Raw genomic sequence first — 121,896 nt, 5'->3', positions numbered from 1 at the left:
GAACACAAATCTGAATTTGACGACATACAGTGACATTTTAGAGATCTGTGTACTTCCAACTTTGTGGCAACATTATGGGGAAGTGCCTTTTTCTGCACCACATCCAAATAAATGTTTTTACAGCATCTGGTGTGGTAGAACTTAAATGACCTGCATAAAGCCCACACCTGAACCCCACTAAACCCTATTGAATTGCAATGTTAAACCCCAGCCACCAAGGTACTGCTTGACCTCGCCGTTGCTCTTTTGTCTAAACAGAAGACATTTTTCAAACATGTTCAATTACCACATCAAAAAGATTCCAGATGTATGAAAGCTGTTACAGTACTATAAAGAGGAATTCAATTCAATGGCTCTGAAATTAAATGTTTAACAATCCAGTGGGTTGTAGTGTTGGGGATTTCTACAAAATTTTGCCCATGTAGTGCACGTACATCTCATGTATTTATTATATGTCTTATCCAGCTTACTCGATGCTATAAAACCCTGTGGGATTAGTGAGGACATCCACTGCATGTGTTATGGCGGCACATCTATCACTATGAAGGCTTAATGCCAATTCCCTGCATTATAAATTTGACATTGGCATGCCATCACCTTCTGTTGGTGTCACTAAACATTTTTTAAAAATCCCAGTAATTCACATTCCATCTGGTCTCAGATAAATAAAAAGATTGCTAGTTCTCATTGCCAAGGCTGATGTGTGGCTGCTGTGTCGTAAATCGCTTGCAAGAACGGGAACGTGATGGTGAATTTTAATGGTGACATTCATTACAGTGATCAATGAAGAGTAAGCCATCTTGGTAAATACAGCCCTATCTCTTTATCGTGCTGTCTCTCTTGCCATCTCTAAGATGCACATGCTCTCTTTCTCCTCTCATAAGCACAGGCTATCCATTAAACAGTAGACCTTCAATTCCAAAACGGCAGTTAACTTTAAATTTTTTAACTCACTTAAACATTAAATCAAGTACATTTCTTAGCAGGCAGTAAGCTGCAAAGTAGGAAATGGTTCTGTGAATGAATGTCCGGACGCCCACTTCTTACACTGTGAGTCATTGACTGTATTGGTTCTTTGAGTCAGTAGTAGCCGCCAACTGTGCACTGTTGTCATTGCCTTGAAAGTTGACTCAAGGGCACAAATACCAATACACATCATTACATTTTATAAAAAGACATTTGAATAGACAAGCCTAATTTTACAGCATTCCAAGAGTTTAAGTGTATCGGCATTTCATTCTGTACACTACTACTTGGAACATACTGTACTTTCCATTCTTCATTTCTCACTATGATCTCAGTTAAATTATACAAGAAGGGTAACTAAGGTGATTCTGGGCCTTGGAGTACTATTTAGCAAATTCCTGAAACATTCTTTAAAGAAAGACTGTTCACCCCCTGCCACATAATCATCAGGCTTTAAACAGCAGGCAAAACATCTGCGGTCAGAGTTTGAGGCCGATTATGGGAAGGCAATACTCTGCTGTTTGCTCCGAGTGGTGACGGGGCTGGAATGTGAGAATAGGGATTATCGAGGGGATGGAAGATTGATGACCTCATGGTCGGGCTAAAGCTGTTTGATACTGTCGGCCAAACGAAGGTCCCATCTCAATTTGGTGAGCGGTGAAGATAAGCCTGCCAGTGGTGTGTGCTGAACCGAACTATATATCCTGATGCCATTAGACGGTGAGAAACTCAGAGCTGGTGAACTGGAGAAGCGGAGGCGTTACAGTAATATCTTGTCTATATGGTACATCTTAGCATGAGGTGCTGAACACTCACATTTGTGATGCCGCAGCTGCTTCAATCAATTTGCAACATTATGAATTTTTTGAAGCATGAACATATGCATACACCAAAACACTAAACATGCCTATATGCATAATGACATTACATACCGAGAAAAGGTTTAAGGTGTGCAGATTTTTAGGATACGTTTTATTGTAGACTTGGCCTCAGGTGGTCTCTATGGAAACCCCTGTCTGCTTCAGCAGCCTCTGTAAGAATGTAATAGGCATACCTGCGTTCCCACGGTGACCAGACAGCAGATAAAGATGGTGTCAGTCACAGCTGATCTTTCTGAACGCGTCCTTTTATTGCTGGATCGCACTTGTGATTTAATTGCTTGCAAGTAACACTTGACGTTAATACATTATGCAGCTAAAATGTACTTAATGCACCAGCTGTAAACCAGACCAGAAGGTGTAAACTGTGACCAACCAGTGCCCTAGCTCTGGCTTTCTTTGGTTAATTTTTAGACAGAAACTTGACACATACACAGCAGAGAAGTGAAATGCATTATGTTGGATGTTAATTTGGTTCTTATTCGTTGTTTTTAGGCCTTAATGTTTATGATGAAGGCTCAGACAATAAGCTTTTGAATCCAGAATTTGGATTAACTCAGTAACATGTTTCCATCTAGTGATCAATATGTGAACTGCATTATACTGTAAATCAATTATTATACTGTACAGCCCAAACGATCGCTCAATGTCACACTAAAGATGTAGAAGTTATTTTGACTGACATAAATATAAATAACGATGTTTGGTTACAACAATAAGAAAATAAACTTTATAACAATAATTTTTGTATGAAATGCATTAGATTAATAATAAACAATGATCATGTTCATGCTAAAGTGAAATTACCAGCTACAGTTCTCTGGACTTATACTACCTTAACACAGTTTAAATCGAAAACCGCAATACAGTTACATATGATACAAGGTCAAGATCTTGATCATGTAAGGGGCAAGTGAGTTGAACATTTGTAGGGAATACGAATTTAAGTTATAAATAGATAAAACGATTTAAATAATTGTCTAACCACGTCCATGTATCTGTAGCTCTATCCTCAGAAATGTCTTGGCAAACTATAATGGGACAGAGAACAGCTTTTCGTTCACAAATATTTCAAATTCCAAAACTCCTTTATGCTCACTGTTCAGAAACAAGGCAAAATTACACAAATAAACAAAAGTTTACTCTCCCACGTTTGTTGTTAAGCCCACTTATGTTAGGAGTTACTTACAAAACGTTTTCCTTTGCCTTGCGAATATTTTTCTCTTTAACTTTACTTATATATTTATTTGGATATTTACAAATTAATTCATAAGGAGGTAAATTTACCTTGTCAACTTTTAGTCTTGCTAAACTGCAGCTCTTCCGTGCGGTAAAAAGGTTTCATGCCAGTGAATTTGATGCGATGTCCTTCTCTGTAAACGTTATAAATGTAAATATAAATGTTATAAATGTTTCGATTAAGCTTCTTCAGCCACAGTTTCCTCCATTTAATACTGCGCGTGCAACCACGCAGACGCGTCTCCTATGAAAGGAAGCGCAGTTGTTTTAATTTGGCTGTATGTTCAATAACAATAGTGTGTTCTTAATTAACAATAAATGTTGACTTAATGTCATATATTGCGCATGAGCCCCGTCTGGTGGACACATTGTGTACTGAAATTAGACAGCTGAAAATATTTTCAGAATATTTTCTTTTTTTTTTAAGCTTAACATTAACTGCAGATGTATCCCTCAAATCTAATTGGTTGATTTAAATACAATTTAGAAATGTTAATTTAGAAACAATATTGACCCAAGAAACATCTCTAACTTGGTCAAATCAGGAAAGCCAATTTTTATTCATTTAAATGATCAACAAGCAGATTCATGACACAAAAACAAGTATAATCATTATATATCTTAATATCAAAATATCATCATATTTAGCAGTTGACTGATTGTGCTTAAAATTACAATCTAAAGCTGGCATATATATTACATTAATTCACATATGACTCAGGCATGCTTTTATTCCTCACTGTATATGTCTCTGTACATTTCATTTTAATAGAAAATACTGCTCAGCAGATTGTGCAGTGTTAAACCAATATTGCGTTAATTGACATTTACAGTAAATGAGATACATCAAGGTTATTTGTTTTAACATGTAATTTTTTACCACTGTGACAGATATAATTCATTTAAACTTATGTGTTATTTTTGAGATTCTTGGAAAACATATCTGTCACGTAACTGCCACGGAACACAGACGAGGAGGTGCATACAAACAGCTTTAACGTTCTTGTAAACACGTGAGCCACAAAACAAAGAAAATAACATTGACGACACAGGACAAAGAACAAAGGCACAGGGGGTATATATACAATCCGATGAGATCGCTCACAGGTGCGGGGATTGCAGACGAGTGACAGGTGCGGGAGCGTGGAGGATCGTGGGAAATGAAGTCCATGTGAAAACACGGGCAGAGAGAGGGGGAAACCGTATCAATAACCAGTTTAATTGGAGTTCATTGTCGTCTTCAGCACCATGGACAGCGACCGGTAAAATTCAGCACCAATGCGAGCGCGAATTTCCATTCATGAGGCATTTAAAATATGATCTAAATATTTATGGTTTTGTCATTTGAAGGTTACCAGTCAAAGGTATCTTGACTCAATTCATATTCAGGAGCCAAGGCTCGCATTGGAAGATAAAGGTATCCATAGTTCTAGCAAAAAGGGTACAAGAAATACTGTTGATTCAATGTTTTTAATTGTTTTGTTCTTAAAAGAAAAAAAAAATAATGGCTTTGTCAGCAGGAAAAACATTAGGAAAAGAAAATTATTAATTCGAGGAAGGGTACACACTCTCCACTTCTGTAACTCTCTCAGCTTCCGCAAACACTGATAATAAAAACAAATAGCAAACAAAAGCAATTAAAAAGAATCACAGTTATACAACAGAAGCATTTTATTTATTAAATAAAATTCGACAACTCACCTACAGCACTGATACTTTGTCCAAAAGTGAAAACATCATCATAATTGGCCAGTATTTCCTCTAAAAATATTCATTCAAATTTTCAGCAGATGCAGGTTGAAAAGTTTAATATGTTTTTTACAAAAGACATGAACACAAAAACAAAAAACAACTACCTGCTCTCGTTGGTTTCCCATCATCACAGGCGTCAGCTGACTCGTCTACAGCAAAATTCGGAGATACACTCAGGGTAACCTTGTATTTGTTCACGACATTCTCAATAATTTCTTTTATTATTTCAGTGTTTTATAAAAAATCTTACACTCATGTCCATTAGGGATGACATCATAGTTGTCTGATGTAGCCTGTTTGACCTTAATGTCTAAATCAGTGAAAATAAAAGATTACAATTAATTAAAATAAAAAGAAATGAAGATAAAGATGCCTCACCTGAGTCACCTCTCTGAATAAAGTGAGTGTGTCTGTGATTAATCTCTTCATAAATTCCCTCAATCCTGTGTCTGCTCTTAGAGAGACTTTTGAGTGCTGCAGAAAAAACATATGATGTCCCTTCAACATTCAAAAGGTTTTATATATATATATATATATATATATATATATATATATATATATATATATATATATATATGGTTTGTATACTGTATATTAGCTTTGGGGATTGAGACAGACCTGTCGTTGTATGTGATGTGTGGATGTGTGTATCTCTCCTCATCACTCTGTTGTGTTGAATCAGTATCAGCAGCGGCACTAAGAGCAGTAAGAGCAAAACTCCCAGAACAATCACGACCACTGGAGGAATGAAGAGAGACTCTGCTGGAGAAGTCTGTGTTGAGGGCACTGCTCTCCTGTTAGTCTGAGAAACTGAATGAGAAGCTGCTGTTGTTGTGGCAGAAGTTGTGGACACAGACAAATCTGTCAATTGAAAAAAAAACATATTGTAGAAACTGCTGAAATTATCATCAACTCATCACTCAGTGTTTTACTCTCACTTGCACAGATGAGTCCAACACGTTCTTTGTGTGAACAGTCAGTGTGTTTTTTCAGGACGTGAGGACAGTCCCACAGGTGAATCTCAGTCCCTCTGCACTCGACTCTGTTCAGCCACACAACACCTTCATCGGCACCAAACGCTTCATTTCCATCAGCACTCAATGCTGCTCCACAACCCAGCTGCCTGCAGACCACCTGAGCATCTCTGATGTCCCACAGATCATCACAGACTGAACCCCACTCAGAGTTATGATACACCTCCAGCCTCCCAGAACACCAGCCCTTCCCTCCACTCAGTCTGAGAGAAAGCTGATCTACGTTACACACATTTAACATAAAGAGACTCCTCGATTATCACTTTCCAACAATTATATCCTTCCTGGGAAGGTGTAAAAATTAAATGTTTGATATCTATTTTAAACTTACTTGAACAGTGTCTCTGGTGGGATGTAGAACAGGTCAGATGACTCCGTGGAGACAAATAATTGTTTTCCTCTGTAATGAGAAACACTGATGTACTTATGATTATGACATGTTTTACATCACTTCAAAAAGGCTTTAAAACAAAACAGCAGTAAAAAGCACTTTTCATTTTAAATATAGTCTTACCAAAGCAAGTGATGCTGGCCACCTCGTTATAATAACAGTTATTCAGACCCCAGGGTAAAGATGGGCATTGCCACAATGTAATATCATGTTTTCGACATTTTAAATGATCCAACCAATTTGTAGTTGGCATTCGTCCCGCGGAATAACTGGGTTCACTGGCAGATCTTCCACAGTTGAGCTCCTGACAGATCAAACTCGCTGTGTCTCTGTCCATCTGATTTATACAAACGTTTCCCCAGGATCCATTGTAGAAAACCTCCACATTCCCTTCACAGCCTTCAGTTAACCTGATCTCTTTAAACTCTAAAATGAGCAGTTGAAACATATAGAAGAAAAAAGAAAAGAAAATTTTAACTAAAGTCTCAGTCACATCTTTTACTAAAAGCATATATATTTATTGTTTCTTAAATTCCTAAAAGACAATTATCTGCAGCAAAAGAGTACACTAGCCTGAGCACACGACTCCTACATCCTCCTTGTGTTTACAGTCATGATCTCCCCAGACCCGTGAAGAGCAGTTCCACAGAGACGTCTCATTCCCCTCACAGTTCACATCATCCAGCCATATGGGTCCAGAACCAGGACCAAACCAGGCTGGTACTGGCTGATCACTGAGAGCCACTCCACACTGCAGCTGTCTGCACACCACATGAGCATCTTTAATATCCCAGGAGTCATCACACACTGTCCCCCATGAGCCTTTGTGAAAGACCTCCAGCCTCCCTGCACAATCTCCACCAGAACCCACCAACCTGACTGACCTTTGACCTGATCAGACACAAAAAGACAAATAGTAATTCCAAATTAATCATTTAGCTTTTAAATACCAAATATTCGTTTATTGTATTTATGTATTTATATACTAATATTGTATACTAATTTTTGTCACTCTGACCAAGGCAGGTGATTGACAGGTGTTGTGTGGAGCTGCAGTTGAGAGTTTGTGGAGAGCCGTTGCAGTTCCTCAGATGATGTTCAGTCCCAGAGCACTTGAAGCCCATCACACACTCATGACTGTGTTCAGCACTTGATGAAGAGGAGCCAGAGAAGTTCAGCGCAGAGCCACAGCCCAGCTGTCTGCAGACCACAGAGGACTCAGTGACACTCCAGGAGTCCAGCAGAACTCTCCTCCAGACCTGATCAATGTAAACTTCCAGCTCCCCCTCACACTCTCTCTCTCCAGACAACCTCACACCACCATCATGAAGAGCCAGAGAGGAATCTGAGAACATATTACATATTAATCATATGCCTCACATTCCCATCATGTTACTGAAAGAGTGAAGTTTACTCACTAGAACAAATGACTCCAACATCTTGTTTATGAGAGTATTCAGCTCGACTCCATGAAGAGATTGAACATTCTGAGAGTTGTGTTTCATTCCCCTGACAATCAAACACATCCGCCCAGATTTCACCAGATCCCTCTCCAAACCAGTCCGCTCCCACAACAGACACAGCAATCCCACAATTCAGCTGTCTACAGACAACACTGGCAGCTCTCATATTTATGCATCCATCACATACTGTGCCCCACTCATCCAGGTACTGAATCTCAACTCGACCAGAACAGGAGGAACCATTTACCAGTGTAACCTGTGAGTAACCTGCACAGAGAATTTAAAGCTTATTGAAACCGAATTGAGCAGTGCAAGGCTGCAGTAACTGAACCATTAAAGAAAGTTAAGTTCAGAAAATGTAACAAGACTTAAAATATTACTTAACCAGAGCATATAATTCCCACATCGTTGTCATGTGAGCATTTTTTAGGTAAGGAGGACGTTGGGCAAAAAACAAAGTATGATTCGTTTCCTCTACATTGAATGTCTTTTGTCCACAAGGGTCCTTCTCCTTTACCAAAAGCATCTGCTCCCAGCAGCTGTACAGGAACCCCACAGTTCAGCTCTCTACACACAACCTCTGCATCCTGATCATCAAACGCTGCATCACACACTGTACCCCACGTCTTCACTTGAAGTATCTCTAATCTTCCAGAGCACAGGTGGGATCCATTTACAAGTCTGGGAACGCGATCTGTGTGTTAACATTACACATTAAATTATTTCTATTAAATTTGCCCCAAAACACTCAATTGAAAACAACAGATAGAAAGTTTACCTGAACAAATAATTCCAGCATCTTCACTATGTTTACAGTTGCCAACACCCCATCCGGATGATCCACAGTTCTTCAGTGTAGACTCTGTTCCATCACACTTCACATCATCCAACCAGATTCGTCCTGATCCTTGTCCAAAGTGAGCGAGGCCAATCGCACGTATCGGTTTGCCACAGCCCAGCTCTTTGCATACCACTCCTGCAGCGTCCATATTCCAGCCATCATCACACACCGTTCCCCACTGAGCATCATGAAAAACCTCCACTCTTCCGCTACATGGGCTGCTGCCACCGACCACCCTTATACTGCCTGTACAAAAGAGAGCCACAGAGTAAGATTTGTAATAGTATTTCACTTTAAGGTTTTTGCTGTGTATTAGTATAATCTGCATAATTTACAATCTGCATTATATAACACATGTAACGCATTGAAATAGATTTTCACTGTTTAAATTATTAATTAACTGTTTAGTTAAATTTTTATATTAATATTAAATATATTTGATAGGTATTGCTTAGCTGTTTTCACCATGTGAAGGACAATTGAAGGCCAACACTTACCAGCCGTGGATAGTGTGATGATTGTGCTCATAAAACAGATGATCAAACAGCTCTTCATCCTTCTCTGTTTTACACAGTGTTAAATTAACTCATCAAATGTTTTTTGTCTCTTAACAAATGTCTGAAGAGGGGCCGGGCTGGGGACTAAAAGGAGTGTCTGAATTGCCTTCTGGCAACTGCCAATCACAGGCGCTTTTACCTTTTTAGAAAATTAACATAAGAAATCATCAAATAATTTTGTGATACATAAAGAAAATTTTTCTCTGTCCCTCATTCTGTGAAAAAAAGATCTCAGAATCTAATAGTTAAAAAGATTAAAATGGGATTTCAACCATTCATTTCACAAAGATTTAACATTTTCAACTGCCGATATGTTCAGTCAATATTAAAGATATCAAGATGTATTTTTACCGAATGCTGTTATGTATTATACATTATGATTTTATGGAGAAAACAGTAAATTGCAAAAAATAACTCTAGCTGGGTTTTCATGGGTCACATATTAAAAGAAAACATCAACAGTGATAAATAAGATTCTGCTTCCTCAACAAAACAGAACCACGTGTTATAACCAATGTCTGTCAACTGCAGAGAAGAGATACAAGCTTTGATAACTAACTGCTAACAGCACACACTGATAACAACACTGCCATATATATGACATTGAACCATAATATTCAAGTAAAATGACACTTTTAAAAAGTGTTCAAATTTTAAAATACATGCCAACCAGGAGCTCAAGCGGTCTTAAAACTGCGAAACAGGGAAGAATTCTGTTTATTGGTACACATTAGCTACAGAAATATGTTGGCTACATAGCTTTATATATGACAAGAGACATTTGTTCACATGAAGAAGCAAGTTTAAAAACGGCAGCTTTATGCAAAAGACTGTAAATAATGGTTATAAAATAAGTGAAATCCCACAGAGACGCAGAAAACAAAAGGAAGCATTTTTAATTGATCTTGTTTACCTTATTTTATTTGAAAAATATACTAATTATAAAATGTATAGAACATTTTGCAAGATGTAAACCTTTTTTAAATCTTACATATACAATTAAATATCCAAATATGAATTTAACATTTTGATTTGGTAAATGGTCTTTTGCTTGTATTCTGTTCAAACATTTATTATAAGAAAACTTCCAAAGTGGTCTACATAATTTTTTTCATAATATTATTATTATTATAACATTTGTTTTTAATTAATTGTATTATATTAGCACTGATGCACAGGATTCCTCCTCAAGTTAAAAAGTTACAGGAAACTGCATAAAGGGGAAGGAAATATTTCAGTTAAAGCATCTAAGCTCCACACCTGCACAGATACAAGTACTGATAACTAACTGCCTTATCCGCCATGTGAGTTAACAAATAAATATGAGGTGACAAACATACGAAGTGTTTTATTGAAATGTATTGATTGAGACATGACCCATGCATTTCTACTGCCAGTACTGCTGCTTTGTCAAATTCTTACAGCAATAAAACGCAGAATTATGTTTGATCTGACCATGACTATTTAATACTGCAATTCATTCCTCATTCAAAAGATGGCAGCAAACCGCAATATTGAAATGAGCTCTTTACAATAGGTTGCATTGTTTTGATGTTGAACATTGTTTTGGAACAGGGAGTATACATTTCACTAAAATGGATTCTCAAAATCACAGGAAAAAGAGCAGAGCATTTTATTGTGGTAAAAGTTTCATAAAAAATTCTGACATGATCATATTACATTCAACATGTTCTTAAAAGTGAGGACAGATTGATAAATGAGAATTTTGTAACAGATTAGATTCTTTAAACAGTTATTTTAACTAATAAACTGTTTCTTTGTTACTGACAATAAATAAAGAGTATGCATAAATAATAATGATCGGAATTTTTTGTCATTATTTTAACAGTAAGGCTTCAATTTGAAAAAGTTTCAGGTAGCAAATTTACTCTCCTTAACTCATGGAGAATCAATGAATCAATTCACCTTGTTCAGTGTTCTCAGGACAAAGAAATGCAGCAGTTCTCTTAATTCCCTGGTTAGGAAGTGTGACCCATTACAGTTTTTGCTGCTCAACAAAGAACTTCTCACAGCTGTCACCTTTAAACAGCTTCACTGGACCAGTACAAGCTCTCAGTGTTAACCAGTTTAATTGGTATATCACCAACATCTGTAGACTGAAGGACCATAGAACACAAGATCCAATCCCCACAGGTCAAAATATAACCAAAGTCCAGCAGTACATCATGATCCAGTGGTTCGTAGGTCCTGTTTCTCCAAGACATTCCAGAGTTTTTGGAGGTTGGATTGAGTGATGAGGTCATCTGGTTTGAGCTGCAGTGCACGGAGATAGTTGCTTTCTGCCTCCTTCAGTTTCCCATTAAGGTGAAGGATGGCACCGAGATTCATCAGAGCAGCTGGATGCTAAGAGCCAGGGAATCATGACAAGAATGGTTATAGAATTTGGTAAATAACTGCAGATCATAAGAGTGGGTGTCTTGCTGTGATCTGTACAGTTTTCCACTGTACAGTTTTTCACTTTTAATTTAGTCAGGACAACTAGTCCCTCTCTCTGCTACATCAAGACCAAGATGATCAGATCCGGAATCTTATGATGCTTATTTTACGCATTCTTAAAAAGATAAATGTTTTTTATAAATGTCAGAGAACAAACACTCACGTCAGGTCTCAGGTCTGCAGCCTTCCGATAATGCCTTTCAGCTGCTTCATTCTGATTGGCTTGTCTGTATGGCACAAAATAAAGCTTGAAACTATACCACACCTACAGCATATTAAAATTAGAGCATTTATTTTTTATTAAAATTATATCTAATAGTTACAAAAAATAAAGTGTCAATATCTTATCAATTTCGAAATATGTTACTCTGATTCGTCTCGACATTATACAGTCAAATACTGTAATAAAATGACCACGAAACAGTAAAAGTAAAATTCACTTTCATGGTTCTACATCAGACAGAGCCTGAATTTCATTTAAATTACTCTAGAGATCTGATTAAACTGTTTTCGATCTTTTATCTCTAAAAAACAAAAGATCAATCCAAACAGTGTGAGAGCAAAATCGTTTCATCTGTAGCTCCCTGCTGCTATGAAAACAAGCTCTTCCATGGGAGAGAACTTCCTTCAGTATAACATCAGAGCAAACTCTGCATTGCGGAAACATGGAAAAACATGGCAGAGTCGTAACTAAGAATTCTGGGCCCACTGACTTAACTGTTTAATGACTTGCGAGGAGGTCCCATTCACCTTCAGGGCCCTAGAATTGCTCCCTCCCTTCATCCCATAGCTTTAAACCGCGTCCCTGATCGGGTTAAACAGTTTTGGGTGATCCATATCTAAAAAAAAACACACACCTGAGCATGTGAGCTGCGTTGAACACGACGTCAAACTCAGAACTGTCCAACTCTGCAGCTTTTGCCGCCATCGCCGCGGCCTCTCCCAGACGAGACTGTTCCAACAGAAACTGACCTGAGAGAGAGCGACAATGAGCTTACAGGATGAAAAACAACCCGGACTCAGCAGGCCAGAAACCCACAGGTCAAACGGCCTCAGATCAGTCCAGATGTGCAGAACAAGCTTTTAAAAACTTACTTAACTTAGAAACTTCTAGTGCTACTTAATTTTTTGATATTGCTAGATTCTCTGGAACCCTACCGTAATGCATATAGCAGTTTCCTTTAGCAGGGTCCAACTCTATCGCCTTTAAGAAATAGTGTTCCGCTTCAGATTTATGACCCTATGGAGAAATTCAGAAATAATTACATCTCCGCCGTTCTTAATAAAGGAAACAGCAATACAAGTGACAATCTGCTCTGTTTTAATGCGAGATGTTATCAATGATAAAGTGCAAGAAAGTGCGTTTAGAATACGTAGACGCGTTTGAGTGTGTTTTATGTTTGAAAGTCTCCCTCTTTTTCTCACGGTTCAATGCTGATTGCTTCCATGTTGGAGTTACCTTTGCATATCATGTTCCTGTTTTTAGGCCGTATTAGGTTTGCTTCATTAAACGGTTCTGTCGTGAACACTTGAGATAAAAGGACAAGAAAATAGAAGGAAAGCTGTTGTATTTCATGCTTTACCTGGCTCGGGGTTTCGAAAAGCATTCAACTGTGTCAAACAAACAATGTTCATCAATTGTATAGGCCTTAAAATACTTGAGGTCGAGGTCGCAAAATGGCTTTAGATTTGAATCCAAAAGCATAAAACAAGAGGTTTCTTTCTTCAGACCATGAAGTCAACTAAAACTGTTTTCAAAGAAGATAAAATGAACCACGGTGTAATTTTTTTTTTTTCGAAACTGGAAGTGTTCCTGAGTCAGCTACTTAACCGAGAATGCTCTCTCAACTGTAAGTGATCAAAACATCTCATCTTTATCTGCAAAATCCTTCTCCCTGAAATAACTGATGTATTTAGTTAAAATGATGCATTGCATGTTGGATATTTTTTAAAACTGAAAAAATATCCCATGCGGTAAAACACAACATTTGATCCGCCGCTCCCCTGATCGGAGTTAACAGACTGGAGATCTTCAGCCGGTGGTCAAAAGTTCACCAATAACCTGTTTTCAATACGGAAAGACAGTAATTACATTAAGTACAGTGCTTGAGGCACATTAAACAGTTTTTAGCCATGTGTATTAGAAAATGGACAGACTGGGGTCCGGTGTGATTTTAGGGTGGATGTTTTGAGGAAACAGGTTTGAGGAAACGGTCTGGAATCTTGACCGGCCGTGCTGGGACACAAACCCAAATCAGATTATTGGGAGGATATGAGATATTTCACCCTGGGGGGTATACATCTGCTCAACCTTTCTCCATAACCCAACTCTATTTACATAAAAATATCACATATGGGACAGAGGTGATAGCGGAGTAAGAGCAGAGAAAGAAGTGGAATTAAAATGAGACTGTCCTCTGTCCAGGACAGACGCTTCAAACTTGAGAACACCCTGATCCCCTCAAGGACAAACCAATTATTTCTTCCCTCTGCACAAAGAGTCTCATGATCAGTAGATCTGTAACTGAAATTCTACCATGCCTCCTGTGAATGTCTTTGTGTGTGTTTTTCCAATTTCTGTTCCTATTTCTAGTTAAAAAACTAAATATTTATTATAATATAGTTAACATTACATTAGGCTACTTTTAATTACATTACATTATTAATTAATTTATAACATATATATATTTTATAAGTTTATATACTGTATTAACGTCATATGTAAAGAAATATGATATATTATGTAAAATTAAATGAATATGAAAATTTAATGTGTAAGACTAAATTGTAAAGAAAGTATACATACAATAATATAAAAAACAACAACATATAAAACAAATAAGAAGATACAGTTAATCTGGAAGAAAAAAAGTAATAAATGTGATGTATTTTTCAGCTTGACCAACCACAATCGACAGCAGTTTTCCATACGTCAGATGCGCTGGAATGTGGTCGGGTTTGACCTTCAGTGATTCCCTGTACCAACGCCCAGCTTCTTCTAAATTATTCAGCCTCACATAAGCCTCCCCTGTAAAGTCAGATCCATAATCAGAAGAATAGCCAAAAATTACCCAGAATGCCATCAATCCAAACTGTTACCTCATATATCTGAAAACGTGACTGTAGCCTAAATGTAATTTACAATGGACATAAGCTGAGTAAGCAACACTAACCCATCATATTATACAGACTCTGGGGAGCAAACTGTCGAGGCATCTTCAGTACAGCCTTTTTATACATGGACAGGGCCTCCTGTAGACCAATCACAACAGCATGTGATAATGACATCATTAATCAAGGGTCCTTCATTCAGGACAGCATCACTTTACCTAATCTAGACTGCATTTATAGGGTAAAATCATCACTAGGTTTAGTCACATTTCTGTGTTGATGAATAATCAAACACAGGTGCAACACACCTCATGCTGGCCCTGCTCGTGAAGCAGTTTGCCCAGATTGTACAAGCAGCTGGTGACCGAGCTCTTGTGGGCGTGAGGGTCCTTAAGGTTCTCATCTGGGATGTTTGCGCAGGTGAGGAAGGTGCGTTTGGCCTCTTCAATGTTCCCCTGGGACACCTGGACGATTCCTATGTTCAAGTATGCAGCTGTAAAAAAGGAAGCATGCAAAAAGTAAACAGAAAGGAAGCGCTTAAATGAAAAAGCATTTGTTGCATTTGTGCACTTACACTCATAAAATCCCAACCCAAACCATGAATCTAGTAATCAACTCATTCGGTGGGTCATTGGTAGAAATAACAGAAGAAAGAGAAGTTGAAGAGCTGAACTCACAGGCCAGAGTTGGTCTGCTCCTGATGGCCAGTTTATAGTAATGAAAAGCATCAGACAGCTGCTCTCTCTCCTGCAGCAGTAAACCCCTGAATAAAAAAAGCACACGTGGATTTATAAAGTTAACAGATGTTAGGTTTAAATTGGAATATGATATGATTTTGCCCAGGCCAACCTCCTAAAGTAAATCAATATATGTAAAAACATTAAATGCGAATCCATGTATATTACATGTTAGCCATTTATTTGCGAAAATAAGATAATATACATATTAAAATTCCATTGCCTTTTTTCAGAGGGAAAGCGACCAAAAATATTGATGACTAATCTTGCACTGCACAGATTTTTGCCCAATCAAATTTTGTCTAGAATGAGAATGCCCCTCCCACAGAAGTTTGTGATTAAACGTTTTCCTTAACGGTTCTGGAGAGGAACGAAAGCCATTGATTAAACACTGAGGTGTCTGCATCTCTCCAGGGTTATTGGGTATTAGATGTGTCTGCACGCTTCCCTCCAAGACTGCAAATCAGCTAATAAAATCACTGTCACACAAAAGAGCCAAGAGGGAGAGATGCAAGAAAAAACTCCCAGTGTTCTTCAACCTTTCTTTCTCTCGTTCTCTGAATGCTAAGCATCTCTCCTCTAAAGCATGGGATATTCCAGTTTCATCAGTTCTTTACCCTGTTTCATATGAATGAGATATATTAAAATGCAAGAATTTACTTCATGATCTATGTTGTGTGCAGTGACTTAGTTCTGTTTTCCTCGCGGAACTCTCGTTTTTGGGATTTTTGTCTGTTCCCATGGTAAACTGTGACCTTGAGATACCAACACCCTGCACTATCCTTTGAAACAGATAAGAAATAGAAAACAGCGATATATCATTACATGGTTGAAGCTAACCATGTAACACTTATAAAAACACCTCTCCAGAAGCATTTTATTTACTAATTTCTGGTCAAAAAATGACCTCTACAACTTGACCTTGTCTGTCTAAAGCTGTCTGTATCTTCTTTTAAGACATATCTTATAGTTGAAGTGCTTTGTTCTATTTAAATGTTTTATGTGTTATGCTTTACATTCAACATTCAGCTTTGTTCTTATACTGTATCTATTTTCATGCATTCTCCTGTAAAGTAGTTTGGGTCAACTTTGGTTCTTTTTAAATGTGCCTTGTAAATAAAGTTGGACTTTGACATCATAAGCAAATGGATTACAAACCTTATGAATGTGCATGTAGACGTATATGTGTTTGTGTGTTTCTGTGTGTACTAACAGATTGTAGAGCATGTCAGCCATGTTGCCCCGGTAATAAAGTGCATTTCTATACGCTTTTTCTGCTTCAGCCATCTTTCCTTGGTTCTTCAGGACATTACCAAGGTTACCCCAAGCTTAGGAAACAAAGAAACAAATATATTAAATCTATAACTATAGACTATATTTAATAAACCGAACAAAATATCAGATTTATATCTAATTTTGACAGATCTGATGTTTATATCTAATTTAGACAACATACAAACCTTTCGCAGGATTTACAGAAATGCCAGATCTGTAGAGCATTTCCTCAGTCTGCCAGTCCTGGTTCCGCCTCACAGTTTTCAGACTGTAGATGAGAACCAAGCCAGCTGCACAGGTCACAAGACCACCTCTGAAGGTCTTCGACCTGCATCGTATGAATACGCTCCTCAGTCCTGCGGTCACGAGCAGACAGAAGCCCATGCTGGGGATGTAAAGCACCCGCTCGGCCACCACAAACCCCACGTAGAAGAGCAAATTAGTGGCTGGGATGAATGGCAGTGCCAGCAGTCCCAGTGCAAAGATCACCACATTCTCCGTCGGCAGTGCAAGTGATTTCTGAGGGGTTCGAAAGGGATAAGGTTTATGATATCCATTTCTTTTGGGTGTGTCCCTGTAGTGATTGTTGTCATGAAGGGGAGTGCTATCATGTCCGTTAGTGAGCGACTTTCCATTGGTGTAAGATTTTCCATTGACAGTAGGAGATTGAAGTGGTGGGCTTCTCAGTCCAAACCACACCAGGAGAGCAAATCCAGAGTAAAACAAAACAGACTGAAGATTCCTCCAATCGGTGATGCTTCTGAGCAGAGGAAGAGCATCCATGGACCAATCAAAGCTGAGTCTGTCAGGGCAAAGGAGGAGCCAGGCGTTGATAGCTGGCAGGTAGAGGAAGGTAAGCGCTCTGGTGAGTACGTGAGGACAGTCGGCAGCCGGGTTGTCCGAGTTGGAGAAGTTTGGTGGTCTGCTGCCCATCCAATAAAATCGAACTAATAGAAGAAGAATCCCCCAACAAAAAAGCCAGGCCAGACTGACCAGCAAGCTAACATTCCTTCTCTAAAAGTGAATAGAAACAGAAAAAATGTATTACTTTTTTTACTGTGGGGTGTCCCTTAAAATAGACATTGGTGTTACCCTGTGTTAGTGTTTTTGCATACCAGTCATATAGTTACCATATGGTATGGACTCCTTATTTCTAAAAATAAACGTTTCCCTCCGCTTAAACAGCATTTGACTTCCAGTTAACTCAATAAACAAACAAATTAAAGCTTGCTGCATGTTTAATTCGAAATCTCCTGACTCGGCACATTCCTATAGTGATTTAGACAGAATTAGCGAGGCCAAAGAAGGACTTTAATAAACTGACCTCATTACAACAGAGTTCTCTCAAAGCACAAAGGATGGGATGTTTAAGCTGGTGCCAATCATATTATCACAAAATAAGGGAGGCGAGGAGTTCAGAGCTATCTTTAGTGGAGATATATAGCGCTCTATTTGTTGAAGATGGTTATGAAAGGATGCGAGACATCATTTTAAATACAAGACGTTCTAAAAACGGTCCAACACGACCTTCAGAAAATGCTTCTGTGAGCGTTTCTGTAAATTGCTTGTGCTTTTCATTTTTATGTCACTTTGGATAAACACGCCAGCTAAATGATTCTAAATAGATACATGTAACACACAACATCTCCGCATCAATGTTACCATGAAAAAATATTGAAATGGGGACAAATGCAGCAGCACTTTAACACACAACTACCACACACACTAACACGCTTCAGATCCTGCACTTCAGAGACAAAGTCATTACACAGCAAAAACGTTTATTCACGCTTTAGGAAACGTGACATTCTCTGTATCATCTCACAGCTGAATTTCCTGCCACAGCATAAATGGCTCCACATAAATCAAGCTGTTGACTGAGTGGTTCTCCTCACCCACACCACATTGAGATAAATGAGCCGATGCGTCTGTCTCAGCAAATGACCCCTTAAAGGGTGCAAATCATTTCTCACGAGCCCTAAAAAATCAACAGTGTCTGAGTAACTGGAAGAAAACTCTCGTTTTAATCAGTATCTCAATTGTTCCTGTGTTAGCAGCTGAAAGGTCAGGGCGAAACCTAGGCAACACACATACTGATAAAATGTATACTTTGAATGAACTGTACATAGATAAAAATATGGAAAATGCATAAATTTAAATCAGCAAAGTTCTTTCATTAAATGTCCTTTGAGAGTAAAACAGGTTGGCTGGTGCTGAACCAGCTGCCTCGTGCATCGCTAAACCCCTGGAAAAAGACCAGGACGTATTCCAGAAAATCACCCTGAGCTTTATCTCAACTCAATCCCAATAAGAAGCCAATTGGATGAAAAATCGCATTGTGCACTAGTACAAACCTGATACTCACTCTGCATTCTGGTCAAATCAAAGCAATATCATATATCACAATGTTTGCTAGCCTCTAGAATATCAATGAGGCCGTCCTATCTTTCTTCATTATGGTGATACGCATTCATTACCCCGCAGATGTAGAGATGTGTGGCATTAAATATGCAAAGGCTCTGTGCAAACACCATTTCAGATGATCCTGTGGGATTTCTTATTGTTGATGGGTCCAACTGAACGTAATGAGGTTCCTATGAAAAAGTGAAAGCCGATCGAGTCACAGAGAAAGTGCTTTGATAAAGAGAAAGACAGGAACTGAGGTCACGGTTTCCCGTTTTTCTCCTTCCTCATGCTTCTGTTTGCGTTCCCAGGCACCCACAGATGCCTGGAGAGTTTATAATCTCGGGAGTGATAACCCTCCCTGCAGCCCCCCTCACGGACCTCCAGAAAAACAGGAGGGAAAGCCAGAGACACACAGGATATGATTAAGAATCCAGATGTGGCGGCGGGTTGGCAATGGTGTGTGCCGTCTGGACTGGCAAGATTGCCCTTGACTCATTGTTTGGAGGGTGGAGGGGCGTCACAAAAATTCGAATTTATCACTGTGTTGATAAAGATTGGGTGTGAAATATAATACACTAAACAGTGCGTGAGGCTGGTGAATGTGAATGCCAATGGTATTATTATTAAACTTATAAAGGGCATCATTAGTACAGAAAAGGGGAATTTGTGATCAAGCAGATTTTACAACTTGTCTGTTAAACAAAATTATTTATTTTCATATTTTTTATGTTACAAGAATTTATGTTATTCCAAACCAATTCAGACCCTTTCTCTTTCAGCCCCACCTGACCCCATATTAACCCATTAACACGAAGCTCCTAAATATTACATGACACAAGCATACATCTTACCTTCAGCACCATCATTATGGCTTCCAGAAGCCGCAGTCTATGTACAACACAAAGGTCATAAATAGCCGACACTGCCAAAACAGTCACTCCCTGCTCCTTCCACAATAAAGCAGCCGCTGCAGCACCCAGACTTCCGGTCATCCACAGCCCAGCCCTCCACGAGGACCCGCTTGAATGTGAATGTTCCGCCAGCGGTCTGAGATGGCAGTGCCGGGCGTAACACATCAGTGACACCAAAAAGCAAAATGCTGCACCCACATCCGCTCGCCCCACCACCCCAGCTACCGCTTCGGTGTGTATGGGATGCGAGGCGAACAGCAGTCCTGCCAACAGGCTCCATGGTCCTCCTCCCAGCAGGGGGTGACAGAACGCAGTGAAAAGTGCGGTGACGCAACAGTGTAGGCCCACATTGAATAGGTGGTAGCCCCAAGGGTCCAGGCCACCCAGGACGTAGTTGAGGCGGAAAGATAGGGTGCAGAGAGGACGGAAGGACTTGTGGCTTCCGCTGTGGGTGAGCAGAGTGCCCCAAAAGTCGTCATATAGGATGTTCGTCCAGGGTGTGTCTGGTAGCAGGTCTTGGTTGGTTTTGATGGCTCGGCTGAAAAAGACAACGAGAGAACAAGGCAAGAGGGAGTTAGGTTAGATTGGGTAAGATGATAAATAAGCTATTGTCACATTCCGGACAACTGAATATAACACGCAGTGTTATGTATTTATTTTATTTGTGATCCTCGAGAGAATTTAAATATTGCAATGATTTCTAGAGGGCAGGAGACATCCGGCCTTAGGTCAACAAGACATATTACTTTAGTACGTATTGAGCATACTCATATTTTTTAATATTTATACTTTCTCTAAAGATAAAACAGGACAAAAGATACATAAAATGCCAGAGACAATATCAAAACTAATAGTGGAATATTAGGTATTAAACTTTGCTAACAAAATTGAACTAAACTAAACTAAACTGCTAAAAATGTTCAGAATAAATAAAGAAAGGCTAATAGATATAAAGTGCGCTGGTGTCTCTCTCTCTATCATTCGTTGTAGGGCTCCGTGACTCCAAACATGAGAAAGCAGGCACTTGTTTTCATCAGCCAGGAAACACAATGCTGGGAAAGTCAAGAGCCCTTCAGCCACCATCACGCTATGACCCCTGCACAGAGGTCACATTTGAGCACTCGACCAATCACAGGCCACCAGATGCCATGATTCATGACTCTGTGTGGATGGATTAATCGTCATTTTAAACATTCTGCTGTAAACATGCTGTGTGAGGGAACTGCACATGTTTAAAACGTTCTGCATGTGTATTTCCATTTTTTTGCATTGTTTAAAAAGTTAATCACAATGTTTGTAAACAGTTGTACTTTAATAACACTAATCTGGGTTTAAGTAATAAGGCCATAATATATCAGATTACTATAAATATACATTTTGTCATTAAGGGCTGTTCTGCTGTGCGGTCACGACTGTGTTTACAAATAGTTTTGTACCGTTTTCAAGTTTATTACAAACACACTCAAAAGCAAAGATGTAATTAAGAGAGAAAGACAAACAAACACATACATATAAATCCTTTCGATGTGTACTGTGTGTTTGTGTGGTCTGTAACTGAAGCAGGCGAATCTGACTCTCACCACTTGAGACTCTCCAAAATATTTTAGTTTTGTAGCGACTGTCTACGTCTCTGCTAACCATTCCTTATTTAACTCGAAGATAAGCAATGGCTGGGAAAATCAGTAAACACTTATGATATGATGAGCTGGTAATGTTTTAATGTATAAAATAATTCAGTTATCGTGGACAAAGGGTTTATGTCTCTATAAAGAGAACAAAATAGACACTAACAACATGCAAATAATGAAGGCAGAGCGTTACAGGGGCACAGCTGAATAAAGTCAAAATCGTATTCGCTTTAAACATGTCCCAACAGAGATGTGTGGAAGTATGTGCGAGACAAATGAGAAGCACGCATTTGTATGCAAGTGCTTAACATTTTAACAACCTCGGTAATGAAAACAAATTATACGCTTGAGTGTCTCACCCTCATTGAATAAATTAAGTGCAAATACTTCTGAATGTCGAATAAGTCCAAGCCAATTTTACTGACAAAATCTGCAACTTTATGCTCTTAAGCATCCATAAATATTAGTACTGCAGTCTACAGTGCTGTGTGAAGGCACATCATATTTTTTAACAAATTTCATTTTAATGACAAAATATAGAAATAAAGTGAAGCATTTCCTGTGCCACATATTTTGGTAATGTATGTTAAACAATTTTGGTACAGAACAACAGGCTCATAAACACAACCAACTAGATCCACAGTCACAAAAGCTGTACCATTCTGATAGATAAATGTCCAATAAGTAAATATTGCAAAGGTTCTACTATTTGTTCATACAGAGACCATGTAAAACGACCCGTTTGGCCATGAAGCAAAGCATATCTCTGTGTTTTAGTTGTAGATAAGCACTCAGCTAAAGGAATGTTATGTTTTAGAGTTTCTAGAATAACAGTTAGTTCCAGGACAGTTCAACACCACATTTTGGGTGAGAATTATGGTTTGGGATTTCTGACATGAAGTGAGACTTTCCAACTAATAAATTAAATCTATCAATATAATTGAATTAGAATATACTTTCTAAAACACTTAATACTGGAAATAAGATATATGTTGTATGCTATTGACTTCCTTAAAATTCTGTCATCATTTACTCACCCACTTGATTTCTTTCTTCTGCAGAACACAGAAGAAGATATTTTGAAGAAAGTTTGTAACCGTACCCATTCACTTCTATTGTATAGACACAAAGCCAATGCAAGTGAATGGGTGCCAGTTAACAGTATTCTTCAAAATATCTTCTTAAGTGCTCTGCGTAACAGAATGTGGTGACAGAATTTCCATTTTTTGGACAATGTGAACGAAGGTAAGACTAAAATAAGTAGTAAAATGACGTCTCTGCTATATTCCTTGATAAAACATTTGCTGATACAAAAGTTAATGCATTCTTAAATAATTGAGCTCACTAAAACTATGATTTCCTCAAGGCATCATTAATATTGAAGGACTTTTCATTAGCTAGAGTAGGTTGTGTTGTAATGAGGCGGTTTAGTACCTTCTTATTCCCTGCTGAAATATTTACTAACAAAGTTAGAATGTGTATAGGGGTTTCCCACAAACTAAAAATATTACGAGAATTAACAAATGAAAAGAACATTAGGCCTTTATTCATCTCCATGCCACTTTGAGGCACAAAATCACAATCTAAAACTTAACCTACTAATTCATGCTATGATGATTTTATTTTACCATTTTTAATTCATCATATACATGTCTTGTGTCTTGCTCAGCACATCAATCACTCAGATTTAGTTTTGAATCTGCAACCTTTGAATTATCAGCCATAACATTTAACCAGCAAACCACACCACCCAATATATAATTTGCTATAATTGACATAAAATCACAAAATGCACAGTATCTGGTATATATCATATCTATACTATACATATATTTTTTTGTATATAACCACCAAATAAATCACTGTGTGCCAATAAATGTCATGCATTCAATACAGTATAAAAAAAACGGAAGACATGACATATGAACACATTAATCTGTTTACCATTTCTGGGCACTGTAAAATTCACATGCCACCATTTATGGTATTTTATAGTTTTGACGGATTGATTTTAAACTGTGTAAAAGAAAGTATGTTTGCCTGGTACTGTACATCATGCATTAAAACAATGTTAAACAACACCCTTCTGCATCCAGCAATAATAAATTCCTTCTCACCATCCTTCAATGTACATTCTCATATTAAAAGGCATCTTTAGGGTCCATCGCCAAACTGAACTAAAAAAAAAAAACATGATCAAAGCCACTAAACACTGAGTGCTGGCCAGATGTTAAAGCCAACTCTGGATGTAGTATTTAACTAGGCCAAGATCCTCATTAAGATTTAGCCCTCAACTGGAACCTATTCATGAGTGAAAAGATTTCTAACAGCCAATAGAAGTAGAGCATAACTCTTCAAGACACTTTTCCCCATTGAAAACTCTTCAAAGACACCAGGCGGAGCAGGGAAAAGGCAGTTTTCTATAGACAAAGCTAGACACTTTAATCTGCTTAGTCTTACACACTCACTGATTAAACCAACAACAGCAGGGACAATGAACCTGTTGCAAATGTATGGTAACAACACAAAGAGCCTGAGAGATTGTGAAATTTACAGAGAAATTTACATTTAAACACTTTATCACACGAATAATCTAATATATCTAATATAAAATAAGTTGCAGGGACAGAGTCCAGGCAAAAGACGTACAAAAGTTAAATCAATGGAGCTTCATACAAATCGTCAGGATGATTTCAATGATCTGAGCAGACCCAATGATCTGTGATGTTCCTCACTTTGACAATTGATTTGACAGTTTCCTCCATACAGAAGAACTGTCATTGATCTCCGGTCTGAGGCATCTGGGCTAATCCCGCAGCGATGTCATGCTAATGGAAAAGCCATTAAAGTCGGGACAAAGAAGCCCTGTTACCTCCATGATGGATGATGTCCATAGGAGAGCTAGTGGCGAGGTTAGCCACAGAAACAGCGGTGGTTAAAGGAAATCAATGTCTTATAAAACCACTGCAGTCTCTTCAATCAAAACACTGTCTGGAGATTTTGAAGATTTAAAGCGGAGTATATGACAACTCGCAAAGCTGTAAAGCATAATTGAGTAACTAAGTTGCCAGATAAGGTATGACGCAGTACGTCATAAAATAAACCATACATTGACATTTACTATACATGTATATTTCATCATCCACGTTCCCTGGGATTCGAACCAAAGACCTTTGCGCAGCGAATGCATTGCCCTTCTAGTTGAGGTACACATACCTACCCAGATCTTACACAACTGCCAAAAAGGAAAAATGAAACAAAAGGCTGGAAATTAAACTTTCAAGTTCATTTTATTGATATTTCAACATTTCACAACATTACAGACGACAAGTGACAGATTCTGCTACTTTAAGAGGCTGAAAATCCCTTGATATCCACCCACTCTGCTTCTCATTCTCCATCTCCAGACCCTTTAAACTCTAACTGTCTGAATAATGCGACCGCTGTGGAGCTGCACATCTGGAGAGCTGAGAGCTCTAAGTGTTTCTTGGCCATCCCTAGAGGTGCCGGTAATGAAAATATATATATGCAGATCGGTACTATGTGCCAAACCTTTCAAATGTGTGCAGCGAAGGAAACACTAAGGCTCTAACTGGGCAATAACTGAAGTCTTCAACATTGATGGATTTGATCAAATAAATGGTTTTATCAAAATCCACTTAACATTAGATTTATAGAACCACCCAACCAGACATCAGTTCCTGGACAAGAGTTGAAGTCCAGTTCAATACAATGCAAATTAGAAATGTAAATCACAGGGAAGTGAAAAGCCAGAGAAATATCAGCATGAGAAAAGGCAGAATAAATATCTTAATCCATGTCGTCTGTTGTCTGGCTGGGTAATAATAGAGTCTGAGTAGTTCATTAAAAGGCGGTTCCTGTGTTGCTGTGATAAATGATGGTCTTGATTAAATCCTGACAGTGCTTATGTCTCGACAAAATGAAAATGCAAATCAAATCAAAATGTAATCATGAAAATGAACCCAGAGGCTGATGCGTATAAAGGAGATTTACTGCTTTTAAGGGTCATTGATGGTTCTGTGCTTTTCCTAACAAGGTGTTTCCTAACAGTGTTCATGTAGCTCAATTGGTAAAGCGTTGCATTAGCAACAGTGATAATATGTTTAATTGAAATGCCACTTTGAACAAAAACAACTTCCAGATGCGTACATGTAAATATACACCAAAAAGAATATATGAGCACATAGAATAACAAAATACTACATTCCTTATAATAATATATTCATAACAGCTAACTATGTTCTTTTGGGCAACTTATTTTAACCAGTTTCATTCCGTTTTAGCTCATCAAATTTACTACAGACCTTAGTTGCTTTCACCATTATGTGATGGCATTATTCTGAAATAATATAACCATTGATTTATGATGTAAAACATAATCCCTTTTTTTATATATGATGCAGTATCGTCATTAAGTGAGAAAAGTAAAATGTCCTACTATATATGATTTACTTTTTTACAGCAAACCAATTAGAAGTCTCTGTTTCATCTTTGTGAAGCTGGTTTTTAACAGGTGTAAATTGGAAAGCTGGTGGTGGTACGGTGACCTACAAGAGTTTCCACCTGCTCGAGAGGAGAACAGCTGAAAGCATTCAGACTCAACTCTGCACAGGGGAAAAGTGAATTGTACAAACGCACAAATGAAGAACAGCAGGTTTTAATGGGGTTCTTTCACTGTCTGACCATCCCACATGAGCCATTAAAAATACAAGAAACGGAACAAAACCAGGCCAGAAAATTCTAGTCTTCCTTTATGTGCCATCCCTTCCTTCTGTCCTTTCGAAACAGTTTTCATGGGATCCACTAATCGGTAAGAAAGACTGCAAGCACCTCTGTCTTTCTACACAGTATGCAAGTACATTTAAATGTGAATTATTATATGGTGCATGTGTAGTCACATTTATACAGATGTATTTAATATATCTAATAATTTCAAACAATACAATCAAAAACATATGCCAGACAAAAACTGATACAGATTTACACCTTATTCGTATATGATAAAGGACAAATACAGAATTGGAGATGAAAACAAAGAGCGAGCAAGAAAGACACAGAAAAAACTAAAGACACAGCGATCATGTGCTGGATCACAATTACTCAAACTCAAGCAAAGTCATCCTTTGCTTAATAGCGAGTGGTGGAAATTTCTCATTTCATCAGATCCTGATTGATGATGTCTGCAGTCATTGCTTTTGGAGAATGCATGTTAATGTCATATTGGAGTAAGAGTCGGAGCTCACATGCTCCAAGACAGATAAACACAGCAGGCAGCAGTTTAGCTAAATCCCGCTCTGAAATATTGATTCTTTCTGTTTATTCAAATCAGGCGAGGCCAGATAAAACACAAACTCAGAGCTTGCAGTGAGCTGTTGCTGCGGTCAGACGCCACTGACTCGAAACATCAGAGCCAGACAGGAGAAAAATGCCACTGATGAAGACATAAATGAGCAGGAGTCATTTTGCTAAGCCAAATTTATCATTTTAATTGGATTGGATCCAAATGCAAGTAAAATAAGAGACAAAAAATATACCAAAATCTTTAAAAACGCTAGAGAATATATATATATATATATATAATCTTAAAAATCAATTAAATACAACAGAGGTCACAGCCTTTGTGAGTCATGTGACAACACAGCTCCTCTATCTCTGAACAATAAATTAACTGTACCGTCTGACCGGTAATAGTGCAGCATAACAATGAGAGCGCTGGAGACATCAAACCTCAACAAGTCCTCATATCACAGCGATCTTTCTTTACACGGCAAACAAAATGCTCCACGCGGCTCTTATCTTGGGGAAACACAGGAAAAGCAAACAGATTGTTTCCTGCCTGGTGATGAATCACAGGCCCCAAATCATATGAATGGGATACAATATGATCCGGATGTGGTTGCTAATGATGCCCCATCGCTCTGGGCAGAACGAAGCTTCCCCTTCCTACATACACGGCATATCATTGAGATAATGCAGGTTGAAGGATGTTGTACAGGTTATGCATGTAATACAATAAAGTTGAAATTCTTTCTCAAGGAAGGTTCCTCGAGACGCTTGCAGGATTTTTCTAAATACACATTATTTCACGTAAATAAAATCTGAACGTTTGAACAAGTAAATCATTATATTTCTCTCCACATTATAATAAATAAAAACTTAAGCTTTACCATGGAAATTCATAAATATAGACCACCTGGCTCATCCCTGGAGCAAAGCAGGTGTGTTTTCCAAAGCCATAACATCTCCTTCCTGTCTCATTTGTTTTTCTTCTTATTAAGCGAGAGGACATAAAAGCATCGCCTCAAATGAAATATTTACGAAAAAAAATTCTTTTAAAGCCATAATTGACCAGAAATATATTTGGGTATTTTAATGCTCATGTTGGAATGCTCAACACGATGCACGGTTTCGGGGCAGAAATACGATGTGGTCTAATGAGCGACTGTGGATTCATAAAGCGTGTGGCCTTGTAGCCTACATTTAATGCCACTGAATCCATCCAGGAAAACGAAATTTAGGGTTCTCATTACATGGAAGGAAACACTGGTGGGCGGCACACGTCGGAAAATTACCAAGTTTAGTGAGGTATACTGTAGCACAGATACATCTAAAACAGACCAAAAACTAAAACACATATGCCAGGTTTTGTTAATATTAGTGTGTTACTATATAGCTACTTTACATTTTTAAGATTTCTTCTGTACAGTACATGATATTTAAAGGTTATTGAATGGTTTTTGGTTTTAATGGCCACTGGATATTCAATGTGTTTTTATGCTTATACATGGTGCTTAAATGAATCACTGTGAGTGCAAAAAAGATCAATACAGGAATACATTTTACTTCTGTACTTGCACACATGATTTGGAAAGGCTCTGTTTAACACAATTACAAAACTAAAAGCCATTTCGTTCCCTTTTAACAGATGACCGCAGCCACACGGTTGGCAGGGACCATGATTATCCCATGATTAAGCTGTCAATCGGACCACCCCATTATCACAGAATGACATTACGTTGATGGGGTCTCTTTATATCCACACACCCAGAAAACAGGCACAAAGGGATTATGACCATCATTAATCTCTGAGTTAACACCTGAGCCGACACCATCCATTCATTAGAGGCTTTGTCAGTCAAAGAACAACATTACTACCAATATTTTTTATTTTTATTTTTTTAAATAAAACAAAAGACAACATCAAAGAGGGAAGGAAGTAAAAGTGTTTTGTAAGACGATACATAATCATTAATCACACAGACAGCAAACGGCTACAAAAGTGTGCAGTCTGTGGAGGTTAGCGGGGGTTTGAATTTCCCCTTAGATTTGAAGCCCATTTTTGTGTTTGAGAGACGAAGCAGATGCAAAGGCAATGTGACACCACACTGTTATAATTTGTAGGTTAAAACACGTCTGGATCATCGATCCCATGTGCAGAAGAACCCACATAACTTTATTTATTTTAGGAAACATAAAAGCTGTTTGTCAGATTATTTGTGACTAACAGCCACATTCACTATATTCACTTTCATTAGAATTTCATTATATAGAAAAAGATGCATTTAAAATGCATAAAAAAAAATTGTGAGCGGGAGGGGGGCCTTTGGATATTGATGAATAAAGTCAAAAAGGTTGAGAACCCCTGTGCTAAGATCTGCTGAAAATCAGCCTGGCCCGGTAAATTATGACTCAACTCTGTACGACTTCAGAACTGAAGTTTCATCATGTATGAACACTCCATAATTCAGTTGCCACTCAGCAGAGCCCTTTCATCCAGACCTCCGCTGGTAAGACTTTCACAAGGGAATGAAAATCCCGGCCAAAAGTTTCCATATGCATTGATGGGGCTGTCAAAGTCTGGAATTACTGAACGTTTAAAGTCAAACATGGTGACAGGACAGAATTCCTGGGAACAAACATACAGATTTGGGTAAAAGGGTCTAATAAGTGCGTATTGTAAGTAATTTAATGGCCAGTGTATGACCTTAACCTGTGGATTCTTAATATTTCAGTGTAAATATAATACAGTAATAATAGCACATTAGGGGTCAAAGGGGAAAGTCTATTTGTAATGTTACCGTTTCCTTGGTGACAAACTTAACGTCTCTTTTTTACAGTCAGCCAGGCTACATGTTGTTTTCTTTGTCTCACTATAGCCACTCAAAATGATTTCAAAATTGCTTTTGGTACTATTCATGTAGTCCATCTGCCTCTCCTTTATAAAAATACATCATGTCTATATTATACTTTTCTGGGCTGTGTGGATAAATGAAACTCTTCTGCCTCCAAACATCTCATGTTACCCTCTTAAATCAGTCACTCGTGTTGTGTTCCATTGCAGTGCTGAATGACAGCGCTTTGGTTTAAAGAGTCTGTGCTATATGTTTTGGAAGCAACAATGTGTGCAGTTAGGCTCACACCATGCTCAATCTGAAACAAATTATATCCAAGAAGACCCACAATGCACAGTAACAGTCAAAGCAGTAACACTGTGATAGTGGTTCAGTCAATTCATCTGTTATATTAAATAGTAGCCGACATAAAACTGTAATGCCAGGTTTCACAGACAAAGCTTAGGACTAGTCCGAGACTAAAAAGAAACTTTGAGCTGTCTCAACTGAAAATAAATTGCCCGGACATATCTTTAAATTTGTAATTGCCATTGTACACTAGTAATGTTTTTAGCGAAGGCATTTTAAAAGAGCGACTTAAATATCCTAATTTAACATAGTCCTGCCTTAAGCTAAACCTTGTCTATGAAACCGGGCCTAACAGAAATGATTATATAATTAGAAATTCATTGTCTTTCGAAATAGAAAATAATGCAATGGATGATATATATAAAAATATATATTGTTTTCACCAGTTTGATTTATTTCGTTGCACTGTACTTGTATGTGTGTAATGACAATAAATTGAATCCAATCCAATTATGTCGCAGGAAATCAATGGGACAGATTTTCTTCTCAGATAAAACACAATTTGAGGAAACTCTTAGGTTTTTTCCTGAAGCCTACAGTATGACATTTTAAAAAGCATAAGAGCATGTCTAGAACAAATGAGGAAAAGAGATTGATACTTTCCAATACATCTCAAGGCCTGTATTGGCGAGAGTAAATGTACAGACTAGAGCCAGGACGTGTTTTGATTCATTTTCATGCTCCGCAAACTGGCAAACATGGTATTGTGTCATTTTAGTTTTTCATAATTCCTTCTGTTATCAACATCATTCATCATAAAAAGCTTTGCATATTAGTATTATTTAGATTCGTTGCATCAGTTATGACCCCACAGATGGCTGTGTGTCCAGAAACTGGCAGAAAACACGCCCTATGAGAGTTTGTGTTCTCTCTCAACACTATCCATCAAAACAAACACCACACACGTCCTTAATTAGATGCGCCTAGTAAAAACACAAAGAGCTAAGCCGTCTGTCCACTGATGGGTATATCAAAACCATCAAGTTCAATGCGACAATGGAGAAACTGACAGTCGTTTAGGAAAACACAAAAACTTCTTCAACTTGAGTCATTTCTGGAAATGTAGGAGTCGTCTTCTTTTGAAGCTTTCAGTGAGCATTTCATTAAACAAATGTTTTCTTTATAAATTTCATTTGAAGCCCATAATGCATTTCTAGGGTCACGTGGTCAGGTTACAGATTTGTTACAGAAGTGCGCAAAAAATGAAAAAGAATAAAGCGGGTAGCTCTCTATGGCTGGGTTGCATTAAAATTCTTCATTCCTGCCCAAATCTTTACTGCAACAACTTGAATTGTTAGTGATTGAGACCTGACTGAGGAAACAATCTGAATGACATCCTCTGGAGGCCATTTAAAGGATATAACTATCATTCAAAACTGACAGCTAGATTATACAAATGGGGTTTATAAGATTTAGATCCATGGAAAACGTTTTTTATAAAAACAAAAGATCACATAAATTTGACAGCACATCTCAAAAACATCGCTCTTCAAACATGCAAAGATAAATCTTTCCCAGTAAAAAAAAATATGACGTAGGCCTTCTTTCCCATCATACCAAAAATGCTTTATTCATATTATATTGACATATTATCCGGGCATGGAGTGTGCACAGGGCTACATACCGTTCCATGGAAAAACACTTGACGTGATTGAAAAAACAGAGATGCTGTGCGGTATTACAGAGTCCTGGAAGGCTGAGACTGTAACTGCACTTCCAAAAACAGCTGGTGTATGACCACAAAGGCACAAAACACAACCCCAGGAGGAAAGCATGGAAGCACAGTCACTAGAGTCTTTGATTATGCGTTTCGCTTGTGTCTCTCACACAAACACATAAATCAAAGCAACTTTGACCCCCGGGAATAGGTAAAGGATGCAGGACTGTTGACCTTTATGTGAGAAGGTCAATTTGATAAATGGCTCTGTAGGGTCAGCATAACGATTGGTTATTCTGAGGTCACTCAAAAGGGACAGCGAGGACACGTGCATCTCCTGGGTTTCAATTAACACCGGGTCTCATCTGAATACCAAAGGTCACAGGTCATGCTTTATCCTTTACACAGTGTTGAAGAGACTCTACCTACATCACCACTACAAAAAGACTTCTGTGTCCTATTTATCTTTACTTGAAGTAAACATGTCGATCAATAGTATTAGAGCAGATAGTACCTAAAATCCCTCCTTGTGTTAATAAAGGATTTTCCAGAACAAAACCTATAAAGTCAGAGTGATTCCCAAGAAGTCAACCACAAGTTCTTTGCAACCATCAGCCTCTGAAATCTGTAAGGGCACGTTAGGTTTCACCGGTGGGTCTGCCAATTAATATCCAAAGAGAATGAAAAGCAGCTGGATTTGTTTACCCAAATGGTCACTTTCCTGTTGCATTGGCTACACCAAACCCATCGTTTCATGGGTCGTTTCACTGTAATAAACCCAGAAAGAGATGCCCGGGGTTATGTCAGACCCTATACATGCAAATAAAAAATGGTTTTAATTAATTTTCCAGATGAAAACATGAATGTATTGGTGAGAAAGAAAGCATGCAGTTTAACACGGTAATCTAGCAGCATCTCTGGATTGGAGACGAGCAATAAACAAAGATTGTATTTGTGGTTATACGTAGTTTTACAATAAATAGCATAATACAACTATAGTTACCTTTTGTAAGCTTAAGTTTTGAAAGGGCAGATTTAGGTGTCAAGTTTTCAATTGCCTAACATTTTCAACCATTTGCTTACGAAAATAATCCTTTTACTACAGTAACCATCCTTTAACTATGCTAATTCAAACAAAATCATAGTAACCACAAATTTACCACTGTCTCACGTGATATTTGTGGAATTAAAATGCTAATTAACTTTAACTATGATACAACGCCATCACTTTCACAAAGAACCGCTGTAACCATGGTTTCCAACCAGACGCTTTAGCGCGAGAGTTACAGCCCACTGCGGTAAAATAATAACAATACGACAGCTGTCTCAAATATTATTGAAAACGTACGGAAATAAACGTAACACTCCCAGTTATACATCTTATTGTGCGTTTAAATGGCAGTTATACGTCTTATTGTGCGTTTGAATGGCAATGTTCATAGAAAGTTGGCTTTTAAGCGCACAGTTTTTATTGTTAACTATTTAACATACATATAGGCTACAGCATGTCTCGAGTTCACATGCACGTTTTAACTGAACATATATCTGTCAGATGGGATGGAGAGTGTACCTGTCATCGTAGCAGAAATCTGCGCTCAGTGTGTTCACGTAGAGGAGCAGAGCCACGGCGCCGCACACCAGCTCCGCTATCATCTCTCAACACCACGCGGAAAATAAAGTCAAGAAATGAATGACAAACATCGGTCTCCGTCCCGGTTTGCTCTGCTTTTCATTGTTTTCCCTGCACATCCCAGTTCAATTCATTTCAAACAACCATCTCTCGTCTAACCCATTTTCAGTCCGAGAAATATTCGGGTTTAAACTGTGGAAAGTCGTTGTTCAACTGTCCGTGTTCGGATATCCCTCCTCCAAACGCACATATTCAGGAGAAACATCCCATTTGCAGTGACACCCTCCTTAGTACACACACAACACGCTTGTTATTGTGAAATGTTGCGCATGCGCAGAATGTGCATAACGGGAGCTCGAGTCTTTTTTATCCGAACCGCAATAAAAAGTGTATACCATCTTGTACTATATATAACATTATTATAATTATCTACGATAGAGAATGACATCAAATGTGAACACTTTTGTGAAGCACAATCAACATCTCTTGTTGTTGACCCTTGACCTATCAAGTCATAACCTTTGCCCTGATTGTTGCCCAAGACCATTCATTTGTAGAAATAAATCCAAAACACCACCGTTCGTTTTAGTACGTGGTTGGCTTTAACATTTGAGGAATGTTGTTAAGAGTTCATCATTTAAAATGTGACCAGAAATAAAGACCTGTGTAATGGATAAATCTGTTATCTTTTATAAGGGAAGGTTGCACATACGTTGCTGCTTATCATATGGACAAGCCTTTAACATCATAACTGATAAATATCAAGCAGGAAACAGTCATAATGAGGACTGCCACAGTTTGCTCAGAAATAGACCTTTGCTCAATTTGGAAACAGCTCAACCCAAACCAGCACCAACACCCTCGGAGATCAACCCTGGGAGCCAAATAAAGTCAAACATTAACCAGATACTGTTATTCCTTCATTTCCAAATGTCTCTCTAATTACGCATATGGTCCGTGGTATAATTTCATACTAATTATATAAGCATTAGCAGATTGACATAATGTAACATTCCCATGACTGTAAGATTTGTATTTAAACTGAAATTCCTTTAATCATGAAACTAAACAATAGTCTGATTATAGAGAATGTAAACAGCGGAAGGAAACTGCTAACACCTCCGTGGGTTTTCTGTAACATTTCACAAATGAGATGCTTTAATTAGCAGCGATCTAAGCAATTCAGGCCAGCATATTAAACAGCTTCATTCATCACATCGACTTCAGGTCAGGTCTTTTTTTCATTATGGCATTTCTTTACATTGGGGAACGGCTGTGCATTGATAAGACGACGACGAGAGGTTTGCGTCCGGACCAAATTTATGAAGACAGTGACGGGATATTACTAAAATGCTGACAGGCAAAACATTTGAATCTAAAACTGTTTTCATAGCTGTCCAATTCATGTCACAATATGCCATTGTACCAAATTGGCTAAATAGGAAACACATTGGTGGCATTCAGCTTGTTTGCATTTGTATTTGCCAGTGGAATAAAAGAATCGTGATGTTCTGGATTAATCTCTAATCAAATCTACTGACTTGTTACTCTCAGATCTGAAGTCTGTGACGTGTGATGAAACCGTGTGTATTCATATGTATACCACTGTTACGAATTCACAAAAAAAAATCACACAGGGAGAATCGAACAGCAGAACTAGAGAACATCATTTTATTCCCGTAGCTCTTTTGGACAGACATGAATTTGTTTCCTAAATCTTGTTAACACCTCAGACACAGTGAGAAGAACCAAATTATCTTCATATGGAGCTCATCATGAGTCACTGATTGGCACATGCTTGCGTGCAAGGGAGAAAAAGAGAGAAATAATAACAGAATATTTTCCATCTCTGCATCCTGTTTGGTCCAACCGTGCTCCAAAAAGATAAATCACACATCTTTTTCCTTCCAATTGCCCTCCGTCTCATTTCACTCTCCTTTCCCATGTAGCTCCTTATTTAAGTACAGATGCATGATAAGAAGTATTGTATGGTTCCTCTTTACTTCCTTTTCTGTTTGCTCCGGTGTCAGGAAGTTTCTTTAACTCCCCATAGACCCTCCCTTCCCTTATTCTGGGTCTCAGACAGCTCCACCAGGATTCATTGACCTCATACACTAAAGATACATACCTCATACCAACATCAGCAACAATCAATAAGTCTACAAAAGAAAATGTCTTTGAAAAAACACAATTTATAACCTTAAATCACATTCATTCAATACAACACATGACTCAAGGGCACAACAGCTGTTTTGTGATGTGGTAAAAGATTCCTCATACAGGAAAATATACCAGCAGGGCTGTTTCTGCTTTAAGATGTTTTAATGTTGTACTAAAATTAAAACCAATGAGTTCAAAGAGGAGCTGGACGTTTCTGGTGACGACAGAGAAGCATTTCCTTAAAGCTCCCTTGCAAGCAAAGGCAAAAAGGAAACTCTTGTTCTGCTATTTCTGTACTGGAATGACGTTTAGGCGTGCATCATATCATAACCATGAAGATTTTCCTTTCTTTAATTTGCATCTGAGCAGGAAGCCGGACACAAAACATCCGTTCCATGAGAAAAACGTGCCAAGACGACACACTTGTATAGGAAAAGCCATGGTAAAGATCTGCACTTCACTGTAATACAGTAAAAACAGTGTTGTTTCATTTATTATTAATATTAACTATAACACACCAGCGAGAAAAAAATGTTTGTGTGGACGGGCTGGAAATAATAAAAAGCTCAATGTCTGATTAATATTAATGGACTGTTTTGTAAAAGGAAGCACATGACGTCTCAGGTTCTCATACAGTTCCGTCACTGACTACTAAAACCCATTAACTGACTGATTTATAAAGCAGCCAGATGATCGAGCACTAAAAGCCACATTCTACATTTCATTGAGTTCTAGAGCAAACCTTAGGGATCACTAGATCCCTTTCTGCCTTCTGCCATACATCATAACTAAACAGACCTGCAGAACAATATAGCCAGGGGTGTTGGATAACTGAACATTTGGATCAACAGAGAAAAAAATAACTACTGTGAACCATTCGTCCAAAAAGCCACACAAACAAGAAGTGATCTTTTAAAATGTTTAAGAGTTTATTTCAACATTCTAATATTAACAACAACTAAAATGTATTATTTAATTGAATAAAAAGAACTCTGGATGGATGGAAGGCATAATAGCTTTGGTCTACTTTATACCAACAATCGCATAACATCTAGGGGACTGAAGTGGATCAAAGAGCTGAACCAGCTCAGAATGAGAAACATTCTCCTGTAAGAAAAGACAAATGTCACCATTTAGTTTTGGGTTCATGTCAAATAAATCTATGTATATGAGGTGTTTCATAATATAAAGTCAGAGATTACGTCAGGTTTTATGAACTGTATGGGATCAGATTTGCATATATGGCTGTACAGAATTGTGTTCATATAGGCCACATTATATGGTATGAGCTCATTATTAGTTCATAGTTCACCCAAAAATGAAAATTGTTTCATCATTTACTCACCCTTACATCATTTCAACACTGTGTGACCAAACAACACTGGCCCTCATTGACTTCAATTATATGGACACAAACCACTGAGACATTTTTTAAATATCTTTTGTGTCCTACAGAAGAAAAATTCATATGCGTATGTTGAACTACATGAGGGTGACATTTATTTGAAATGTCAATTCAGTGTTCAGATTCAGAATATCCATAAATAGTTAATAAAAAGAGTTTTGTTGGGTCCAATAATCAGGCTTAGTGTAGCACAGCTTGTTTCGATCCAAAATCCATATGGCAGCTTTTCATAATCGCTGACCTGAGCAAGTTAATATGCTTGCCAGCAGCCTCAGAATCATGTGTTATGAAACGGTTTATAAGGATTAAATTCTCCTTAGGTCAAACGGTAAAGTAGACTCTGAACCCCATGCGGGTACTGGAGTTTACAGAGCCATCAATGAAAAACCATATCATGTTGCCAAGCCCTTTAAAGTCTCATATATACAAATCATAGACCACTGTAGAAAACCTTTCTAGAGTCTTTTCTTGACTGATAGTTGAACTCTGTTAGTCCATGTGGAAATGACCCCTTGAGAAACTTGCCCTCAATGTTTCAGACTACAAACTAAACGTATTTTCTCGTGCCCTAAATCGTTTCACACATGCTTTAGCCTGACACTGCAGACAGTGTCCTCGCGAGGGGCTTTGAGGTTTCATTTTCAAAGGCCGGTGTTCTTGACGGAAACCGGGGTGTAACTCAAAACCTCCAAACTACTCTGAGCAGGAGATGAAATTCAGATCTTCACCAAGCGTATCTCAAAATGCACAATACAAGCAATAAATCACAGCTATCCACAGTACTGTTTACTTTTGAAAACCGCATGTTCCTTTCAGCGTTGTGAAGTTGCTATTTACGGCTTACGTGTAATGGTATTCATGCTGTGACGAAGTTGAAGTTGTTTATAGGGGAAATACGTGCTGTGTTCACAAAATATATGCTATATGCAAAGCTGAAAACAAAAAGATCCAATTAAATGAGGATTTAAGAGCCAAATAGGCACAAAGCCAGATATAGGCATAAAGCCAGATTCTGGGTGGTTAACATGACTTTATATACCTTTCTACTAGGCGTCATGTCAAACTTCAACATCGGCAGTTTATTTTTAATACGTCCTTTTAAACTTTACTATTGAACCGAATGTGTATCTGTCCTTACAAATATTTTTTACCTGCTCCTTCAAGTAGCAAAGCCGGTCCAGGAGAATGAGACCCTCGATACACGGAGCCAAAGTTACTTTTAACTGAGGAAGATGAAAAACAAAGTGAAACAGATTGACTTAGAGTTAAAGGAATAGTTCACCCAAAAATGACAAGAACATAAAAGAAGAGATTTTAAAGGACGGTGCTAAACTCTCATTGACTTTCATTGGATGGACACAAAACCACTGAGACATTTCTCAAAATATCTTCTTTTATGTTCCACAGAAGAGTCATATACAGGATTAAAACAACATGAAGGTGAATAAATGCTGACAGCATTTTTATCTTTGGTGAACTATCCCTTCAAAACTGAATAATGCAGTACATACTGTTCATCTTTCTTTGTGTGATACTCACCATGTTAAAAGCCACCATCTCATTCATCCTGTGGCTGTAGCGCTCATGATAGTTCTGAATGACATCGTCTAGTAGCTGGAGTAAAGAAAAACGGAACAAAACAGGAAAAATACAGTAAAGAGTGGAGACTAGGCGTCAAATACAATCTAGCCAGTTTAACTTCATTGTGGTACAACATAGCTGAATATGGGCAGATTGAGAAGATATCAAAGGTAACCAGAGATCAATGTGTAATTACTTTAGAATCATCCAGATCTAGTTTCTTGAGTGCTCGCCTGACGTAGTCCACAAACGAAGTTGCTTTAGAGTACACATTCCCGACCCGCTTCTCACTGAAAATGTGCAGAACACATTAAAAGTCACTTATCCCTTTAAAAGAGTTTTAATAGCTTAGATCTTAAATTAACATGTAGACAATATGTGGGAGAAATTTGCACCTGGTTACTATAATTTTATGTTAACTAAGTTCAGCTTTGACTCACATACCTTTATTAAAGCTAAAAACAGAGGAGTTTTGAGTCATAAGCATCAGTCACCACTGAATCAGGTCTGTAGTCAAGATCAAACATATTAATATTTAATAAACATCTCTCAGCCTATGCACAAGGAAGGAAGTCTTGGAGGTAATCTGCACCTCCTTCATCCTCACTCTAGTGTACCAAAACCTTCTGGAAACTTGACAAATCCTGATGTTTGGTAGAATAATGACATGAGTGAGGAGGCTCAATATGTGTCAAAATATGTGTGTTTCGTACAGAAAGTGGCTCATCAGGGTTTCTGGACATTTTCACAGCCAGGATAACAATCTGATTTGATTCCCACATTGAACTAGACGCCACCAGACCGACAGCATTTGGCATATTAGTTTCTTTAAACAACAAAGACTGGCTAAACATGATATTGAATAAATTGGCATGCAAAGTTACTAAATACTGTGATTTACATGCCATACAATAATGTTTTCCGTTTGTAAAAGCATTATTGAAAACCACAGTAATATGAATATTCCAATGATAATTTTTTATATACTGTACAGCCCTAAAAGAGGCAACAGTCAAAAAGGTCATTATACAAAAATATATGTGTGTCAAGTGCCAAGATTGACTAATCATACATAATAGAATGTAATCAAATACACTAGAGAGCAATGTCACACATTTACAATAAATAAAGAAATTGTGAGTTTACACATCACTGACACAAAATAAAAGTTTTAACAGTAAGGTGCACATGATGAATACCTTTTAAAGGAATCATAGTGATCCCGTAAAATCACATGAAGAACCGCCCTATAAAACAGCGACTCCATCGGCAGCTGTAACAGACAGAGCCAACCAATCATATCGCTGCATCAAAAATATTCATCGAAAAACAATGAATTTCAGAGCTTGGTATTAAAACCCACACAACATGTGCAGATCACTCCATAAAACTGATTTAACAGCATTTCACAAGTATGGTTTTACTTACCGATTACATAATGAAATGGTTGTGCTGTTTCTGCCAACTATGAGTGTATGTTAACAACAGATTGCGCAATATTTTCCATTACATTTTTGTTAGATAAATAACCAGGCGTCCAAAAACCAACACAGAGAGACTGTACCTGTGATCTTCAACTAATTTGTAAGAATTGGATGAAAATGACATGAATATGCACAGTCATGCTTTAAGGTCTAACATTCAAGCCTAACCGACTCATTACAATCAGCTGTGGAAACAGCTCTCATCACAATGCATTTTAAGCTCCATGTTTTATTGTGAATGTTCACTGGGATTTGAACCCGTGGTGTTGGTATTGCGAGCTTCGTGCTCTTCTAGATAAGGTTACATAGTTTCACATATGATATGAACAAGTACTCACCCCTCCTCCAGCAGAAACCCTCTCCAGAGCCTGATAGACACCAAAAAGTTTCATAATTCATTGAATTGAGCATTTTGTTAAGAAGAATAAAAATGTTATGATATTGTTTTAGGATTGGCTGAATATATGAATTGCAAAGCAAGTGATACACATTACATGCACTAGAAACCTTTTGCAAGCAATATGTACAGTATTTGTGTTAAACATACATCAAATTATAATAAAGGGTCAGCCTGACCCAGTTATTCTAAGACATCGATCTAATGTTCTTTGTCAACATGTACACACGATTGTACTTAAGCCTAGCTACCAAAGACGAGCTAAAAAAGATTTGCACTTGTCAAGGTTTCAATTGCTTGCACTTCAAAAGCAGATGCATGCTACAGATGTTTATCTATACCGTCACATAACACATTCTCTATTTATAGCATGTGTAATAGCACTTTTTGCATGGTAGCTCTGCATGGTGTGGTTAATGTGTGTGGAGACGTATGGGCGATGTGAGATGTTCTTGTGACGTGCAAGCCAGACTTACGAGACATGCAGACATCCTGGCATTTCGACCACAAAAACAAGCCTGCTCCTTCAGAAACTGACTCATGGGGAAACCACACACACCATTCGCACACTCTGACCAACAAACAAAGATAAACATATCAATAAGAAGTACATTATATTGTACATTTTGAATATTTTGTAAGTTTATAAGTCAAGTGTGTCAAAACATGTTTGTCTAAATTCTGAAAGAAAATGGCCATAGAGTAAAATATTTCCCTTGAATGTGTATTTGTTCTGTATTTGATGTGCATATAATGTTGTGCATCTAAAAGAGAGGGATAGTGAGAGATAGAGACACCTAGACAGAAACCATATGCTCTTTTGGGACAAGAACTAAGTCCTCAGTGAGCCCCCCTGACTAGAATGTGTGACTAAGCTTTGCCAGCAAAAAACATTAAGCAGAGATGAGCAATGCAGAAACACACATCGCATCTTGTTCCAAAACCTGTGAATTCATTTTGACAGAGACCACAAAATAAACATGTGCACATGTGACAGGAAATGCAGTTACCTTGTCGATCCGGATCAAACTCTTCAGAGAGCAGGTGGTAGCAACAGCCCACACTGCAAACCCCTCGCAGCTCCTGCTTGGCCCTGAACATCCTCAGGGTGCTGGGAGCCAAATCTCCACATGTATGCAGGCCAACCAGAACGGCATCCTGGGTTTTTCCAGAGGAAAAAATATAACAAAAAGGTACAGTTCAAGAAAAAAAGAATAATGTAAAAGCAAAGATGTCCTCTCACCTCCAGCTCTGTGATAAGTGTCTTTAGTTCAGTTTCTGCAGTGACATAAGAGGTCAGAGGTGAAAAGAGTCTGTCTTCGCTGCCATTCCTCAGTCCTTCACGAGTCTTCCTCTCCAGATTCTCCTTCTTTCTCCTTTCTTTCTCCTCCTCGCTCAGCTGGCTGGGATGAACACGAGGCGAGCTGTCCTCTACGACATCCAGGGACAGCATATTAAAGAAACCGTCTCCTGCAAAACAATCGTTCGGGTCTGCTGAACATTCTATGGCTTTTTTAGAAGATACATCATTCGTGACTCGGTCTTGCGAAACACAGGACTCATCCGGAGTGATTCTACTGTGTTTTTCAGTCCTGTTATCTTCATCATTTGAAGGTTGAGCTTCTTGGTTTCTTGTGGCTGTGCTGCGTGTCTTATAGGCTTTGGAAAATTTCTTCAGCTTTCGGTTTCTCTCCTGAGCTCCGTGCGTGTTGATGCTGGAGGAGTCGATTCCAAACACCTGCAGGTTAAACTGCACGGACAGAAAGGAGCACAGGTAGCCCTTCCCCGAACCAACATCTATCACCTGAAAGAGAAAAAAAGTAAATATGAGAGATGTTTTGTGTTTGAATGGCAATTCTCTTTTTGTTCATTTTCTCACCTGTTTCACTTTGCAAAATTTGGCCAAACCATTCACGACCTCTGACATTGCCCGTACCTCATGGGCCTTCTTACAATTCATAAACTCATCAGGTACAACACATCTGTCCAACATCTCTCCTATGGCGAAAACAGCTTTTGTATCACACATGACTTTGAATACGACAATACAGTTCAATACATCATGTGACATTATAAGATCTCCTAATCTTGATATGTTACCTGCTACAATATCTCCAGTCATCAGTTTCAGATCATGCATCAGTTCCTCGAGCTCCATGCAGACCCCCAGACCCGAGAGGCTGTGTGCTTTGGCTGCCCTCAGGATGGCTGAAACATCTACCAACTTCTTTGTTGTATTGCAGAAACCAAATGTAGTGTTTTTCATTTCTAAGTGCAAAAACAATAACAAAACAATGATGTTATGTAAACAATAAATAACAAAGAAAACTATATTCGGCTTCAAAATTCGACATCTTACCCTCTGCCGCCCCCGCGCGGTCACTGGAAGCAATAGCAGACAGAACTTCATCCGGACTCGCTGATATGAACGTGCTCCAAACATCATGCGTGTAAAAGTCCACCGTGTGCGCATTCGCGATGCTTAAAGACGTGGAAAGAAAGCGGACGGCTTCGTCTATTTTCTTCTTTAACGCGTCGATGGGAAGACTGTTAAACGCCATTGCTTACAAATACAGAAAGGGCGAGATTTCCATGTGAGCTGTAGATGTTGACATGTTCAGGGTATTTAAGACATAAATAATCAAGTCTTGAATCAGGATACGATTCATTTGACCGGCCAAAGCGGTGGCCATGTTGGGTGTGCCACTAACGTTTTGTTGAATGGGGAATCGACGGTTTTTACCCTCAACACAAATGGCGAATAGCTCTTACCACGTTTTGGTATCGATTATTAATGCCTTAAGTCCTTGGGACGTCATCACTGCGCGACATTAGGATACGCGTGAACAGGCGCTTGTCTACATACAAGTTGGGCGAAATCGTGTAACATGGCACCTATCAAACAAAATGCGAAAAGTATTAAAGGAAAACATTTTAAAAGTAAATTTGCACACGGTGGTCCATCACACAACGCCAAGGGGAAAAGAAAATGGGTCCAGGATAAAAAATTATTTGACGGAAGCCTAAAAGAGGGTGAGCAGCTGACAGTTTGATTTTCGCGTAAAGTTAAAACCTCATTGTGTGTAAACCTATGTTGCTGTAATATACGTTGTATCAATGTAATGTTCCAGAATAATCGAACTTATTCTGTGTACATCTGTTCTGATTTGTCTCGTGGTTCCTCAGGTCAGGGATTTGCGTTTAAAAGAAAGGAGAAAATAAAGCACGAATACAACAAACTACTTCGCAAGGAGAGATGGAAAACGCAACAGTCAAAAGTTCAGTTACGTGAGGAATATCCAGAGCACCTTAAACATCTTTATCTAGCAGAAAAGCAACGATTGGAAGAAGAAGAACAAGCGAAAAAGATTAAGAGATGGAAAGGAAGAGCCGTGGATAGTGAAGCAGAAGAAGAGCAGACCATTACAATAGCATCTTCCTCTGGGGGAAATGATTCAAACACAACACCTGACATATCTGCTGGTCAAACTCGTTCATCTGAAGCAGGAAGCACAACACAGTCTGAAAGGTGCGGATAAAGTTCACAATATTATGACTATTTCTATGAGCTATTTGGTATGTAGCTTCAGTGACCATTGTAGATTTCACAATTATTAACATGTTGTATATTTTTAAGCCATGTGCAACATAACACATCTTTGTTTAAATTGTGCTGTATGTAGCGGTCTGTAGTTTTGTACTGACAATGCAATCTATCATCAGCTCTCACAAAGCCCCATTCATGCAGAGAAAACTAAAGAATGTGTCATCATACCAGAAGACAAAGCAAGAATATGAAAGGATAAAGCAGGAGCGAGAGCAAAAAAGAGAGGTGAGGTGGAGAAGAAAAGGAACATTTAATGATTTCCAGTGAAAGCCTTTCATCATAAAACAATCAGACAAATCATTTGAAATAACAGAACAATGCAGTACAATTTTATGTGTAGCTTATAGTTTCCCAGTCTTTAATATATCGTTTGTGTATATTGTCATTGAGTAAGACCCCTTACGTCAAACATACACATCCATTGCTTATTATATTCTGTGGCAAATGACTGATGCATGTTTTTTTGCAGGAATTCCTAAAGAATAAAGCTCAGAGGGAAGAAGCACTGAACAAATACAAGGAAAAGAAAATTGCCACATATGAGTTGTTGAAAAGAAGAACCAAGAAGGGTCAGCCTAACCTCAACATTCAGATGGAGCTGTTACTGCAGAAGATTCAAGCTCAGCAGAAATAGTTCAAACCGAGAGGCTTGTTTGTTTTAAATTAGGTTTGAAATGTGTGAGCCCTCCTGAGAGCAGCCAAAGCACACAGCCTCTCGGGTATGGAGGTCCAATAAAAACTGTGCCCTTTGGACGGGTGTACAATCTTTGCCATCCTCATTAGTATTTGTTGTAAATAAAATAAAAAATAAGAGAAATATTTGGTTTGATCATTAGACCAAAGTGCACTGAAAGTAAATGTAACTATATATATCAACCTGCAGATAGAGCTGTTACTCCAGAAGATTCATGCTCACCTCAAATAATTGAAACAGAATAAGAATCATGTTTGTTTTTATTCATAAAAGTAAAAATATCCTGAATAAAATGTGTTTGCATTGCATCATCATACATACATACATACATATATTTTTGTAAAAAAAAACTACCTATATTAATCAATATTTGCTTTATTAGTTTAAAGAGCATTGAATATGTAAAAATTATAAGCTAAAATAAGGTATAAATATTTTGCATGTAATTTTAGGTTATAAGGGGATTTAAGTCATAAAGGGGTCATATGGTGTGAACACGTGTCTTTGTTATAAAGTGTGTTTTAAGTTGCCCATGCATGTTTTAGACATGCAAAATTCAAGTGACGGAAAAGAGGATGCATTCTTTTTTAAAGCGAATGCTCACCCAGACCTGCCTAAAACGCCTCGTGTAACCGCATCTACGTCAGTTCGTGGTGTGAATTGACTAAGACTGCCCAAATGTATATGCAAGTAAGGTGGGTGTACCTGTCAGTAGAATTGCTTTGGAACGGTGAACTTTGTCAAAAATCTGTGTGTTTCAGAGAGGCCGGGCAAAGAGGAGATAATCGTGCACGGTATTTGGAAAATACAGCGCTTTTGAACCTTAAATCATGTATAGGCTACACCAGTGTTCCTCAAAGTGTGGGGCGGGCCCCACTGGTGGGGAATAGAGACATGACAAGTGGACAAATGGGTGGACATTTTGTCATCTCTATTAATTACTTTATTATTGACCATACACTCAAAACAAAACAATGACATTTAAATGTAAGCCTTACATTTATCTGCACCAGCAGAGAAAACCAAGACAGATTGTGGACCTAAAGTTTATTTCCCTTTTGTTTTTGGCTATCGGGGACAGGTGGGGCTCGGACCCCTTCCCTACCTCCAAAGAGGGGAATGGGAGAAAAAGTTTGAGAAACACTGCCCTACACATTGCATTACATCTAAAACAAACTATAATATTCATTTTAGACATCTCATATGACCCCTTTAAGGCTAGTCCCAAACTATAGCCTAATGAATGTTTGAGCTGTCTTAACTGAAAATAATTAATCCTAAAACATCTTAAATTATGCTGGTAAGTAGCCTACCTTTTATATCCCAACTTGTATTTCACAAGATTGTACACCCGGTTTAACAGGACGAATAATAAACTAACATCAGCTGTAAATCGAAATAAAAAGATCAATGCATATTAAAGCCAGTGTTTCTTGTTAGTGTCATTTCTCTGTGCAGTTCATTGTACGTTTTTGGGTTGTTGATGTGTGTATTAAAAACTAAATTAATATATATGTGTTAAAAGAAATAATGAGACTGGTTAAATGACATTTATAAGCACCATGCACAATGTGAGACTGATTTACACATGAACGCGCCCCAAACTTCACACGCGTCAACCCCACTGTGCGTTTGAATATAACAGTTTTTTAAAGCGGAATAAACTAAAACCTCATATGTTTGATGTCTGTGCTTAATTTTATTTTGTAATTTAGGAAGATCTTCAAGAACACACAATTTTACCACAATGTATAATGCCCAAAAATGCTTCAACCCCATTCTCACGTCGTTTTGTGCAGCCTTTAAAAATACTTTGACAAATTTTTTGGCACTGTATGGCACTGTAGCTTGAGCAGCAATTATATAAGTTGTAATATTATTTTAGGCAGTGGGTGGGCGTATCGAGTCATACAGCTGCTCCCACTTTGTTTGGCTCCTCCCCCATGTCATCTGCCGTGTACAACAAAAGCAAATCCGCATTGTTCTGTTAATTACATAAGGGTTTTGAACGAAGCCCAAATAAATACCACACTAAACATTTAAAATAAATTATATATAGATAAAATAAATCAAAACTCCCAAGACAAAAGGGTAAACAACCTACCTAACAGGATTCTCACATCTTCACTGACATTCTTCACATCATCATACTCCTCTTGAACTCCTACTGATGAAATCACATGAGTTTTCTCATTATTGTTATAACCCAAAGCTCGCAGTCCGCACTTCAACTGGACAGTACAGGAAGATTATTGACTTTTTAATCAGTTAATAGGCTTGTACTAATAGTTTATAGTTCAAATGTTTATTTGCAAAGGCCAGCACATCGAAACAGACCAGCAACCTAAATCATGACGGACCATGGTAATGCATTTCGATCACTTGAAGAACGTTAATTTCACAATTACTGCAAAATTTCGACAACCATTCGGAAACGTCCTGTTCCATTCTTAAAGGCTTGTCTTCATCAGTGTCAGACTCCGGTTCGTACAAATATGGCTTAACACCACTAACAATTCCTGAAATCTTTTTGGTGATGATTTGTTTTGGCTGGTTCGCATCGGCATGAGTTCCTGAAACTCAGCCCTCTCTCCAGAGGAGACGAAAAGCTCATTAACATTTAAAGAGATACAAGCAAAATCGGTGCATTTTTACACACGCTCAAAAACAGGCAACTTCAACATGCTATGATAAATGATATGCTGGGTTTTTTGAGCTAAAACTTCACATACACACTCTGGGGACATCACATACTTATTTAACATCTAGTAAAACCATTTGAGCAACCTCTCCTTTAAGTATGATGTACAAATACATTTTCATTGTTTTGTGTTATGTTACCCTCCTTTGGGAAATGTCTTTCTTTCTTAGTTAGTAAATCCTGTTTAGTGTTCCATTGAGATGATATTACCCTTCTAAAATGTATACACTAGCTGGCAGAGCATAGTTTAAATGAACACAACTTACCACTTTGAGAACTAGAGTTCTGTCCCGTGGTGATGACATCATCATACTTCTCAAGTGTGTCTTCTACAAATGTAACATAAGACACACGTCATCACACCCATAGAGCTATAAAGTATATTTTCCCTTCATGTAAAGATCTTATCTTTCATCCTAATACAGAATAACAGAACCGCACCTGTCTCACTGTATGTTTTCAGTCCATCATCAGTAATGACATCATAGTATTCTGCTGTGACTTTATTCACCATCTCTTCTACATCAACACGGAACATGTTTTAAAACAAATCATGAAATGTTCTCATGTAGGTCATGAGGTGAGGTCATGGCGTTTTTAAAATTTAATAAACAATGAACAACTGTGATAAGTCAATAAAGTCACAGACCTCTCAGGTCACTGCCATTGGTGACATCATCGTAATATTCAGTCTTGTGTTCTTGTACTATAAAAATAAGAGCAGGAGAAGTTGAGTATTGTGTATTTGCATGTTTGATATGTTTGTAAAGTTTTGGCAAATGATTTGCCTTAATTAGAGTCAAAACCTAAAAATTCACTTTAGTCTTCTAACCTGAGAGAAGCCTATCAGCATCTTCATACCCAGAATGCTGTTCCTCAGAGATGAGACTCCCTGTTAAAGTGAAGCAGAACACTCAGAACATGATGGTTATTACAAACAATTTGAACCTGAATTTCTTTTAAATCACAGAGCACGTGTCATGATTTGTTTTTCGAGATTTCATTTCTCAGTTACCGTTTTACCCCATCGTGGGTCTTTTGTTTTGTTTAAATAAAGTTTTTGTACCTGGGTTAACAAAGAGAATAACAGATCAACCGACCAGTAATGAATGAACTATCAAGTTCTAAATATAACAAACAAATACCAAGATAAATGCCCCCCCCCCCCCCCACACACACAGACACCCCTGTAAACATGCACCTGCAGCTCTGTGGTTTTGTGAGAGGAATTCTGTGGTTTGAAGCAGGAGGTTCAACAGGACGAATAATAAACTGACATCAGCTGTCTGATAGACTCCAAACAACACATTAATCTCAATACCAACTCAGACAACTCATAAACACTGAATTACACACTTCACATATGTGACACAAAGGGTAAACACTGCCTTTAATATGTGTACAGCTATTTCATTAAATAAAGCAGTATATGATCTGAATTAAAACAGTTAAAATGGTTTTATGTTTAATGATCTGAAAACAAACATATTTCATGAAATCTCACCTCTCTCAGCAAAGTGATTTAGTCTGTTTGTGTGTCTGTGATCAATCTCTTCATAAACTGCTTCAGTCTGAGTCCAGTGTTTCCTCTTGAAGAGATCTGTGAGTGTAGACACACAAACCTGCTGTCAGTTCACAACACATGATTCATGACACACTGATCAAGACTCTAGTAAGGTTGATGTCAGAACTTCACCTGTATATGAAGTGTGAATCTCCGTTCCTTTCCTCATCAATCGATTTTGCTGAATCAGTATCAGTAGTGCCACCGAGAGCAGTAAAAGCAAAACTAAGAGCAGTAAGAACAAAACTCCCAGAACAATCATGACCACTGGAGGAATGAAGGGAGACTCTGTTGGAGCAGGTTGTGCTCGAGTCACCAATGTTGAGGACACTGGACTCCTGTTAGTCTGAGAAACTGAAGGAGAAACTGATATTGTTGTGGCGACAGAAGTTGTGGGTGCAGACAAATCTGTAAATGGAAGAAAATACATTAAATAATCTGCTGGAATTATAATCCATTCATCACTCTGTGTTTTTCTCTCACCTGCACAGATGAGTCCAACACGTTCTTTGTGTGAACAGTCAGTGTGTTTTTTCAGGACGTGAGGACAGTCCCACAGGTGAATCTCAGTCCCTCTGCACTCGACTCTGTTCAGCCACACAACACCTTCATCGGCACCAAACGCTTCATTTCCATCAGCACTCAATGCTGCTCCACAACCCAGCTGCCTGCAGACCACCTGAGCATCTCTGATGTCCCACAGATCATCACAGACTGAACCCCACTCAGAGTTATGATACACCTCCAGCCTCCCAGAGCACCAGCCCTTCCCTCCACTCAGTCTGAGAGGAACATTCTCTACATCACACACATATCAAACGTGATACACAAATCGATAGAACAGATATTTATCATAATTTTGTACTAACATTTATTTCTCATACAAACATACTTGAACATTGTCTCTGGTGAGGAGATGGTGAGGTAGAACATTTCAGACGACTTCGAGGATCTTCATCAATCTCATTCTCTGAGATTATATTATGACAAAAATTAATTCACCTCTGAATAGAATTTAATGGAACTACATTTATGACTCTCACAGTTCTATATCATTTTGTAAACTCACAAAGCAATTTTAGTTTATTCTTACCAGAACATGTGATATAAGCCACTTCATCTTGGGTACAGTAATTCTTTCCCCAGGGTGAAGATGGACACTTCAACAGATTTGAGTCATGTCGTCGACATTGAACATTATCTAACCAATTATGAGCTGATGATACTCTTGCTGTAGAGTAGGAGACTACACCAGATCTTCCACAGTTGAGCTCTTGACAGTACAGACTCGCTGTGTATTTGTCCATATTGTTCCAGCAAACGTTACCCCAGGATCCATTGTAGAAAATCTCCATATTCCCTTTACAGCCTTCAGTTAACCTGATCTCTTTAAACTCTAGATTGAAAAAGTAAATGTTGAATTAAACACAGTCTGGTAATGTGAGACACAAGCACAAAAAATACTTAATAATAGTATCAAATCACTGCAGGTTAGTGTTTACCTGAGCACACGACTCCTACATCCTCCTTGTGTTTACAGTCATGATCTCCCCAGACCCGTGAAGAGCAGTTCCACAGAGACGTCTCATTCCCCTCACAGTTCACATCATCCAGCCATATGGGTCCAGAACCAGGACCAAACCAGGCTGGTACTGGCTGATCACTGAGAGCCACTCCACACTGTAGCTGTCTGCACACCACATGAGCATCTTTAATATCCCAGGAGTCATCACACACTGTCCCCCATGAGCCTTTGTGAAAAACCTCCAGCCTCCCTGCACAATCTCCACCAGAACCCACCAACCTGATCGACCTCTCACCTGAATTCAGACACAGTAAAAGAAACAGTAATTACAAATAATAATAATTTACAACAAAGTTTACAATTTAGAACATTTTAATTTTCACCATGCAGGTGACTGCAACCTCACACTCACTCTCTCCAGACAACAGCACTGTTCCATTATGAAGAGACAGAGATGAATCTGTAAAGAAGATCTGACATTTAGTAAAATATGTTTTGATTCAATAAAACAGTCTACACATCTGAGGTGGTATAACAACTATCAATATAAATAATTCACTCAGTAAACAGTGCTTTCTGAATCTTACATTCTCATCATGTTACTGAGAGAGTGAAGTTCACTCACTAGAACAAATGACTCCAACATCTTGTTTATGAGAGTATTCAGCTCGACTCCATGAAGAGATTGAACATTCTGAGAGTTGTGTTTCATCCCCCTTACAATCAAACACATCCGCCCAGATTCTACCAGATCCCTCTCCAAACCAGTCCGCTCCCACAACAGACACAGCAATCCCACAATTCAGCTGTCTACAGACAACACTGGCAGCTCTCATATTCATGCATCCATCACACACTGTTCCCCACTCAGTGAAATACTGACGCTCAACTCGACCAGAACAGAAATCAGAGCCGACTAGTCTGAGGTCAGAAAAACCTGGACAAAGAGTTCAGAGGTTACCAAATCAGAATATAAAAAATAACGCAAGTGAACAGAGATTAAATAGAGATATACAGTAGATGTGTGAGATGTCTTAGAATTGTATAACCTGGTTAAAGAACCGAAACCTTAAAGAAATAAAGAATATACTGTATATCATCTGAGAAGGTATTGCTTAAAAAAACAGGTAAAGCTGTGAAATGTACCAGAACATGTCAGTCCCACATCATTGTCATGGGAGCAGGTTGCATTAGTTGAAGTTGATGATGAACATGATCGAATGTGCGTTTCGTTTCCTCTACATTGAATGTCTTGTGTCCACACGGGTCCTTCTCCTTCACCAAAAGCATCTGCTCCCAGCAGCTTTACAGGAACTCCACAGTTCAGCTCTCTACACACAACCTCTGCATCCTGATCATCAAACGCTGCATCACACACTGACATCCATGTGTTTCCATGAAGCAACTCAACTCTTCCAGAACACAGATGAGGTCCATCATCAAGTCTTGAAAACCGTCCATAGTTTATGATTTCTGATTATACAAAATGAACAATACAGAAAATTATATTGGATTTCTCAAGAAACTATCATACAGTGAAAGCCAGTCCATTTCATGTATCACTAGGACTCTCCATTAATAAGTCATTCTCGTGTCTTCGGGACCTTTTAAAGTAATGGTAGATAACTTAATAATATTTCATAATCATATTATAGGAAAAAATATATATGTGTAAATATTTTTTCTTTATGAAATATTCATTTTGAAAACAACTTAAATCTATACTTTCTATAACCCACAGGCTTCCCAAGAGTCCCATTTGGCCCGTTGCACTTTAAAATGTGTCCGCCTTTTGGGATGTCAAAATATGAAAATACTATGAAAACTGACCTGACCCATCTTCAGAAATTACACAAAACAAAAGTTAAGATGTCAAATAAACTGCATGAAAAGTACATTTTACATAGTTTCTCTGTATTTCAAAACAACAGGAACTTTTTATAAAAATTTACTGAAAGCGGAAAACACGTAATATAAGTCTCTATAAATAAAATATATTTCAGATCAAATTGTGGATTGCAATTTAACAAAACCATACATATAAAGTGTCCTTTATTAAAAATAGTAGCAACATCTTCTTAAATTTGACATAAACTGCTTTTCCTATGTTGATTCATACACTGTTAAAGAAGTTTTAATAATGTTATTTTTAGTTTTATTTACGGTTTTTCTATGTTTTCATATCAATATGTTTTCTGTCATTTTACAGCAACTCAGCTGCATGTTTAGGTTTTGATTTTTTGCTTTTTAATATTAATTTTATACATCAACTGTATGAAAATTATTTCAATATAGGTGTCATATTTGAATTTACAGCGAAACAAGGCCGTCAAGCAGCTAACCAGTCCATTTAATTTCTGACGTGATTCCAATAGTATTTCATTTTAGAGGTTAGTGGTTAAACATTTAATGATTAACTTTAACATTTTATGTGTTGGCTATTTGTATCAAAAACAGTGTTTAAATTGCAAATCGTTAAAACATATATAATATACGATATATATACTATATAATAATAATTGGCCCTTTATTTCTCATGTGGATGAAATGTGGCCCTCTCAGCATCCAAGCTTACAATACTGATGACCAGCGTTCAAAGCTCACCTGAACATATAACTCCAGCATCTTCATCATGATCACAGTCACTATCACCCCATTCATTTGAACTGCAGTTTTTTAGCGTGGGCTCTGATCCACTGCAATTCACTTCATCCATCCAGATTGGTCCTGATCCTTCTCCAAAGTGAGCCCAATATGGCACCTGTACAGCCTCTCCACAGCCCAGCTCTCTACACACCACTGCAGCATCTGCCATATCCCAGTCATCTTCACACACTGTTCCCCACTGACCATCATGAAGAACCTCCACTCTACCAGCACAAAGACTGTCGCCATTCACCAACCTCACATTCACATCTGATACATATTAAATACATTGAAAGACATGTGAAAGATAATGATATTAGAAATAAGCATACAATACGTTATTTCAATTTAAAGTTTTTTTTTCACATTTCATTGCAATTGTTTACTTACCCACAGTAATGGGCATTGCTACAGAGGACAGTAAAATGAGTGTGAGACAGATCTCCATAATCCTCTACTGTACACACAGTCTGATTGACAATAATGAGAAGTCAGTATGAAGTTCTCCGCTGTTCCCTCATAGACTGAACACACTGGATCATTACAACCCATCTACAGAGAGAGAGAGAGAGAGAGAGAGAGAGAGAGAGAGAGAGAGAGAGAGAGAGAGAGACCAATCCCACTCTCTGTTACCTTATTAGAAATAACAAAGGAAATCATCAAACAACTTGAGTGACAAATCAGAAGAGATATTTGTGATTTTCTCCATATATATCAGCAGAACGTCAGCGCTGATGAACGAGACTCCTCGCTCCATGTTCAGAGGAGACAAACACCTGCAAGATTGAAGAAAAATGTACACCAAATAAATAAAGTCAGAAAACACTCCAGTTGACTGTCCTGTCCTGTGCAGGTGAACCGGTCCTGTCCTATGATCACCCCAAACATTTTATTAAACAACACACGCACATGCACTTCATAGATATTTTTTTTAACATATTTATATACATAGAAATATTATTTGGAGAACATCAGCTTCTATATAATTTATATAAATCTAAACCAAACAACAAATTGGAACTCACATTTAAAAGTAGTATAAAACAAAGTATAAATCCATATCTGTATGCTAGATTTAACATGTTAAAACAGCATTTGTACATTTAACACGTGCCTCCATCAACATATCTTTAGAATACATCAATATTAATATATTTGGATAAGCGTTTATTATGCCATTAAATATTATAATATGTCCTTTATCCACTAGATGGCAGTTACAGAACCGTTATATCAATACGTGTTGTCAAGTGACTAAGCATCTTTATGGTGGTTCATGTTTTGTGTTGCCACTGAAAAAGTGGCATTTTATGTATTTATTTTCTTTCACTTGATCTTACTGAGTTTTTCAAGACTCTAATCGTTCACAATTAAAGTAAAGAAATTGCTAAATTATGTTATAGAATATTTTTTATTACATTTTATTACTGTTGCAACTGTACCTGCTGAGTGTTGCAACTGCTCCCTGTTATTTGACTGTTCAAGTATAAATAGTTTTTACATTATCAGTGTAGGTGAGTAGCTGACAGATGTGGGTTTAAAACACATTTTGGCTTTTTACTAAAAACAGTCTCTGAGAAACTGAAGGAATAACAAAAAGTGTCCCCGGACTCAGTTTAACCACCAGACGAATTGTAACCACTGACACATCTTACCCCACTCTACATCTTTTTCATTATTATTGTAAAACTCTTTATAAGAGATACATGTGTCTCCAGTCATGAGTCTCAGATTGTGCAACAGCTCCATCTAGACACTTAAAAGTAATTAAACTAGTTACATAATATTTGTAATCGGCATAAATCACAGTTTGCGAGACTTTTTTACCCTCTACTGCCATCATGCGCTTATTACTGGAACAACAGCACACAACACTGATCTCGCACATGAAGGCGCTCCAACCTTCACTCGCGTCAAAGTCCACTGTGTGCGCGACATGAGAAGTTTCTTAACTATATAAAACTGTTCATTGAAACAACTGTTCATTGTGAGTAAACATCTGTGATTGTTGGCAGATATTGTATCAAATGTAACGTTAAGGAGTCAATCGATGTCTAGTTTTAGATTATTAATGTCTGAAGTCATTCGTACGTCATCATTGTGCTCGGGTAAGTGCTTTGTTGTTGTCGTCGTCGTCGTCAATGGTCAAGTTTGCGTCTTTTAAAACCTTTAAAAAGGCAAAAACTTAAGGCTGGATTAGAAGAAAACACGTTTAAGAATATTGTGCACATGGTGGTTCATCATATAGGATTGGTTTCTAATGACAGTTAAGAGATGCGATTGTTTGTTTTTGTGTTAAGTGCGATTTGTTTGTTTTGTGCTAAGTGCGATTGTTTGTTTTTTTGTGTTAAGTGCGATTGTTTGTTTTTGTGTTGTGTGATTGGTTTTTTTTTCGTGTAAAGTGTTTAAACTCCGTATAATTAAGAGTAGTGAATACTCACAAAACGTGTTTCTAAAAATATCTGTGACGTACCATGTTCAATAGAAGCGCAGTTTTAATGTGTTCTTAGATGCAGATGATGTTTTGTTGCCTTTAAACTTCTTTACCTTCTGTATTTTAGAGAACATAATCTTATTTACATGTACTCGTGCAACCAATCTGATCATAGATCTCAAGCACTACTCAAAATCTCACCCAATATTAACATTAATTTGTATTAATAAAGCCACATTCCTGGTTTCAGCTCCCACAAGACCCTGCTCTTCCAAAGCAAACAGAAGAGTCATTGTATCAGAAGATAATGAGAGCATAGAGGAGAAGCTGACAGGATTAAGAGAGGAGAGAAGAAAACTGATGTCTTTTGCGCATAAGATTTATATTGATATTTATAGTGATATTTATTAAAAGAAAAGCCATTATGTCAAGCACATACACTTTACTCTGGTGTAAAGGAGCTGATGTATGTTTTATTGTGCTTGTCTTTGTAGGAATTCTCGAAAGACAAAACTCAGGCAGGAGACTCGACAATACAAGGAACATAAATGTCTACATGTGACTGTTTTCTAGTTTTTCTCCACGCTCATGTTAACAGGTTAGAGCATTCACAGAGCCCATTGAAGCAGCACATGCTCGTGAAGCAAGAGCAGTTTAGAAGCATTAGTTTATAAGATGAAAACTAAAGCAATTATTCTGTCAAATATTAAACTATTTGACATTTCATTCATGCTCTTGTCCAAAATAGCATTTATAATAAAATAAAAGGTAAAATACTAAAGACACCTTTCCTACATTTGCTAAGCAGGTGATTTTCAATACAAAATGGTTTGGAGGATCATAAAAACATAAGGCACTGTAGTTTTCGTATTAAAATTAAACTCTTCATAGCTCCAGAAGCTGCCTGTAATGTGATTTTATGGCATGAGACAGTGGTTGTGGTCATCGAGTTATACAGCCTGTCCCACATTGTGTGACTCCTCCCCCACATCGTCATAGTCTGTTGTGTACAAAAGCACATTCACATTGTTTTGTGTTAAATGCCTAAAGATCTAAAGCCAATTTAAAGAAGTGTTTTAAAATAGACAATATAAAGATGTAACTCTATATACATATATTACTGAAATTAAAACCTACCTATACCTAACAGGTTTGTCACATCTTCTCTGTCATTCTTCACATCATCATACTCCTCGTGAACTCCTGATGAAATCACATGACATGGACAATATATTTATAGAACTAAATTGTGTTTTGTAATGTATGTATATGTATTTTTTTATGTGTCGTTGACACATCTTCTTTTTTTAGTCTAATTGAGTACACTTTATAAACTCACCTGGGTGTCTATTCTGTGTCTGTGTAACTTACCTATTAGATCTTGAAGGTTCTGTCCGTTAATGATGTCATCATAATTCTCTGGTGTGTCTGCATACATGATAGATCAACAAAAATCATCAGAATGACAAACTGCCAATTAAACTGCATTTTATAAGTATTATTGAGAATCACTGCAAATTATCTTTGATAAAATAAACAGCCTACGAATAGAGTAAAAACACCTTTTTCAAGACCAGAGTTCTGTCCTGTGGGGATTACATCATCATACTTCTCAAGTGTGTTTTCTACAAACGGGACATTAGACACACGTCATCATACTCACAAAGCAATAAAGTACATTTTCTTTTATGCACAGATCTCATATTTCATCTTAATACAAAATAACAGAACAACACCTGTCTCACTGTCAGCTTTTAATCCATCAGTGATGACATCATCATAGTATTCTGCTGGGACTTTTTTCACCATCTCTTCAACATCAACACAGAACATAGTTAAACATGGTAATAAATTCATGACAATAAAAAAAATTAGATAAGTCAAATAAGTCACAGACCTGTCGGGTCACTGCCATTGATGACATCATCATAATATTCAATATTATATTCTTTATCTAAAAAGATAAAAACATGACACTTAAACAGTTTAGTATTGTAGTGTTGTTATATGATACATATACTGTATGTGCTAAATTTGTCAATCAAATGAGCTGTTTGTCAATCCACAGTCTTCTAACCCGAGAGGAAGTCATCTTCAACATCTTCATACCCAGAATACTGTTCTTCAGAGATGAGACTCCCTGTTAAAGTGAAGCATGACACTCAGAAACATGTTGATCATTACAAACAACCTGAACCTATATTTACTTTAAATTACAGAAAGTTTGTTTAATATGAAACGACTCAAATATCGGCAGGAATACTTACAAGCATATAAACCCCCTCCACAAAATAATCACAGGATGAGACACACACACACACACATCTGTAAACATGCACCTGCAGCTCTGTGGTTTTGTGAGAGGAATTGTGTGGTTTGAAACAGGAGGTTTAACAGGATGAATAATAAACTAACATCAGCTGTCTGATAGACTCTAAACTACCAATTCAACTAAACTCACAAACAACCCATAAGCTTCACTGAATTACACATTTCACAAACACGACACTCAAAAGAGACACAAGCTTTAATAATTATACATCACATTTGTTTTATTAAGACACAATATCAATTAAAATATCTTCATATATAACCTTCAACACATTATAAAAATAAAGACTCACCTCTCTGACTAAAGTGTTTGAATCTGTTTGTGTGTCTGTGCTCAATCTCTTCATAAACTGCTTCAGTCTGAGTCCAGTGTTTCCTCTTAGAGAGATCTGTGAGTGTAGACACACAAACCTGCTGTCAGTTCACAACACGTGATTTATGATACACTGATCAAGACTCTAGTAAGATTTATGTTGGTGTCTGAGGTCGTTCAATATGTCAGATCCGGGGTGTTTTCCACAAATCAGGGTTAACTTACCATCAGCTAAACCCTGAACTTAGCTCTATCATACCTTGCGCCACAACTACGACAAGCCATCATCAATGGAACTCCGATATTATGATTCTCCATGGCAACAGCACATATATTTTGATATATCTAATTCACTGTAGTGAAAAACGGTATAGTTTTAATAAAAATGCACAGGGAAATGACAAAATTACACTCAGGTCCTAAATTGCTCTCCTGAAGTCAAAGTACATCCCTATGAATTAATTCATGTACTGAAAATCTATCTATAAATCTATATGAACGTCTATAAAAGCAAATATGACATATTAGTCACTGAGATGGTCTCTGTGTGATCAAAATGTGTGCCATGGATGACTATTTTAATGAATGAAGGAATGAGGTACACCACTTGAGCTTTAAAAGGGGAGGACTACCTAGAGTGATTACTTACATACCCTGAACATTTTCTCAGTTTTTGGAACCGAAAGTTGAGGTTATCAGCTAACTAAACCTTAAACTTACCCGGGTATGTCACATAACCAGCTTTCTGGAACACCCCCCTGTCGTTGTATGTGATGTGTGGATGTGTGTACCTCTCCTCATCACTCTGTTGTGTTGAATCAGTATCAGCAGCGGCACTAAGAGCAGTAAGAGCAAAACTCCCAGAACAATCACGACCACTGGAGGAAAGAAGAGAGACTCTGACGGAGGAGTTTGAGGAGGAGTCACTGGTCTCTTGTTAGTCTGAGTTGTTGTTGTGGTTCTGGTTGTTGTAGCAGGAGTTGTGGACACAGACAAATCTGTCCATGAAAAAAACACACACATAAAAAACTGCTGAAATTATCATAAACTCATCATCAGTGTTTTTCTCTCACCTGCACAGATGAGTCCAACACGTTCTTTGTGTGAACAGTCAGTGTGTTTTTTGAGGACGTGAGGACAGTCCCACAGGTGAATCTCAGTCCCTCTGCACTTGACTTTGTTCAGCCACACAACACCTTCACCGGCACTAAACGCTTCATTCCCATCAGCACTCAATGCTGCTCCACAACCCAGCTGCCTGCAGACCACCTGAGCATCTCTGATGTCCCACAGATCATCACAGACTGAACCCCACTCAGAGTTATGATACACCTCCAGCCTCCCAGAACACCAGCCCTTCCCTCCACTCAGTCTGAGAGGAACATTCTCTACATCACACACATCAAACAGCATTTACAATTAATTAAATGTTGAATACAAATAGACAAAACAGATCATTATCAACTATAATGAATAAAAAACATGGGTTTATATATAAAGGCTTTTATATAAAAATACTTGAACATTGTCTCTGGTAAGGAGATGCTGAGTTAGAACATGTCAGTCGACTCCGAAGAACATCAGGAATTGCATCCTTTGAGACTGTAACATGATAAATGTGATTAAATACTGAACAGAACATTATATAATTGCATTCATCAAGTCTCTCAGTGCTATATCAGTTTAGTTTTGTATGTTTATAAAAATATTAAACCTTTTAATGCTTTATATACAAACATATTTAGAAACATGACTAGACAGATATTTGAATGTTTTCTTACAAGAGCAGGTAATACTGGCCACTTCCTCGTCATCTTCATTACAGTTATTCTGTCCCCAGGGTGAAGATGGACACTGCCATAAGGTAGAATCATGTGATCGACATTTAAAATAATCCAACCAGTTATGAGTCTTCCATCCACCTAAAGAAATAGATTGATTGGCAGATCTTCCACAGTTGAGCTCTTGACAGATCAGACTCGCTGTTTCTTTGTCCATTTGGTTCTTGCACACATTACCCCAGGATCCATTGTAGAAAACCTCCACATTTCCTTTACAGCCTTCAGTTAACCTGATCTCTTTAAACTCTAGATTGAAAATAGTGAGATGATTCAACCACCGTCTGGTAATGCATGAAACTTTTAACAAATGAACATTCATTTACTTCAAACTAGATGTGTCTGATCAAATGTATGGGTTATAGAAATACTCTGAAAACAAATGTAATGTATAAAAAATGTAAATCCTACGACTATTTACACATTAATTAAAGCGGCCCTGCAACAGTGCTTCATGCATTCTGACTTCTCTACAGTGTTGAACTGTACAAACTTGTCAAAAAACTAAAAAGTTGGACGTATTACGTAGTATTTCTGTGCTGGATACACTCCCCCGGTGCTCGTACAGGTTTATGAAAGTTTTTTTAGAACATGAAAAATCGTTACGTATCAACTTTTCTTAGTCCATTATTGGACAAATTCTCCCGGAAAAGCATGCAACACCCCCACGCATGAACCAAGTAGAGGGGATATGGAGCATGCACACAAGTCACTATAACCTGTTTGCAGGAGAGAGAGAGAGAGAGAGAGAGAGAGAGAGAGAGAGAGAGAGAACTACTTGGCGAAGTTCAGCTGTTTGTCTGTTCACTGCATTTGGGTGATATAAAAACAGTGGATATAACGCTGGATTTGGAGATTGTTTGATAGATGGAGCGGCGTTCCCACGATGGCAGACATGAACTACACGCGGTATGTGAAGCTGTCTGTTTTGTTGGCAATGTGTGTGCACATGCTTTAGTTCCGCCTTGCCCCCCCCCACAAGCTTGGCATGTTTTCGGAAATAATCGTGCAGCTGTATCTGTCTTTTATAAATGTGAACAAACTAAAGACTTTACTGATAATTGAAAGGTCTGACATTATTCTGTAAGTACTCAAGATTAACATGAGATATGCAGAAACTGTCTGAGTTATGGCCGCTTTAACACAAATGCTACTGTTTACCTGAGCACACGACTCCTACATCCTCCTTGTGTTTACAGTCATGATCTCCCCAGACCCGTGAAGAGCAGTTCCACAGAGACGTCTCATTCCCCTCACAGTTTACATCATCCAGCCATATGGGTCCAGAACCAGGACCAAACCAGGCTGGTACTGGCTGATCACTGAGAGCCACTCCACACTGCAGCTGTCTGCACACCACATGAGCATCTTTAATATCCCAGGAGTCATCACACACTGTCCCCCATGAGCCTTTGTGAAAAACCTCCAGCCTCCCTGCACAATCTCCACCAGAGCCCACCAACCTGACTGACGTTTGACCTGAATTCAGACACAGTAAAAGAAACAGTAATTACAAATAATAATAATTTACAACAAAGTTTACAATTTACAACATTTTAATTTTCACCGTGCAGGTGACTGCCACCTCCCTTCACACTCACTCTCTCCAGACAACAGCACTGTTCCATTATGAAGAGACAGAGATGAATCTGTAGAGAAGATCTGACATTTAGTAAAATATGTGTTGATTCATTAAGACTGCAAGTCTACACATCAACTATCAATATAAATCATTCACTCAGTAAACAGTGCTTTGTGAATCTTACATTCTCATCATGTTACTAAGAGAGTGAAGTTCACTCACTAGAACAAATGACTCCAACATCTTGTTTATGAGAGTATTCAGCTCGACTCCATGAAGAGATCGAACATTCTGAGAGTTGTGTTTCATTCCCCTGACAATCAAACACATCCGCCCAGATTTCACCAGATCCCTCTCCAAACCAGTCCGATCCCACAACAGACACAGCAATCCCACAATTCAGCTGTCTACAGACAACACTGGCAGCTCTCATATTCATGCATCCGTCACACACTGTTCCCCACTCAGTCAAATACTGACGCTCAACTCGACCAGAACAGAAATCATAGCCAACTAGTCTGAGGTCAGAAAAACCTGGGCAAAGAGTTCAGAGGTTACCAAATCAGAATATAAAAAATAACGCAAGTGAACAGAGATTAAATAGAGATATACAGTAGATGTGGGAGATGTCTAAGAATTGTATAACCTTGTTAAAGAACCGAAACCTTAAAGAAATAAAGAATATACTGTATATCATCTGAGAAGGTATTGCTTAAAAAAACAGGTTAAGCTGTGAAATGTACCAGAACATGTCAGTCCCACATCATTGTCATGGGAGCAGGTTGCATTAGTTGAAGGTGATGATGAACATGAACATGATCGAATGTGCGATTCATTTCCTCTACATTGAACGTCTTGTGTCCACATGGGTCCCTCTCCTTCACCAAAAGCATCTGCTCCCAGCAGCTTTACAGGAACCCCACAGTTCAGCTCTCTACACACAACCTCTGCATCCTGATCATCAAACGCTGCATCACACACTGACATCCAGGTGTTTCCATGAAGCAACTTAACTCTTCCAGAACACAGATGAGGTCCATCATCAAGTCTTGAAAACCGTCCATAGTTTATGATTTCTGATTATACAAAGTGAACAATACAGAAAATTATATTGGATTTCTCAAGAAACTATCATACAGTGAAAGCCAGTCCATTTCATGTATCACTAGGACTCTCCATTAATAAGTCATTCTCGTGTCTTCGGGACCTTTTAAAGTAATGGTAGATAACTTAATAATATTTCATAATCATATTATAGGAAAAAATATATATGTGTAAATATTTTTTCTTTATGAAATATTCATTTTGAAAACAACTTAAATCTATACTTTCTATAACCCACAAGCTTCCAATGAGTCCCATTTGGTCCGTTGCACTTTAAAATGTTTCCGCCTTTTGGGATGTCAAAATATGAAAATACTATGAAAACTGACCTAACCCATCTTCAGAAATTACACAAAACAAGAGTTAAGATGTCAAATAAACTGCATGAAAAGTACATTTGACATATTTTCTCTGTATTTCAAAGCAACAGGAACTTTTTATAAAAATTTACTGAAAGCGGAAAAGACGTAATATAAGTCTCTATAAATAAAATATATTTCAAATCAAATTGTGGATTGCAATTGAACAAAAGCATACATATAAAGTGTCCTTTATTGAAAATAGTAGCAACATCTTCTTAAATTTCACATAAACTGCTTTTCCTATGTTTCATACACTGTTAAAGAAGTTTTAATACTGTTATTTGTAGTTTTATTTGCGTTTTTTCTATGTTTTCATATCAATATGTTTTCTGTCATTTTACAGCAACTCAGCTGCATGTTTAAGTTTTTATTTTTTGCTTTTTAATATTAATTTTATACATCAACTGTATGAAAATTATTTCAATACAGGTGTCATATTTGAATTTACAGCGAAACAAGGCCGTCAAGCAGCTAACCAGTCCATTTAATTTCTGACGTGATTCCAATAGTATTTCGTTTTAGAGGTTAGTGGTTAAACATTTAATGATTAACTTTAACATTATATGTGTTGGCTATTTGTATCAAAAACAGTGTTTAAATTGCAAAAATCGTTAAAACATATAATAAATGGCCCTTTATTTCTCATGTGTATGAAATGTGGCCCTCTCAGCATCTAAGCTTACAATACTGATGACCAGCATTCAAAGCTCACCTGAACACATAACTCCAGCATCTTCATCATGATCACAGTCACTATCACCCCATTCATTTGAACTGCAGTTCTTTAGCGTGGGCTCTGATCCACCGCAATTTACTTCATCCATCCAGATTGGTCCTGATCCTTCTCCAAAGTGAGCCCAATATGGCACCTGTACAGCCTCTCCACAACCCACCTCTTTACACACCACTGCAGCATCTGTCATATCCCAGTTATCATCACACACTGTTCCCCACTGACCATCATGAAGAACCTCCACTCTACCAGCACAACGCCTGTCGCCATTCACCAACCTCACATTCACATCTGATACATATTAAATACATTGAAAGACATGTGAAAGATAATAATATTAGAAATAAGCATAAAATACTTTATTTCAATTTAAAGGTTTTTTTTTTCACTTTTAATTGCAATTGTTTACTTACCAGCAGTAATTGGTATTGCTACAGTGGACAGTAAAATGAGTGTGAGACAGATCTCCATAATCCTCTACTGTACACACAGTCTGATTGACAATAATGAGAAGTCAGTGTGAAGTTCTCCGCTGTTCCCTCATAGACTGAACACACTGGATCATTACAACCCATCTACAGAGATAGAGATAGAGAGAGAGAGAGAGAGAGAGAGAGAGAGAGAGAGAGAGAGAGAGAGAGAGAGAGAGACCAATCCCACTCTCTGTTACCTTATTAGAAATAACAAAGGAAATCATCAAACAACTTGAGTGACAAATCAGAAGAGATATTTGTGATTTTCTCCATATATATCAGCAGAACGTCAGCGCTGATGAACGAGACTCCTCCCTCCATGTTCAGAGGAGACAAACACCTGCCAGATTGAAGAAAAATGTACACCAAATAAATAAAGTCAGAAAACACTCCAGTTGACTGTCCTGTCCTGTGCAGGTGAACCGGTCCTGTCCTATGATCACCCCAAACATTTTATTAAACAACACACGCACATGCACTTCATAGATATTTTTATACATAGAAATATTATTTGGAGAACATCAGCTTCTATATAATTTATATAAATCTAAACCAAACAACAAATTGGAACTCACATTTAAAAGTAGTATAAAACAAAGTATAAATCCATATCTGTATGCTAGATTTAACATGTTAAAACAGCATTTGTACATTTAACACGTGCCTCCATCAATATATCTTTAGAATACATCAATATTAATATTTTTGGATAAGCGTTTATTATGCCATTAAATATTATAATATATCATTTATCCACTAGATGGCAGTTACAGAACCGTTATATCAATACCTGATGTCAAGTGACTAAGCATCTTTATGGTGGTTCATGTTTTGTGTTGCAATTTATGTATTTATTTTCTTTCACTTGATTTTACTGAGTTTTTCAAGACTCTAATCGTTCACAATTAAAGTAAAGAAATTGCAAAATTATGTTATAGAATATTTTTTATTACATTTTATTACTGTTGCAACTGTACCTGCTGAGTGTTGCAACTGCTCCCTGTTATTTGACTGTTCAAGTATAAATAGTTTTTACATTATCAGTGTAGGTGAGTAGCTGACAGATGTGGGTTTAAAACACATTTTGGCTCTTTACTAAAAACAGTCTCTGAGAAACTGAAGGAATAACAAAAAGTGTCCCCGGACTCAGTTTAACCACCAGACGAATTGTAACCACTGACACATCTTACCCCACTCTACGTCTTTTTCATTATTATTGTAAAACTCTTTATAAGAGATACATGTGTCTCCAGTCATGAGTCTCAGATTGTGGAACAGCTCCATCTAGACACTTAAAAGTAATTAAACTAGTTACATAATATTTGTAATCGGCATAAATCACAGTTTGCGAGACTTTTTTACCCTCTACTGCCATCATGCGCTTATTACTGGAACAACAGCACACAACACTGATCTCGCACATGAAGGCGCTCCAACCTTCACTCGCGTCAAAGTCCACTGTGTGCGCGACATGAGAAGTTTCTTAACTATATAAAACTGTTCATTGAAACAACTGTTCATTGTGAGTAAACATCTGTGATTGTTGGCAGATATTGTATCAAATGTAACGTTAAGGAGTCAATCGATGTCTAGTTTTAGATTATTAATGTCTGAAGTCATTCGTACGTCATCATTGTGCTCGGGTAAGTGCTTTGTTGTTGTTGTTGTCGTCGTCGTCGTCAATGGTCAAGTTTGCGTCTTTTAAAACCTTTAAAAAGGCAAAAACTTAAGGCTGGATTAGAAGAAAACACGTTTAAGAATATTGTGCACATGGTGGTTCATCATATAGGATTGGTTTCTAATGACAGTTAAGAGATGCGATTGTTTGTTTTTGTGTTAAGTGCGATTTGTTTGTTTTGTGCTAAGTGCGATTGTTTGTTTTTTTGTGTTAAGTGCGATTGTTTGTTTTTGTGTTGTGTGATTGGTTTTTTTTTCGTGTAAAGTGTTTAAACTCCGTATAATTAAGAGTAGTGAATACTCACAAAACGTGTTTCTAAAAATATCTGTGACGTACCATGTTCAATAGAAGCGCAGTTTTAATGTGTTCTTAGATGCAGATGATGTTTTGTTGCCTTTAAACTTCTTTACCTTCTGTATTTTAGAGAACATAATCTTATTTACATGTACTCGTGCAACCAATCTGATCATAGATCTCAAGCACTACTCAAAATCTCACCCAATATTAACATTCATTTGTATTAATAAAGCCACATTCCTGGTCTCAGCTCCCACAATACCCTGCTCTTCCAAAGCAAACAGAAGAGTCATTGTATCAGAAGATAATGAGAGCATAGAGGAGAAGCTGACAGGATTAAGAGAGGAGAGAAGAAAACTGATGTCTTTTGCACATAAGATTTATAGTGATATTTATTAAAAGAAAAGCCATTATGTCAAGCACATACACTTTACTCTGGTGTAAAGGAGCTGATGTATGTTTTATTGTGCTTGTCTTTGTAGGAATTCTCGAAAGACAAACTCAGAGGCATGACACTCTACAATACAAGGAACAGAAATGTCTACATGTGACTGTTTTCTAGTTTTTCTCCACGCTCATGTTAACAGGTTAGAGCATTCATACAGCCCATTGAAGCAGCACATGCTCGTGATGCAGGAGCAGTTTAGAAGCATTAGTTTATATGATGAAAACTAAAGCAATTATTCTGTCAAATATTAAACTATTTGACATTTCATTCATGCTCTTGTCCAAATGTGATTTTCAATACAAAATGGTTTGGAGGATCATAAAAACATAAGGAACTTTAGTTTTCGTCTTAAAATTAAACTCTTCATAGCTCCAGAAGCTGCCGGTAATGTGATTTTATGGCATGAGACAGTGGTTGTGGTCATCGAGTTATACAGCCTGTCCCACATTGTGTGACTCCTCCCCCACATCGTCATAGTCTGTTGTGTACAAAAGCACATTCACATTGTTTTGTGTTAAATGCATAAAGATCTAAAGTCAATTTAAAGAAGTGTTTTAAAATAGACAATATAAAGATGTAACTCTATATACATATATTACTCAAATTAAAACCTGCCTATACCTAACAGGTTTGTCACATCTTCTCTGTCATTCTTCACATCATCATACTCCTCGTGAACTCCTGATGAAATCACATGACATGGACAATATATTTATTGAATTAAATTGTGTTTTGTAATGTATGTATATGTCATTTTTTATGTGTCGTGGACACATCTTCCTTTATGAGTCTAATTGTGTACACTTTATAAACTCACCTGGGTGTCTAGTCTGTGTAACTTACCTATTAGATCTTGAAGGTTCTGTCCGTTAATGATGTCATCATAATTCTCTGGTGTGTCTGCATATATGATAGATCAACAAAAACCATCAGAATGACAAACTGCCAATTAAACTGCATTTTGTAAGTATTATTGAGAATCACTGCAAATTATCTTTGATAAAATAAACAGCCTACGAATAGAGTAAAACCACCTTTTTCAAGATCAGAGTTCTGTCCTGTGGTGATGACATCATCATACTTCTCAAGTGTGTTTTCTACAAACGGGACATTAGACACACGTCATCATACTCACAAAGCAATAAAGTACATTTTCTTTTATGCACAGATCTCATATTTCATCTTAATACAAAATAACAGAACTGCACCGGTCTCACTGTCAGCTTTTAATCCATCAGTGATGACATCATCATAGTATTCTGCTGGGACTTTTTTCACCATCTCTTCAACATCAACACAGAACATAGTTAAACATGGTAATAAATTAATGAAAAAAAAATTAGATAAGTCAAATAAGTCACAGACCTGTCGGGTCACTGCCATTGATGACATCATCATAATATTCAATATTATATTCTTTATCTAAAAAGATAAAAACATGACACTTAAACAGTTTAGTATTGTAGTGTTGTTATTTGATACATATACTGTATGTGCTCAATTTGTCAATCAAATGAGCTGTTTGTCAATCCACAGTCTTCTAACCCGAGAGGAAGTCATCTTCAACATCTTCATACCCAGAATGCTGTTCTTCAGAGATGAGACTCCCTGTTAAAGTGAAGCATGACACTCAGAAACATGTTGATCATTACAAACAACCTGAACCTATATTTACTTTAAATTACAGAAAGTTTGTTTAATATGAAACGACTCAAATATCGGCAGGAATACTTACAAGCATATAAACCCCCTCCACAAAATAATCAAAGGGTTGACACACACACACACCTGTAAACATGCACCTGCAGCTCTGTGGTTTTGTGAGAGGAATTGTGTGGTTTGAAGCAGGAGGTTTAACAGGATGAATAATAAACTAACATCAGCTGTCTGATAGACTCTAAACTACCAATTCAACTAAACTCACAGACAACCCATAAGCTTCACTGAATTACACATTTCACAAACACGACACTCAAAAGAGACACAAGCTTTAATAATTATACATCACATTTGTTTTATTAAGACACAATATCAATTAAGATATCTACATAAATAACCTTCAACACATTATAAAAATAAAGACTCACCTCTCTGACTAAAGTGTTTGAATCTGTTTGTGTGTCTGTGCTCAATCTCTTCATAAACTGCTTCAGTCTGAGTCCAGTGTTTCCTCTTGAAGAGATCTGTGAGTGTAGACACACAAACCTGCTGTCAGTTCACAACACATGATTCATGATACACTGATCAAGACTCTAGTAAGATTGATGTTGGTGTCTGAGGTCGTTCAATATGTCAGATCCGGGGTGTATTCCACAAATCAGGGTTAACTTACCATCAGCTAAACCCTGAACTTTAAGTTTATGAACCCAAACCTTGCTTACTGCTGGGGCCCGTTTCAATAAGGAGGTTCAACCAACTCTAGGTTAAACCTTGAACTCAGAGTTGGTTTACTCAGAAATGAGACACTTTGGGTTTTTGGTTCCAGAACATATAAGTTAGCTCTATCATACCTTGCGCCACAACTACGACAAGCCATCATCAATGGAACTCCGATATTATGATTCTCCATGGCAACAGCACATATATTTTGATATATCTAATTCACTGTAGTGAAAAACGGTATAGTTTTAATAAAAATGCACAGGGAAATGACAAAATTCCACTCAGGTCCTAAATTGCTCTCCTGAAGTCAAAGTACATCCCTATGAATTAATTAATGTACTGAAAATCTATCTATAAATCTATATGAAAGTCTATAAAAGCAAATATGACATATTAGTCACTGAGATGGTCTCTGTGTGATCAAAATGTGTGCCATGGATGACTATTTTAATGAATGAAGGAATGAGGTACACCACTTGAGCTTTAAAAGGGGAGGACTGCCTAGAGTGATTACTTATATACCCTGAACGTTTTCTCAGTTTTTGGAACCAAAAGTTGAGGTTATCAGCTAACTAACCCTTAAACTTACCCGGGTATGTCACATAACCAGCTTTCTGGAATACCCCCCTGTCGTTGTATGTGATGTGTGGATGTGTGTACCTCTCCTCATCACTCTGTTGTGTTGAATCAGTATCAGCAGCGGCACTAAGAGCAGTAAGAGCAAAACTCCCAGAACAATCACGATCACTGGAGGAATGAAGAGAGACTCTGACGGAGGAGTTTGAGGAGGAGTCACTGGTCTCTTGTTAGTCTGAGTTGTTGTTGTGGTTGTTGTTGTTGTAGCAGGAGTTGTGGACACAGACAAATCTGTCCATGAAAAAAACACACACATAAAAACTGCTGAAATTATCATCAACTCATCACTCAGTGTTTTTCTCTCACCTGCACAGATGAGTCCAACACGTTCTTTGTGTGAACAGTCAGTGTGTTTTTTCAGGACGTGAGGACAGTCCCACAGGTGAATCTCAGTCCCTCTGCACTCGACTCTGTTCAGCCACACAACACCTTCATCGGCACCAAACGCTTCATTTCCATCAGCACTCAATGCTGCTCCACAACCCAGCTGCCTGCAGACCACCTGAGCATCTCTGATGTCCCACAGATCATCACAGACTGAACCCCACTCAGAGTTATGATACACCTCCAGCCTCCCAGAGCACCAGCCCTTCCCTCCACTCAGTCTGAGAGGAACATTCTCTACATCACACACATCAAACAGCATTTACAATGAATTAAATGTTGAATACAAATAGACAAAACAGATCATTATCAAATATAATGAATATAAAACATGGGTTTATATATAAAGGCTTTTATATAAAAATACTTGAACATTGTCTCTGGTAAGGAGATGCTGAGTTAGAACATGTCAGTCCACTCCGAAGAACATCAGGAATTACATCCTTTGAGACTGTAACATGATAAATGTGATTAAATACTGAACAGAACATTATATAATTGCATTCATCAAGTCTCTCAGTGCTATATCATTTTAGTTTTGTATGTTCATAAAAATATTAAAGCTTTTAATGCTTTATATACAAACATATTTAGAAACATGACTAGACAGATATTTGAATGTTTTCTTACCAAAGCAGGTAATACTGGCCACTTCCTCGTCATCTTCATTACAGTTATTCTGTCCCCAGGGTGAAGATGGACACTGCCATAAGGTAGAATCATGTGATCGACATTTTAAATAATCCAACCAGTTATGAGTCTTCCATCCACCTAAAGAACTAGATTGAGTGGCAGATCTTCCACAGTTGAGCTCTTGACAGATCAGACTCGCTGTTTCTTTGTCCATTTGGTTCTTGCACACATTACCCCAGGATCCATTGTAGAAAACCTCCACATTTCCTTTACAGCCTTCAGTTAACCTGATCTCTTTAAACTCTAGATTGAAAATAGTGAGATGATTCAACCACCGTCTGGTAATGCATGAAACTTTTAACAAATGAACATTCATGCACTTCAAACTAGATGTGTCTGATCAAATGTATGGGTTATAGAAATACTCTGAAAACAAATGTAATGTGTAAAAAATGTAAATCCCACGACTATTTACACATTAATTAAAACGGCCCTGCAACAGTGCTTCATGCATTCTGACTTCTCTACAGTGTTGAACTGTACAAACTTGTCAAAAAACTAAAAAGTTGGACGTATTACGTAGTATTTCTGTGCTCGATACACTCCCCCGGTGCTCGTACAGGTTTATAAAAGTTTTTTTAGAACATGAAAAATCGTTACGTATCAACTTTTCTTAGTCCATTATTGGACAATTCTCCCGGAAAAGCATGCAACACCCTTATACATGCTACACATATATAACGCATGAACCAAGTAGAGGGGAGAAGGAGCATGCACACAAGTCACTATAACCTGTTTGCAGGAGAGAGAGAGAGAGAGAGAGAGAGAGAGAGAACTACGTTGGCGAAGTTCAGCTGTGTTTGTCTGTTCACTGCATTTGGGTGATATAAAAACAGTGGATATAACGCTGGATTTGGAGATTGTTTGATAGATGGAGCGGCGTTCCCACGATGGCAGACATGAACTACACGCGGTATGTGAAGCTGTCTGTTTTGTTGGCAATGTGTGTGCACATGCTTTAGTTCCGCCTTGCCCCCCACACGCTTTGCATGTTTTCGGCTGTATCTCTCTTTTATAAATGTGAACAAAATAAAGACTTTACTGATAATTGAAGGGTCTGACATTATTCTGTAAGTACTCAAGATTTACATGAGATATGCAGAAACTGTCTGAGTTATGGCCGCTTTAACACATATGCTACTGTTTACCTGAGCACACGACTCCTACATCCTCCTTGTGTTTACAGTCATGATCTCCCCAGACCCGTGAAGAGCAGTTCCACAGAGACGTCTCATTCCCCTCACAGTTCACATCATCCAGCCATATGGGTCCAGAACCAGGACCAAACCAGGCTGGTACTGGCTGATCACTGAGAGCCACTCCACACTGCAGCTGTGTGCACACCACATGAGCATCTTTAATATCCCAGGAGTCATCACACACTGTCCCCCATGAGCCTTTGTGAAAAACCTCCAGCCTCCCTGCACATTCTCCACCAGAGCCCACCAACCTGACTGACCTTTGACCTGATCAGACACAAAAAGACAAATAGTAATTCCAAATGAATCATTTAGCTTTTAAATACCAAATATTTTTCTTTTTGTTTTTATGTATTTAAATACTAATATTGTATACTAATTTTTGTCACTCTGACCAAGGCAGGTGATTGACAGGTGTTGTGTGGAGCTGCAGTTGAGAGTTTGCGGAGAGCCGTTGCAGTTCCTCAGATGATGTTCAGTCCCAGAGCACTTGAAGCCCATCACACACTCATGACTGTGTTCAGCACTTGATGAAGAGGAGCCAGAGAAGTTCAGCGCAGAGCCACAGCCCAGCTGTCTGCAGACCACAGAGGACTCAGTGACACTCCAGGAGTCCAGCAGAACTCTCCTCCAGACCTGATCAATGTAAACTTCCAGCTCCCCCTCACACTCTCTCTTTCCAGACAACCTCACACCACCATCATGAAGAGCCAGAGAGGAATCTGAAGAGGAAACATGACATTTTACTAAAAAATGTATTACATAACCATCATGTGTGAATATACATTCATATTTTATGTCAAACTCAAACAGGTTTTAGACAAGGACATAGTACTATAACTTCTACCATGTCAGTTACCAATGACATTATTACTGCACTAGATGGTAAAGAATCATGTGCTGCACTCTTCATTGATTTATCCAAGGCTTTTGATTCTGTGAATCGTAATTTGTTTTACTGAAAAGACTTCAATGTGTAGGTTTTAGAAACACAGCGGTAAAGTGGTTCTCAAACTATCTTATTGGAAGATCTCAGTGTGTGTCAATAGATAATTATTCCTCTACCCCTTTCATAGTTAAATCTTGGGACCAATTTTATTTTCTATTTATACAAACTAACTTGGTTAAGGCATTGATTTAGCAAAGGTGCACTTTTGTGCAGATGATTATATTATTTTTGCTATGGCTTCAACTTTAAAAGTGACAATGGATTCCTCACAATGCTTTTCATTCAGTTCAGACTTAATTCTGCACAAATAATAATTTGCATAATTTTAAGATTACATTTTACATTTATGCATTTGGCAGACGCTTTTATACAAAGCAACTTACATTGCATTATCCTATACATTTATACATAGATATGTGCAATCCCCTGTGATCGAACCCACAACCTTGCGTTGTTAAACGTAATGCTCTTACATTTACATTTAGTCATTTAGCAGACGCTTTTATCCAAAGCGTCTTACAAAGAGTTCAGGGAGCAGTAAGCGATATTTCATACAAGAGCAATAGTACAATAGGTGCTAATACAAAGTGACTATTTTCAACAAAAGCTAGAACACTACCTGTTGAGAAAAGAGAGAGGGTTAGTGTACTTTTTATTTGTCTGTCAAGTATTCACTGAAGAGATGGGTTTTAAGTCGTTTTTGAAGGTTGTGAGAGATGTGGTTGACCGGACCGCGTTAGGAAGAATGTTCCACCAGTAAGGAGTTGTGAAGGAGAATGAGCGGGAAAGCGATTTAAAGCCCTAATGAGAAGGCCACTGAGCAACAGGAAAGCATTAAAACTTTAAATGATATACAGCTAGAGAGGGTTGCATCTTACTATCTTGGTATTTGGCTTGATGATGGGCTGAATTTTAGTTCTAATATTGATAACCTTCAAAAAAAATGTAGACCAAGGATTTAGAAAAATTCTCCTTTGTTGTTCGGAAGCATTTAGTAGAAAGTACTTTTCTGTCAGTCCTGGATTACAGTGATATAGACTATATGCATGCACCCTTGAATATTTTGAAAAACCTGGATGTAGTTTATCATGCTGCTTTACGAGTTGTCACTGTTGTAAGTGTGCGTTTACATCATCACCGTAAATCATATGAAATGACAGAATGGACTTCTTTGTGCTTAAGAAGAAAAAAACATATGCAGTTTTTTCATCTTGGTGACATATTGTACAAAAATGTATTATACTAGGTCATCAGACAATTTTTTTACTTATGGTGCCAATGCCTCACACAGAACTAGGTAGATCTGCTTTTTCCAATTATGCCCCATATGTATGGAATGAGTCTCAAAGGATTTAAATATACTCTACACCATCTCTAGCCTTGTTTAAAAACATTTTAAATCAGTTTTTATGGAAAAATGCACGTTTTAACAGTTGATCAGGATTTTTCTGTATTTTTGTTTGTTTGTTGATGTGTTTTTGTTGTTGTAATCTGTCCTTTGCTGCCTTTCTTGACCATGACTTCGGGTGGGAGATATATCGTATAATATATATTTCTATAATATAAAATAAATGTTATTGACAGCGAGAAGCTCACTCACTAGAACAAATGACTCCAACATCTTGTTTATGAGAGTTTTCAGCTCGACTCCATGAAGAGATTGAACATTCTGAGAGTTGTGTTTCATTCCCCTGACAATCAAACACATCCGCCCAGATTTTACCAGATCCCTCTCCAAACCAGTCCGCTCCCACAACAGACACAGCAATCCCACAATTCAGCTGTCTACAGACAACACTGGCAGCTCTCATAGTCATGCATCCATCACACACTGTTCCCCACTCAGTGAAATACTGACGCTCAACTCGACCAGAACAGATATCAGAGCCATTCACCAGTCTGAGGTCAGAAAAACCTGAACAAAAAACAGAGCGTACAAATAAACTGAATTGTGGAGTTCTAAACAAATAAAAACAATAAAATACATTTTAATGCAATATTGATATTTTTATGTTTCTCCAATCTTGGCTTTTAAAAAACATTCAAATTTATCTCAGAACTCAAAATAATCAATCAAGATTTGTTAATAGGCTTCTTAATAAACACATTAACCATTGATATTTACCAGAGCAAATCAGTCCCAAATCGTTGTCATGGCTGCAGTTTATTTCATGCAACGTTGATGATGAACATGATTTAATGTGCGATTCATTTCCTCTACATTGAATGTCTTGTGTCCACACAGGTCTGTCTCCTTTACCAAAAGCATCTGCTCCCAGCAGCTTTACAGGAACCCCACAGTTCAGCTCTCTACACACAACCTCTGCATCCTGATCATCAAACGAAGCATCACACACTGACATCCAGGTGTTTCCATGAAGCAACTCAACTCTTCCAGAACACAGATGAGGTCCATCATCAAGTCTCACAAACCATCCGTATTTTGAGGTTTCTGAACACCACAGTAATGGCAGTCAAAACAAAATGAAAACAAACATCTTTCATCATTGACTTTTGATTGAATCCCTATGACTTTCTTTCGTCTACAGAAAACAAAAGACGATATTTAAAAAAATATGTTGATGACCAAAACATATTTCCCCCCATTGACTTCCGGTGTATGGACACTGAGACACTTAATATCTTAATTTCTGTTCCACAGAATAAAAGAGTAGTCGTCTTGAACGACTATATATGAATATAAAATAACATCTTTTTTGGTGACTTATCCCTGCAACAGTAAAGTCCTCATTATATAAAAATTTTATATTTCATAATTCTTGTAATGGAAATTTATTTTCATTTATTTTCTTCTTAATGCCATTCGAGCATCTACACTCTTAAAACAACACATCTTATGTTCAGATAAGGACAACAGATCAGATGTGACACGGTGGAAACAGGCAAACTCGGAAATTAATTTTATTTGGATGAATTGTGCATTTTGAAATCTACATAAATCTATACAATTTATAATATTGACGAACCAATTTGTTTTTATGTTTAATGACCATCTACATAAAAAATGACTTATGTATTAACAGCATAAAATGTATAGAGGTTTACCTGAGCAGATGACTCCAGCATCTTCAGCATGATGGCAGTAATCATCACCCGATCCTTTTGAACTACAGTTCTTCAGTGTGAACTCTGATCCACTACAGCTCACACCATACATCAAGATCTGTCCTGATCCTTCTCCAAAGTGAGCACAACATGGAGCCTTTGCAGCCTGTCCACAGCCCAACTCTCTACAAACCACATCAGCATCTGTCAGATCGAAGTCATCATCACACACTGTTCCCCACTCCCCATCATGAAGAACCTCCACTGTACCGGCACAACGGCTGCCACCATTCACTAATCTCACGTTCAAATCTAAACCATTATGAAACAGAGAAAAATCTATAGGGAAGAATAAGTGACATTTAATAAAATGTATATTGATGATAAGAAATAAACACTGTTAAGATTATTTTAATATTCTTTGACCCTTAGTATGTACTTACCAGCAGTGGTCATTACTACAGAGGACAGTAAAATGAGTGTGAGACAGATCTCCATAATCCTCTACTGTACACAAAGTCTGATGGACAATAATGAGAAGTCAGTGTGAAGTTCTCCCCTGTTCTCTCATAGACTGAACACACTGGATCATTACAACCCATCTACAGAGAGAGAGAGAGAGAAAGAGAGACCAATCATACTCTCTGTTACCTTATAAGAAATAACAAAGGAAATAATCAAACAACTTGAGTGACAAATCAGAAGAGATATTTGTGATTTTCTCCATATATATCAGCAGAACGTCAGCGCTGATGAACGAGACTCCTCCCTCCGTGTTCAGAGGAGACAAACACCTGCCAGATTAAAGATGCATTTACACAAAATATATGAGATAAATAAAACACTCCAGTATTCAACATCAAATCATGTCATGTGCTGGAAACTATATAATCCCTTCAAGTACTCTCACACACTTAAAAACACATACTGTATACCTTTCATAAATGTTAATGAAGTATATTAAACATTAAAGAATAAATAGTAAATGGATATTTGTATTCTGTTTAATTGATCTGAGACAAAAAGCACTTTATCAAATCAATAAACCAATCAGGTCTACAGAAAATATATATATATTATTTGAAGCAGCATTTACAGTATATGCCCATTCAGTATTGGAACGTTTTATGTGTCCGCGTGATGGCAGTTGTAGAACTGTCAATCAAGCATCATTTGGGATACATGAAGAATCATCACATTTTACGTGTAATGTGGATATTTGTATCTAAACAATTGCTTTAAGATCAATAAATAAGCCTAGACTTCCTCATGTTAACAGTGTTCATCTTCCAAAGTATTTTGGAAAACATTGTAAAGATATTATGAAAGAGCCAGTGGTGAACGTACAAACTCATAAAGCTTTAAACTACAGGGGCTTTAGGCGTAGATGAATCAGAGATCATGAGAGAAGATTTGTGATGTTGTCCTTCATTAATGTATTGATTGGATTGTTAGAAGTTTTAAGCATGGTCATTGGATAGTCAGTATATCCCCGTCCTTGGGCTGACACAAGTCATGCATAGAGTGCATTTGTTTATGACTTTAAAGCTGCATAATCCAACCCATCACTCACTCATGTTTATTGATTTTTTAAACATTTTTGGTACATGAGCCCTATAGCCTATAAGGCCTCTCAAACAAAACCTTGAATGAAAGTTCCATGTTTGTGATAGGTGCAAAATTGTTTATGACAATTTGTGGCCTTTTGGTGATTTTTTTTTTCATTTTAAAGCCAAAAACAATTTTTGGCGATAACTGGCCAGGGGCCTTTGCAAGCAATAATCCGCTCCGGTCTACATAAAATCTCTACAGCAGCAATTCTCAACACAATTTTCTAGAATAAAGGGAGACTTATAATTCAAGTTCATTGTTATTATAAAGCTTTCTTACGGCATTGCAGAAACTAAATGTGCTCTCACTTTCTAGCAGAAAAAAATTAAAAGAACACATCATTGGTTAAGTAAAATTTATAAGCAGCGCAAATGACAGCGTGATATTTAATTAGCCTACTCTCTACTGCCGCGATGCGCTCATGACTGGAACAACAGCACACATCACTGAACGCGCTTCAAACATCGCGCGAGTAAAAGCCCACTGTGTGCGCAACCTCTTGAATGTTTAAAAACTTCTCATTAAACCAGAATATTGTTAATCTATCATAAATGAAGCGAACTGTATGGCTTTTTCCATATTAACACGTGTGTAGCCAAATCGATGTTTGGTTTAGAGGAGTAATGTCTGAATTATTTGTACGTCATCACTGTGCGCGTCTTTACTCTCATGAAACAGCATAGTAAATGTTTCACAGTAGCCTACTTGAAATGATCGAAAAGTCAATTCCCAATTAATATCGTAATCGCAGATGGTGCTCATTCACACAAAGCCACTAGGGTTTAAGAGACAATGTTTGTGTAACAGATTTTATTTGAGTGTTCTTATTTTGGAATACTGAGTCCAATCGCATTCCCCTCGGGGCTCGCCGTAGTCGGGGAGTGGGCATGCGCACTTTGAACTAAAGTGCGGTGTTACATGTGCGATCTCTTAATAAAGGCGAAGAGTTATCATTCGGTTTCAATTGTAATGGTTAGGAGAGTGACCTGTTTTGTTAATTAAACCAACTTTCTGCAGACCACAAATAGTTCAATGAAACTCCAGCAGAACTCTCCTCCAGACCTGATGGATGTACACGTCCATCTCACAATCTCTTTCTCTAGACAACCGCACACGACCATCATGAAGAGCCCAAAACCCTTCAACACAGATGTCCGCTCCGGTGTTGTGCCAAGAAATGTATGCACCCCTGCCCATAATTTTACTATGGAGAGAAATAGACCATTTTTGTAAAAATACAAAAAAATTAAGACTTTTACTAAACACGTATTGATAAACCATTGGTTTATTTGATTTGGATGTACAAATGTGCAATGCTGTGTTTATCCAGAAGATGGCAGTCAATTACAACACAAGCAGACGGCAATTTGTTTCATGTGGGCGCTTCCTATTGTTAAATAAATGTATCAAATTCTCTATCCTTTGTAACAGGTACAATACCTATTTATTTAGTCTATTGGGTAAAAATTGCTGTGTTTCTAAATATTTTTTTTTCATTTGCTTTAAGATACTTGAACAAAAGATGTTTTCAAAATATAAAATTATTAAAATTATGCCATTTTAAATATGGGAGAAATGTTTTTTCGTACCACAATAAATAATCAGGGCTGACAAAAAAAGAAGAGGGAGCCAACATCACCATCATGAAATTAGCTCTCGTGCTGAACATTCAAAGCTCCTCCCCCGCAATGACATGCAGTCTGCTTGTAAACTGTTACCTTACTTGAGAATAAACACTTATTTTATTGCTGGTGACGGGTCAGGTAAGTGCTGAAAAACTGTGTTTGTATTTTATTTTGGTTTGAGACTTTTATGAGTTCCTAACTCGCACTCTTAATGATGTGCTGCATGTGAATGTAAATTGCACTTAAATAACTTAAAATTGCATTAACAATGGACATTAACTACTATCCTTGAAATAATTGTTTCACATGCAACAGTAATGATGCAAAATGTCGCTCTACTTGTAACTGACTTGGTCAATCATGTAAAAGATCAGTTAACCAAAATAATGTGCACTTTGTTCATGGTTAAAAAAATGATCGAAACCCCTCAAGTTTAGCTTCTGATCAAACAGGAAATTTCACCACAAAAACCTCTTCCTGTCCCCTCTTGACATCGACTGGTGGGATGTGACAAGCAGGGTCTGGTTACTGATGATGTCAACACTGAAGACTAAGGCTTGGAAGACTTTCTGATTCTGAGTAAGTATGGTGCCACAGGATGGAAGTCTGTTAACCACATAGGTTGTTCAGAGAAGTCTAATAAAGCAGAACTGAACATGAGTAACTGCAGCAGGTTGTGAAAATGTTCAAATGTGAAATTTTCCCTTTGATCATAATTTATTATATACACTTTTTATATTTGAATAATCTATATTTTAGATTATACATTTTTACACAGAGATTAACTTTTTTCATAGATTTACAGAGACAGAAACACATGGTGTGAATATGCACAATTTCCATGCAGTATATATGCATATGATATGTATAGATTTAACACGTTTAAAGGAGTAGTTCACTTTCAAAACAAAAATGATGTCATCCTTTACATGCCCTCTTGTCATTTCAAACATGTATGATTTTCTTTCTTCTGCAGAACACAAAAGAAGATATTTAGAAAAAAAATTTCTTGACAGAACTGCACAGCCCCCCATTCACTTCTACTGTATGGACATAAAACCAATGCAAGCGAATGGGGGGCTGTGTCTTCTTTTGTGTTCTGCGGAAGAAAGAGAGTCATACAGGTTTGAAATGACAAGAGGGTGATTAAATGATGACAGAATTCTCATTTTGAAGGTGAACTACTCCTTTAACTGCTTATTGACTTATCATTCCCTGGACCCTTCCACGAATTGTTATCTTGTTTCCTCCAACAGGTGCCCAAAGCAGGACACCTGTTAATGACAGTAAATGATGCCCTTTACATTTTTCAGAAACATTCTTGCATTCCGGCCCATTCAGTAGTGGCCACAAAAAGCAGTACTGGGTGGACAAAGTCAATACAATGTCAGAGGCGGGAGCCAAAAGAAACAGCAGTGATAACACAAATGAAGATGGGAAGCAGCAGGATCTCCAACCACAGCCAAGACAAAGTTTGGATAGCAAAGAATCAAGCTGTGGAGACATAGCTATGCTGGACAGGACGGAAGAGTTCTTCCAGATTTGTGACAGCGAGGGAAAGGGCTTTATCACAAGCACCGATATGAGGGTAAAGTCAGCTCAAAAGTGTTGTTTTCTTTCTTTTATATATGGGCTGATTTCTGGAAGGCTTGAACATTGAATTAAACATGTACTGCCATCTCGACTCCCGTCGAGAAACATCTCTTACTGATGTTGCTTTCCGTCTTAACTGTAGATAAGATCTGTATATAGTAAAAAGTAAAATAAGTAAAATATTTAATCTTTCCCTACATTTGTCTTTGGTATTCAAATATATGCCCTCATGGTCTCCATTTAGAGGCTACACAAAGAATTGCCACTAACTGCTGAGGAGCTCGAGAATGTTTTTGACTCGCTAGACCTTGACAAAAATGGCTGTCTCACCATGGGAGAGTTCTCCTCTGGATTCAGTGAGTTTATTATCAAGTTTCTTCACCTTGCAGTTTATGCCTTGTTTTCACATGACATGGTAGAATTGTCTCACTAAAATATTTCAACATTTATACCAATGTATAAAGTTGAGGTTATATAATATGTTGGATTTGTTTTGTGGTGCATATTTACATCACATTTCTTCACAATGAAACAATTGTAAGTGTGTTCATTTTGTACCCAAGGTAAATTTCTACATGGACGGCGGATCTCGGTGACGGAGGATCTAATTCTCTCTCCTTCTCAGAATGTCTCTGGTGATCTTCATCAGAGCCGTTGGGATGAATTCGTATCAGGAAATGAAGACGAGGAAGAGAGGCATTTCAGCATGTTGATGGACAGCAATGTCTTTGAGGAGTCAGTATCAGTGTTTTGCTTGGTTTTACGCATATATGATTGACATTACATCATTACCAACTAGGACTGCATGATAAATTATCGGCCATATTGGTATCTGCCGATAAATGGTCATTTTCAATGTAATCGGTATCGGCCTATAATATAATTTAGGCGGATATATTATAGCCGATAAATAATTTCCTCTGGTTAAACTTTTCAGCGGCACCCTGCTCACAGTTCAATAACAGTACAGAACTATCCGTCTGTCATGACCATTCACTTACTGCTATTAGCAAAACATTGTTGATGTAGGTACAGTATGTAGATACAGTATTTATGAATGTGTCCATTATAGGAACAAAAGCATATTGTTTGAATCAGACTGCTGTCTGTATTGAGACCTGTTAGACTTGTGGCTGTTAAGAAAATGTTTCTGGGTTGCTCGGGAAGAGCATCTTTGATTTGTTTGTTGAATAAAAAATATACCAGAAAAGTTTGAAGGTTAAATAATCTTTAACAAGTGTAAAGTAGGCTTGGTATATTTGTTTTCTGCAGTTAATGTTTTCAAATACAAGCAGTTGTCCACTTTTTTCCTTTTGTTTCAGTCTTAGGAAATGTTACATTAATATCTAGATACTGTTTATCGGCAAATATATCTGTTATCGACTTCCAATGCTAAAGAAGCATCGGTGATGATTATCGGCCATCTCTATTATAAACGGTAACAGTTAAGCACTGTTGACTCTTTTTCAGCCCTAGTGAGGTCCGCAGTTTATGGAGTCAGCTCAGGAAAGATGAACCTCACCTCTTGTCCAACTTTGAGGAATTTCTGGCTCGTGTCACATATCAGATCAAAGAGGCACAACAAGAGAGGAAGGAGATTGAGGGCGTGCTTAAGAGGTGACATGTCGATTCTCTGTTAACATAAGACCGATGTTTAAAACATAGAGCTGATATTCTTTACGTCCTTCTCTGTTTATATTATTTGAGAGTAATGCCTGCTCCCACAGTTTAGACGGCTTATTGTAATTCTCTATAGAATGCTGCTCTATGCTTATTTGGTGACCACTAGGCTTTAACTAAAGGTGTTTTTTTGCCCCTAAAATATATTGTTATCAAATCTGGGTCAGAACAATTTATTTGGCAACAGTGTGATCAGAACTTTTAAAAGTAGTTTTTTCTATTGTTGAGACATCTCAAGACATCCGTCAAAAGTAAACAATATAATGCAAGGCTCCACAAATATTTGTCAATTATACCAATGCCTTGCTCTTTCCTGCAGGAATGCAGCCACACATGACAGTGAAATCTGTAGATTGTATGAGGAAATGGAACTGCAGATCAATAATGAGAAAGACAGAGCAATTCTGAAGGTAGGCTATATAACACTTGCATATTTTATCACTTTGTTCTCTTAGTTCCTATTTTGACAATCTTGTTGAAGCGTACAGTGGCATTTCCCTGTCCAGTTAGTTTTAACAATAATAACCGAATACTTCCTTTTTTGAAAGTGTTTTTATTATAAAAATAGTTACTCGCTTTCTTCTGTGGAACACAAAAGACAGAATGAGACTGACTGACCCGGTTGCCGTTCACTTTCATTGCATCTAATGTTCATACAATGAAAGTAAATGGTGACTGAGGCTGTCACGCTCCAACATTCTGCTTATCTCATTTTGTATTTCACAGAGGAAAGTAAGTCATGCAGGTTTGCAACACAAATGTTGAAAACGAGATGGTGCATCAAGGGGTTTATCCAACAAATAGTCTTTTGGATGAACTTTCCCTTTAAGGTTGTCTTTGTTGCAGTGGACACGTGTCTTAAATCTTTAATAATGAATTGAATTAATTTAAATCCAGTATTTATATATTCAACTTTCTCTCTTCTAGGATTCTGAAAGTCTGCACCTGCGCAGCCAGGACCTCCAACATCAGCTTCGCAGTAAAGAACAGGACCTGGATCAACTTTTTCAGAAACAAAGAAGGGTGAGTGCTCCATTGTTTAAGTTAATACATATTGGTGGTTGAGACAGAATATCAAACAGTTTTCATCAAACTGACATCGTTGTTTGAACTGATCAGTTGGAAGGACAATGCCATGAGCTTCACAGTGAGCACCAAGAGAGCCGGCTGGAGAACGTCAAACTAAAAATGACCAATGAGGAGCTGTCTCATGAGCTGGCGCACACCTGCCAGGAGCTGATGTTGGCGCAGGAGCAGCTGGGACTTCAGCAGGAGCATGCATCTCGACTACATCAGGAGAGAGAGATGTCAGTCTATGCATGTGCGTATTTTTGTGTCCGTCTGTTTGGCTTAGAAACAAACACACAAATATTTTTTAATTTTGCAGGGAGATGTACAGAGTTACAGAAGGACTGCAGAGAGAAAAACAAAGTTTGATGAAACAGTTAGATCTACTTAGGTGAGCCTTATATGGACAACCAGCTAATCTTATATTTTACAGTTCTTTATTGTTTTTACTGTTTTTATCATTCTTACCAACAGAGAAATGAATAAGCATTTAAGAGATGAGCGAGACATTAACTTTCTGGTAAGTTTATCAATGCTATGCTATTTTAATTTAGTTTTGTACATTTTTTTGCATTTATACATTATTTTTTTTGTGCTCCATGACAGAAACGCAGCAATTCGATTAAGAAATCGTCACAAAAACAAAGGCCGAGCACAACGTCAACAAAATACACTGAGAGACAATCATCAGTCAGAAAGTGAGAGAGGTTTGCATGCTTATCATGAATATTAGTGGTGTAATAAGACAGAAACAGATATTAACTCCCTTCTGCCACTTTCAGAGAAGTTGACACAGAGGAAGTTACTCATAGCTCTAACAGGAAGTCTGTAGCACACGGATGCTACACCCCCTTCACCACAGGGGATGATGGGAAGGTCGAGGTGGACAGGCGACCAGACAAGGTACCTGGGGACACAGAAGGTGAAAATGTTGGGGTGGATGTGGAAGATGCGCCCCCAGATGGTTGGCCTCTCCGAAGGGTCATATCCATCGAAGAGGACCACCTGCCTCACCTTCTGCAAGGAGACACCAACCTTCTGCACCATCAGTTGAGTGAGGAAGATGAGGAGCGGGGTGGAGATGAGGACGGTCAGGCCGATCTACAGAGGAGCCCCATGTACACCTCCAGTGCATCTCTGGCTTCTGCTGATTCTCCACCAACAGTGAGGGTGAAGAAGCCTTCCAAGAAGAAATGGATCAGAGGGAACATGCCCTCTTCTGCACGGGGTGAACCTGTTGGTAAAGAAACCCTCCGGCAGGTGTGTGACTGCTTAAATGGTATATAAACTACATATACACTTACCATGGAATAGAAGATTCAACATATGCTTAAAATGTTTACAATGTAAAACTACATTTACAATCATTTATTGAAACTAGTTGTCTTTCCAAAATCTTTATGGTTGCAAGGCTAGGAGCTTATAAAAATGTGGGCGGTCATATATTTATATCATTAACATTATTTAGGCCCTCATTTTATATTCAAATAGGCTATCTAATCATAACAACGATGATTGACTTTAATCTTAAAGGTACAGGAGCAAATCATTTATATAAGTAAAATACAACATAAAACTTTTAAAATCTTAAATTATATGTTATATAGTAAATTGTATCATTGCCCGTGCTTACAATTGTCAACACATCTTGGCTTTCATTTTTATTTGAACGTGTCACTTTATTTGTGGCTGCAGTCTCCTGCAGAAGGCGCAGCTGCGGCCCCTCAACGTCTCTTTAAGGTGATTCTGGTGGGAAATTCTAACGTGGGCAAAACAGCTCTCCTGCGACGCTTCTGTGACGGACACTTCCACTCAGCAACCTCAGCCACTGTGGGTGAGTCACGTAACCACAACTTCTTTTAACTTTAGTGTCAAAATGAATACAAAATCCACTTTATACATATAGGGGCGATTTCCCGGACAGGGTTTAAGACTAGTCCCAGACTAACTTAACTGTTATGGGTTCTTGATCGAAAACAACTTACACTGACATATATTAAAATATATCAGTGCGATTGTTATGTCTCGAGATGCACAGCAGTCTTGTGTTTTGTGAGGTATTTCTTTAAAAAGACTAAAAAAATGTAACTAAGGCCTAGTCCTGGTGTAAACTAATCTCTGTCTGGGAAAGCACCCCAACATGATTCAATCTCTTGAGGTCTTGAGTGATCTTTATAATTTGGATGCTCTTTGGAAGTGATTAAATCACAACATTAATCGCAACACGAGCATCGAGCTTTTCAAGTATTGTAGTACTACATTGTAATTTGTATTTTAGTATATGTATTGGAGTTCTGTGCTTATGGACTAGAACAAACCATATCATCTAATATGTGTTGCCTTTTTTACTGCTGCTGAATTACCGCTGCCTGTCTTTTGTTCTAACATGCATTCCTACCACAAAGTTCTCAACCTCTGACTTCCTGGATGGAATATGTGCACGTGTTCTAAGAGGCTTTTCAGTGTGTTGTGTTTAAATTTGTGTGTTAACTAAAGCCCAGTATGCTAAAGGCTTAAGCCGCCATCACATGAAAGGGATGTAGAGGTCAGACTCCCTGCATTTGAGCACTGGTGCACATTGCACTGCAGATTATGTCAAACACCATCAATTCACTTGCACAGTTTGTATTTTACATACAAGAGATTACTCACTAGCACCCCCTGTGTTCATTCATGTTTCCCTTGACAACATCCATTAAAGAGGATAAATTAGGAAATGATCAATTTCAACTCTGTTCTGTTGTGCAGGCATTGACTACAGCGTACGGACATTGAATTTAGGAGACAGTTACGTGGCTCTGCAGTTATGGGACACTGCAGGCCAAGAAAGGTGAATCTCACACATAACACGCATTTAAAAAATTGTATAACATGTTTAATTAAAACAAATATTTGACATCACGCATCCTGCAGGTACCGCAGCATTACCAAGCAGTTTTTCCGCAAGGCAGACGGTGTGGTGATCATTTATGACATCACAGCGGGAGATAGTTTCAGGTCAGTGCGGTCCTGGTTGGCCAGTATACAAGAGGCGGTGTGCGACCCTATTCCCATCATGCTCCTCGGCAACAAATCGGACAAGGATGATGAGAGGGAGGTGCAGATGAAGGAGGCAGAGATGCTAGCTCAGGTGTGGACGCCTTCTGTGGCCATTAAAATGCTTTCGTAGGTTTACATTATCTTGCACAGATAAATAAATGTTATTAATGTTAAATAATCTCTTTCTCTCTCTCTTAGGGAACACATCTGATGTTCAGCGAATGCAGTGCCTATACTGGAGATAATGTGGTTGAGGCCCTGACACATCTGGCCGAGTAAGCTTTGAACAAACACGAACACAAGCTGTTACTGAATGTTGTTACATTATGTTTTGCCGTCATCTCTGTAATGCTTCACTCACTGCTGCAAACCACATTCTGTATAAAGAGAGCGCAAAAAAGTGAGACAGCTGACTAGCTGCAAAGATTCTCAGGATGCAAAGCTGAAATGTATGTGGTTTCTTATGTTCAAAGTGTGATATGCATTTTATTATCTGTGTGTTTGGTCTTGTAAATCTTATTAGGCCTATTTATAGTCAAACGCTTTCAGAAGGCCTTTGAAAAAATTACTTCTTGCACATTTAGCCTGCCAAAATCTGAGAGATAAAATCTCACCACACACACAAACAGGGGCAGCAGAAGTGTTTTGGGCCCTCAAGTCAAACAGATGATGTTGAACCGAGTTTCATCTGCGACAACAGTTAAACAACAAAACAGTCCTTTACTTTGTTATATAATGCAAAGATATTGGCCAAGATTGTATGTGTATATTTTGTGTATTGACATTTGTCATCCGAGCGTAGATGTTTTTACATGCTTCTTGTTGAAAACAGCATTTTTAATAACAGCAACCGAATATTTGACTTGCTTAATATTGCATTTGTGTATATTATTTTGATTGGATGCATTCTTATATGTTTGTAGAGTCTTGAGGGAACAGGAGGACAAGGTTTGCGTCAACACCGTCAGACTTGTGGATCAGCCAGTAAAGAAAAAAACATGCTGCAAGTGACCAAACATACACTCACACACCTCTGGATACCTGCTGCTCGTGAACTGGTGGAAACACCATAAACATCTCATCACATCTCTAAATTTTGTAAATAACTCACTGTCAGTTTAAGAGGCCGAGAGAGGAAATTCACCTGTGCAACAAAGGTTAAAAGGTCTATTTTTCAAAAAGCACTATTTATCTGTCTTGCCATTCATGTATAAATGTAAAACAAGTATTGTAGAGTATCAGGACATATTGCCAAACCTCGATAATAATAATATTCTTTGTACCGGATCCCAATTGCTTTGTATGTTAAATGGGGAACATGTGTTCAATGAAGCTTTATATTTCAGTGACTATAAAAACAGAGAAACGGGGTTCATTTGTTTACTACCACAACTAGATGAGTGATAAAATCAAATAACACAAATAACACATTTTTCTGTTTATTTAGCATTCCCATAGCCTCATACAACTCTTCTAAAATATTGCTCTGCTGAAACGACTTATTTCAATCAGTAAATATTTGCAGAGTCAGTTCAATTGATAACTCTCTCAATGATATTGTTGTGGCGAGAACATTGGCTGAATTGGTGGTAAACATCAAGCCTGTTTCATTATCTTCAACTGAACTGCTCTGCAACTTCAAGTGCAACTATTTTGCTGCTTCGAGCTGGTTGTTTGTGACGATCACCTCATCATTTAACAGGAAAACTTTACCAATGATGCATCAAGCTAAATTCTCAATATTACTTAAAATGTTATCTTTACATCCTGCTATCGATAAGAATGATTTAAAATGGTTTAGCTGCTCTCTGTGAATCTTTAATAAAAAATAAAATAAACTGAACAATAAATTAAGTAAAGAATAGAAGACATTCCAGTGGTCACATTATTTACCAACACTAAAGCAATAAAGATATCAAATGTACTTAAATAGGCAAAACATCAAAACAACAAACAGCCGTCTACTGTAGATCTAACAGTGTATCATGCTCTTTTTTTTAACATCTCTTTTATTCTATGAGGCAGTGTTGTATTATATTTTTTCTTCATATACTGTACTGTTCAACAGTGGTGCGTTTCTATCTTATAATACTACAATAAACAAACCAGAACATTCTCAAACTCATTATCAGTTACATTCAAAGTGATTTTTTTCAGTCTATCCTGTGTGTCCTGTTCAAAGCGTGACAGAGTGATGGCGCTATTGCTTTAAGTGCTGGACCGGCACTGATGACATCATCGAAGGGCCCCGCGGTTCATTCTCTTGTATCCAGACAGAGGCAGTGAGGTAACGCAGTCTGTCTCTCTGCTGAATCTGTGGGAAACCGTTCCCCGACACAGGATCACAGCTCGGCCTTTACCGCATTTTGTAGTCGTGAGAGATGGCCGCGTCGCATAGCTGCCCTTTAAAATCTAGCTCGAAGGTGAAATCCAAGTCACGCTGAAAGAAATGGAGTTTGTTAGCACTTCATTTTTAGTTTGCTGTGCCTCCTACGGTATGTATTTGTATACCAGTTCTAACAAATTTTCTTGGCAGTACTGATGTTTTTCACATTCCACCCCCCCAACACACACACACACACACACAAACGCTTTTACGGTCTCACCTCATTCTTTTTGTTGGGCTTTACAGTGATGCTGCCCAGGATTTCCTCACCTCTCCTCACAGTTAAGTAATCCTCCAGATAAAATACTGTCTGTTTCCAGTGAGTGCTGGGAGCATCAGGAGCTTAAAGAGAATTTGTACATTCATTATTTAGTGAATAATCAGCAAAGTTAGCACAGTTTACACTACAATCTAAACACATTTTTCGTTTAAACATTAAACCATTTGGTCTAGTTTAAAAAGTATCATGGATATTGTTCTTTAAATACTGAAATATAGTTTTTGTTTTACTTTTTTCTTCACAAAAATAAGCCTACAGGTCAACGTTTTTTTATATATTAAGAGATAAGTCAAATTGTTGACTAGTAGTGTATATGTAGCGGTAAGACATGTATGGTTTTAAATAAGTGAGATTGAACCTGTTGAAAAGCCTGTTTTCTTGTGACACTTTGTGAACTCGATGTTGAAGTATGTGACGAGAGCGTGAACATAGTCGTTCCTCTGAATCTGTAGGCAGAAGGCTGAGGTGAAGGTCAGATCTTCAGGCTTCACGGTGTAGATATCCACTTCCTAAAAATTCACAGAAGTACACATGCTTCACTTCTTGGCATATTGTTATATATATTTTACAGTGTTTTTGGTGTGAAATTGATCCATTATTTCATGGTAAGAGACAGTCCTGATACGACTGAGAGAAACGCTTGGCTTCATTTACCCCGATAGCAATGTGGTCTACGTCATATAGCCTTAAACCACAAGTCACAGATCCGGTTTCAAAGACTGTATTGTTCGATTTGGCTGTATAGATGCCTGTGTTTGCTGAATCATATTGTTGGTCACAGATATTGGACTTGGTGAACAAAGATCGTATTATTCTGTGGGCCAACTACAGATCTGTGCCAGCTTTGATTCTTTCATTCATTCAGTTCCAGGTTTCATTTAGTAAAGCAAACAAAGAGGTTAAAAATCATTTTTCGCTTCAAAGGTTTATAACCATCAGGTGATTGTCAGAAGCACATTGAAAGTGTAGCTCTTTCTCTCAGTTCTTTTGTCTCCATAGCTTTAGTTGCCAGTGGCTGTTCTGCTCTTTTTCTATCTTTCTTTCTCTACTCTGCTTTGTCACCTTTTCAAAAATGTCTTTACTGATACACAGATTAAAAACTGTACCTCCCTTTATGTAGTTACAATAGTAAAGCATGGTGCAAAATAATTTTAGGATGCCAGCCCCCACTGCACTTTAAACAATTTTATAACCGTAATTGGAGAATAAATTATTTCGTTTTTAAGAGATTAAAAAAAGAATTGAGTCAAGAAAATATAATGGAGATGTTATAAAATAATATAAACTTAAATAATGTTGTGGTCAGATCATTTGTAATTTTCTTTTTTACAGTAATAGACTCTGTAGTCCAATATAAACTAAGATAAAAATATAGGGTAAGACTTTGCTTAAAGCCTTTCATTTTAATGCATTATTAAGAGTTATTAAATGATGCATAATAATAGTTCATAACGCATGTTGTAATACATTTAATGTTGTTGTAAAGAATTATAACCAAAATGCGAAGTGTAATAATGTACAAACTGTAGTTACAATTATTCATGAGACATTATATAAGATGCATTACAAGGCATAATAAATACATTAAAACTACTTTTATGATACATTATACATACTGTATATGCTTCAAGTAAAGTGTTACCAAATATTGTTTTAAATTGCATACATAATAATTATATGATTATATCCCTTGAGGACACAAATATTTTCATTTGTAATAAAATGACCAGTGTTCCACATGTGTTAAGAGGGAACACATACCACGTTGCTATCGAGCGGCTCTTTACTGAGAATCGGTTATGTAACGCCTACGCTACATGTGTTCCAAATCAGCTTATCGCATAGTCAGTTTGTGTGATTCAGATCTGATCTGGTACATGCGTGTGTACCTTAATAAGGCAGGAGTTGGTCACGACTTGTTTGGGATCCACTACATCCACCAGTGGTTCCATCATCGCCACGTTCCGAATGGACGTCATATCAAAACCGTACACGTTCTCCCACCCTGCATTAGAAATAGCAGAATGGATATGTCCTTTTATAGACATTATAAAACTTGGATGTGCCCAAAAAGTGAATTTTTCACAAACTGCGTCTGCTTGTCTCCATTTGGCCCTAAAATAGATGCTTGCCTACTTTGTGTCTGGCAGCATTTGATTATATCCCCTCACGTGAATGTTAGACTGAGGCGAAGCTCATGCTTTCATCCTAAACAAGGAGAGAGAGAGAGGGATGGGGAGAACGTAACGGAGAGCCCTTGCTGGGGGGAGTAATAAAACCTGATAGGAATTTCTATTCTTCAAGCCAAATGTGAAAGTGAGGAGGTCCAACAGATGGCAGCCAAGACAGAGACAGATGATAAATGTTCATTCAATACAACACCTGTAGTGATCTCATGGCAGTAAGTGTGCACACTTGCATACTTACAGTGGATTTTGAAGTCTTTGTATTGCCGATCCTCAATGGCGACGACATATAATGTTGCTCTGTCTGGAAACATATAGCCTCCAGGTTTCTGAAACAAGAGTCATAAGAGCTTATTCAAAATCAATATTTCAGTGTAAAATTTGATATGCAAACATAAAAATCGCATGTAGAAGAATTCTTATATAAGAGTAATTGATATTACATTTATATAATGATATAATATTCACATTTATATCACATGTTTTGTTTTTGTATCCATCCCTTCATTTTCTCATTTGCATCCTGTTCAGCCCACCATAAAAATAACCCTAAGCCGAAACAATGGGCTGGCATCAACACATCTAAATTTGCATTCAGCAGACTATCTCAGCAGCCCAAGGCCTAGCCACCCATTCCCATTAGAACTGATCATTTTCAGCATGGACACATGCTTCACATTTAAATTAGTCAGACAGGCATGAACCTTGAGACTGTGTTTATCAAACACTAACTGACCAGCCATTTGTCCCTGGCGTAGATGACTGTGTTCAGCATAGACTCATAGAAGAGACAGTAGCCCATCCATTCTGAAATGATGATGTCCACCTTATCCACTGGCAGTTCGGTCTCCTCCACCTTCCCTTTAATGATTGTAATAACTACAAGATGAAGGAGATTGAGGCTTATTCAATAATCACGCCCAGGTCACATTTCACCCCAAAAAACACAAGAATATCTACCGTAATCCAAAAAAGCATCAGTCTCATTACTGTAATGTGAAAAAAACAACTGATGGCATATTCATTGAATTTCAAGTTATTCATTACTATAAATTTCTTTCATATTAAATAATTTAACATATTAACATATTTTTAATAATGGAATCACGTGATATATTGTGAGCTTGACTTTAAAAGTAACAATATTCTTAGCAAAGAATCACAATTTAAACCCACGCTGATTGATTATTGATGATATTTTCCTATGAAGGTAGAATAGTAGCAAAACTCGAGAGCACGTAGATGTGAATTTGAGACCTTGTACAATAAATATTTGCACTTGTATGCTACAATTTACACTCACAGCTTCGATGTGAAAACCTGTAAATTAAAAATCTGAAGTTGAACGCTGAGATGTGCACTCGCAGACAATAGTCACAAACCTGTATTCTGAATTTGAAGCTGCAGACAAGTATTCACAAATGTGTAAAATGACAGACACAAACTTGAAATACATATTTGCATTTCTTCTTACATTCACATTCGCAGTACAACCTCAAATAGGCACTTGCAACTTCTCAAGTCTGTCACTGCAAGTTCAAATTTCGCGCTTCGACTTTTGCTTCTCTTATGGCGATATATCAGTTGCAAAACTGATTTGTGCACTTGCAACTCAGTAGCATCGAGGGGCGGGATAGGGTGGCTGCAATGGAGTTGTTTTATTGGTTGGCACCTAGCCAATGAAATCGGGCTTCTTTTCTACGCGATGACGTCATGACACCCGCAGCCGCGACACTTTGTTTGTCATCATCGCAATGGCGGGATATAACAATCCGAGGGTAAGTTTTTCTTTTTATACAATATTTGTTATTCAAATTATTACATACATCACATATAACATACCGTGTAAATACAGTTGACATTGTGTGAGATGTCTTTGTTATGACAACTTGACATAAACCAATACATTATAACCTGTCAGTGTATATGTTATAACAACTTGACATTACTAAGACAACATAAATTGTAAATTGTCATGTGGTTGGTTTTGACATTGGCTGTCATGAGGCAATTATAACTGTGACATGAATATTTTTCTTGACCTCAACTACAGTGGTACAAATTTAATTTGTCATTAAAATGTTATAATGGCCTTACGACAGCCAATGTCAAAACCAACCAGCTGACAGTTTAATGTAATGTTAACCCATAAAGCTAAGTGGTTTCTTAAGTTTGATACTTAATCTGCTATGTCATGTTTATGACATATTTGTGACAGGTTATGTTGTCTTAGTAATGTCAAGCTGTTATGACAAAGACACTGACAGGTTATAATGTATTGGTTTATGTCAAGTTGTCATAACAAAGACATCTCACACAATGTCAACTGTATTTACACGGTATGTTATATGTGATGTATGTAATAATTTGAATAACAAATATTGTATAAAAAGAAAAACTTACTGTAATAAAGTTCCATAGAAGTGAAGGAAGGAGGCGGGAACCGGCGAAAATTCAAACAATAAAACTTTAATTAAATAAACAATAAACACGGAAGTAACCGGCAGCCACCTCACGGTAGACTGCTGGCCATAAACCATACACATAAACTAAACACATGTTCGGGCCCGGTCCTATCTCGTCATCAGTCCTGCCGATCGTCCTTTTAAGCTCCCAATCTCCTCCGTGATAAGACGCGAGACCGGTGCGCGCACAGCTGCTTGCACTTATCACTCACCGGCCCCGCGTCACGGCTCTCGTCCCGCCTTCCTCACCACACTAACCCTCGGATCGTTATATCCCGCCATCGCGATGACAAGCAAAGTGTTGCGAATGCGAGGCTGCGGGTGTTGTGACGTCATCGCGTAGAAAAGAAGCACGATTTCATTGGCTAGGTGCCAACCAATAAAACGACTCTATTGCAGCCACCCACCCCCGCCTCTCCCGCCCCTCGCTGCTACTGAGTTGCAAGTGCACAAATCAGTTTTGCAACTGATATATGGCCATAAGAGTAGCAAAAGTCGAAGCGCGAAATGTGTGTGTTTATGCGTGTGCGGGTGTGTGTGTGTAAAGTGACTCCTCTCTCCCACTTCTCACTCGGAGTGTTAATGAGGATTGCTGTGGACTCCTAAACAACTTCTGCCATCACAGCATACACTAGAGGAAGTGACTATATTTCCTGTGTCAATCTCAAATTGCCAACAGGAAAAACGTATAACACTTTTCGCTAATTGTCTTACCGTTGTCTAAGTGATTTGATTTGATGATTTTCTCAGAATACTCTGATATACTGGAGCATTCAATCTGCAAAATAAAGCAATACTTAGTTTGACGTTGAAAAAACATCTTGCAAACCTTCTCAATCGATATAGACATAAAGCATCGTTTTTTTATTTAATTGGTTTGAATAGGGAATCATAGAGCATTGTTTCAGCTTATGTATTATGGGTGTATTTGTCCCATTTTAAGCGTTATTTCTTGCCAAGTTCAGTGCAGTTTAGTGAGCTAGACTTGAAGTTCTCACTGAGGTGTAGCCAGAGATGCGAATGGGGTTGGGCATGAAAAAAATCTTTAACTACGCTAAAAATGCCTATGTAAGGCATGAGAAAATATAAAAATCAGTTACATAATAAAGATAAAAGCTATTTACTTCACACAAAATGTTCTTTTTGTGTCTTAGTAAAAACGAAATGAAAGGACTGGACACAGTGGGTGGATCAATGGAGTGTTATCTAGCTACAGACCAGAGAAGCAATAACCATTCTGATATTATAAGCATATCTCTCTCATAATTCATATAAGCAGTTTGTGTGTGTTCACAGAACATTGTAACTATACACTTCTGTAAATGATAGTCTTGTTATCCATAAGCTGTTGTATACAACAATTAACATGCTTGTACTGAGTAATTTCCTTCCTCACCCCATACACGTGTTTGGCACCGGCCTTGGCGGCGAACATGGAGAGGATTCCCGTTCCGCTGCCCACGTCTAAAACAATCTTGTCCTTAAAGATGTGTTTATTGTGATACATAGAGTTTCTGTAGGTTAGTGTCCTGACCTCATCCTTTAGCATCTCCTGTTGGTGAGAACAAAATAAATCATGAAACATTATTGAATTGAAAGTCTTTTGACCATAATTGAAACCACAAATTATTTGACTGTATACATCACGCTGGGCGATGTGAGATCCCTTTAGAATTTGAGTTCTAGGCGTACTATTCATTTTTTCCATCATTTTCTCCCATATCCAGACCTGTTTTATCGGACTCCACTATGGAGGACAATAAATAGGACACAAAGCACAATGTCTCCAAGATTCTTTTTATAGAGACAGCTCTCCATTTAGCCTGCTGGGATTAACTGATACACATCTTTCCAACCGCCCCTCGCTCTAATTCTCTTTTCCTTGCTCTCTTTCTTCGACTTAATCTTGTCCCTCTTTCTCTGTTATCAAGAAATTTTCTATTATCTGAAGACAGATCCAATTTGACCCTCTTGCTCCAAGTGGGCCTGAATACAAGGGTGCTACTCTCTGTTTGGAAAGGTAAGAAAATATATAGTATGAATGGTTTTGGTGACACATTTAATATGTTACATGACTGCCCACAATGTATAATAAAAGAACAGGGATTTGATCAGAACTCTTTTTTTTATTACAATTCATTTTTGTCTCTAAAATATTAGCATGCTTTTTCAATGCCCAAGTAATTTAGGAGAAGCTTTTACTGTGATTCTCACCATTGTGCTTTAAAGTGGACATTTTATTACCTCATGAATTCCAAAGTGGGCATATGAGTCAAAGTAGTAGTCCCGGGATGTCATCTCTTCTGGGTTGAGCAGCTTGGCCATTTTGCCTCGGCCCGGACAAGCAGATAGTGAAGAGACATGTGGCGTGTGTAGGGGGTGAGGAACATGATGAACGGAGGTCACCGGCTTTGGTAGTGGAGATGGTTGAAGGGATTGAGACAAGGGCACGGTGGAAATGCGTTGTTTTTGCTGCTTCTGCTGCCGGTGCTGCTAAAGAGAGTTATCAAATAAATCTACAAGGGCACAAGGTCAAATTTATTTATATGGAACCTTATTACAACACTAGTGCTGGACCTAAAACATAATTCGAAAATACCCAGTTGTACAACTACTGTACAGGTTCGATCCAAAATATAAGATTTTATTGCATAGCCATATTATTTATTAATTAAACCGAGGCAACCTATAGATTCAAATCAGGTGTGCAACGGTGAATATGCTAACGAGTAGTGGGACGCAATGTACTGCAGCACCACGGACAGCGACCTGGCGGCTATTCATAAACTATAAGAAGACAAACTGGAGGTTATTCAGTAAGCAAATGTCCAGCTTTGTATTCTCCAGAAGCAATTTTGCAAGACTTTGTCAAATTACAATGTTATTTTTAGGTTTATATTCATCGAATGTCTTCATATGATTTTGTTAAACCAATGCACCTCAAGCATTTCAAATATCTTATACCGCACATATATGTCGATAGTGAGGGATCTGTTCGTTCAGGACCTTATTGGAGGAATTGCTTATGTTCTGCCCTTCCCGTGTCTTGCCATCCTTTAGCCTACATAGCTATACACTACATCGGACACAGATTCTCTGACCTCCACCAGAACAACAAATACAAATTGTATTAAATGCATGCATGACTATGCGATGTTTGTGTTTTAATGCCGTTTGATGCGTATGGATTTTATTATGTGTTACTTATGAAATCTTTGACTTACTTCCGAGCTGTCCGCCTCCGCCATCTTTCTCCGCAGCAGCAGGCACCGCGATGAGTGCCTCAGTCCCATACGAGCCAACGGGATTCGGATGATCTCGATAAGCGCAAAACCGAGTCAGTGCTCTCACTTAAAGCAAGCCCTGCAGAAGTTTTGGGATGTTTTGCACAAAGCAATATTCGATTTTCACCTTAAAGTCGATGCATTTGTTAATTAAAAATGCTTCGCGTAATAAACAATAATTGCTAAATAAAAAAATTAAGAATTGTCATAAGGACTTCTTAAAAATCGATGTTCCTGCTTCAAAATGCGAGTCTTAGAGAAAGATAAATTCTGTTTCTACTTCGTGCAAAAGTTCTTGGAGAGATCGCTCCACTTGGAGACCAGTTGAGCCCCGACGCGCCCGCATTCACATCACCTGCCGCTGCACACCTCGGCGTTACTGAGACCGATAAGAACGCAGCTTTAATTTCCCGCTTCTCTTCGGCTGTCCTGCTTAAACACGTTTAACACAAGAATCCATTATTCTTAGTCCTTACATGTCATAGACATGCACTGTCCACCTGCGCCTGTGCTCCGTTGCGGTCAGTCAAGGTGCGTCTTGGATTACGCGTAAAGTTGAACTTCTCCTAGAGTTAAAAAAGACTGAGAGTGTGGAACCAGAGCGCATCGAGTGCAGAACTGCATCATATCAATACAGAGAGACCGAGTATGCTAAATCAGTGCCTCCCACACGAGCATTGCACCTCCACCTTGGCAACAATCCCAAAATAAAGGACACAAGGCCATCGATACGTTTTCATTTTAAAATGTTATAATACAAATGTACACAATTGTACTTCAAAAGCACTCTTTTAAGAAATTTGAAATGCTTTGTATAGGAACGCAAGCTACTGACCCAAATTGGCTATTTGTGGCTTGTTAGTTTTTTACATTGATATGTTTTTTAGGGTATCTCTTTACATGCATTAATTTGTGCCATTTGGAGAAGGGGCATTACAATGTTGGCTGTGCCAATCTAAGCCCACTGAGTTTCCACGTGTCTATATGAAGTGAAAAGTGTGGGATTCTAGATTTGGAGTCGAATAGCTGCCCCCTCATTGTTTTTACCTACCACCCACCCGCTTCTGTAATCCCTGAAGCTAATGTGGGAGGTATTCCTAGCCATCACTCTGTCTCTCTCTCGCTCTCTCGCTCTCTCTCTCTCACACATACTTTCACATACTCAATTAGTTCAAGATGGAAATCAATAAGCTCTCCATCCAAACATTCTGTAACTTGTGTGTAGAAAGAATCACCAATATAAATCATATTAGCCCATTTTGAAAATATTAACGCAAAAAACAAACAGCTATAATTCAATCAGTGCTGTTAGAGCACCCACGCAGTAATAGAGCTTGATTTGATAGATAAAAAACATAGACAGTTTCCTTCTGAGTGGATTTTCAACACATGGACTGCACATGTAAACTGCACAGATGCCCACGCATGTTGAGTAACCACATTACACTGTCAATCACAAGAAAAGCACACATATACGTGAAAAACCCATCTAGATGAAAATGTGGGCAGAACCTCTCCTTGAATCTCGTATATTTTCATATGTCTCTGGTGAAAGTGGTTTCAAAATGTACCAACCAGAACCTCTTGAGTTTTATCAGTTGACAAGCTCTTTGTTTTCATTGGGTCACAAAAAAGCACGGATGGCCTTGCACTTGTTGTTGTCCTGCTAAATGAAAGACTTTTCTTAGACTTCAAAAGCTGAAAGTCAGTGTGTGTGTGTGTTCCCTTAGTTTCTTTGTCCTTCTTTGTAACTATTTGCTGCCTTGTGCAACAGGCACACACAAACATGTGTGTACGCTCACACTGTTGTCTACTATGAACGTGCCATTCTTGGAGGTTAGATGTAAGGCCACCAAAAAGGAGAATGCATTGAAATAACAGAGGAGTGGCAGAGAAAACCAGACAGAACCGCGCTGCCTTCGCAGTGATTCCAATTCAAAAGGACAAACACCAGTTCGATAGGCTGCAATCCTCTTCTGGGTTCTCAGTCATCTCCCGCATTGTTCTTGTCAGCCTTTTTCTGTTTGTGTGGATGTTAATAGTCTCTGAAATATCCTCTTGTGTCCGATTTGGGATTTGATTCTCAAAATGCTCATTCTGGCACGTTGCCGACCATTGTCTATCTGCACAGACAGTTTTATCTAGGGAAAACTGATAGATGACGCTGAAATTCATCTCTATCAAATTCAACGTGCCTTTGTTTGTGTTCGTCCTCTGAATGCATTAGGAGTCTATAATGACATTTCTCACTTTAAGAAGCGTCCTTGTGCTCTCGGAAGACTCCTTCCATTAATTCACACATGATGGATTGTGTTTTCCTTTCTAATGCGGACAATATTTTGACACAAGGTGCACTGCATTCTTCAAATTAGATTTTGTCCTTATTAGGTTACTGGGTCTGAAGATTAAAAGAGATCGAATGGAAGGTCAAGCACATCAAGATTTTCACATTAACTGAATTCAAATGACAACATTCAAATCATTTTGCAAGACATGTGCATGTAAACAGTTTATGACAAATCCATAAATCCATTTATTACAATTTCCATTAACGCTTATTATTACCGTTGTTTAAGTGAATATCTGATAATGTTATAATTCAATGACATTAATCAAAATGTTATGTATAATCATCAATTAAGTATCGTATACTCTATAGTTTGCAAGACACTTTTAATTGTTGAAAATAAGAGTCATGGCCTGTTTCTTTATCAGAGCAGCATTCTGCATCCAACACAACAGACGTGAATTGATTTTTTTCACAGTGGGACAGGGCAACTTACTTAAAAGCACCATACCACACGATAGCCCGTCCACCATGAACAGCCTTTGAAATGAATAGCTCTGAATTTAATCTCCTGAAACGAAGGGGCGGGCTGTCCTTACATTTCCTCCTCACATCCTGCACTGACCCTCCGCTACCCCTGCCAACTGGACACGCGTGGGAAAGACGCAACAAGCCACACTGCAAGAAAACGACCCTTATTTTGCATTTCGGAGACGCTTTATTTAAGGTAAGCAACGATGCATGTTTTTAATGTCTTTCTTAGCATGCATTTGTAGATGCTGACTTTGGCGCGTACGTGTCCCAAATACGACATAGAGCAGGTCGTTTTAGAGACGATAAGTGTGAAAATGCAACATGTCGTTTCGATTGTGTCTAGTTCTTTAACGAGGAAGTGTCGATTAAAGTAACACATCTTTCGTGCGTTTTGCGGAAAACGTAACGACGCAAGGCCAAAGTCCGCGGGAGGAAAGAGACTCAAACACGCGCGATGTGTTTTGATACAGCCAGACGGACATCGTTGCTTTCAGACAGGAGGAAACATAAACGCGAATTGTATAGTTATAGTTAGTCGATGTTTTTGCCGAATGACGTTTTGTTAAAGCAGAGGAAACGGCGACACACTCTCACGTGTTGAATATACCACAGCAAGGTTTACCGCAGATGTTCACTTTCAAAGTAACTTTAACTTCAACAATGCTACGTCATTCCTTTGTTTTATGTCTTTTTTGACAACACATGTGTTTTTGTCGTTTACAATATTTTACATCCAACTATTTAAACAAATAATGTTTGTATTTCAAATGCATTGCTGTGGCGTAGATGAGAAATGGATGTTTTGAAAACACGTCTTGAACACTGGTAACCCATAACAACACAAATAGGTCTCAAAACAGCCATTGGCCCCCCTTACAATGTAGTTTTTACTATATGCAATGTTCTTAATGAGAAGAATATAGTAGATGTCCATGCAATATAAAATTCATTCATAAAAAAAATCCAGTCTCAAAATTGTAATATTTAAGTAGGCTATACATCACAACATTAATGATGTATATTTACTGCTCAGTGTGGGTAGACGATTCTTCAGAAAATGCACTTTAAGTAATTGCTTGTGACACAAAGGCCTTCCTTCGTACATTTACAGCACGTGATTGTCAAATCAATACACCCCCCCCCCCCATCATCATTCTGAACAACTTGATGGGTATTACAGTAAAAACCTAGGAAATAAACCTATAGCGAGATATTTATTAAGTAAACTCGGAAGTCTATTTTTGTGTTTTGGAAAGGATAGTGTCAGGAAATATGCCGCATTCAATATTCTTTCAAGCTGTGTGTTGGGGTGTGTAGTCTCTTGTGTCTGCTAAAAAAATGACTAAATGTGTTTGGCTCGGTTTTCAACCATTTCAAGCCAAACACCCTAATTTTGACGGCCGTACATGGCTGCTGTTTTGACACGCGACGCCTCCGCAGCGCACCAGGCCCTGTGACAGAGCATGTCGGTTGTCTGCAGCATAAACCCATGGACTGCAGCTTTTAATTAACATGCCACCGAAAAGAACAGCGGTTGACTGCCATCTTTCCGCCATGCCTCCTCTTCCGCCCCTGTCTTTTCTATGTTGTTATGTAAATACACGAAAGAGTTGCTCTGATATGAACAACCACCATTGTTTTTCTTTTCTTATCTTGCAGGAGAGATGGGCAAACTATATAAGGATGAACAGGATGACTGGATAACAGTCTGTCTCAAGTACCTGCTCTTTGTCTTCAACTTTCTGTTCTGGGTAGGTCCAAACTTTCCAAATTACACTCCTGTGAATAACTTATATTTTAAAGTGTTGCATGTGATTGAAACCCGAGTTGTGCTAAACGAATTAAAAAATACATCTTCTGAAGCAGTTATTGTTGTGAGGACATAATCTGTGCCTTGAAATAGGACTATAACTTAAAGGGAGAGTTTTCCCAAAAATGACAATTCTGTCACTATTTACTCACCCTCTAGTTGTTCCAAACCCGTATACATTTCTTTGTTCTGTTGAACACAAGGAAAGTTATTCGGAAGAATGTTAGCAATTTTCAGTTCTGGGACATCATTCACTACCAAAGTAGAAAACATAATTGTAATTATTTTGTTCTGTTGAACTGTTTTGGAAAGCAAACATTTCTGGGGCACTGTTTACTACTATTAAAATGTTTACCTACGGTAGTCAATGATGTCCCAGTACTATAAATTACTAACATTCTTCTAAATATCTTCCTTTATATTCATCAGAACAAAGTAATTTATACAGGTTTGGACCCACTTGAGGTTAAGTTAATACTGATAGATTTTCAATTTTTGGATGAACGATCTCTTTAAGTAATCTTTTTTTTGTGTGTGGTATGTAAGGGGTGCTGGAGGTGGCTCATAAGACCCTTGGGCAGTTGTTGTTGTTTGAGTTTGGCAGAAAAACATTTCAAGGAAAGAGATGTGTGCTGAAGGGAAGAGCCCTTGTTGGAATTTCAGAAAATTGTGTCAGGGTAACCCATTTCAGTATTCAGTTCATATTAAGTTGGTGCCCTAAGCAAATAAAAACATGTCTAAAAATACTTTTTAACTACTTTAAAAGTTAAAATATCAATATTTGACCCATCCTCATTTAAGGGACCCCCATCCTAAAATTTAAAACGAATTTCTTTTACACTATTTTCTATTTAGTCACATTGCATATATATTATATTCTCACTTTTAATATAATGTTAATTATAAAATTAAGTCACATTTTTGTTTTATAAAATTCATTTATTCACTTATTTATTTGAATCAAAGTTATGAAACAATAAATTAATCAATTGTGCTGTTTATTAACAGTTATTCTCTAAACCCTTTTCCACACCCAGAGGGCCCTCGGACCCCAGTTTTAAAACCCTTTTATAGCACACAGATGACACAATACTTTCACTGCTGTTCCCAAAAAACAGATGCATGATATTTTCAATATATTATATACATTTTCCTCTTGTTCTCTCTCTAAGATGGGCGGTGGGGTGGTGATGGGTGTTGGTATCTGGACGCTTGTTGACAAAGGAGACTACTTGAGCCTACTGGCCTCAAGCACATTCGCTGTGTCCGCCTACATCCTGATCCTGGCTGGAGGGCTGGTGATGGTCACGGGTTTCCTGGGATGTTGTGCTGTCATACGAGAACAGAGGAGCTGTCTGTCCACGGTGAGTGCACATAGATAGATGGCCACTTTCAGAGGACATGATTTGATGAAGTCTGTGTATATCGTTCATCACCAATCCATTGGGATCCACTCATTATCTTATAAACCCCTGGTCTTATTTTGGCCACTTTTGTGTATATTGTATAAGCTATCTGTATGTCCAGGCCAGGTGAATAGCATCCAAACGGGATGGGAAAAAGGCCAGCCCTGACCACTGAGAATCTTTTTTTTTAAGAGAGGACCTTGCGTGTGTGTATGTTTCTAAAATACTCGAGGAAGGTTGTGACTGCCACTGCAGCAGTGCTATTTATAGCCCACCTTCACTCAGATGTATGTGAAAGTGACCTATTTTTCAGTTATGGTGACCCTTAACCGAAATGTGACCTCTGCATTTAACCCATCCAGTGAGTAGTGAACACACGCACTGCCAGTCGTGAGCACACACCCGGAGCAGTGGGCAGCTATCACTGCAGCGCCTGGGGGGCAAACGGGGGTTAGGTGCCTTGCTCAAGGGCACGTCAGTCTACCTCCTGGCCCTAAGAATTGAACCGGTGACCTTCTGGTTACGAGTGTGACTTACTAACCATTAGGCCACAACTTCATGTGGCTATGAAGCGCTAGTAGGAATTAATAATAATATTCTTTCTGGAGTGTGTCTTTTGCAAGAGGTGATCTGAATGTGGGCATTTTGATTCAAGTGAAAAATATATATCTGCATAAGCAACCACACGCACAGAACAGCTGCCGTAAGGTTAACAGCTGTTCAATGGGCTGCAGTGTTTAAATAACCTTGAACAGCTTCAATTAAATGACTTCAGATGTGTCAGCGCTCACATTGGTGATTGAATAAACAACATTGCACTTCATGTTCTTTGTTTTGACCCCTAGAGGATGCACGCTGTGTGTGGATGTCTATGCACGTATATACGCTGTGTGTACGCATGTGTGTTTGTCAACTCTAATTTATTCATATTTTATACACATCCTTATATACAAATCCTGTTTGGTGGCATCTCTTGGGTGCCTGTGGTGTGCAAATATGTAACATTGTTATTCCTTGAAATGAATGGTGATTACAGTATGTTAAGGCTGAAACTAAGGTTGATTCTTCTGATGAAAAGTAAAGCTATTAGTGGTTTTGATGTTATATACGATATGCTTTATTAAAAGCTCTGCTCTGCTTGTTTTTGATTATACTGAAAAGAATATTTAGTCAGACTGAAACGCAGACCTCATCATCTCCGTCTCCAGTAAATTGTGACTGTTTATTCAGTTTTGTCATTTGTTTGTCTTCCTCTGAGGAGCAACAGTGTCTTCTATTTTCATCTGCCAGACGTCTTCACCTTTGTCATCTCTGTGCAAGCGACATCTTTGAAATCTATCTGATTCCCTTTTTTCCCAATGACAGTGCAAACCTTGTTAGTTAAGTGATTCATGGCGTTTTAGAAAAATACATAGAAATTCTAGAAATCTGTAAGTGTACAGTACCTCTCATTGATAAATATGGTAACAGCATTTCAACATGTCTATAGAGACTTAATTTAATTTAACTTTATATAATATTTGTGCTTTTTTATCACCTACTGCCTGTTTTTCTTTCAACAGTATTTCTCGTGTCTGCTTCTCATTTTCCTTATTGAGCTGGTAGCTGGTGTCCTGGCCTACGTGTATTACCAGAAGGTGAGGTACTGTACCATACACACACTTTTGGTGTCTACAATCCCTTGTACTTATTTCTGTGCCCCTTACACAATATGCATATGACCGGTGCTTTAAAATGTATTATGCATTACATGCATTTCCTGATAATTCTACCCATGAACTCTGCCAGTTGAGCTACAGAAACACAAGCAAGCAAGCAAACAAACAGTTTTATGTCAGTACGGCAATATCAGACTGGAACAGCTGACTCATTTGACACTAGGCGCACCTTTCTATTTTTTCCTTTTGATAATTTCTCTCCTTTTCTCAATCTGTCACAGCTGAGTGAGGAGCTGAAGGAGCATCTCAGTAAAACGATGACACAGAACTACGCTCAGCCTGGTAAAGAGAGCATTACTCAATCTGTGGACAGACTACAGCAAGATGTGAGAATTTCCAAATCCCAGCATACATCTGAGCCTTTACCCCTTCTGCATTTGAAAAACATTATTTAATAAAGCAGAGGCAAACATATTATGATTACATATACTTTACATATACTTTTATTTACTTACATACTTGAATTAAACCATGGCAACATGAGCAATCCTAATAGGACAAACATTACTTGTGAGTTTGTTTTGGTTGAGATTTGAAATCATTAAGAATTCGGCCATTCATCTCCCCATGTAGTTTAAATGTTGTGGGAGCAACAACTCCTATGATTGGATGCACAGCGTGTACATCAAGTCCCAGGAGGCGGAGCGAAGGTTGGTTCCTGACAGCTGCTGTAAAACCATAACCTCTTTGTGTGGAAGGAGGGACCACCCCTCCAACATCTACAAGGTGGAGGTGGGTCTGACCCTGTCAACCTCATATTAATCTTCACGCAATATTGCAACACTCCTTTAAGATTTGTTGTGGGGGTTCTTTTTATTTCGTGGCGAATACTGTAACTAAATACACCAAAGGGACTGTAAATGTGCTTCAGCGGTATGAGGTAACAGTTTGAGGTTTGACGCAAAGCTTTTGTGATGTTTCCTTGTTTTCTGTGGGAAATATAAGTGTGCCTGTGAACCATGTCATTGTGAAAGTCTTTAATATGTCCCTTGGTAGCTATTTGGACTAAGAAACCACAGATGTGAGTAAAGCAGGTGCGACTGGTAACATATATGAGCTTGTGAAGTGTGGAATAACAGTACACTTCTGCCAAGTTCATATTATTTGGGAACTGACCTTTCATATGATACATAATACATTATGACAATGGTTTTAATAGCCTCTTGAGAGCCATTAGCATATTACATACGTGCTACGTTGGGGCAGTATCGTGACACAGACTCATCAATTACACAAAAAAACATCTTGCAATGATGATGAAAAATGCAGCAGGATGGAAAATAAATCAGAGCAGTCTTCAGTTCTACATATGGACAATGATATAACAGACCTGCTGTACTGCTAAAGTTCAGTTCTTTTGGAGGTAAAGTTTATCATGCTTTGGTGTCTTGCAGGGTGGCTGCATTACTAAGTTGGAGCAGTTCCTGGCTGATCATTTGCTTATCATTGGAGCTGTGGGAATAGGTGTGGCCTGTTTGCAGGTAAGCCCATCCCTCCTCTAAAAGCCCCTCCTCTTCTGGTGTACAGTGCATTTACAGAAATAGTTCAAAACTATTCAAAAATGAAATAGAAAAGAGCTTTTCCTTGTTTAAAAAAAGACCTTTTTTTCTGATGTAATTATTTGCTGTAAATCAGAGTTGACAATGAACACTAATATTGAATTTCTAAGTACAACCTTCATCAATTGTATAATAACCGTATGCTTTGATGTTTGTGTTATGGAACAAACCTTCGTAGAAATGAAACCACAGATCACTGAGATCTATCTGATTTAGTTCACTAACACGAAAGCCAGACTAAAATAGCTGATGCGATGACCTGCAGGCAATCGTTTAATGGAGTCTGTTTTTGCATTCAACCGGTAATGCACACAATAGTCCCGTCGGAAAGAAATAGGCGGAGACAGCATGCAGTTCTGAGGAAAAAGAGGAGAGAGAATGAAATAAAGAGCTTTAAGCTGTAAGTACAGATCTCACTGTGCAGTTCCCTGTGTGGGTTTAGAGGTTCATTGATCTGTTTTCTTTGAATAAACTCTGTATAAGCAACAATGAAATGTGATGCCCGTTCAGACCTTTACATTGATAAATTCTCTGAACTGGAAGCGACACATCACGATCATAGATGATCAAAAAAGTATTCTTTTAATGATTTTATCTCTTTTCTTTTTTAATGGGTGACATATGGTTGTAGGGTGTTGTGAATTGTACATATATTTGAGTGTGGAAATACAAGAGTAGACCAAACAACGTCTCATCAATGTTTCATCCACAATTGCATCATCTTGAACGGCATTTGTTGTCAGGCATTTCTTCAGTCTAGCTGTGTTTTCTACTTTTTATCAGTAGTAGCTTTCATGATCTAAATTATGTGATGTGAGTGATGTGTGCTATAGTTCTTTTTCTAAATACTTCAGATGACACATGCAAACTGTTTGTAGCATGCAGTATGTAGTCCTGTAAGCTAGTGCCTTTACAACTGCTAGTACAATTTGTTTCGGTCAAAAATCTACAAATTATAAGACAATGTTTGCTGCAGCATGCTTATAATAATCATTTATTATTTGATCTGTTGGGTTGGATTTCACAGGCAAAGTCAGTTCGACATATTTTGACCTCAACTCATGTGTATGTATCTTCAATTTTCAGTGCTAAACAGAGATGGCTATAGAAAGGCAAAAGTTACGGATTGTAGCTTCAATAATTGACTCTTAGCCCAGAATCTCCCAGCATGCAATGCAGCATCTACAATTTAATGCATGGATATAAATAAATAGATATTCAAGGGCCCCAGGCATGTAGATGTGTCCGCTATCTTAGAACGGTCCACTGACGTCACTGAAAACGAGATAACCTTTCGTTGTTGTCATGTGTTAGTGTAGCAGATTTAATGTTTTTTTGGGTTATACAACAATAAATATGTTATCATAATCATACACAGTCAGCTTGATTTTGAATGTTATAGTATAGCGGCCCATAGAAACAGATTCTAATGCGGCTTTTTATTTAGATCTATGGTATAATGTGCTTTAGCAATTTAAAGCATTCACGTTTCATATTTCACGCAAACTTATTTAATTTAATATATTTTTGGATTTTACAGTATATAGTACAAAAATAATGACACCCAAAGTTCCTCTTCAGAACCAGTATACTTAAAGTCAGATGATCTAAAGCTAGTCAACACAAGCTAAAGGAAAGAAACAGTTTAATCTGTTCAACCCTAAAAAACTAAATTCACATCAATTATTTTGACAGCTGGCTTTGTTGTAAAACATGTGCATAGCATAAACCCTGAACTTTTGTTGAAGTAGTTCAAAACGAACACTTAAAAGCACACAATGAGCACCTCTGAAACAATGTTCCCAGTATCAAGGTCTCTGGCTGCCGGTCATGTGACCATTTCATCCTGGAAACGTGAAGCTCTGGAGTGATTTTGTGACTAAAAATAGCTCCAGTGTTAAATTACTATAATGATTATACAGTGAAAAAGCCTCAAAGTGGCCCGAAGCACCCTCCAGATGGTGCGCTAATGAAATTTATCCTCTTCAATGATCTTTCATCATGACTGTCATTATGGTCGTAAATACAGTGTCGCTTTGCAGGATCCATACAACAACAAAGCATTTGCTTATCTTTTCTGTATAATTGGTGCATTGTGTCTCTTGTGTAGTGACTTTATGTTTGTCCTTGATGTGTCTGTTTCTCTACTTCTCCCAAATGTTTGTTCTGTAATCATGTTTTGTTTCAGGGATGTCCCGTTTGAATCACAGTATGTTTACTTGTTTTCTTTCTGTCTCTGTGTCTATTTCTGCTTGTGTCCGTGTTCTGTTTGTGTGTGCGTACACGTGTTTCCCGTACCCATAGCTAGTGGGCGCAGTTTTGACTGCCTGCTTTATTTATCTGCTTTATAAAGAAGAGGAAGAAGACTACTCTGACGTTTGATTTGCTAGTGCCAATATTTGATGTCCGAACAGCTATCTGAGGACCAGGTTGGCTGTTAGCGCTTGTATTCGTGTCTGTGTGCATGCCGTTGTGCCATGGTGTTGTCATCTCATGCCCACGCTCTCTCTGTGACATCAGTGTAATGCTTGTTGAATGCTGCATGGCAAAAGAAAAAAAGTCCACAGCTCGCATGCCATTACAATCAAAGCAGTGAATTGTGTTAATTGTTCCAAGATAAAAGACAAGTATCTGTAGTTTTAGACTAAATTAATATATAACTCTCATATTCACTTACAGATCCATTTTGATGACTTCTCATCTTAAAAAGTATATAGATGCTTAACCTGATATAACCTTTACCCGCAGTCTGCTGTGAGACCTGAGCATCTATTTCAGGCTTTTGTTTCTTTAGAAAGAAGAAGTGTCAAAGGTGTCAAAATATCTGCTCAAAGTTACCCAGACAAGACTGCAGAGGGTGTTGCATTTAAAGCCCATCTATGTGTCTCTCCAATCTTTACTATAGAAGCAGATACGTGCGTGTTTAGACCTATGAAATTATTTAAAAAATAGGTGACATCAAATTAACATGTATTTACTCATCATTATGAAAGAAAGATGACATTTTATACCTTTAATTGGGTGCAGTGTTATAGGAATAGAAATCCACAACTAATTTCTGAGTTTCGGTGTCATTTTAGTTAGAAATCTCTTTCTGCATTGAATTCAACTTTTTGTGCTTTTAATGGATTGTAATGGTCTGTACCTAAACCTCTGCCAAACTTTTTACTGTTCTGACGTTTGTTGTGAATGCATATTTAACCTCCGTCAAACAGCTGAAGACAGATTGAACCATTTCACATTTATGGTTTTCCCATAAAAGCGTATACATTATTATTAAGGGGAGAAAATACTTGAGTTGAACTCAAAGCTCTGGTTTATTTCTGGGTTTGTGGGAAGGATGAGGCTCCACCGCCTTTGTGGGAATGATCGCCCACTAAGTGCAAATAGTTCTTCAGAAATATATTGAAACAGAGCATTTTAGACAAGACGACTAGATGTTGTTTGTAAAAGAGATCACCCCTAACAATTGTTTATAGATATTTGTATCTTATCTTCATTGGTCAATTATCACGTGTGGGAGTGAATAAAAGCCTTGAGTACAACAACACTGCTACCATACTCTCGCCTCACACCTCGGTTTCCATGATAACTGTACACTGCTTTCTCAAAGCCTTCTATAAAGAGAGTTTCAACAACTGACACACAGCTTTATTTGTGCTTTGCTGGGATGAATTTATAGCTCAAAAGACAACCTCAAGAACCTTTGTTTGGTATGACTGAAATTGTTGGAGCTCTGTTTATTGAACGTGGTGCTTGTCACACCCCTGCCTGAAGCCACACATTCAATCTCATTCACTTTGTTCATTTTATAACCAAAGAGATGCTTTGCTAAATACATCCTGAAATAAAATCCTGCACGATTTACAGATCAGGCTCCATCATTTAAATGTGCAGGTTTCCGTGGTCACATATTTATATGAATTTTTTATTTGTCTCCGTGTGTTGCAGATATGTGGGATGGTGTTCACCTGTTGCCTACACAGGCGAATTAAACTGGACCCCTACTGAACACTCAGCACTTGCACTATGGAGTACAAGCTTTTACCAACACTTCAACACGGCCTTACTACTGTGCCCACTTTAAACCGCATGAGCAAACACAAGGCTTTAAGCAATTAATATAAGGGCTTTCTTTTAACATATGCTACATTCGTATTTTTCGCATTGAGAAACAATTATGGGTCCGGGAAACCCCATATTGCCATGTGTGCTTGAAATAGACATAATGTCACTTTTGCCTTCTTAAAATCCTGATGTTCTTTATAAAGTTGATACATATATATATATATATATATATATATATATATATATATATATACTGTACATCCATGTTGTTTGATTTGGTTATGTTAAGTATATTGCATGTGCTGCTAATCTCAGACAGGCATGTACACCTGCTTATGGGCACAAAACAACACTGGACCAATGTTTAAAAAAAAGCTTTATAATGCAAATATATTTTTTTCTTAAAAAGTCAGTAGCATTAGGTTTATGGAGAACTATATTCATATACTAGAACATTTTAGAAAAGGTTAAACATAAGCTACACATTTAAAAGTTGCAGCTGTATGTAATAAAACAGGACACAGTCCCTGGGAAAATAATATCTACAGTAACTGTCCTGTGTGTCACTACTGTATCATATTTAACGTTCTCTCGCCTTAAAGCAAACCAAGGACTTTTTAAAATGTTATGTTGCTCTCATCTTAAATGTGTAGTTGATCAATTCAGACGTACTTATAGAAATACATATTTTTTTGTTGTCTAACATTTTCTTTTAGTTGGCATTGCTGAATGTTACAGTACGCTTTCAGAACAGATTGGACTTTGATGAACCTGCTATGAATTGATGAACTCATGTTAAGGAACACATCACATAATGTTTAGTTGTCTGAGCAGTCAGCAGCATTGCATGGCCATTTAAATCACAGCTGCAAACTCCTAACGTTCCCACGGCGACATACACATTCAAATTCAATGTCATTTTGCTTTAAACATATCGACAAGCATTTCTGTGCAAACTCATCCCTTTTCAAAGCTGGATGAAAGTCCAAGAAGATTTTGATTATAAATATGCATTGCCCCGTTCCATTAGTAGTAACAACTGTACTTGTATACAGAGTTATTTCAGCACTGATACATAATGTGTATTGAACATGTAAAACTGTATGTATATATTTTCTTAGTGTTGAATTGTTTACTTCATAAAAGCCTTAAGATTGAAATGGAATGAAATTGTTCTATTAATTTATGATTTAAGAAACTGTGTTTAATAAACTTGAAATGTACATGTGGGTTTTACAAGATTCATGTATTGACAAGCGTTAGCCAGGAGATGGAGACAAACGCAAATTGATAACATTGCTCTCAGAATTTTTTTAAAATCCATTCGTCCTCATCTGCTTTTCCTTTATCAAAGTAAAAAAAGAGAACAAGCAGAAAAAAACATTTGCATACAGCTGCTCAGATGCTGATAATAACTTTCATATCCGGAAAATATCCAGATTTTCTCTGGCCACATACAATTTGTATCTGTTTTCTATCTCTGTCAGACAGAATTGGATCCATAATGTGTTTCCCATTTTACAAGAAAATGGGGGGGAGTGAGTGAGGTGCTGCAGAAATGTAGATTTGTGTACATTAGAATTGCAGTTATGAGTAACACCGATACTGTCCTGGGCTTTTCAGACAGGTTTTAATCTTGTGCTGACATGGTAGAAGCGCATTATAGTGTCTTGTCAGTTATCATGTGTGCCATTCTTTGTAGATTACGGTCTAATTTTATTAATGTGGAGTGATGAGTGATGAATTGATGTACCTTTGAATTTTTTTTACTTCATGTACAATGTGTTTCAAACTACTTTGTGGTTTATGCAATACTAATGTAATTCAGTCACGACTGAATGCATCTTAAGTGAAGTTATCCCTGCCATTTTCTTTGTTGGACAGCTGTCTCATCTTGAACTGCCAAAAAACATAAAGTTGCCTGTTGTAAATAATGCCAAAATACGCCCTTCCCATCTTGTTCATGTCACAGCCTGCATAACCTGAGCCAAGCATCTGAGCAAGCTTAGCACCCCCTCCCCAGCCCTGCTGAACATAACCAACAAGTAAAAGTAAATGGAAGACCGCTGCTGATACATGATGCTCTTGACATCTATCCATCTATCCATCTATCCATCTATCCATCTATCCATCTATCCATCTATCTATCTATCTATCTAGTAATGTGTATACAGAATGGTTTACACTGGGTCTGAAACTAATCCAACACGATTATTTGATCTGCATTGTCCTCCACAATAAATATGCAGGAATGTTTCATTGCTGTGATCAAAGCTCTGGTGAGATGGCTGTTTAGGCAATAAAATCTGTAAGTGTCAGCGGGACCGGGCCCGTCACACAAGCAAAAATCGCAGAGTGTGTTCCTGTCAGCATGCAGACATGTGTCAAAACCAAAGCAGTCCCAGCAAGAGATGAATGGTGCCAGATGTTGCTTCTTGGATCAGAGCCTGGAAAGATGGTCACCAGACGTCCAACGAGAAGAGCTTTCAATCAGTCTCAATCCAGATCGAGGAGCGAATGTCGTACATCTGTCGGTTCTTCAATTTACTAAACGAATTAAATTACATTTGTCATCATTATTGAGAAGCAATTATGTTATATCAAGCATTTGAGAAAGATATTGTTACATGGTTTTCTGTGTATTATAAGAGACCATTCATTCAGTCTCACATATATGTGGCCCTTACATAATGCTTAAAGATTTCCTAATGTGCCTCGATCACAAACAGATCTTTGCGTACGCTTTCATGTGTTTTATTAGCATTTGTTTATATCATTTTTTCAAAGAGACTGATGTGCCTCACCATATGCTCCATAATACATTCATCTCTCGTGTAAGTTTTTCCACTGTTAACAAAACAAGCAACAAGATGAACTAAACAGAAAATCTAATTTGACACCCTGTCTTCATTTCCTGTTGATCAACAACTCTCAAAGCCAATAAATGAGAACAAACACTTTCTCATTCTCGCAATGAGGCACTGATGTTTAGCGTAAAACAATGCATGCATTATAACGTTAACGCTCAACACACTATTTAAGTCCAAAAAACGTTTTATAATTCTAAAGGAAAGATGTAAATAGTTCCATATAAAAAAGAGATTTTAACTGTTTGTCTAAATCTGGGTTATCTTTTTAATTTTTTTTTATTAACAACAAAGTTCTTTACAAACATTAGTGTATAGAATGAAATACAACATAAATATAACAAAAATTTGCACAGTAGGGGGCTATTGTTAATTTACATGAAAATATTAAAAGCATTTACACATTTTCAATGTTTTAATTGCTTTTTGCTAGAAACACCTGGGTTATCTTGGACCGACTCTAACGACGTGACGTAAACATCGCGTTGCCTGGCAGATAACAACCAATCAAAATATTCATACCTGCGTAGGCAAATTTATTATTCATATTCATTAACGCCGTGCAGGTGCTCAACGTTGGCGTTCCGTGTTTATGCTTCGTGATTAAAAAAAAGTCAAATGTTAAACAACGGGAAACATGTTAAGATGTTATCTTTTAAAGCAATATTATTTTACGAGCGTCAGCTGATTTCCGGTGGACGTTTTCGTGAATGGACTCGACTATTTAAAGAGGTCGTGTGCTAGTCACGTGATTATCAAATCAATGTTATTAACTTCGTACTTTAGCAAAGTCATAAAAATGTTTAAATACACGGTGTGAAGGTCCAAAACTTGACTTTTCAGTGTTAAAACCAGAAAAACTGAGCTGTTTATTAGCGTTTACAGCCCATACGATGTATTTCCGAGAACCCATGGCTTTCGTTGTTTTATATATTTTTTAAGGTTACAACACAACGTTTATCCATCTTCATAAAAGCTCACCTGATTTGGTAAGTACGCACCTAATCGTTTTATTTTGTCAAATTGTTGTGTTTGTGTACTTCGTTTTCAAACATATGGTACCGTGTTGCTTGTTGTTATCGTGTCATCACAAATATTTTGTGTCAGCGTTTGTTCTGTTTTGGACAATTTAATGGTTGCGTGTTTTCTTACATCAACAACTGCAGTTATGTCTTTTAATGTGATTTTAAAAGCAAAGGCGAGGACTTTAAACAACCAAAAGTGCCAACAAATAAACCATTTTAACTTAAGAAGCAGTTTCCTATTCGAAGGACCGCTACACATCTTTAGTCAAATTATTTACATAATTTAAAAGCAATTCTGTTTTTTTAAACAAAAAAAGCTTTTCAGTGGAATTTTGGCAGTAAACAAAGATGACATTTGTTTATTACCTGGTTTGTATCGTGAATGGAAGAAAAATGTCTTAAACCAAGTTGAAAGGTAATGTTGGCACACAAACAAAGACACAGAACTCAAGTTGTCAAGGGCCACATCACAAACCTCAGCTGAACTGTTTTTCAGAAAATCCAACATTTAAAATGGATCTTTCAAACATTTCAAAGCTGTGTATTTCTTTATGTCAAACTGCACAAAACAAGACTGCAGGAAAAGTCTGTTGACGGGAACATGTTCTCTGTAAGCTAAACAGTTTAATGCTCAGAGCACATATTGCTCTGGTGCTGGGAAAACCACAGTCTTTTGTAAATACTTCCTACTGATTATTTTAGAAGATTTTCTTTTATTTTTGAAAAATCTGAAATGTACTTCAGTTTTGTGTGCCTGGAAAGGCTTGCACTGGGTTTGTTCTCTTAATGTGCATATCTCAAGTTGGTTTTGCTCTCTTGCAGGTATCTTTTGGCAAAGGGGGCTTTGTTGTGGAAAATAATGGCCTGCAGATAAAGAAAAAACCCTTCCCATATCTTCTCGTTCCCCATTGCATCACTTGGTATCTTTTAACCCCTGACTGGAAACCGTGGTAAACCTTTGTTGCCATCTCTCTATTTCAGGGCAACTGCAAGTGTGTGTACGTGTTTGTTTGTGCGGATAAAGAACTCTGGCTGACTTGAGCCTTTGCATACCATTGCACGCAGATCTTTTTCCCACTGCACCGCGGTCGTGGCGAGCATAGCAAGACCCTCAGACCGCCTCGCACACACATGCCTCGCATTACGACTGGCGTCTTCACCGTTCCCAGGGAGTGTGGGTCCGTGTCTGGTCGAAGGATACGATGGTGGTCGCATAGGGTTCTAAATAATCCACTTCTTGGAAAGTCTGTGTGAGTTTCAGTGGTTGTGGCCACATATTAATCTACAAAATGGCTGGTGAAGTAGTGGTCTTGTTAGTTGTAATACCCCCGAGATCCAGGAGAGGGCACTGCTAGTCCAAAATCATTAGGTTGCAGACATTTTTTAAGTATGGTGAAGGTATTTCAAATATTGTTTTGGGAGTTGCCTAACCTTTTACTATTTTAAGGGCAGTATAAAAGGAGATCTATTTTTATGCTCATTAATGTCATCTTATTCTTAGCAGAAAAGTGCAGAACTGCGAGCTGTGTGGTCGTGCTATTTTATCGTCCATAGAAAAAATGACACAGGACCGCTCCTGTGGGAAATATGGCCAAGCAAGTGCTAAAGACTGTTAAAATTCCCAAGTTGCTAAACACTTCACCCCTGAAACAAGCCTGTTATGAATGATAATAATTAGCGGCAAATAATTAAGCAGATTATGAGAAAGGAAAGAGATAGGAAAACAAATGCAGGGGGCTAGGTCGCATGGGCATTAAGACAAATCGCCATGACGACAAGGCTTTAAGTGCGTAGATCCAAATGGCGCTTGCCAAGTTCTGCTACGAAACATCTAAGCCATGAGCGTGCTTTCGTTAGGACGACAGCGTACTTCAAGAGCAAAACCACAAGGACATTGTTGCAATTATTCATATTGAAGTCTCTGGTGTCATTAACTGGATTAAGAGAAGTTGGTGTTGATTTCAATAGCCAGATCGCCTGTTCTCGCTTGCCTTCCATGTGGCGAGGTGTTGTTGAATAAGTTATGTATGGCCATATGTACAGCGTGTTGGGGTGCTGGTGCAGTCGACCTCAGTGGACATTCATAACTGGATCATGTTCAGAATTAACCGACTGGTTGTCCCGCAGTCCAAAACCACTCATTTATACTGGATGAGGAGAAATCCCATATGGCCCAGTGCGGTCCGTTCCGCCCCGCTTTTGTAACCTCGCTGATCGAGTTTTAAAGAGTTTTAACACTTGAATGTGCTTGGCACCAGCCATGTGACATATTCACGGCTCATGACCGTATTTTCCGCCCCAGAGGAAATGCAACGGGCCTGTAATAAATCTTACAATTACACAATAGAAAATGCAGAATATGTAAACAGAGGAGTTTTAATTGGAAACACATTCGCTTCTTCGCAGCCGAGCGATGGCGGCTTTCTGTAATGTCTATGCAGACTGTAAATGAGTAATTGCTCGGCTTCTTACAGCCTGTCTCCATTTTTTACATTCTTGACAGCTCACTAAGGATAGAGAGAGAGGCTGAGCATTGCTCGTGCGGGGTCCGCCGTGACCCCTCTCGGAAGCGCAACCCACAGGGACACCGAGTGAAGCCTTATTATTTTCAGCAGGGTTGCAGGAGGATTGGGAGAAGGACAGGCAAAAACGAAAGAAAATGAGATGGTGTAAAGGTCCCAGGTGAAAGGGGACCCAGAGAAGCAGACTTTACTGCAAGCTTGCTTCTTCCAGTTTGAGAGGGCCGTTTGGCCCCGTGCCCGGACGGGGGTCTGCAAAGCCCTGATGCTTCATATATGAGATTGCAGATGCTCACCTATTTCCTTTAGCAAATGTGTTTCTGATAAATCAGCACAGATTACATCCACTCCCCAAATCCAGCAGCTTCCAAAACGTAGCAAAAAACCAAATGGGCTGTATTCTGCACTATGAAGAAACTATTGAAATACCATTATGAATTTTTTACATTTTCATGAAAATTAGACACTTGTGGCTTTTAGTTTGTAATTTATGATATTCTAATTAATAACTTTCTTTAGATTCATGTTGTCGTAATGAAGTATATTTTAATATATCTTCTGTATTACAGTAAAAATGTATACATTTGTTTTATTTAAAGTGTTGTACCTGCATGTTGAAGAGAGTACCATATGTGCTGTCATATAGACTTAAGAATATAATAATATGAATATAGCAAAACCTAAGTTAAAGGCATCATTACTTAAATTAGCTTCATTAATTGCTGCACAATAAAATTTCTTATTTTTCTATTTTGATTTTAAACGAAAAAATTGCCCCATAGTTATTGACAGATTTTGTGATATTCACCCTCTCACTGTACTCTCCAGCAATCAAAGCCTTTTATGACAGAAAATGACAATACAACCTTTTCAACATTTTGCGTTAAGAAGGATAGATGGTTCTGCTGTTGCTATGGACACAGCGCTGCTGAATGATTCGTCCATCGTGTTGGGCTTCTTTAAAAGTGATGGCGTAAAGAGGTTTATTGATGTGTTACATGTACAAATTCATCTTGCTGTCAATTTAATTATCATTTATAAAGAGATCTGTCTGTGTCGTGCAGATTTGTGTGTGTGGGGGGGTATTTCGTAATCAGAGAATGCTTTTGAAGGTGTTGAACCATATGCTTTGAGCTTGGCACTTTAATTTCACTTTTGTAGCGTCAGTTACATTGTTCAGTCAACACGTTCATTTACATTGACCAGCCGTTCTCACTTCAGCTGTGGGCTTGAAATAAAAGCCAGCAAAACGGTTAAAACAATCTCGAACTTAGCAGCATGGGAAATTACTTTGGCATTAGGTAGTTTCTCGGCCAAGGGTCATGCCCTTCCCCTCGGTTCTCTAAGCCAATAGAATTGGCGGAAGCGATGGCATTGGTCCTCAGCCCTGCTACTCAAATCACTATTAAATTCATGATAGGAATTATGTAATGGTAAGTTTGCTCAGTTTTCCATTTTTAAGATATGGAAAATACAATAAGATCCGAACCGGACATCAGTGCATCTGATATGCCACATCACACACAAACCTTTTCACACAGTTCCAAGCGAGCTTCTGTGATGCAATCCAGGCCAGTTGTCAATGGGCTGTTTGTGTGGTGATGTCAAATTTCATTCCTTGAGCGTGAAGGACAGTCTCATTTTGTTCTTGTTTATTAGATATCAAATGTAGGCGCACAAATGACTCTGTTGGTCGCCGTTTATATCACACTGGTGTGCTACCATGCGCGAACGCCCTCTCAGAGACGGGATTTGCTCGGTTGGGCTTTCTCAGCTAGCAAACGCTTTCGCTCTTTGTGTCCGTGTGCCCATCTTTCTGTTCGTCTTTGGTTTCAGTGGCAGCATAAAACCCTTTCCTGTTTTCCCACTCGTCCCCCCGCTGCTGCAGTCTGGGCAAATTAAATCGGGCACACACACCCGCAACCACCCCTACCTCAAACCTTGCCAACTTGGTCCGTGGGGAAAAAGCCAGAAGACCCCACAAAATCTGTGCGTGAAATCGGTGAGCAAGGCCTCCCTGCTGAAAAGACCATCTCGGACTAGAGTGAATTCTCATGTGTCTCTTTGACTAGCGTAGACATGATGTTAACTAGCAAAATAAGTTATTCTGGTTAAGAAGCCATGTTGGAGCACCAGCATCCAAAACACAACATATGCTGATGATCATCCCGCTGTTTCTTCTTCAGCAGGGTTTAGAGATTAATGTCTACAGGGGATGAGATGACATGTATGAGGAAAAAACACAGTCCATCCGTTCAGGCCCCCTTGATGAGAGACAAGAGCACTTGCTTTTGTATTAGAATTCCAATCATGCTTTACTTATTTTTCTATTTTCTACCTCGGATCTGATCAATACCATCGATGTGGAACTTGAGGACCAAGCAGCTGTTAATTCAACTTAATTGAGTAATTTATCTTTCGAGTTGCACCATCCCTCTTCTGTTTTATTGGACGGAGAGAATAGCTTTTTCTCGATAAACCAACAATCTCTTCTTCCACTTAATAAAGACAATATCCCATTATAAGATGCCTTTTCAGGAAGATGGATGTTGGCTTAGAGTTAAAGGCCCCTTGTTTTTACAAAACCATCCTCAGTGTTGGAGGTTATCAAAGGAGCCAAATCAGAAGGGATAAGTGACAAATTAAACCAACAGTTTTTGTCCAGAGTGTCTTTCCTGATGTCTGAGTTCTGTTTTCATCCCACAGATGCGATCCATCACCATTATTGATGTGGCTTTTTATGCAAGTGCTGGTTTGCGTCTGAATGGAGACACGTGGAGCCAGGTTGTGGTCTTATCGTATCCAAACGTTTTACAGCTGCAATGTCATTGCAAATCTTTTGTTTTAGTGTTATCTTGAATTTGCTTTATTGGACCATGGCCGTATGTAAGGTGAGGTTTGGGTGAACGGGGTCAAATGTTTTACGGTTCAATCACAAGTTCCATTTTTGCATGCCATAATTCACTTTAATTGTTTGACTATCTATTTTTCCATCGGAATGGCATTCAGTGTAGATAGAGGGCTGAACCGCTATCAAGAGCGTGTGGTATCACATGTACGATAATTTTAATGGTTCAAGGATGTGATTTGATTTTGCCTCTGCAGCATTTGCGGATCTATATGTTGTATAAGGCAATTTATAAGTCAAAGGCTCCGGTTCTAATGTTGTCCTGAATATCCCACTATAAGAAAATTATAACATGCTGTTGTGTCAATGAAGCTAGGATTTATTGAACATTGTTCTGAAGGGGACTTTTATAATGCATCTTCTGGTAAAAAGGAATATCGGTTTGACATCAAAATTGGGTTTGTTTTTTACGGATTAAATACATCCCTAAAGGCTTCTATATTTTACCATGGTACCGGGAGCATAGCTGTTTCGAAACCTTACACTTATAAATTCCACACATTGACATTTGTCCTCTTTCCCAGGATCTCCGTGTGTTTCATAAATCTTTGGTTTCGACATTGAGTTCACGGACAAAAGATCAGTCGTGAGGCACCTTGAAATTTACTGTATAAGAGCAACATCTCATCGTCTCAACATCGCTTTGAAACCCAACTTCCTCTCTGCCTCACCTCTGTGCATATCACGTACATTTGCGTGGTGCAAATATTATGAAAACTCGTCACCAAAAAAGGATTTATAGAGCTCATATTGACATCATGTCTGGAAGCCGAGACGCAACGTGAAGCTGATACTTGAGAATCAAATTGGAGAAATGCCGTGCGCTCTGCTGAGGACGACAATTTTTCAGCGGGGTCTCGGAGCAACGGCGAAGCAGATCGGCTCTCGGGTTTCATTTGCGCTCACCGGGGACAGCCGATCGTTTAATCCTGTCCTGCCATTGTGGGAGAGGAAGCATGATGTGTGCTTTCTCTAAGCTCGAGCTGTGGCAGGAACACAGACAAGAGGTTCCTAATGGGCCCGTGGGGAGACGGATACAAGTTATCAATCAGAGATACACACAGCCAAAACAGTTTAATGAGTACCACACACACACACTTGTAAAGATGCGACTGTATATATTACTACATGCGGTGTATCCTTGTGTGTTCTACTCTTTGTAAGACTTTTGTAGCATGCAGTCAGCGAATGTGTTTATAGGTTGGAACTGTTGTGTTGATGTTTTTTTGGCTTAGTTTGCTGTTATTTATATACACTTTATGCCCAGTTACAGTATGTATAGAAATGACATAAATATTTACATTAAATTTTATGTGAACAATTAATTTTATGTATACACAGATAATGTTATAAAATAGCATTTTTAGATTTATTTGATAATTACGTAAGTGAATTTTTGAATGTGATCATAATATATTTCCTTTTCTTCTGTCTTCTGTAGCCTTCAGAGCCAAACAGCAAATTTAAAGCAGGACAAGGTGCATAATAAATGTCCCTCGGGACCCCCGGCTCAACGCAATGACCTTGTGAAGCATTTCAAGAAGTTTTTGTTTGTGCGTGCTTGTGTGTTTGTCGTCCTTCAGTCAGGTGCTGAATCAACACAGTCTTGTCAGACAGCGTGAGGCATCGATCCACCGGTTACACTCCTGATCCCGTCTGCACACATAGATACAGGTAGGGGGTGTACGCTGAGGGCTGCAGAGGACTTACTGAGACAGAGCGAGCGCTCACTCATCGATGCATGAAACATTGCTTCACACTGTATGGAGAAGATCCCTGTAGACAAGAAAGAATCAAGAACAGCCCATAGAAGCCCCTTTAGTGATGATAATGTACATCAAATGCCTCAAGGGATGGATTTCCAGAGGAGGTCAGGGG

The 121,896-nt window shown here is 38.0% G+C and overlaps 10 protein-coding genes across 15 annotated transcripts; 3 read left to right on the top strand and 7 right to left on the bottom strand.

The window, feature by feature from the left end:
* Positions 1-4,628: 4,628 nt before the first annotated feature.
* Positions 4,629-9,119, bottom strand: LOC306892953 (scavenger receptor cysteine-rich type 1 protein M130-like; the record flags this gene model as incomplete). Its single annotated transcript, XM_079454377.1, has 15 exons — positions 4,629-4,687; positions 4,785-4,844; positions 4,940-4,984; positions 5,086-5,145; positions 5,214-5,309; positions 5,454-5,696; positions 5,774-6,088; positions 6,201-6,269; positions 6,384-6,686; positions 6,834-7,151; positions 7,273-7,605; positions 7,679-7,990; positions 8,109-8,417; positions 8,502-8,810; positions 9,062-9,119. 15 exons carry the CDS (start codon positions 9,117-9,119, stop codon positions 4,629-4,631), a joined length of 2,889 nt encoding a protein of 962 aa, XP_079310503.1.
* Positions 9,120-10,732: 1,613 nt separating this feature from the next.
* On the bottom strand, positions 10,733-33,780 carry tmtc2a (transmembrane O-mannosyltransferase targeting cadherins 2a). The gene is made up of 12 exons (XM_079454937.1): positions 33,375-33,780; positions 19,959-20,556; positions 16,887-17,715; positions 16,640-16,754; positions 15,367-15,452; positions 14,998-15,182; positions 14,752-14,830; positions 14,485-14,606; positions 12,737-12,818; positions 12,436-12,550; positions 11,742-11,805; positions 10,733-11,485 (listed from the first exon to the last, which is right to left on the bottom strand). Exons 1-12 carry the CDS (start codon positions 33,455-33,457, stop codon positions 11,306-11,308), a joined length of 2,538 nt encoding a protein of 845 aa, XP_079311063.1. The 5' UTR covers positions 33,458-33,780; the 3' UTR covers positions 10,733-11,305.
* Positions 33,781-36,499: 2,719 nt separating this feature from the next.
* mettl25 (methyltransferase like 25) lies at positions 36,500-43,257 on the bottom strand. The gene is made up of 12 exons (XM_079454938.1): positions 42,821-43,257; positions 42,562-42,729; positions 42,341-42,459; positions 41,705-42,265; positions 41,472-41,619; positions 40,938-41,032; positions 40,403-40,432; positions 39,780-39,853; positions 38,777-38,870; positions 38,539-38,613; positions 38,151-38,222; positions 36,500-36,701 (listed from the first exon to the last, which is right to left on the bottom strand). Exons 1-12 carry the CDS (start codon positions 43,020-43,022, stop codon positions 36,618-36,620), a joined length of 1,722 nt encoding a protein of 573 aa, XP_079311064.1. The 5' UTR covers positions 43,023-43,257; the 3' UTR covers positions 36,500-36,617.
* Positions 42,834-46,187, top strand: ccdc59 (coiled-coil domain containing 59). The gene is made up of 4 exons (XM_079454939.1): positions 42,834-43,494; positions 43,648-43,990; positions 44,185-44,293; positions 44,538-46,187. The coding sequence occupies exons 1-4, from the start codon at positions 43,350-43,352 to the stop codon at positions 44,700-44,702; spliced, it is 762 nt and encodes a 253-aa protein (XP_079311065.1). The 5' UTR covers positions 42,834-43,349; the 3' UTR covers positions 44,703-46,187.
* On the bottom strand, positions 45,691-64,453 carry LOC306892952 (scavenger receptor cysteine-rich type 1 protein M130-like). The gene is made up of 27 exons (XM_079454376.1): positions 64,309-64,453; positions 63,875-64,186; positions 62,440-62,772; positions 61,919-62,230; positions 61,716-61,763; positions 61,276-61,593; positions 60,058-60,363; positions 59,795-59,878; positions 59,350-59,664; positions 59,081-59,274; positions 53,589-53,652; positions 53,157-53,468; positions 51,699-52,025; positions 51,178-51,489; positions 50,965-51,012; positions 50,530-50,847; positions 50,121-50,423; positions 49,920-49,997; positions 49,511-49,825; positions 49,160-49,435; positions 48,968-49,063; positions 48,296-48,355; positions 48,113-48,169; positions 47,905-47,982; positions 47,730-47,792; positions 46,867-46,929; positions 45,691-46,712 (listed from the first exon to the last, which is right to left on the bottom strand). The coding sequence occupies exons 1-27, from the start codon at positions 64,364-64,366 to the stop codon at positions 46,669-46,671; spliced, it is 5,094 nt and encodes a 1,697-aa protein (XP_079310502.1). The 5' UTR covers positions 64,367-64,453; the 3' UTR covers positions 45,691-46,668.
* LOC306893222 (uncharacterized protein) lies at positions 56,443-59,152 on the bottom strand. 2 transcript variants are annotated; one of them, XM_079454940.1, is made up of 9 exons: positions 59,068-59,152; positions 58,257-58,352; positions 57,710-57,772; positions 57,530-57,586; positions 57,369-57,443; positions 57,195-57,257; positions 57,004-57,060; positions 56,776-56,835; positions 56,443-56,632 (listed from the first exon to the last, which is right to left on the bottom strand). In XM_079454940.1, the coding sequence occupies exons 1-9, from the start codon at positions 59,075-59,077 to the stop codon at positions 56,583-56,585; spliced, it is 531 nt and encodes a 176-aa protein (XP_079311066.1). In that variant the 5' UTR covers positions 59,078-59,152; the 3' UTR covers positions 56,443-56,582. The 2 variants fall into 2 exon arrangements, with proteins under 2 accessions (XP_079311066.1, XP_079311067.1); XM_079454941.1 differs by having other exon boundaries at positions 57,004-57,051.
* A 2,265-nt stretch (positions 64,454-66,718) lies between the features above and the next one.
* LOC306893218 (scavenger receptor cysteine-rich type 1 protein M130-like) lies at positions 66,719-76,676 on the bottom strand. 2 transcript variants are annotated; one of them, XM_079454935.1, is made up of 18 exons: positions 76,544-76,676; positions 76,101-76,439; positions 75,160-75,486; positions 74,635-74,949; positions 72,481-72,807; positions 72,035-72,352; positions 70,824-71,129; positions 70,561-70,644; positions 70,116-70,430; positions 69,834-70,040; positions 68,879-68,974; positions 68,337-68,399; positions 68,157-68,213; positions 68,000-68,074; positions 67,826-67,888; positions 67,635-67,691; positions 67,413-67,472; positions 66,719-67,269 (listed from the first exon to the last, which is right to left on the bottom strand). In XM_079454935.1, the coding sequence occupies exons 1-18, from the start codon at positions 76,596-76,598 to the stop codon at positions 67,220-67,222; spliced, it is 3,114 nt and encodes a 1,037-aa protein (XP_079311061.1). In that variant the 5' UTR covers positions 76,599-76,676; the 3' UTR covers positions 66,719-67,219. The 2 variants fall into 2 exon arrangements, with proteins under 2 accessions (XP_079311061.1, XP_079311062.1); XM_079454936.1 differs by having other exon boundaries at positions 66,912-67,269; positions 68,009-68,074.
* Positions 76,677-79,334: 2,658 nt separating this feature from the next.
* cracr2ab (calcium release activated channel regulator 2Ab) lies at positions 79,335-88,841 on the top strand. 2 transcript variants are annotated; one of them, XR_013786528.1, is made up of 19 exons: positions 79,335-79,474; positions 79,789-79,915; positions 80,650-80,924; positions 81,174-81,285; positions 81,493-81,664; positions 82,400-82,546; positions 82,929-83,019; positions 83,537-83,632; positions 83,729-83,916; positions 83,997-84,068; positions 84,152-84,197; positions 84,284-84,375; positions 84,460-84,937; positions 85,373-85,511; positions 86,426-86,507; positions 86,591-86,807; positions 86,915-86,991; positions 87,640-87,873; positions 87,951-88,841. XR_013786528.1 is itself a non-coding variant. In XM_079454602.1 (18 exons), the coding sequence occupies exons 3-18, from the start codon at positions 80,721-80,723 to the stop codon at positions 87,725-87,727; spliced, it is 2,301 nt and encodes a 766-aa protein (XP_079310728.1). In that variant the 5' UTR covers positions 79,437-79,474; positions 79,789-79,915; positions 80,650-80,720; the 3' UTR covers positions 87,728-88,536. The 2 variants fall into 2 exon arrangements, 1 of the variants encoding a protein (XP_079310728.1); XM_079454602.1 differs by having other exon boundaries at positions 79,437-79,474; positions 87,640-88,536.
* On the bottom strand, positions 88,812-97,326 carry prmt8b (protein arginine methyltransferase 8b; the record flags this gene model as incomplete). The annotated part of the gene is made up of 10 exons (XM_079454603.1): positions 88,812-89,156; positions 89,323-89,444; positions 89,741-89,891; positions 91,272-91,387; positions 91,810-91,897; positions 92,305-92,447; positions 94,748-94,811; positions 95,430-95,585; positions 96,278-96,526; positions 97,258-97,326. The coding sequence occupies 10 exons, from the start codon at positions 97,324-97,326 to the stop codon at positions 89,073-89,075; spliced, it is 1,242 nt and encodes a 413-aa protein (XP_079310729.1). The 3' UTR covers positions 88,812-89,072.
* Positions 97,327-100,219: 2,893 nt separating this feature from the next.
* tspan11 (tetraspanin 11) lies at positions 100,220-111,915 on the top strand. 3 transcript variants are annotated; one of them, XM_079455437.1, is made up of 9 exons: positions 100,220-100,331; positions 101,798-101,889; positions 103,121-103,312; positions 104,917-104,991; positions 105,294-105,398; positions 105,646-105,804; positions 106,467-106,553; positions 108,985-109,060; positions 110,583-111,915. In XM_079455437.1, the coding sequence occupies exons 2-8, from the start codon at positions 101,803-101,805 to the stop codon at positions 109,051-109,053; spliced, it is 774 nt and encodes a 257-aa protein (XP_079311563.1). In that variant the 5' UTR covers positions 100,220-100,331; positions 101,798-101,802; the 3' UTR covers positions 109,054-109,060; positions 110,583-111,915. The 3 variants fall into 3 exon arrangements, with proteins under 3 accessions (XP_079311563.1, XP_079311562.1, XP_079311564.1); XM_079455436.1 differs by having other exon boundaries at positions 108,936-109,060; XM_079455438.1 differs by lacking the exon at positions 108,985-109,060.
* Positions 111,916-121,896: the final 9,981 nt, after the last annotated feature.

Source organism: Barbatula barbatula, assembly GCF_947034865.1.
Source record: "Barbatula barbatula genome assembly, chromosome: 4".
Taxonomy (NCBI): Eukaryota; Metazoa; Chordata; class Actinopteri; order Cypriniformes; family Nemacheilidae; genus Barbatula; species Barbatula barbatula.
The sequence above is the reverse complement of the archived record's forward strand: the minus strand, read 5'-3'. Positions and strand labels throughout refer to the sequence as shown.

What these genes read in the sequence shown, in the direction of transcription:
- ccdc59 (XM_079454939.1), top strand. Translation starts at nt 43,350, where the DNA reads ATGGCACCTATCAAACAAAATGCGAAAAGTATTAAAGGAAAACATTTT. An exon ending in AGCACAACACAGTCTGAAAG is followed by an intron (nt 43,991 to 44,184) that starts GTGCGGATAAAG and finishes ATCTATCATCAG; the next exon opens with CTCTCACAAAGCCCCATTCA. An exon ending in AGCGAGAGCAAAAAAGAGAG is followed by an intron (nt 44,294 to 44,537) that starts GTGAGGTGGAGA and finishes GTTTTTTTGCAG; the next exon opens with GAATTCCTAAAGAATAAAGC.
- LOC306892952 (XM_079454376.1), bottom strand. Translation starts at nt 64,366, where the DNA reads ATGGAGATCTGTCTCACACTCATTTTACTGTCCACTGTAGCAATACCA. An exon ending in AGCAATACCAATTACTGCTG is followed by an intron (nt 64,187 to 64,308) that starts GTAAGTAAACAA and finishes AATATGTATCAG; the next exon opens with ATGTGAATGTGAGGTTGGTG. An exon ending in TGCTGGAGTTATATGTTCAG is followed by an intron (nt 52,026 to 53,156) that starts GTGAGCTTTGAA and finishes TTGTATAATCAG; the next exon opens with AAATCATAAACTATGGACGG.
- tmtc2a (XM_079454937.1), bottom strand. Translation starts at nt 33,457, where the DNA reads ATGATAGCGGAGCTGGTGTGCGGCGCCGTGGCTCTGCTCCTCTACGTG. An exon ending in ACGAGCAGGGCCAGCATGAG is followed by an intron (nt 14,831 to 14,997) that starts GTGTGTTGCACC and finishes ATTGGTCTACAG; the next exon opens with GAGGCCCTGTCCATGTATAA. An exon ending in AACGCAGCTCACATGCTCAG is followed by an intron (nt 11,806 to 12,435) that starts GTGTGTGTTTTT and finishes TGTGCCATACAG; the next exon opens with ACAAGCCAATCAGAATGAAG.
- mettl25 (XM_079454938.1), bottom strand. Translation starts at nt 43,022, where the DNA reads ATGGCGTTTAACAGTCTTCCCATCGACGCGTTAAAGAAGAAAATAGAC. An exon ending in GACTGGAGATATTGTAGCAG is followed by an intron (nt 42,460 to 42,561) that starts GTAACATATCAA and finishes TTTTCGCCATAG; the next exon opens with GAGAGATGTTGGACAGATGT. An exon ending in GGGTTTCTGCTGGAGGAGGG is followed by an intron (nt 39,854 to 40,402) that starts GTGAGTACTTGT and finishes TGTCTGTTACAG; the next exon opens with CTGCCGATGGAGTCGCTGTT.
- cracr2ab (XM_079454602.1), top strand. Translation starts at nt 80,721, where the DNA reads ATGTCAGAGGCGGGAGCCAAAAGAAACAGCAGTGATAACACAAATGAA. An exon ending in AGAGTTCTCCTCTGGATTCA is followed by an intron (nt 81,286 to 81,492) that starts GTGAGTTTATTA and finishes TTTGTACCCAAG; the next exon opens with GTAAATTTCTACATGGACGG. An exon ending in ATTGAGGGCGTGCTTAAGAG is followed by an intron (nt 82,547 to 82,928) that starts GTGACATGTCGA and finishes TCTTTCCTGCAG; the next exon opens with GAATGCAGCCACACATGACA.
- LOC306893222 (XM_079454940.1), bottom strand. An exon ending in AAAAGCTGACAGTGAGACAG is followed by an intron (nt 57,258 to 57,368) that starts GTGTTGTTCTGT and finishes TCCCGTTTGTAG; the next exon opens with AAAACACACTTGAGAAGTAT. An exon ending in AGATGTGACAAACCTGTTAG is followed by an intron (nt 56,633 to 56,775) that starts GTATAGGTAGGT and finishes TGTACACAACAG; the next exon opens with ACTATGACGATGTGGGGGAG.
- LOC306893218 (XM_079454935.1), bottom strand. Translation starts at nt 76,598, where the DNA reads ATGGAGATCTGTCTCACACTCATTTTACTGTCCTCTGTAGTAATGACC. An exon ending in TTTGGGACTGATTTGCTCTG is followed by an intron (nt 74,950 to 75,159) that starts GTAAATATCAAT and finishes TTTTTTGTTCAG; the next exon opens with GTTTTTCTGACCTCAGACTG. An exon ending in AAAAGCTGACAGTGAGACCG is followed by an intron (nt 67,889 to 67,999) that starts GTGCAGTTCTGT and finishes TCCCGTTTGTAG; the next exon opens with AAAACACACTTGAGAAGTAT.
- tspan11 (XM_079455436.1), top strand. Translation starts at nt 101,803, where the DNA reads ATGGGCAAACTATATAAGGATGAACAGGATGACTGGATAACAGTCTGT. An exon ending in AGAGGAGCTGTCTGTCCACG is followed by an intron (nt 103,313 to 104,916) that starts GTGAGTGCACAT and finishes TTCTTTCAACAG; the next exon opens with TATTTCTCGTGTCTGCTTCT. An exon ending in CCAACATCTACAAGGTGGAG is followed by an intron (nt 105,805 to 106,466) that starts GTGGGTCTGACC and finishes GGTGTCTTGCAG; the next exon opens with GGTGGCTGCATTACTAAGTT.